The following is a 122,500-nucleotide window of genomic DNA, read 5'->3' as shown; positions in this document are numbered from 1 at the left end:
ACGAGGTCAGGTTATCGTTCCTGTCTTTGTTGAGAGGGTCGACTTGAATACATACCCACCTGAAGTAGAAACTTATTTAAGGAATCAACTGTACAGGTGTCTGGTCTACAGAAATAACCAAACTTTCTGGACACATCTGTTACATGCCATTAGAAATGACAAATAGAATAAGGTATTGATGGTACTATAGTCTACAATTTATTGTAGCCAATCTACAAGAACAATGTACTGCTTGGTCTATAGAAATAACCAAACGTTTTGGACACTTCTGTTATACGCCATTACTCTTGACAAGTAGTTTGATGTTTATAACATACTCTGGTTGCTATATTTTGAAACATAGATTGGTTTTTTTTTTGCACTTTATTTTTCACTGTAAAGTTTTAAACTTATTAAATTAAACATCCTAATATATAAAAGCCCATGTGCGCACTTCGCTCTCTCTCTCTCTTTCTCTATCTCTCTCTTTCTGTCCGGATGTTATTATAGGCGATGTGATCAGTATGTTTAGCGATATATGGAGAACCTAAAGATACGGACTTTTGTTGAAAAAAATATGGTGGGTGTAAATTTATGAACTATTTTTTAAGGGGATATGATACGTTTTTTTTTTCTTTCATTTTTTTACAATTTAAGATCTAAAGCCTTTTGAATACTATTACCACGTTTGGCACATGAAAGTAAGTATTAAACCGCAAAAAAAGGGTTGAAAACAATTTTGGTTGTCATGGATACCCAAAAAAAGCTAAGGCTTTTTTATTTATGCACTTATAGCAATCACATTTAAAGTGCTTATATTTCTGCATATTTTAAAACTTTAGTCGCGACAACTTTTTGAAATAGCTATAAGTAAGCGTTTCACAAGGTCTAAAATATCGTACATTTTTTGTATTCAATTTTTAAAAAATTTGCATATTAATTACCAAATACTTTTTATTTATAAAAGCCATCACAACTCTCTCGTGAAAAAAAAGTTGTATTTTTGCATGAAGAACAATTACTGTAAATATGGTTGGCATTGTTTAATAAATAAAAAAGTAGTAGGCTTTTTTTTTGTGTTAAAAACCTGCAACCTGAGAAAAACAGCAAAAAGAACGAAAAGTAGGTCACGAAAATACCATATCTGTAAATACTGCAAAACGGATTGTAAGAGAAGTCAAGCTTTCCATTGATGCCAAAAACAATATGATGACGGTTGTAAAACATTTGTTTGAGAGCTTATTATATCGGAAAAAAATTGATTATTTTTAATTAATAGAGTCATAAAAATGGTAATTTAAACATATACAATTTATTTTCTCGTTTAAGTATTTATTTTCTCAATACAAAACTGGACAAAGTATCCAAAAGTGCAAGAAACCCATCATGACGAAAAACAAGAAACTTTGTGATTTTTTTACTTAAAAAAGAAAGAAAATAATAATAAATGCATATTCAAATATAGAAACACAATTTTAATTGTGCAACGGGAAAAGCGTTTATTGGTGTGAAAAGAACGCAATAAACAACGACGTCACATGCCATATGTTTAAAACTACGGAAGGAACACAAAACTTTCAAATTTATTTTTTTTGCTTTTGTGTGTTGCTTATTTGACAATTATATTGTGTTACATTATATTCTGTAAAGCTATATGAATGTCTTTTTGCACTTATTGGATATATTTTTTATTTAGATAACTTAAATTCTCAGCTTTAATAGTCCAAGATTTTAGAGTATTTCGCTAATCACATAATTTCGCTCAGTATGACTCTTCCCACCATTTTCTTCCATTTATTAAATAGAACAGTTATTTTACGTGAAAGTACACACTGGGAGCATGCCATGACTACTTTCAATATGTCCCGTCTGTTAGAATTACCCCCGATTCTTTACTTCCTACCAACCCGTTGATTACAAAATAATTAAGGGATTTAAACATTTATAATAAATAAATGAATAATAAATATTGATCATTTTCACAGTTATTTTAATGTAAATGCTAATGTAAACAATAGGAACGCAATACAGTGGTGTCTTGAGGAGAGAGATAAAAATATTGTTTGAAGTGTCTAAATCAACAAAACTATTCCGTCGAAATTGGGATCTTGAAAGCAATTTGTAAGTAATCCCTACTTAACAGATGGAATATAATGTTAGATAACAATGTAAATCTTGAAACCACTCAGTCTGAACATAAAAGATAAGAACAGAATTACGTTCAGCAAGTATGACACATCTTTTGTTACAAGAATCTATGAGAAGGCACATAAGTTGTCTGCTTTGTGTCAAATCTATCACGTGATCTAAATGCTAAGTAAAAAAAGTTTTACTTCTTAATTTATTTCAATTTGACAAATCTAAATTTCTTTTTACATCCTCTCTGCAAGCAGTTTCTTCATAAATATCAGGTTGTTTTTTTTTTAAAAAAAGCAAACTCGAAAATGCAAGATTTGGTCATAGTAGTAACTGGAAGTTTAGAATATTTTAAAATGCTTCAACGACCTTAATTATATGAGAACAGTTGTGCAACGTTGGATACTATAGCTTGATGTTATAGACTCTAGAGCAGGGGTCTCCAAACAACGGCCTGCGGGCCGAATGCGGCCCGCGAAGTCCCCTCATCCGGTCTGCGGAGGTCTTTTTGTCCAAGGAAAAATTGTTTGACGGTGATTGCTGATGGACTTTGTGCAGAAAAATCACGACATGTCTGGAAAAAACTGGCCTCCGAACTGAAATTTCATAGTTAATGCGGCCATCGGACTGAAAAGTTTGGAGACCCCTGCTCTAGACAATAAAACGAGAAAGAAATATTTTGTTTTGCATAACACTCGCTACGCCATTTGTGAAATTGTTGAACAGGAACGTGTAATTTAAATGCTTTTATTAAATAAACAATATGTATATGATTTCGTTTTATTACTCATGAAGGCGATTTTGCTTAAAATGATAGATAAATATGCTTGGGTTTTAAGAGATAGCATTGACAAAAGTTCGTCACAAGAATTAACAAAAGCGACTCTTTATACAATGTCAAAAATTTAAGACCTTAAAATTTTTAATTTAAAAACATTGAGGGGGTCGGTGTGGTCGAGTCGGTAAAGCTCATGGTTGCTAAACTGAAAAGTCTAGAGTTCGAACCCTCGGGCAGATGAGGCTCGTTAGCTGGGGACAGCCACTCTTCTGGGAGAGACAACTCCAAAATCAAACAACTGCTGCCTTGTAGTTTGGTCTTGGTTGAACCAGTGGCGGAACTAGAAAAAATGGGCCACCTCGCAAAAATTTTTTTTGGGTCCCCCATATATATATATATATATATATATATTTATATTTGAAGAATATATATATTTATATATATATATATATATATATATATATATATATATATATATATATATATATATATATATATATATATATATATATATATATATATATATATATATATATATATATATATATATATATATATATATAAACACTCAATACAAACATAGGATACTCATTTCTGGCCTGATCTGGTTTTGAAAAAAAAATCAATTAAATCTAATCACAAGAACATGTCATGTGTATGAGTGCATTGGTCTGTTTTGAAAATCTCTGTTTTCATTTATGTTTGCATTAATACTTCTAATCATTAAGTCGGTCAAAAGTATATAAATCCCCTTAAGCTTTGTATAAGTAATGGTGTCTCGTGTTATGTTTATTTTTTTTAATTTATTTTTTTATTATTAGTTTTAACTACATTTCATTATTATGCTACACCATTCTTTAGTACTTATTTTTATAAAATAATAGTTAAGATAAGTAATTGCTGTTTAATTTGATTATTACAAATCTATTAAAAGGAGCATATAAGCACCCCTATTTGGCTATTTGAAAAAGGGAAATAATTTATGGAAGTGGTTTGAACGTTTGCCTATCTTTCACACTACAGCTCATGTGTATATTTTTTATAAAAAATTTTACGCAACAGCATGTCTTAGCTACTATCTAATATCACTACTGTATTATATCTGTTATCTATTTGTTATTTACAAAACCACCATCAAAGTGCTAGTGACGAAACTAATATATATATATATATATATATATATATATATATATATATATATATATATATATATATATATATATATATATATATATATATGTATATATATATATATATATATATATATATATATATATATATATATATATATATATATATATATATATATATATATATATATATATATAACATTCTATCATTCGTGTATTTATTTGAGACGTTTGCCTTGTTTTCTAGAACAGTGGTTATTAAATGTAAACAATGTCGGCACTTTATTTCTTGGATATTGGTTGTTGGAGCGCTAGTTTGTCTACACTACCACCGATACGAGCCAGCTTAGTTGTTCTATTCGCTTTTTGTAAGGCTAAGAGCGGGAGGGGTGGTCTGAGAAAGGAACTTAAAAGAGACAACAAAGCACCGATGTGCTTTTATCCATCAGTACCAAATTGGTATGGTCTCAAAAAGCCGTCTTAATATCTAGCGGTCTCTCGCGCAATTGATGTTTTTTCAAAAGAATTTTGCCGACAACAGCGTGTGTTTGATTGTAGGAAAAACAATATACAAGAGCGTGGGCTGGTGTCTATAGAATAAAGATACTCCAACCGCAGCTACAGTATTCTTTTTTCAAAACAACCATCAGGTCAAAAATGCAAGAAAATTAATTTTAACTTAAAAAAAAAATGATTATGGGCGACTGTGGGCCCCCTAAACGGCGTGCACCCCCCCCCCCCCCCCCCCGCATTGCGGAGTCTGGCGGCACTGTAGTTCCGCCCCTGGGTTGAACAAAGGCTATGGAAGCAAATCCAAAAAGAAAAGCGGAGTCAATAGCCTCAATGGCGCATAACCAGTTGACACGTATTCTTAATTGTGGTCCAGTCGGCAAAAGCGCATGGTTGATAAATTCGAAAAAAGTCTTGAGTTCAACCCTCTGGCAGATAAAGCTCGATCCCTTCCAACACTAAAAATTAAGAACGAAGAAGAAGAAGAAAAACATTGAAAATTAGATAATATAATCCATTGTATTTTTCTATCTAATTCTAATTTAATAGTACATCATTTAAATAAACATCTGTATATTATTCAACAAAACATAAAATAAAATAAAACTAAGGTTCACCCAACTACAATCGAAATGTGTTGGCTTAAAAAGTACAGCTGTCTATAAGATAAATGAAACGATTCAAGATGTGTACATCGGGTTAAAATGCATTCGGGAATATACAAAGCCTAGATTCTACTGCATTATTCAGATTAGTGTAGTTTTTGTATGCTGATGTAGCCGGCGTCACTATACTTTAGCCACAACACCAACTTTAGTCTTAACCAAAGTTTTATTTAACCATAACTTACAACCAAAGTGAGAAAGAAAAATAAGGAAAAAAAAAAGAAAATAAAAATGTCAGTTTTTGTTTGAGTTTGTTCCCTTGGATTAAAAAACCACTCCAATGTTGAGACATTTTAAGACACTCATTGTTTCTTTTTTTTTAATGCTTTTTTTTAAAAACTATCAGACTCTATCTTATGCCATACATTAAAGAATTACATAATTCATCTAATAATAGCTTCAGAATAAATAAGCTAAAAAAATATGTCTGCAAGTTTTTGTCATTATTTTACTTTTAATTGTAACAAATGGGACGGCGTGGTCGAAAGATAGAGCGTTGGGCTGTATGTCTCGAGGTCGGATCTCTGTCCAGTGAATTTCTAGGTCTAAAGAGGAGCTTCACTCAAATACTTTGTGTCTTGAACGTACATGAAGACATTGATACAAACAATAAAAACTAAATGCTGTACATGTTCTATGTAGCTTGGGAATTTTTATTTATTTGTCGGAGTTTAAGAGTTTCCATAATATGAATTATTACTTTAAACTATACTTATGAATCCTACAGTATTGAGGACATAGTGCAATACTAAAAATTTGTATTAAATTTAAATTAAATGGATTATGCAAACAAATCGCAGATTTATTTTCTACACATCAACATAGTAACAAATACAGTTCAAAACACAGATTAATACAGTTTCCCACAATCCACATGCCTACAGATCATCGCAAAAACATACAACTTAGCGCACAAATCATCCTATTACTCATCCATGTACACTGAAAAGTTTAAACGGTTTAGGGAAAAATCTTATCTTTATTTATTTTTTTAAATCGTTTATTAATATTTTTTAAAAATATAATAAAGTTGTTGTGGTAGAAATTGTTAACCCATTAAATTAAGAAACTGTTGTTTTTTTTGCGTTACATTGATTTTTTTTTTCTTTAAAAAGCTTAGCCCTTCAGTAAAATAAAATCAGTTTCTTTGCAAATCCACATTTTGATGGTGACATTGTTTAAAGCTTAAGATAATTTTTAATATAATGTTCAATGTTTCTTTTGAATTACTCAACAAACAAGGTTCACGTTAAGCTTATCATTTCTCTCTCTTTTCATCGAAGATTGAACAATGGGCTGTTTTTCTAATCGAACAAAATCTTTTAAATATAACAATGGTCTGAGCATTTGTTAATTCTTCTTTTCTTTGTTGCATTGTACAGTGAAAAAATCAATTTAAAAAGAACGATGCTTAGGGTAATTATAAAAAAAAAATCAACAGTTGGAGTTTTTTTAGTGTGTGTTACAAAAGCATCTTCAGTCAAGTGTTGCTATTGACGCAAATAAAAACACCGAATACAATTTGCAAAAGAACTTTTTGTTTGAAGTAAAAGCGCTTATTGATTTTTGTAACATATATTGACTTAACAGTCAATCATTTTGAACTGATAAGTAAACAAACGATAACAATCAATAAAGCAGGAGTCAGCTCCCTTAGCTATCTTGCCTATTGGTACAAAACAGTAAGGGTTTGAATCGCATTTCCAGTGACATTGAGCCTTGGTAAATGATTGTACGTACGTATGTGACAAAACCGCACGTTTTACCAGAAAACACAGCGACGAAGAGTTCTTGAATATGCTGATATATGATTAGATTTTACATATTCTGAAGGCTTATGAGGATCCCTAAACTGAGTAAAGTACCACTTCCGGATAACGGAAACGCCCAAAAGAAATAGAAATCTACGCACAGAATCTTATACTTGTTATTATGGAAATTTCGTTGTTCTCACAAAATTACAAACACACACGCACACACATACACACACACATACAGAGGCACATGTGTTTTTTTTTTGCGTCTAAGGGTAAAGAATCTAGATCTGTCAAGATCTTAATTTCGATTTTTGTTGCAGAATTAAAATACCTACCGCTATACTTCCGAATACGAGCAAGTAAAACTTGTCGATCTGAAAAAAAAGCAACACAATATCATAGAATTCTTCAAATCTGGAATGACTTTATTTACTATTTCAAATTTTGGATCTCCATTTTAGAACAAAAATTTCAATAACGTTTATGTTATAAGTAATAAGTTCCGGTGTTTCCTCCTGCACTTACAAACCTGCAGCTTAGTCTGTATCTGTACAAATAAAGTGACAAAAAAACTGTTTTTGCGAGATTTGGCTTTATTCGCTGGAAATAGAGATTTTTGTTAAGCTGAAATTTGACTGGTGAAAGCTGTCTGGAAAATTATCAGCGGTTTGAAAGAATTCCAGTCAGCTTGGCCACTCTCAAAATACTTCAAAAACGTATTTAATTAAAGTGTATATAAATATATATATATATATATATATATATATATATATATATATATATATATATATATATATATATATATATATATATATATATATATATATATAACACCATTTGAATATTTTTTCTATACTGAACTAATTAAAAGAACCTCTTAAAAGTTAAGTAAAGGTCTCTTAAAAAGCTATAATATAACGACAGTTAAACGGATTTTGAATATTTATATATGAGTAAATGGTTTGGCTTAAGTATGAGATCAGCATATTCACACATCAATAAACACAGACGTCTAGAGAGCTCTTGATTTCCTTTATTCCTTCATGAAATTGAGTAAGAACTTAAAGTGTTTATTCCTCAGACTGGTACATTTCTTGAAGTAAAAACTCAATTTTGTATCCGGCTTTTAAATTCAGTCAATCGTTTAAGATTTTTTTTTCACATCGTGGGGTTCTTTGGTAGATGTTGATTTGATTTTTTTATTCAACATCATTTATAAACTTGATAAAAAAAAATGTTTGATGTGTCAATCCACTGTTTGTTATTTCAGCTGTTAAAGCCAATCGATTTATTTCCTGATATTCTTAAAGCGATGCAAGAGTCTGGACTAGGGAGAGTGTGGTGTTTCATTTGTTTAATGACTTGCTCTGTAGTGCCACTGCAAGATCGTGTTGAAAAAAATCAAACTGCAATTAAATTGGAAGATGCGATGTTTTTCTTTATACTTGTTTTTGTTTATGTTTTCTTTATTTTTTCGTGGTGAGTAGCATTGTAATGATATAATATAATAATGAACTCATCATTCTTTTTTAATATTTACAACACTATTTTGTTTTTAGAAATATATTTTTGTAACACTTAGTATAATTTGCAGGTATGTTAAAGGAACAGTAAATAAAAGGTTTTTTTTCTTCATATTTTGTTTCTTGTAAGTTCAGATAGATAAGTTACAATTGTAAGATATCTTGACAGATATTGGATTTCTGCTTTTTTCGAACTTATGTAGGTACACGTAAACAAGTGTTGCAGTTTAAACAAAGTGACATTTTTATTTTTGTTGAATTATATATATAAACACACCACACCACACACAAACACACAACACACACACACACATATATATATCTGTCTATATATATATATATATATATATATATATATATATATATATATATATATATATATATATATATATATACATATATATATATATATATATATATATATATATATATATATATATATATATATATATATAGTCTCCTTAATATCTATAGTCCGCACTTCTTTTAGAAACTGCAAATTTGTATGATAACATTCTGTTTTAGCAATTATATTCCAGTCAGAATTTATAAGATGCAAGCAACAACAAATGTTTTTAGCTGCGTAACATTTGTTTAAAACCCGTGATTTTTTTCAACAGTGAATTGGACTTTAACTGAGAGAGAATTTCGGCGAGAGACATCAGGGTCTGTGAAATTAACCAGTCTAGGAATACAGAAAAGTGTGCTTAGCAACATTGACTGCGCAAGGCTATGTGCAAATTACATGTCAATTTGCTTTTCTTTTGCGTACAACCGGACAAGTGGACTGTGTGAATTAGGTAAGCTTATTTTTTTTTACCGCGATAATCCGCAGGTATCAATCATAATACATTTTTACAGCTTATCTACATTAATTTTTTTGTAGGGGACACGTTTAAAAATATTTTAAATTAACTATTTGTTTGTTTTATTTCTTATTTTATATTTGGGCGTGGACAAAAGGATCATGGCTCGTACCGTTTAATGGGTCAAAGGTCAACGACCAGGTCAAAGTTTACACTGCTGGTCCCTTCTGTAATACGAAATCCAACTTCAAGGTCATTACCAGCGGCAACAACAGCGCTTGTGTGTGGCTGTCTACATATGAAGAGTTGATTTTCAAAATGCAATATATCCAAAATTTGGGTTTCGAGAAAATCGCACTTTTCTCCTACACGAAGCCATTGTACAATATGCTAAAACTGTTTGTCAATTTAGGTTCATAACCCTCATATACATAGGACTAGAATGGTTTTTGAAATGTACCTGCATAAAAAGATGCTTTTTTTTGGTCCCAAAATTTGCGTTTCGTTGCAAAATGAGGTATATCCAGCTTTTGTTAAGCTACAAAACGCTGTATATCCATTTTTTTTCTAATAATACATCTGATGTCCAATATTTTAGTTTATTATTTTATTAAGACCCACTTATATTCCCAGTGTTATCATCTCACTACAATTGTACCATGTTTTTCTGTTACTTTAAAGTGTTTTTAGTGAGTAATTTCAGTTATTTGAACATTTTTCAAAAATGATGCAAGTCTCTAACGAGAGACTTTAATTTGAAGAGTACAGATTGTTTTTAGGTTCATAACCCTCATATAAATAGGACTAGAATGGTTTTTGAAATGTACCTGCATAAAAAGATGCTTTTTTTTTGTCCCAAAATTTGCGTTTCGTTGCAAAATGAGGTATATCCAGCTTTTGTTAAGCTACAAAATAGAAATAAAATGAAAATTTTGCGCCGTGAAGATTAAAATTAAGTTTTCCTAATAGTAACTGAGTAGCTTTACAATATGGGCACGTTATCTCATTTTTTTCTAAAATGGCGCTTATCGCGTTTTGAAAATCAACTCTTCATATACACGGACCTTCACAGCTGCCAGAGCTGATTGTGGGGGTACGTCATTCTATTTACGGGTCTTGGGTCACGATATATTTCTCGGGTCAGGTAAGGGTCTCAAGCTATGATATGGATATCGGGTTCGGACACGGGTCAGGATACGGGTCTCTAATTTAGGTACGCATCACGGGTAAAGTGGTGGGTTAGGGTCAGGATACGGATCTAAGGCAAGAAAAGCTCGGGGTTAACTCTGGTTATTTCTGTCTTCAGAGTGTTTAAATAAATAAGTGTAAATGATAAGACAAAGTTCACGCTGTTTGAAGTGTTTTTGGGGACATTAGCTCTCGGATCATATCAATACAAATGTTCTTTAACTTATGTATGTGTATGTGTCACATTTTGCAGCTGCATAAAAAATATTATTTTATATCGTCAATTCTTACCGGTCAGCTATTTAAAGCGTTTACTTTTAAGCGGGGTTTTGTTAAATAATATTAGAATAATAATGCTATTTTGTACATTTGCACGTTTTAATGAACGTATATGCAATTGGGATATGTTTATTTGAGATTGATACAAGAGGGTGTGTTGTATTGCGCTTGTAATAAAATAACATTGAATTTTCAACTTGTAGGATATAGTATAACTATGTTGCTTTTACAGCATGAAATATCACAATACTGATTCGCCAACTTCAAATAACAGTATATTAAGTCTCCAGCAATTAGGAATATAATCATATTGATTAACCAACTTGTAAAATAATTATATTGATTCACTAACTTGTAATATAATTATATTAATATATCAACGTGTAATATAATTATATAGATTCTCCAACTTGTAATATAATTATATTGATATATCAACTTGTAATATAATTATATTGATATATCAACGTGTGATATAATTATATTTATTTCCAAGCTATGGGAGGCCACATGTACACAGTAAAAACGTACGAGAAACTCTCTATACTAAGGACTCTACCTGGCCTCTACTGGGTTGGTCTAGATGACATCAATGTAGAGGGAACATTCCGTTGGGACGACGATGGAACTGTTCTGGACAAAAACTGGCAGATGACAATCTTCATGACAGGTACATATATATTTTATCGTGGTCTGCGTTCTGGAGTGATTAGAGTATCAAACGTGTGATGGCAATCTATCAGACTTGTGATGGCAATCTATCAGACGTGAGACGGCTAGCTATCAAACGTGAGACGGCTAGCTATCAGACGTGAGACGGCTAGACGTAAGACTGCTAGCTATCAGACGTAAGACCGCTAGTTATCAGACGTGAGACGGCTAACTATCAGTGTTTCTTCCAGACTTTTTTCTCCGGGGGGGCACTTGAAATCTTCGGGGGGGGCGGTAAACTTTCTTCGGGGGGGGGCGGACGCTGTTAAAAGTATATATTTTCTATATAAATTATATAAATTTCATTTCGTTCGGGGGGGGGGGCGGTAAATTTTTTTCGGGGGGGCTTCGCCCCCCCGAAGAGATGCCTGGAAGAAACTCTGCTAACTATCAGACGTGAGACGGCTAACTATCAGACATAAGACCGCTAACTATCAGACGTGAGACGGCTAGCTATCAAACGTGAGACGGCTAACTATCAGACGTGAGACGGCTAACAATCAGACGTGAGACGGCTATCACAGGAGAGTGAAACTAGTCTTAGGCATGTACAGCGGCGTAGCAGATCTCCCACTGACCGGCATAAATTTGAATCCTACGTGTTTTCTTGTCGAGAGCAATGGCGCTGTTTTTCTAGCGAATGAATAATTTACAGTATTAAATGGGATTGTTATCTACTCAGATATTTTCCCTTTTATATATTTGCATAGGTTCACTAATACAGTCCTGTTAAAATTATGTTTATCGGTACAAGATGCTTTAAAAATTCTAACATTTCAACTTCCAGTAAATTAGGACATCAGAGAGAAACAAAATGGGGTCCTGTAGGGCAAGCTAAATAAATAAGTCAAAAGTAGAAGAAGAATTGGTCTGGATTAACCCATCACTATGAACATGCAGTCAAAGAAATAGAATACGATTTTTAATACTTTAATCACACATCACGAAATTGTAATCGATAAAATACAGTACGATTCAGAGTAATTTTTGTCTTTTTAAAAATAATGAAGTAAGAAACAGATATCGAGCCTCTAGACTCTAGATACTGGTTTATTTGTTACTTAAAATAAAAGCTCGTCCACTTTGGCAATATGGTTGCTACGCCAATAAGGATGTAGGCTATTAAAGTCATTTAATTTTAATTGCATATGTTTTATTGAAGTCACAGCGGCCGAGCATCGTTGCGTCAATACATTTACAGATTGGCTGAGGGAAGTTAGGACGTCACTGAGTCTATTTAGCTATCATGGGTACCTAACCTGACTAACGTTGAAGGACGTAAAGGCGGATGGGCATAGTAAATGACCACACAGTCCCTGCATGTACCGTTACCATAGAAATAGATGAACTCTGTGTCATCTGCCCTATTGACCGTCAGGTTTGAAAGGGTAACCAATGAGATTGAGCCACAGTACTAGATTTCTTCTTTTTTCATATGTACCGACAGCGCTGAATTAATATTTATCTAATATGTCATGACACTTATTAATAAAATGCCTAATTTTTAAAATTGATTATCTTTCAAATTTTTGCATCTTATTTTTATTTCTTGTTTAAAATGCCATAATACAAAAAAATGAAAAGTCAAATCTCTTCGAATTTCAGGCGAACCAGACAATAGCGGCGATTCTGACTGTGTTTTTTACTACCCTATCAACTCTGGACTGGGCGATGGTGGCTGCTCAGATTACAAAAACTTTATTTGTGAAATATAATTGCAAAATACATTTTAAATATTTCACTTTTAAAAAAATTATGAAGATTAGCAACATTTTCTTAACACCCCCCCCCCCTCGTCCAGTCCTTGCGCTTTCAGAATGAGATTGTCACTCTGACAAATTAATGGTTTTGATTTTATTGATTTTTTAAAATCACTGTCATAGTACTTTAGCAAATTACATTCATTGGTTTATCTCTAAAATTTCGACTTGTTGTGCTATTGTTTCGGTGTACAGTGGTTTGATATGGTTCTACGTAATATTGTAAATAACAGGGGAAAAATTATCGCAAATCAGCCTTCTTAACTGCAGTCCACATATTGCAGGAAATGAGTTTTTTTTTCACGGGGATTATGCTCCTATTATATAACATGATATATATGTTTTTAATATAACCTAACCATCATTATTAAACTTCATCGTTGGAAGTATCAACTTTTTAGAAAAGAGATACAAATCTTTGAAATACTGTGTAAATTATCTCTGATCTAAACGATATCTCTTTACCGAAAAAAAGTACTTTTTAAAATGTGCATAACTTGTTAATATTTTGTGGGGGTTTAAAAAAAACAACGACATAACTTCGTTTATATTTTACTCGTCGTGTCTACTATGTAGCGGTCATACATTTAAATGTACTATCATACTTAGTTGCTTAAGTAGTTTAATAACGACTATGTATCCACTTGAAACCAGGAAATTCATTCTTTAAAGTAAACAAAACAAACAGTTAGCAAAACTTATGGACTATCCTATTTGTCCTGTAGTCGCCTTTCTCTAGTTGTTATCTTATGCTGTGTTTTTATTGACTTATTTAAATTAAACATATAAAATGACATTTCATATTTTTATAGCGCAGTGTCTGTTCAGTGTTGTATTCACGATGTGTGTTAACAAAGGCGCATATGCTGGATCGTCACAAGATGTAAAAAAGAAAACTGATTTAAACATACTTAAAACTCAGCAATGGTTGGACGATCATAAATCTAAGTCCAGCGAATTCTCTTGTCCAAAACAGTGTCGCTGCTTATCTGACAAAGGAATAATTTACAGTATTAAATGTGATTGCCTGGTTAATATGCCGATGTTCCCTTCCACTGTTTTAGATCTACAACTTGATGGGTGTGGGAATTCAACATTAGCCTGTGGTTTACTTGATGGATTAGACCAGTTGAAAAACTTAACCCTGGAAAGTTTTAGAGCGATCGATTTTTGCGAAACGTTTTTTCTATTTCAAAAATTATCTTTACGATATATGGACCTGGCATACAACGTAATTCCAGAATTAGCTGGCAACGTGTTTCAAGGACTTCAAAACTTACAGTTTCTCTCAATGGCGCAGAATGGTCTAAAGATTTTAAATGCTAATACATTCTCTGGTCTAACAAGCCTAAAAGAGTTAATTATTATAGAAGATTTTAATTTAGACATTTCTGATGCAGCATTTGTAGGGCTCAATAATTTGACAGATTTAAAATTCCTCATCTTAAATTTTACGATAGATGAAAATCGTTTTCATGAGCAAACATTAGAATCAGGTAAGTATTCAGCATTTTATCTATTACTTTTTTTCCGGTGATTTATTTTTGTCCTTTTGGAGTATTTCCCTTCATTTGTTTGGTATGAATTATATATTTTTGGGTTATTTTTATTATAATAATTTCTATTATACTCCAACAATATAATCACTTACCAAAAAAGATACTTTAAACAGTTCTTCGAAATCGAGATCTAAATATATTCATTACTTTCTTTATTATTTTATTTACTGACAATTTACAACATTTATTGCCAGTGTTTCACAAATAAATTAAAATAAATACATTTTTAAAAAATTAATTGAAACATTAACAAATAACTGAGTTTCTTCTTCTTCTTCTTCGTTCTTAATTTTTGAATATGGTGGAGGAATTAGACAACAAGTCCAACTTCATGGACAAACCGGACTGTGGTTTCCAGTTTGTCAGGTGTCCCATATAATTTTTCCCTGAGTGGGGTGGGCTGGGGCCAGTGTCTGCCTCTTGCCTGGCTATACAGAGTACAATCCTGGAGTACGTGCTCCGTGTTTTCCGGGGCCTTGCCACAAGGGCACATTTCGCTACACCCAACCTTCAGTTTTTTGTGCATGTGTTGATTTAGTCTGTTGTGGCCTGTTCTAAGTCGAAAGATTATGTATTGTTGTTTTCGTGTTAAATTGTAATAGCCGTCGTCTTTAATGTAGTGAGGATGTGTGACAGACCACACTTGCGTTTGTTTGTGTTTAATTATTCTTTTTATTTCTTTTGGGTGTAGCGAAATTTCCGGTTGTGGTTTCTTTCCCCCAATTTTTGCCAGCTGGTCTGCGATCTCGTTACCCTGGATCTGGCAATGGCCCGGGATCCACTGCAGCACAATTCTGCTGCAGGTATTTTTTAGCCTCTCTAGTGCTGTCATGAGTGTTTGAATATAGGACTCCGGATTTTGTAGGGATTGCAGGACTGATTTGGCATCTGTAAGAAATACAATCTGACTATTCGGTGATTCAGGGTGTTCTGACAGGAGGTTTGCTGCGTGTTCTAAAGCTTCTTTTTCTGCCCTAAAATTGTCGGATAGGCTGCCTGTGGCTATTGCCTTTTCCAGGCTTTTTCCGCTTGGCCATTCAATAAGGATGCCAGCCCCGCCGTTTTTTGTGGCATCTTCAGCTGAGCCATCTGTGAAAACTCTAATCCAGGTATTGCTGGGGTACTGATCCTTAATGTGTTTATTTGTTATTTTCTTAAGTTCTTCTAGATCATAGTCAGATTTTTTTCCTATGGTGTCTATTGAGTCAATAATGGTTAAGTGACAGTGGGAGATCCAACGCGGGGAGAGGTTTTGAGTTTTTATTGCTTCAGGAATGATATTTTCGATTTCATATTTCTTTTTCAGATTCTTTGCTTCTTTGATGAAACTTGTTCTTTGTAGTCTGGTTGATGGACTGGGTTTCTGGAGTTTTTGTTTTAGGTTATGGTTTTCCAGTGCCTCTAGCTTTGTATAATGAGTGAGGATTTTTGATTCTCTTCTTTCTTCTATTGAGCTAAGAGCGGCTATTTCCTCCATAGCATTTATGGGTGTTGTTTTCATGGCTCCTGTCATTATTCTCAAACCAATGTTCTGAACTTTGTCAATTTTGCTAATATTTGTTTTTGCTGCTGAGCCCCAAGCCGAAGCACCATATTCTAACGTAGGTCTCACATAGCTGGTGTAGGTTTTTTTCAGGATGTGGTGATTTGCTCCCCAGTCTGTTCCTGCCAGTTTCCTCATTAGATTAAGTCTTTTGATCCCATTACTTTGTGTGTTTTCTATTTGTTTTCTCCAGGTAAGTCGAGTGTCAAAAGTGACTCCTAGGTATTTGGGGTGGTCATTTTTTTCTAGCTCTTGGTTTTCTAGGGTAAGTTTCATTTTTTGATGTTTAGTTGATAAGGTGAAGATTGAATAAGTTGTTTTCTTGGTATTGATGGATAAGCCCCAGTTTTTGGTCCATTTGCCGAGCTTGTCAAGTGTTTCTTGAAGACGAAATTTTGAGGTACCAATATATTCCTCTGTGCTGATTAGTGAAAGGTCGTCTGCAAACATGCTTCTTTTTACTCTCCTTGGGATGTTTTCATTTAAGTCATTTATATAAATGAGGAAGAGAGTAGGAGACAAGACTCCTCCTTGAGGGACTCCATTTTTTATAGTTACTGTGTGACTTCTTTTTCCTTGCATGGAGACTGATGCTTTTCGGTTGCTTAGGTAACCTTTTATCCAGTTTAGCATGTTATGAGATACTTGATGGTTTATTAGCTTTAGAATTAAGCCTTGCTCCCAAACCTTGTCAAAGGCTTTTTCAAAGTCGACCCACACTATTGAGGTTGGTTTTTTTTCTTGAAAGCCATCTTCTATTTCCTGAGAAATGAAGGTGATTTGGTCTTCAGTAGATCTGCACTTCCTGAAGCCTGCCTGTTCGTCTGCTAGTAGATTGTTCGATTCTAGAAACCAGGTCAGTCTGTTGTTTACTACTCTTTCCATCAGTTTACAAACGCAGCTTGTTAAACTTATTGGGCGATAGCTATCGACTTTGTTCCTGGGTTTTCCTATTTTTAGAACAGGTATCATGATTGCTTTTTTCCAAATATTTGGGATTTTCCCAGATTTCCAGCTTGCATTAAATATTTGGAGCAGTTTTTTCTTAGCATTGGGGCCCAAGTGCATGAGCATATCATTTGAGATTTTGTCAGGGCCTGGAGCTTGCTTAAGTTTGAGGAGCTTCATTGCTTCTCCGAGCTCCTTCTTGCTAATTCGAGCTACCATTCCAGTGGAGGAGGGGGGAGAGACTTTCTGTAGTTTTTCTTTAACTTCAGTTTGATTTTTAACCTCTTCTACTCTTTGGTGGCTGATATTTATTTGTCCCACTTTGCTGAAGTGGGTTATAAATTCTTTTGCTGCATCCTTTTCTGTTTTTATCGTGTTTTCAATGTCGATGACTATGGGAGTAGCTCTGTTTTCTTCTTGGTTTAGCCTTTTTGCAATACTCCATAGTTTATGACCATCTCTATCTACATTGAGGTGTTCTGTTTTTTCTTGCCAGCTTTTCCTCAATGCAGTTAGATACTTTTTTCTAAAGACTGCGTTTGCTGATTTTAATTTTATGTTATTTTCTACAGTGGGATTTTCTTCAACAATGTTTCTAGCATCAATTGTCTCGTCATGGAGAATCTGGAGGTCTGGAGTCCAGTTTGGGATATAATTTTTCCTTGCTCCCCTTGGAATAGATTTTTTGGCTGCTAACAGAACTGCTTTTGAGAAGGCTGTGTATGACTTGTTCACCTGGTTGGTTTTACAGTTGATTGGTCTTGTGTAGGAGTCTGTGAGGGAAGAGAAGAGCTCCCAATTAGCTTTTTTGTAGTTCCATCTAGGGCGGGGGTAGGCTTCAATTGGCCTGTTTGATGTTTCTATCTGTATCAGGATTGGTCGGTGGTCGCTAGTGGCTAGTTGATCTGCAACTTCTCTTTTGCATTTTTTGGATATGCCATTAGTAGCAAAAGCTAGGTCGGGGGTAGTCGTGGTTAACCAAGACCTTGAGTAAAAAGTTGGTTTGTCATCAGGTTTATTTAGAAGGATGAGCCTATTTTCTGCTTGCCATTCTTCAATTTCCTCTCCTTTAGCATTGAGGTCAGGGTAACCCCAGCTCTGGGAGTGGCTGTTCGTGTCTCCCACAACCAGGCACTCTTCGCTGTTTGGCAGGGAGATGCGGTCCAGTTCCAGGTCCTTATCAGGAGGACAGTAGCAATTGAAGATATTTAGGTTACCTTCTGCAAGTATGAGTTTGGTGCCCATTATCTCAGATGCTGTTGAGTTTGGTATAACGATATCTGTTGTTGGAATGTCATTTTTTATGAGAATGAGGATACCTCCTTTAGGTCTGTTTTCCCTGTCCTGCCTTATGCAGGTGTATCCTCTAATAGAGAAGCGAAGATTGTTGTTGAGGTGAGTTTCTTGAATACAAGCAACGTCTACTTTATTTTCATGTAGGAATATTTTTAAGGCTTCCTTTTTTTATGAACTCCCTCTGCATTCCACTGCAGGATAACAAGTAATTTGTTGTTTTCCTCACTATTTTGGCCAGTAGAATTTACCTTCTGATCCTTGCCCCTGGCTGGCCAGGCAAGAATAGAGGAACCACCAGCTCGCTTTTGTGGGCTCCTTTGAGGCGGAGAGCCCGGCCCCCTACCTGCGCGGCGGGATTCCACAGGCAGGACGCCACTTCTGTTAGTCCTATTTCTTTCCTCCATCATAAAATTAAGCAGTGCGTGCCAGCATGTTATGCGCCATACTGGATGGCCCGTTGACTCCGACTTCAGCCTGCTTTTCTTTCTGGATTTGCTTCCATAGCCTTTGATCACCCAAGAACAAACTACAAGGCAGTAGCTGTTTGATTTTGGAGTTGTCTCTCCTAGTGAATATATAACTGAGTGAAGTATCAACTAGATATAGGAATAACTTTAACATAATACATCTATTTGATATAATAGGTGGAGGTCTTGTGTATGAGACAAAACAGAGTTTGTGTAAACATGATAAAAGTCTTTGTTTCGTTGTGTAGCCGGTATCCCATTCCTCAAAGATACAGGGTTGTCTAGTATACTACTGAAACGTATCGGAATTCGTGTTTGAATGTTTCTTTTATTGTCGGAAACACTGAAGCTCTACAATATAGAATTAGATTATAAGAAGCCTACTTAGCACGAGAAAAAAAAACAATTTGAAATGAATGTAAAAACGAAAATTTAATCTAAGGCTGTAACTAAAAATAAAAGACTCATTCTAATAGAAAATAACAAGAAAAAATTCAAAACGGAGTTCTGTTCTGTTAGCTTTTTTTAAAAGAGCCTCCCCCCCCCCCCCCCCACCCCTATCTCCCAAAATCTTAGAGAACGCGAAAGATGTTGAATTTCTTCTAAATTTTTTTTTTGCAGATTCAAGCAATCCAATTTACCCATCAGCTACGTGTTACCCAGATAAGGCAATCTCAGTTTTATCAAACCTACAGACTATTGATTTAGTTGGTAGAAACTGCAAATTAGGCTCGGGATTTCAAAAACTTAAACGGCTGGAAAATATAACTTTTCGCTACGCATGTAATATAACGCAGTTGAGCGATTTCCATTTCGCAAATATACATTCAGATCGTAACATATCGATTTATTTAAGAGCGTGTCCGATTTCTACATTTGCAAAAACTTCTTTTGTAATGAAATCAAATTTAATAAGTCTTGATCTATCTAATACGAAATTATCAATACAGCAAATTTTAGACTCTGTTCAAATTTTTAAAAATCTACGCGAGCTATCAATAGATTTTTTGATAAGCATTAAAACGTGGTATTCATTAGAATCAGTTTTAGCTTCGTTTGTAGAAACTAAAATATCGTATTTAAATCTAGATGGTAATAATCTATTGATGTCGTCGGTAACTGATACTTTTAAGTTCCCACCTAATTTGGAAAGTCTTTCTTTAAGATACTCTAACTACATTGATATTGAAATCTTTATTACTGCGTTAAGAATGGGGCCTAGAAACTCATTGAAACGACTTACAGTAACACAGACAACACACATTAAAAAGAAGGATAATGTACGTTGGCAAAAGTAAGTTATTATTATGAGGGACGGTAATGTAAGAAATATGCTGTTAATTGAGAGATATTCGGACATTGGCCAAAATATGTTGTGTTGCGAAAGATGGGGTGTTTGATGGTGTGGTTTTGAATGTTGGTGGATGTTTAGGATTTTGTCTGCCCAATGTGTGAATGTGTGTGATGTGTGATGTGGTGTGATGGGGTGGGGTGCATGGTAAGACGTGTAGAGCGTAAGCTTAGACTCTAAGCTCCACCAACACGAAGAGATGCCTCGAAAAAACTCTGGCCCCCGAACTGATATTTGATAGTTAATGCCGCCCTCGGGCTGAAAAGTTTGGAGACCACTGACTTAAAGGGATTGCGATTCTCGATATGCAACGAATGTTGTGAGTTTGAATGTGTGGGTATTTAATGTGAGGTTTGAATGTGTGGGTAATTGATGTGCGGTTTTAATATGTGGGTATTTGATGTGCGGTTTAAATGTGTGGGTATTTGATGTGAGGTTTAAATGTGTGGGTAATTATTGTGAGGTTTGAATGTGTGGGTATTTGATGTGAGGTTTATATGTGTAGGTATTTATTGTGAGGTTTGAATGTGTGGGTATTTGATGTGAGGTTTAAATTTGTAAGTAATTATTGTGAGGTTTGAATGTGTGGGTATTTGATGTGAGGTTTAAATTTGTAAGTAATTATTGTGAGGTTTCGTGTTGGTTGCGGGACGGGATCTGGTTTGGGGTTTAGCTCATAGTGTCGTGCGGGTTTAATTTAATAAGAATTACATCAGATTTTGGTTTGGGGTTTAGCTCATAGTGTCGTGCGGGTTTAATTTAATAAGAATTACATCCGATTTTGGTTTGGGGTTTAGCTCATAGTGTCGTGCGGGTTTAATTTAATAAGAATTACATCAGAAAATCTATGATGTGTTGTAATCACAGCCATTTTTCTGACCTCCAAAAGTGCATTTTTAACTTTCACAAAGTAGCGAAGCACGTATATATATATATATATATATATATATATATATATATATATATATATATATATATATATATATATATATATATATATATATATATATACATATATATATATATATATATATATATATATATATATATATATATATATATATATATATATATATGATATATATGTGTGTGTGTGTGTATGTGTGTGTGTGTGTGTTTCTCTATGTGTGTGTTTGTGTATTTTAAAATATTAAAGTTTAAATCTGTAACGTTTATACTACGATAACAAAATTAATGGTCGTCCTTTTATTTTAATCCAAGCATGAGTCGCAATTTTACACCGAGACAACTACATCAAGAACTTACAGAGGACAATGGTGTATCCAAGTTGGAGTACTTGAATGTGGCTGGTAACTCGTTTGGGAGATTCTCACCAATTGACTTGTTAAAGGGCATGAACAGTCTAAAAGTATTAGACGTATCAAGGTCTCCAATGGGCATGTATCTTCTAACATATACTACTAGTCCTTTACCTAATTTCCTATCACTTAGAGAGCTGATATTAGATGACTGTTTTCTAAATTTTATTCAAAAAGGTTTCTTTTTCCCCAAAAATCTGAAAAAGTTATACCTAAGTGGAAATGATTTGAAAGTATTTCGATCTTCAACAGTTAAACAATGTGCATTGACTTATTTAGATCTGTCATACAATAGCTTACCTGGGTTATCCAATGAAATGTGCACCCAACTGAAAAGATTTCAGTCTGAAGATAGCAGCTTTAGGATAAATTTACTACTCAACGAATTTCAATTTACGTGCACAAATATCCAGATTCTGCATTTATTAGCTGACCACCAACACATGTTCGTTGACGTAGATGATCTGAAATTTATCACAGCATCAAATGTTGTCTTATATTACACGGAAATGATCGAACTACTTCCTAGACTGACCAAAAACTGTGCGATCAAAGAAAACTTCAGTTACGTGCTGTCATTGTTTTTCACCCATCTCCTATGTTTGCTTGTTCTGGCCGTGTTTTTCCATTACCGCTGGAAGCTGAGGTACCTCTACTTTATTGGTCAACGGCGGCTGCACATCGGTGGACGTTTGGTCAACTACAACCCACAGGTTGATGTCTTCATCACCTATGACGAGGTAAAAATACCTGTTAATAGTTTTTTACACACAGGGCATGTGCTAGGCCATTACTTTACACATTAGTCAAGATAAAAAAACAGGGTTCTTTACAATTATAAATTTTCAGTGTCTTAATAAACTCTCATAGAATAGAACGGCGTACATTTAGTATAATATTTGTTATAAAACATAATTATAAATAGCCTATATTAACATTCCTACTATTCTTAGTTTAAGTATAAAAATATGCTAAATCTCTTTCAAATCTTTTCTTCTGATAGAGATATTATTTTCTCCCTCGTTTGTTTAATGCGAACTGTTTTGTCGATGTAATTGTAAATATATACGTGTGTTGTCAATAGGGTGAAGTAAGAATCCGTCAGATTGTAAGAAATATCATCCTGCCATTCCTGAGAGAGAAGAACATCTCTTACATTTTAGGAGAAGTGGACTTTCCAGGTGGGGACATGACGTCACACATCAGTGGAGCTATAACTGGCACAAGAAAAACGCTGGTCTTGTTGTCTGAAGATCTTTTCTTGGATCACTACCGAGAGTATGAGATGAACCTGGCCATCATGCGAGAGTTCAATGTACGGGGTCAGGTTATCGTTCCTGTCTTTGTTGAGAGGGTCGACTTGAATACATACCCACCTGAAGTAGAAACTTATTTAAGGAATCAGCTGTACAGGTGTCTGGTCTACAGAAATAACCAAACTTTCTGGACACTTCTGTTACATGCTATTAGAAACGACAAATAGTTTGCCAAGCTATTTCAGACTTAGCTTAGTATTTAACATTTATGTTTCAAAGTTTTGAAATTCTCTACAATCTTTAAAACTGATCAAATGTTGTTAAAGCATTGAGCAAATAATATCAAATACATTTTAAAATAAAACGGTGTCCCTATCCAGAAAATTATAGCAAGACTAATGTTATTATGCTATGAATACAATATTTGTTTTTAAAATGTTTGTTTTTATTTATCTATTTATATTTTAAATTCAACCATATCTTCGTTTTTAACTTCAATATTGAAGATATGACTTTAAAATACCGTTGACAAATAATTTTTCTCTGAGTTGGGTTATTTTCATGGGAGCTGAGTCTACACCGTGTCTATTCATTCAAGGTATAGTCTGGGTTTTTCATAGGCCTAGCTACAAGTGTATTGTTGGTACCACAGTCTGAGTTTTATTGGGGCCAAGAACATTAAACTATTGGTACCAGTTCATCTAATGTTGCTTCATCCCAGAGGCGTAGCGACCCTTCCCGGCGCCCGGGGACAAACTTTCGATTTGCACCCCCCCCCCCTCAAATAATTTGTTTTTCCAACCCATTTTAGCGCCCCCTAAGGTCGGCGCCCGGGGACATATGCCCCCCCCCCCTCGCTACGCCTCTGCTTCATCCTATTGTTGTCTGTAGTTAGTCCCGGTGTGTCAGATTACAGTGAACGTCATCATTGCCGTAAACGTCAATAATTCGATGTTTTTGTTTTATTTTTATTTTCGGCTGTACCTAATCTATACATTTTTACGCCACAGTACGGAAACTCCAGTTCATGAAGTACGCACGTTTTTTTTTTAATGCAAGCTGGACTGGAAGTCATATTTTGTGGTTGAAAACCATCGCTAATAACGAATTTTGCGTATTTTTTTGCCACAGGACTTCGCTGTTATAACGAATCCCAAATAGCAAATGTAACTGTCTTTCATAACATCAAGGCTTTATTGTAAACACACTATCCCTTCCTATGCCGAATCACATAAACAGGTGATCTCTACTTCACCTGTTCCATGGATCGGCAAGTTCGAAAGGGTAACTTTATAACATCACTAAAAGACTAAAAAAACAAACAATGTAAGTTACATCCTAAAACAAACGGACGTCACTGTAGTGCTATTCTTGTGTTGTCGAGTTCTCTAACGACACTTATTCTGATACAATCATTTATAAGTGTGCTCTTGAGTTGAATGTTACTTGTTAGTTTTACATGAAAGTTCTACCACTTGAACGTACTAAGCATAGATTTTACCCTCTAGATTTAGATGTTGGGAAAACACGCTGGTGTTGAATAGTTAGTGCTGGTCAGGATTGAGCCTAACATAAATACAAGTTTTATACCTCCAATATGTATTCTGTATGTTAGTATGGTAATATAGAATTATTTAGAGTAAACTAACAAGAAATAATACGATTACTCAATGACTAGAATAAGAGTTTTGAATCATAATAAGTAAGTACTATAAGTTACTAAATATATAATTCTTCACGTGGACACCACGACGTATCTAACCCTCCTCCCGCCCTCTGCCTCGCTCTCCAGTCTGGTGAGTTATGGTTCACGCCGAATGTTTACAATCGGAGAGTCGGGTCAAATTAGTAACGGTTATTAGGGGCAGATAATTAAGTTTTTAAACGATTTGAAACTAAAGGGAGGCTGTTTTCACTGGGGGTGAAAGGTGGTGGAAGGGAGTGGAAGAGTGGGGGGGGGGGGGGTAATCGTCATTCTCGAGCTACTGATAGTGTTTTAAAGCAAATAATTTCAGCCGCAGCATTGGTAGTGTCGAATTCACAAATTATCAATTACTGAAAAGTAAAAAATAAAACAACTAAATAGCGGCGTGTGCTATGCCGCGGGTCGGCTCATAATTTATAAAAAGACAGTTTTAAAAAGTAAAAAAAAAACTGCCTGTTCATCTAGAGCAGGGGTCTCCAAACTTTTCAGCCCGAGGGCCGCATTAACTATCAGATATCAGTTCGGGGGCCAGAGTTTCTTCCAAGCATCTCTTTGGGGTGGCGGTATCCCGGTACCCCCTCCCCCCCCCCCCCCCAACGAAATATATACACATTTTAAATGCACCCCCCCCCTACCCTGGAGAAAAAGTTTGAAAGAAACATTGTCGGGGGCCAACAACACACTCGAGGTCCAAGTATGTTCTCCTTGGGCAAACACAAAAACCCACCCGCCATTTTTGAACTTGTCTCTAAGGAGGTAATTTGCTTGCTGTTCAATGACCTCCATCTGCAGTTCATCTTGGCAACAGGTTACATTTGCTTCAAATGGGTTTTGAAACAGTCTCACTTCTGCCTTTGAATCCTAGTCAGAAAACCGCTACTGAAACTGCAGTTGGAGGTCTTGTTAGCAGTTTTCACTATTTGAGTCACAATGTTTCCATCAATGTCTGCAACACGGAGGGCAATGGTATTTGCACCCAAAGCTACATTTTCAAATTGTTTTGAATTTTCGGGGCAAAGCTCCTCAGCCATTTCTAACAAACATTTTTCTCCGTGAACAAAAAGATCTCCGCGGGCCGGATAAGAGGACCTCGCGGGCCGTAGTTTGGAGACCCCTGATCTAGAGTAAACGAAAATAAACATTTCCTGAGTTTTTGGGTGACAACAGTCAAGTAATGACTTACAATTATAAAACTTTAATTAATTAAGCTTTGTTATCGTCTAACTAGATGTCTCACACCCTACCCAGCTGCTGTGCCTCTTGAAGAGCTCTGTGACAGGGCTTTTACAAATGGGTTTTTGATTAATTTAAAAAAAAAATATTAATGAAATAAAGAGCTATTTTTTCATGCTAATTTTAAAGAATAAACTCCTTCCCAAAACATTGCAGGGAAAATATTGATGTAAAAACTGCCAATTTTAAAACTCCCATTTAATTTTAAATTCATAGCATGTTGCTTTATCTCCATTATCACAGCAGAGAATATTTAAGCTTGTTCTGAAAATCATGATACATGATTTGCACTGAATTGTGTGAATTTGCTAATTATTATTATAATTGTTTTATATTTAAAATGTATATTTACTACAGACTATTATTCTATATAATGTGACATTTCTATAGCCCTGGAAGTGCCTACTGTTATACAAAAATATATGACAAATTAAGAAATACAAACGAAGTTCAAAACAATATGGAACATACACAAAACAATAATCAAGGTGTCAATATTTTAATACAATAAAATACATGCACAAAATTTACAATTTTTATAATTTACAACAGAAATACACCAACCCTATTAAGTAGGAGTTCTACTTAACATAGCGGTGTGATTGTCATTCTTAAATAGGGGAGACAACTAAAATCAAAGTTCAGAAGGAACTTAACCCTACCACACATAAAACAACTAAAATTAAATGGGAAGAAAACCACACAATTTTAAAAATAATAATTGTATGATTCAATAGTTCTAAGTGCTGCTAGGCATGTAGGCCTTGGTTTGTTTTTAAAAATTGATATATGATTGTGTTTTGGTATCACAAGCTGCTATTTACAAAAGTGAAGTCAATGACTTCTCTCCCCTTTAACACAAATTCAAACAGTTTTTCTTACTCCAATAAATGCAGTCATACACTAAAAAATAAAAGATGACTGGAAAATATTCAGTCTTTAAAATGTACGAAAACAATAAATTTACTTTTAAATACATACTGGGATGAATAATATTATAACATAAACTAAATGTGAGCTTTAAGTAATAAAATAAAAAAACAGTCGACTTCAGTGAAATTGTTATTCACTTAAAACATTACAGTATACACAGTTTAGTATAAGGCTATACAATATTTTAAATGATATGTTGGCTACTAGCAATGGTATAGTTATAGTGGGTACAGGAATAAATGAACGTAACATAGAAAGATATAGAACAAGTATGGATTTCTGTATATTAAGGAGAGTTGAGACAGTAGCACCATATCTGACTGGTCAAAACAACTTTAAACTAATAATATTTAAGGAGGAGCATAAAACTTAAAATAATCCACAGAAAAGATTTTAAACAAATTAAAATTTCCACGATGAATAATTAGCTCAATTAGCTGCCTTCAAAATTATTGCCTGATATTATCTGAGTCTCAGATGAATATTATGCAGATGTAGAAATTTGAAAACCTCCCAGCTAATTTTAATCCCAAATTGATTTAATCTGGTTTGACTATTAAGGTAAAGCTAAAAAAATATTTGCTAAAATGGAAAAGTGCCCCAACCTGCATAGGTGACTGCAAGCTAAAAAATACTTGATGTATGACTATACCAAGCATCAATTTTAAAACTGATGATGAAGGACCACATTCAAGTTTTAAGTGTGGTAAATTTCTTTGTTCTCCTAGATCTTACTGAAGAAACCTTGAATACAGGTAACTGTTTAGTTTAACAAGTTTTCTTAATTTTTAGCTTGCTACTTTTAATAGAATTTTTTCTAGTGGAAATGTAAATGCTATCAACTGCGCACAAGTTAATATATTTTTTAGACTCCAGAATATTTGTGCTCTATATTTTTCTGAAAAATTTTCATCCTAAAAAAATGTATCTTCATTCATACTAACACTTCTTTAATGCAATGAAATGGAAAAAAAAAGAAACAAAAGAAATACTGCCATTCTTGTTAAATATGTCAGCTGCTCTTATTGTTTTAGTCCATCTGTTAGTTAAAAAAAGCTTTAGGGAGGAAAAAAACTTTGCTGTTGCCAGGTTGATATGAGTGACATTATTATCCCCCTTTTTCTGCACAAATCCAGTTTAAAACTATATCTGAACTTTCAGTTATGAGATTTTTTTTTAAAAAGTATTCATAATTTTGTAAAAAAAAAATGTATGTTATATAAACCAAATTAATTATTGGAAAATAATAGACCTCTTATGATTTACCCAGTTGTATCTATACACAGACAAGAATTCTCCTCCCTATCATCAAGCTGTGAGGTTTCATCTAACAGTGATTTGGACATTACGAAATGATCAGCACTGGGACGAAAGTTTCCAGACATATCAGACATATAGCAGTTCAAAACAATTTAACATTAGCATGTATTGTACGCATTAATGCTTATTTCTACTTTAATAATTAGAAATTATTACTTCAAAGGGAGACAAACATAACATTTGTAGGCAAACAATCTGAAAACACATTCTTCAGTTAGACAGTATTAAAACATACATTAAATATGAGCACCATGCATTGTGTACAATATTTACAATAAATGTCAGCATAAAAAGCTTATGTGACATGGAGAAATTGCACAAAAACCTTATAAAAATTATTTTCTATTTTCTTGACTAGTTATCGGAGTGTACAATAGCCTAGCAATTAAAAAAAAAAACAACTGTGGTTTTAAAAAAGCAATTTAAAAAATTACACTTTTCAAAATATTGTTAAAAAATATGAATAAAAATTGAAATTTTAAAATAATTTAAAGTTTGAATAAGATATTACATTGAAAATATGTCGGGTAGAAATTTAGAAAAAAATATGAAGAGACATTTGTATTAAATGAGCTCACTTGTCATTTTGTGCAGTGGAAAGAAGAATGAACTAAATTTATGTTAATTGCTATTTTACAAAAATTCTAACCTTGCAGAATTATTATAAATAAAACAAACATAGTGATTTATATATCAATACAACATAGTGCTTCATTAAAATTGTACAAATAATTTTCTGATCATTCTTTTTGTTTATATCTAAAAAAACTATTTTAATGCTGTAAAATTTATTGAGACTGTTAAAAAAATAACGTAAAATATTTAGTAAAATTTCAAATGTGTTTTAAAACAATTAACATTTTTTAAAAAGTGCATTGCAACAAAAGCCATGATTTTTAAACAGTTTGTTTCTGGTAGCAGGTCAGGCAAAGACCTCTGACCTCTTCTGTATATAAAAACTTAACTCTCCCTACTGAAACACCCAGTTTCGTCATCTCTACTGACCACATTTATTTCTAAACAGAGGTTGTCTGTGGTAGAAGGCCAGGCAAAGACCCCTTCTGTATAGTGGTGAACTTACTCTCCCTACTGAAACACCCATCTTTGCTGACCACCTGGTCCATTGCACTGATGCTGCTGTGGCGCTTGGACTGGCCCTCGGGTGGCCTCAGCGTTGTTGTCTTCTGACTAGATGTCTCACACCCCACCCAGCTGCTGTGCCTCTTGAAGAGCTCTGGTCCAGGTCTTTTACAAATGGGTTTGATAACAAGAAGAGTTGTCTCCGGTGAGAGAATTCTCACTTCCTTGTTGGGCGAGGTTTTTTTGGAAGAGGTTTTCGGTGAGAATTCAGACAAAGAATGATGGGACGTGCCGTTATTTTGCGAGGTGAGATCTTTTTTTAAATTGTTGTTTGTTTCATACTTGACAGACTGCTCTGTGAGTGTTTCCTGTGATGAATTTTTTGATGATTTATCCTCCTCTTCAACATCATTTAGCTTCATGTCTCTGATTATCTCTTGTAAAACTTGTGTGGAATTTTTAACATCTACATCCTTTTTAACTTCCTTTGGAACTTCTGCCTTTTTAACTTCCTGTGTTTCAACAACTTTTTTAACTTCCTTCAATTCAACAACTTTTTTAACTTCCTTTGGAGATCTGCTACCTGAAGACACTATTTCAAAACTTTTATTTAATGTTTGTTCTGACTTCGTTAAGCAAAGTCTTCTAAGGTCTTGTTCTGCAATGCCGTTGATCTTTGGATCTTTAATAGGCTTACACTTATAAATATCTTTACTGGGTTCCTTGATACAAAATCCTTTTTTGACTAGTTCAGAATCACTGTTTAATGAGGAAAGACTAGAATGCTGTATTGGTATGGGTGCGGAAATCTTCAGTTTAGAAGGATCGGAGTCAATCTTTAGGTCATCTCGTACTTTCTTCCCAAAAGCTCTGCCAAGAGAGCCCTGTAAAAAAACAAGGATGAAACAATTAAGCTCCAATGTTGAAGGATAGGTGAATGGGTTAATTACATCAACAAGCTTGTAGTTTTTGTTATTTATAGGTATGTCATGCACTCATTAAGATAAATAATTATTATTATGGTTATTTGAATTTATTTTTCTAACCCCTGATAAAAAATGCTTTTTACATGTTAGATATTTAATGACAATGTAAATTGCAAATATTATTACAATAATAATAATAGTAATAATGATAAAAATAATAGTAATAGTATAACTTTATAAAATAGAAATTTAGCCACAACAAACTACAAAAATTCATATTTTTACAGTAAAAGAGGAAAAGCAAAATGTGCATCAACCACAGCACAAATTCTGAAGTAAAATAACTTCTACAGATAGATTCTCCACACACAAAAACTTAAAAGAACCTTTATTTTCTTTGTACTAAAATAATACATTTTAATAATTAAGTGATAACTAATATAACATGGAAATTACTGAACAAAATAAGCTCCTAAAGAAAAAAATCTAAGCAAAGTTAATTAAACACTGAAAAAGGAATGATGAAACTAAAAAGAGAAAAGAAAGAATATTCATGCTGCAAAAAAAAAAAAAAATTAAAAAATTCATGCAGTGAATTATCAGACAAGTCATGCCCTTGTTATTTAAGTCTATATGAACTGGTCAGATTAATTACTGGCACACTGAAGAGTTAGTTCACATATAGTTCATACATCAGGTGCAATCAGCATTTCATTATGTTATCATCTCATCAGCATTTCATTACGTTATCATCTCATCAGCATTTCATAACGTTATCTCTAAAACAATCTTATCCCCATCATTTAATGGGTTGTCAAACCCAACATTTTAACAATTTCACTCCCCCCCTTTCCCCCAGCCAAAAACAAATTCTTACCCCCACAGGTTGACATGTCTGGTGATTTTGCATGCAGAAAGAGAATGTGAGAAATAAATATAAGGAAAAGCCTCCACCAGACAATTATGTCAATTCTCACAAACCCTAAAACTCAGTCTTGACCTTCCTTCCTCCGCTGACTTCCTGCGACCTTTGTCCTCTAGGACCCTGAGTCCCTTGTCCTGTGAACCCTTGCGGTTCTTTGAGGAACTGTTTTTGTTGTCACCCCCTTTGCATTCTGCAGTGTCTAAGGCAGCTCTGTTTAAAACAACAACCAATAGGTTAACATATAGGTCTGATAACATTTACACTATAATATAAAACAGTTATCAGTAAATTTATACATCTTAAAATCATTGGTTTAGAATGTATAGTGTTATTTTCATCACTTTTTATTCCAGAGGAAATAAGAATGCAAAGCTAAATCTCAGCAAGAACAATAATAAATAATAATAATGATAGTATAATAATAGTAAAATTGATAATAATAATTAATAAGCCCCCACCTTTTTCAATTTTATATAATTAATTGTTACCATACAACAAAATAATAGAATTAGAAGCTAAGAACCAAAAAGCAGACACTTTAAATAGTATATTAAAACAATATATATAATATTCTTATTCCTGATCATGTTATGCATCTCATACATATTATAGAATAGACTGTTACAGTAAACCATTGTTCAGCTGAAGAAAGCAGTAAACCAAACAAAACAAAATTCTTAGGGTTGAACCAAATGATCCTAAAAAATTACTTTTATAAACACTAAAATAGTTTTTAAGTGTTCATATTATGTGCAGTGTGGTAGATGAAGAAAATAAAATAAAATGAAACATTTTTTTTTAACCTAAACTGAAGAGGTGAAAATAGGTTGCTCAGTATTAACTGTAAACCAGAAATTTGGTATAAAGTCTGTTTATAACAAAAATAATTATGAAATAATAAAATTAACAAAGCTTCTACTAAATGCCACAACATAAACCAAACACAACGTGACCAATTTATCAAAGTGTTCTTTGTGCAGATAGGGAGTTTATATAAATTGGGGAGATCTATGACGTGGGACAAAATATGTTTTATAATAAATTAAGAGGTCAGCTAATTTAAGAACACCTCCATTAATACCTGAGAATTTTCATTCCTTTTTGGTAAGACCTGAAAATCATCATGCAAGTTTTGACAATACAGTTATTTCACACCATTATAGCAAAATAGTGTTTTTGTGAGTTTGTTCAATCTGATTAGTATTTGTGGACAACTAAAATGGTAGAAGTATTAAAAGAAGTCTACTTTTAACAGGCAATGTGGAATTCTATTTTTAAAAATATGATGCAGGATTTTAGAAAATTATTTTTTTTCTCTTTCTAACGAATAAGTAATAATGTAATAAAGTAAGTGTGTTCATGAAAGGTAAAGTCATTATGTAAATGAAAAGTTAAAAGTATACACTATTTTTCTAGTTAAAAAGCTTTAACAGTGTGATGAAACAGATTCAAGCAATTATAAATATGCATTCTTAAGATTCCAAATGACTTCACACTTCTGACAGGGGATGGGGTGGGGGTGTGGGGGCAGGGGTCAAACAAGTTAACTTCCAGTATATCCCAAACTCAATTGTTTTAATTGGAAAAGTTTAGGGTTGTTTAATAAGTAATATTCCCAGTCATCTTATATATAACTATATATATATGTGTGCTAAAATTTTTATTTTATTTTAAGGGCACTCATACTTGCATAAATACAATAATGGAAAAAGTATTAATATATATCAATACAGAGTAACAAAAGATGTGATGATAAAAAGAAATTTATGATTGCACATTGGAAAAGTAGGGTATACCTGGCAGGTTTTAAAATATTATCCAGCTCTGAGGCTAAATGTCTCCTGATGTATGACTTAGATGGAGGGATCCCCATTATGGCTGCAAGAGTATCGGCATTAAAAGATGGCTCCAGGACCATTAAGGCTCCGTGTACCCCACTCTCAACAAGGCTTTCACAGTATTCCTGTCAGACACAACACATTTAGAGAAATTAATATCACACTATCGTTAGAGTAAAGGGTTAAGATTTTCTTTAATGAAAACAATCTTTAAAAATTTAGAATTTTTGGCATATATTTTTATGGCCTTGTAAAAATTCTAAAGTATTAAAACATTAATTTTTTTAAAAATTTGATTAAACTGAAAATAATCTTAGAACTTTGATTCCTTAATGAGTAATAATTATTGATTAATTGAAGATATTCAAAATGAGTAGCAAAAACGTACACCCAGATCAATTGATCGTGTCCACTTCATCAGTCTTTCATTAGTCCATACAATTAAATCAGTATCTTTGTCTTCACATAAGTTGCGACGATGGTATAGTTTCTATGTAAATAAAAAAGGGATGCATGATTTTAGATAAATTAGGAATTGTTAAAGAGATAATTAAAAGGAACAACACTAAGATGACATATATAAAACTAAATAAAGCTTAGATTTATACATAGGATAGATAATAGATAATTACTAAAACAACAGAAATTTAAAAAAAAAACCTAACCCAAATAGAATGTAATGTTAACTCTTAAAACTTTTATTATTCACTCACAGAATAAACATAGCATTTTAAAGACAAGAAAACAAACCTCTTTGTTAAAATCAATCCTCCTCAGCAGCTCAATCGCATGAAGAATGGAAGACTGGTGGAACTTCCTGTGGACAGAGAAATGCTTTTCCAGGTCACGGCGTGTTAGTGTATTCAAGACATGCCCATCACACAGCTGCTCCTCAAATATGTCTGTGTACTGTGGAAGGCCAAGGTCAGGCAAAAAGCGATGTGCAATCCACGTGGGATCCATTTCACTGGCTTTTAAATATTTTCTGGCAAATATAGAAATAAGTATTCACATTTAGAGAAGATGATAAATGCATTCAGTTACATGTTTGCAGGTAAGTTAATAATAGCTCAAATGTGAAAATTAGCAGTCTTTACAGCCATTTTAAAACACTACAGGGGTATTATTTTCTTGTCAGAGGACCAGAAACTCCTTATTGCATATTGAGTTGAGACCAACCAATCACATGTTTTGGAGCCATAGATTTATATTATATGTTTATGTGGCTAGCATCAATGTCTATCATCATCATTTCTTGTTCATGCCCAAGACACATGGGGCAGATGAAGTAGTTCATTTGCTTCAGAGACCTCACCATATGATGGGATAATGTGGTCAGCATTATGCCCTGCAGCCTTAGTTTCCCTAACATGAGTTAGGTACCCATCAGAGCTGGGTGGACTCAGGGACATTCCACTTATTTGAACCCGGATTCAAACTTAATTCAAAATAAATAAATAAATAAATTTAAAAAGCTGTAGCTTTATTTCTAAATTTTAATATCCCAGAAAAAAATAGTGAAAATGTTTACATTTCATTAGGGTTTCTATGCTGTTCAATAGCTATTCTGAGTTTCCTTCTGTGCATTGTGTTGGTTACTCCCAAAGCTGCACTCAGTTCACTGTCACTTAGGCCGAGTAGGATCTATCAAACAAACAACACCATTACTTACAAGACACATTGTAAACATGTTCCCAACAAATAGTTTATAAACACTTTTAAATAAATAAAACTGTAATAAAAACAAAATGCTTGATTCTCACAATAGTCATTGTCGACAAATAAGTTGTAAAGGAAAACTGAATATAGTATAATAAATACTAAATTTACACACCATTTTGTAAAGCTCGAAGAGAAAAAATTTGTCTTGTATCTACCTTAGCAACATTACACAAATTAATTATCAATAAACTTCCTTAAGTTATGACAATCAGCTGTGATAATAAAACTACTTACCCTTCCACTCTTCACATTCATGAGACAGTTCTGGGCATACATTGGCATGGCTAGTGTGATCTCCAGCCAAGCCAGTACTTGGTGAGCCCTCCAATCTCTCATGTGGACACCCACCATTTTTTCTATTGTGTTCAGTTTTTCCTGGTAGTTGTCCTGACTTAGTACACACAGTTTAGGGCTTGTGTCTGAAAATAATATTTGTAGAGTTAACTTAAGGTTTAAATACACTTAACTGCCTATTATAGCAATAATCATTTCTTTTGATTTCTAATAGAATTCATTATTTATTTTTCCTTAGTAGTGTAGCCTAAAAAATAACCAAAATAATGAAAATGTTACTGTTTGATAACTGACAGGCAAGATTGAAAAAAAATTTCATAATGTTAAAAAGATAAAAAAAAACGTCATTCTTAATTGTGATTTTAAAGAGAATTCCTTTGAGCTGTTTCAGCCAATACAACAGCAAATTTTAAAAATTATATATAAAGTATATATATATATATATATATATATATATATATATATATATATATATATATATATATATAAGTATATCTGCTTCTGTTCTATAATGACACAGTAGTATTGAAATGATAGATACTATAACTGATTTATTATAATCATACTGATGTTACTTTTCAACAAATTATGTAATGACAAGTAAATAAACATAATGGTCTAAGCATTAATTTTTAATAACAGATCAAAACAGAATATTAGTATCTAAAACTCAGCTCTGAACATTAGTGCATTAAAAAAGGAAAACAACATGAATACCACAACAAAAACATACCATCAGCTATCAAGCTCTCTGCATGTGGCAGGACAATAGATCGTCTCATCCGACCTTTGCTGAACACCCGTGACAGGGAACCAAAGCTTTTCTTCTTTTTCTTGCTGGGTTTAGACTCCAGAGGTATCTCAAAGTCAGAGCTCTGTGTGAACCACTTGAAGACAAGGCTAGATGCATCAGTGGAGTCTGTGGTACTGATAGGACTTGTGCTAAAAACTGGAGGAAATAAAAAATTCACAATGCAAACATGATTGCTGTATTTCTAATTTCTTGTATGCATTTTGTGCTACATCAGGGGTTTTGGTAATACAGAATCATTTTAGGGGTGTTTAAATGTCACTTTAAGAACCACTGCGGTATTACATTAAATGTAGTGATTAAGTGGCTTAATAGGTATTTTGATTATGGAGGTGAAGCAGAGATGTAAAACTGGTAATCCATTTACAGGGCTTGAAGAAGGTAAAAATTAATGCTACAAGTCAGGATTCTCAGCTTTTAATGTAGTGGATATATAAACCATCTGTATGAAATTTTAAGCTGCTAAAATCTACAGCCACAAGCTTACTCTGTGCTCCGTTGTCCTGGTCAGCCTGGAAAGTGCAGTTAAGAACAGAGGACTCTTCCATTGTAGAAAACCCATTGTCATCAGCAACAGCAATATCATCATCTATGTCAGTGATGATTGTGTTTGGTCCTGTTGTTGAGGTGATGTTGTTGTCTTGGCTTGCCAGTTGCTCCTGCACCTGGGGTAAATGAAATACATTTTTTAAAAATCAAAACAGCATACATTTTGTATCAATATTTCACATAGTTTATCTTAATGAATAAGATATTTCTATCTATGAATTTTTTGAAACTAGCTATCATGAATTAAGATTTATCATCCTATCCAATTCATGCCCAATGCACATGGGGCAGATGAAGTGGAGTTCAAGATTCAACATATGATGGGATAGTGTGGTGGCACTATGCCCAGCTGCCTTAGTTTTTACTAACTTGAGTTCAGTACTTATCAGAGCTGGGTGGAAATTCTACTGACTTTAAGCCAGATTCAAACTTGAGACTTTCAGATTAACAGTCTAGCTCTCTACACCTAGACCACACCCTCTCATATAAATTAAGATTACTTAACATTATTTGTTAATGAAATGGTGATTATAAAGAAAATGGGAGATGAAGCAAGCACACAAATATAATTATGCAAAAATCAATTTGCAGTAATAAAATAGAAAATAATAACAGTTATATTTACTTAGTAAATTAAAACTAAAAATTATATTTCCTTTACTTTATGAGAAGAAAAATAAATTAAAGGTTATGTTGTGATGATACAACAAACCTAGGATGAAAGGCTAAATTAAGAAAGCTAAATAAAGACATTCAGCAGGTAAATTTGCTTATTAGTTCCATTCATTTATTTGAATGGTTACACTTGTTTTTCTTAACGTGTCTTATAATTAGGTTACAGATAATTGAAGTTAACAAGAAATGTGTGGTATTCTTTCAGCAAACTTAAAAAACATTCTAAGAAAAGTTTTTAAAAAAAAGCTAGACCACCCTCATTCAGCCCAGACAAAGAACAAAAAGTTTCTGACATCAAGGATTTTTTTTCTTAGATTACTTGGCAATTGTCTCCCTTGGAAGTTTACTTAGTTACTTCTAAAGAGGGTGTGATGTTTTATTTTAAAAGACTACCTCTTTTAACTTGGTCTCCATCTCCTTCAGGGTCTGCTCTCTGTTGTCCAGCTGGGTCTTGAGGAACATGGCCCTCTCAGCTGCATCCTTAGCTTTCGTGATGATATCCCACTTCTCATTCTCTACATCTTCCTTTTCCTTGGCAAGCTATCATACACAAATAAGTAGGTAAATTAGAAATTAACTTGTTATGTTTTATGCATAGCCAAAAAAGAATTCATTGAATACACATATGCATTTTAAACCAGTCAAAACAGTATCCTTTTTCCATTAGTAATAAAAAAAATAATGAAAAACTAAAATGGTGCATTAATTTCAATTACAATTTAAGTATTTTTAAATCATTTTAAAAACAAATTAATACTTGATAGCTTACAACAAGCTTCTTGATAATGACTTTTCTTACATTAAACCTAACCTAATGTTTAAAATCAAAGGATATAAATATTTAAAATAAAAGATGGCTATTAAGTGCCAAGCAATAAGGAAAATAATGCCGGATTTATTTACCTGCTTTATCATGTCATCACTCTCCTTGACCCTTTGTTCATAGTTGCGAATAAAGTCCCTTAACTCAGTTTCCTTTTCTTCAAGGGTGCTATAAAGTTGTTTCATCTGGCTCAGGAGGTCTAGTTTCTCCCCTTTTAATCTTTTGCGATCACTCTTCATACCTGAAATAGACAGGAAAATACAAAACATGCATTATTCTAAGAAATAATCAGCATACCTTGCTGAATAGACAAGAAACAAAACAAACTGAACTATAGGCAAATGAATCAGACTTGAGAAAAATGTTAATTAAAAAAAGGTAATGGTGTATTCTCTTTAGCTCACTCAATGTGACAACTAAGTAAACTGAAATTCCTTTTTGAACCTGGCAAAATATGAGGGGACAGTCTGATCAGCAAACTGCCCAGCAGCCTTTACGTTCCTTAAAGTAGTACCCATCAGAGTTGGACAAAAACATTTTAAATTCTTTGTTTCACAATAACAATCTACAGAATTTTTACAACTGATTTCCCAACACTGTAAGCACTAAAAACATTCTGGTTCCATCCCTCAAATAAAGACCTGAAATAGAAGTACTTTACCTTGTAAAACTTCTTTAGCTCTGTTCAATTCTTGTTTGGTTTGAATGAGCTCAAGCTTGAGCTCCCCATAGCTGGGTTTGTTATCTGGTGAGGAAGGTTCATGTTTAGCCAGTCTCAGCTCCTCATAGTCTTTCCTCAAGTTCCTCAGCTGTTGCTCCTGTCTGGCATTCTCAGCTTTCAAATGCTCATTCTCATGCTGAAAACCAAAAGATCAATTCATGAAATTCTGCACAAACTAATTTCATACATTACAGATTCTAGCAATTTAACCAGCATGCATCAGAATGCTAGTATCAAAATTTAGTTTAAATAACAAGCAGAATTAAAATTGATATTCCTTTTAAATGATAAACTTTTAAGACATATTTGAATTTCAAAAGGAAGCAGAGACTTTGACCATTAAACAGGTTCTTAAAATGCAACTCTTATAAAATAAATAAATCAATATTTTCCATTAGGAGTAGTATTTTGTGGGAAGCTTTTACTTTTAAATCTTCCTGTGCACACTTTAGTGCATCGTGATCATCAATCAGACGTTTGTAATCTTCAAGTAATTGTTCGTTTTCTTTGGCGAGGGTTTGTACTGTTGTCTCCATGTCTTCTTTGTCTGAATCTGATTTTTCTCCTCCACATGCAATATCTGGAAAAATGAGAAATTTATCGGCTAGAATAATCATTTTAGTGATTAGGACAAATAGAAAAATTGATAAATTTTATGTGATTGTGTTTATATAAATTTTCGAAGAAGCCCTCCTAACTTTGTAAACAAGTCTAAAATTTGGTTCAAATTTTTCAAGTCACTATCCTGTTCTGGTTCTCTAGTATGTACAACAGCAGAAACTGAGCTAGATCACAGAAAATAACAGCAGCTGGGCATGAAACTGGCCACCCATTTCACTTGCAATTGGTCACAGAAAAAAGGTGAACTATATCTGCTTCTATATTTTTCGATATTTTTCCACAGACAATGGCCTTGTCACATTTACATTTTTTCATGGCTTTATTATCCTTTGCAAGAAGAAGGTTCCTGAAATTTTAGGTGGGTTAAGTAGGCCTTGACTAATCAGATCTTTAAGTCTGAGGAAACTGAATATCTTAGTACATTACGTATAGAAAACAAACCAATCTCTAGTCTGCTCAAATTTTTTTTTTACCAATTTCTCACGTGGTTCACATTAAAAAAGTAAAGATACCTCTTTGGACCTGATGATCAATACTCAGGTGAAATAAAAGTTGACCTGTTTTGGGAGACCTCATTGTACAAAGCCAAAGTTTGGTCTGTTCTATGCAATCCCATACCAGTGCACATACCTTTTGAAAAATCTTTCTCAACTTGTGTCCCTTTGTCCACTTTGCCCATATCTTCGGGATGATTAATTTGATGCAGTTTTTTATTGGTTGAAGCTAGTTCTGCTCTGAGTAGACTTACTTCTTGATTAGCTGCCTGTTGATAAAAAGTGAGATTTGCAATATAAAAAAAAACAGGCACTGATATACTATAGATTTGATAGTTTCAACAATGACTGATGAAGCCATTTTAGAAAAAAATAAAGCTCTAGGCCTATGCTGAAGTATGCTGCTGTGGATTTAGAAATGATACACCTAATTAATACAAATCTAATTTCTAAAGACTAGCACTAGAAATACTAGATCTAGATCTAGAATAGATCAAGATCTAGATTGTAGAATACAAATCTAGTATCTAGTTTTAAAAAGTACACTATACTCTATACTATACTAACTATACTTAACTATACTATCACCGTATCACGGCATCTAGACTCTAGATCTTAATCTAGAATCTACGTCTAAGTTTAAGTCTTAACGTAAGTATTAAGTAAAAGTCAGTTATCCAGAAAGTAGCTAAAAAAACTTAACTAGTAAACGAATATCAAATATCGTCAAAACAACATTAGATTACATATTACATACAGTATACAGTGATCTCTGCAACCATGCTTCAAGCTTGATGAGTGAGAAAGACTAGAATCTAAATAGACTAGTAAGTAGTTATTAAATAGATTGGTCTGTGGTTAGTGGTTAGGTCTAAAAGAATCATGTGAAAAATTATGTGTCAGTCCATGATAGTAATAGACAATCTAGATCTAGAATCTAGATCTAGACTAGTATCGTCTGCACAAAAGCACACATTTGTAAAGAGTTACTTTTAACGCGATCGCATCTCATTGGTCAGAATGAAATAGGCCTAAACAAAAATAGAAACTAGACTGCCAACAACTATCCAAGAACGCATTCTTCGCATTTACAAGTTTTAACAAAATACAGGCTAAATAGTCGCTAATTTGGGTGGCATTGGCATTAAGGCCTATTTATTTTTAGTCAATTAGGCTGATTTTTTTCCCAAATAATCACAAATTATTGTAAATGAAAACTGTTTTTTACAGCCTACCCCGGTATGACACACTATAAGGAAATGATGAGATACTCAAGATGGCCTACCTGAATAGACGTGTCGATGTGATTTGCAAGCTGTTTGTTATCCTCTACCATCTTACGAAATCTGGCCTGGGCGTCCAGCAATAGTCTCCGAATAAGTACCATAGAGGATTGGACTGATTCGTTTGGCATCCTAACTTCGCCATCTTTGGTCAGCTGACACTGGCTTGAAACGATGTACTGGACGATTTGGTCGTTTAGGCAATCTAAAGACTGGATGGCTGTGAATGAAAAGAAAACAATGGTCATTCTTATGGCCCGTGGTCAAGCCACACAATTAAAGGAACATCAAAGTTGATAACAATGGTCAGAGTCGGACATTATTTCAAACAATGGTATAGGCCTACAGTCTTGGCTAGTTGGGACGCTTTCAGTAGGCCTACAATGCTACAGTTTCATTGAACAAAAATAAAAACTTTGTTCCGAAAATAGGAAATTATATAGACCTATAATTTAACTTTTAAAAAATGTAGATCTATATATATAGATCTAGCTTCATCTTCCCGGTTAAAAACATTTTCCATTACACAGATGACGTGGTAAGATTAATTTATCAGTTTCAGTCTATTACAAAGGGAATATCGCCATTGTAATGAGCACCGAAATAACTGATGACTAAGACGTTTCTGACACTGACCAAACAATCAACCGGACACGTGTGGTGGTACGGATAATAGGGGCGGGCTGGACTCCCCCCTCCGGTAAGAAAAACAGGGCCGGCTAACGACACGTGCGACCTTGTCGCAACAAAAGTAAACGTTAATTGACCTTTGTGTGGTGTGCGAGACAGTCGAAATGGGCTGTCACAACACACACGTGGCAGTGAAGTGAATTTTAACTAGAGCCAATAAAGTAGTATTTAGAAAAGGTGGATAATTAAAACATTTCTGTAAAAATATATCATCAGAGTTTCTTCCAGGCATCTCTTAAAAGTTTACCCCCCCCCCCCTCCCCGAACAAAATGGAATTTATATAGAAAACATACTATTACCAGTGCCCGCCCCCACCCCCCGGAAAATGTAGTCCACCCCCACCCCCGAAAATATCATGTACCCCCACCCCCTCCCTGGAGAAAAAAGTGTGGAAGAAACACTGTATATCATGCTATGGAAGAATTGTAGGCCTATATGCATACACACAGACAAACACCATAGAGTCATAGAGCCTATGTCTATCTCAATCGATATATATATATATATATATATATATATATATATATATATATATATATATATATATATATATATATATATATATATATATATTGTATAAGCATTTGAAGTCTATAACTAGGGATGAGTCATACAACAAATACAAAAGAAAACAAAAGTACACAACCAGATTTTAAACATTGAACTATTTGTACTCATATGTAAAAAGTGCAAGATAAAATAGAGGTGAAAATGTTCCTTTGAAGGGAACACGCTTTGACGACGGCCGCTTAATTGGACGCATGTTTACACCTGTAGCCCGAATGAGGCAAAGGTGTACTCATAAACCATTCTTAAGATGGGGTTATTCGGCGGCTTACAGGTGCATGTTGGGGCATGGACCTCGAGGGGTAACCAATGGGGGTCGTGCGACGCGAGGCAATCGACATTCCAGCATTCACATGTGATGTGGGTGGATGGGGTGGGTGGGGGGGGGGGGGGGTGTGAGTACACACCTGTTCAATTTTTGGGCAGGTGGTTGAGGTAGAATTAACAAGTTTTTAGAGTGAAAGGCTGAACATTTCGGCCAACGGTAAAAAAAGTGTTGGTACGTTTTTGTAATTTTGTTTTTATAAGAGTGCTAATGATCTCTTCGCGTGGTGGGTATCTTCAAGTTTTATTGTCTGTGCGTCCAAATATTTTTTTCTTTTCATTTGTAGATCTTCTTCACGGCTGTATATAATGTTGACAGCACTTTCATTTTATTGGCTGAGGTAAGAAAAACAGATGTATTCTACTTCATCTGCAGCACGGAAAGGGTAGGGTGGGTGGGGGGGGGGGGGTCCACCTCAGCTATAGGTTCACTAACCATAGAATCGCTAGCCTAAGGATCGTTAGCCGAATGGTCGCTGGCTAAATGGTCGCTAGCCGTAAAAGATATATAATTTTTCGCCATATGGTCGCTAGTCATAAGGTCACTAGCCATTGGGTCGTTAGCCATAGGATCTCTATTGCAAGTCTCTCTGGGCAAAAAAAAGGGGTGATGCAAAACCAGTGCTTCTTCCAGACTTTTTTCTCCGGGGGAGGAGCACTTGAAATTTTCGGGGGGGGGGGGGGGGGGGGGACGGGTGGACGGGACACTGTTAAAAGTATATATTTTCTATATAAATAACATTTCGTTCGGGGCGGTAGACTTTCTTCGGGGGAGGGGGGGGGGGGGGGGGGCTCATGGAAGAAACTCTACCTATAAAAACTACCTATAATTTTAGTAGATCGACAACTCTGGGACTACTATGATTATTTTTCTTATGTAGGCTTCATATGTATAAAATAATGAAATATATACATTCGGCCATCTATATGTGTTGGGGGTGACACACTGAGTTACCGCACCGGGTGTTACCGACACAGCGACGCCGCTGTCTCCGAGATTGTTAACATTCCGTACAGCCATTGTTTAAAGCAGGTACAGTGCAACTTGTCTGAATCATGGTATATAATTTTTTTTAAAGAAGATTCGTCTAGATCTATTTTACCCGGTGGTGAAGTCACATCGTTTAGGAACGTGGTCTTGAATAAACTACTCCCCACCCTCAAGACAATTAATGTACCTTTAGAGGCGTAGCTTGGGGAAGGGGGGGGCGGCCGCCCCGGGTGCCGAACTTAGGGGGCGTAGAACGGGGTAGACATTTTTTTTTTTAAAAAAAAAGCTCATTTCGAGCTGCATTACTAAATACATTATACACAGTCGATATGAAGAAAACAGACCATTACTAGGAGTTACAGAGTTAATCAACTGCTTTTTACATCAATAGTGTGACACAAGGGACAGTAGTAAAAAGCGCCCTAACCATTTCTAATTGGGGGGGGGGGCGACGTCACCTTTATGCCAATGTAAGTAACTATAATAATAAAGGGGGGGGGGGACACAAAGTTGTTAATTCGACCAGGGCGCCGGAATGGGTCGCTAAGCCTCTGTGTGCCTTTCGAGCAGTGTTACAACCAGGGCACTAGACTAGTACGCCATCTATAGTTAACTTTAAAACAGGACAAAACACACACCAGTGGGACGGCGTGGTCTAAACGCTAGGCTGCTAACCCGAAAGTCTCGAGTTCGAATCCGGGTCCAAGTCAGTAGAACGTCCCCAGCTCTGATGGGTACCTAACTCACGTATGGAAAGTAGAGGCGGCTGGACATACTGCTAACCACACTCTGCTGAACTCTACTTCATCTGCTCACTGGATCGCGAGGTCTAAAGACAATTCTTTATGCACACACCAGTGACAAGGGTGAGGGGGTGTGTCATTGGGTTAGCCAGGAATGTTTCCACATACACACACACACACACACACAGAGAGAGATTCACGCACACACACACATATACACGCACGCACACACATTCACATACACACCCACACACACACAAATCGCTTACGCAACCACATTTTCTCATCGCAGTGACGTCAAGGACACACACGGGTTCACATAGTTTATCCTGCCAGACCCACAGTTTACAGAACCAAACTACGGTAATCACGCCGTGGGTTGGCCAGAATGAGAGAAAAAAAAACAACTCCCCCGAAATGGCATTCTGGGTAATTCAAGATTTCAAAGCGAGGCCGGTGAAGCAGCGGGTTAGATGGTCGGGAAGTAAACGTCTTATCTCGGTAATTAGACCGACCAGCAGGTTTGAAAACACGGGAGAGATAACCGTGGCATTTCAATGAGGTGGGGGAAAGGGGGGGGGGGGGGGAATAGGAATATACTTCGTAATGTTGGATCGTTGCTTGGAGAATGACGAAAGATAAAAATATTAAATATTTGCGGATGACTTATTTTAGGAAAACTCTATTTTTAGGCGTATAACCCATAATAAATTAATATATTATTACATCACTTAAAATAGATCCTGTTAATGTATTACTAAATACGACAACAAAATCCAATTTTAGATTTAAAAAATAAACACTACTCATTAGAAGAGATTAATACCAGGCATCATCAAAAACTGCTAATGACGAAATGACATATGTCAGTAAAAATAATAAGTACGAAATTCTTAGTTTGCATACACAAATTGTTAAAGTAAGGCCTATGTCAAGGAGAAGTAACTCTGAACTTATTCACTTCTCTCTTCTTCTTTGTTCTTCATTCTAATTTTGGAAGGGATTTCCTCTAACGAAATTAAGTATAACGTGTCATAGTGTTATGCGTCATATATAGACCGTTGAATATGACTTCAGCCTGCGTTTTCTGGATTTGCTTCCATAGACTTTGCCCATCCAAAAACAGCCTTCAATGCAGAAGTTGTTTTAATTTTAATTTTGCAGTTTTCTCTCCAAGATTGCGCCTCATCTACCCGGGGGTTCAAACTCGAATTAGCAGCCATGAGCTCTACCGCCCGACCATGCCGTCCATTGAGCGTATTCAATTTACCACAGTTAACTTGTAACGGAAAGAACGAAAAAAAATTAATTAATTAATTAATTTTTTTTTTTGAAAAATAAGCAACACACTCAAAATGTTTAAAAAGGTGTATGCTATAATATTAGTTGACTGAGAAAAAAAAAGATAACGGTCAGAAAAGGTAAAAAAAAAAAAGCACTCAAAACTAAACGACGGCCTACTCTTTAGCAGACCCACGCTGAAACATTATGTTCATTTCGTTACACAACTCTTTAACGCGGGTTAGAGCAACCTCATTACGACTAATTTGCTTAAAACAATTAGTACACTGACCTCTAACTAGCTGAACATGCACAATATTCAGCACACACAGGCAATGTGAGCGAGCCATTAGCAAAGCGAAGACATAATCAGTTTTGTGAACGAGCCATTAGTTAAGTTAAGACGTCATCAGCTGTCTGAACGAGCCATTGGTAAATTAAAAACAGGAACAGAACATTGCCAGTGTAAAAATAAACAATATGAATGAGCGATTAAAAAGACGAAACTGCAATGAAGAATGCGAACCATCTATAATAATAGTTTCGCTGTCTCTCTATCTATCTATCTATCTATCTATCTGTCTGACAAGAACGCTCTAGAGAAAAGACAAGCAATTTAAAAACATGCATAGTAATTCGAAAAACGAAGTATGACGTCGACACATTTAGCATAGAGTAGAAAATAATCTCAAACCCAGAGAGTGCTCACAGTTATATGACGTCATTGATTTTCGCGCTAACATTGAATAAAAAGGAAATGTTGTCTAATCTAAATGGTTTGCGTGAAGAGTTTCTTGCATACAATTCTTCGGGTAGGGGCGAAGCCCCACCCCCCGCGTAAGAACGTCTGAGCCCCCCCCCCCCCCCCCCCTCCCCAACTCAAAAGAAATTTCCTCATCGATACTCTATAATAAAATTACCGCCTAATTAATGTGTCTAATCTAAAAAGTGGTTTTCTTGCAATGGGACGGTAGACATGTTTTTTTTGGGGGGGGGGGGGGGTGGTGGAGGGGGGGGGGTGGTGTGTGGGGGGGGTGGGTTGGTTTCAGTGTTTCTTTCAGACTTTTTCCTCCCCGGAGAGGGGTGGGGGTACTTGAAATTTTCGGGGGCGGGGGTAGAATTTTCTGGGAGGGGGCGGACACTGGAAAAAGTATATAATTATATTTCGTTGAATGGGACGGTAGACATGTTTTTTTGGGGGGTGGGGGGTGGTGGAGGGGTGGGGGGGTGGGGTGGGGGGGTGGGTGGTGGTGTGTGGGGGGGGTGGGTGGTTGTGTGTGGGGGGGTGGGTTGGTTTCAGTGTTTCTTTCAGACTTTTTCCTCCCCGGAGAGGGGTGGGGGGGTACTTGAAATTTTCGGGGGGCGGGGGGTAGAATTTTCTGGGAGGGGGCGGACACTGGAAAAAGTATATAATTATATTTCGTTGAATGGGACGGTAGACATGTTTTTTTTGGGGGGGGGGTGGGGGGTGGGGGGGCGGTGTGTGGAGGGGGTGGTGTGTGGGGGTGAGGGGTGGGGGTGGTGTGTGGTGGGGGGTGGGGGTGGTGTGTGGGGGGTGGGTTGGTTTTAGTTTAGAGAAAAGAGACAGCACTATCAGCCTAGCGCCCGTTGTACCCTTCCTCAACGGGCCATTTTTCTCGTCTATAATAATAGTTTCGCTGTCTCTCTATCTGTCTATCTATCTATCTATCTATCTATCTGTCTGACAAGAACGCTCTAGAGAAAACACAAGGAAAATAAAAACATGCATAGTAATTCGAAAAACGAAGTATGACGTCGACACATTTAGCGCACAGAGTAGAAAATAATCTCACAGTAATATAATGACGTCATTGATTCTGGCGTAAATATTGAATAAAGAGGAAATGTTGTCTAATCTAAGTGGTTTGCGTGAAGAGTTTCTTGCATACAATTCTTCGGGTAGGGGCGAAGCCCCACCCCCCCGCGTAAGAACGTCTGAGCCCCTCCCCCTCCCCAACTCAAAAGAAATTTCCTCATCGATACTCTATAATAAAATTACCGCCTAATTAATGTGTCTAATCTAAAAAGTGGTTTTCTTGCAATGGGACGGTAGACATGATTTTTTTTTGGGGGGGGGGGGGGGGGGGTGGAGGGGTTGGGGGGGGGGGGGGAGTGTGTGTGGGGGGGTGGTGTGTGTGGGTGGGGGGGGTGTGTGGGGGGGGTGGGTTGGTTTCAGTGTTTCTTTCAGACTTTTTCCTCCCCGGAGAGGGGTGGGGGTACTTGAAATTTTCGGGGGCGGGGGTAGAATTTTCTGGGAGGGGGCGGACACTGGAAAAAGTATATAATTATATTTCGTTGAATGGGACGGTAGACATGTTTTTTTTTGGGGGTGGGGGGGTGGTGGAGGGGTGGGGGTGGGGGGTGGTGTGTGGGGGGGTGGGGTGGGGGGTGTGGGGGGGTGGGGGGGTGGGTTGGTTTCAGTGTTTCTTTCAGACTTTTTCCTCCCCGGAGAGGGGTGGGGGTACTTGAAATTTTTGGGGGCGGGGATAGAATTTTCTGGGAGGGGGGCGGACACTGGAAAAAGTATATAATTATATTTCGTTGAATGGGACGGTAGACATGTTTTTTTTTTGGGGTGGGGGGGTGGGGGGTGGGGGGCGGTGTGTGGAGTGGGTGGTGTGTGGGGGTGAGGGGTGGGGGTGGTGGGGGGGGGGTGGGGGTGGTGTGTGGGGGTGGGGGTGGTGTGTGGGGGGGTGGGTTGGTTTTAGTTTAGAGAAAAGAGACAGCACTATCAGCCTAGCGCCCGTTGTACCCTTCCTCAACGGGCCATTTTTCTCGTCTATAATAATAGTTTCGCTGTCTGTCTATCTGACAAGAACGCTCTGTCTGACAAGAACGCTCTGTCTGACAAGAACGCTCTAGAGAAAACACAAGCAATTTAAAAACATGCACAGTAATTCGAAAAACGAAATATGACGTCGACACATTTAGCGTAGAGTAGAACATAATCTCAAACCAGAGAGTGCACACAGTCATATGACGTCATTGATTGTCGCGTAAACATTGAAAACAAGGAAATTTTGTCTAATCTAAATGGTTTGCGTGTAGAGTTTCTCGCATACAATTCTTCGGGTAGGGGCGAAGCCCCACCCCCCGCGTAAGAACGTCTGAGCCCCCCCCCCCTCCCCAACTCAAAAGAAATTTCCTCATCGATACTCTATAATAAAATTACCGCCTAATTAATGTGTCTAATCTAAAAAGTGGTTTTCTTGCAATGGGACGGTAGACATGTTTTTTTTTGGGGGGGGGGGGGGGTGGAGGGGTGGGGGAGGGGTGTGTGTGGGGGGGGGGTGGGGGTGGGTGTGGGGGGGGGGTGGGTTGGTTTCAGTGTTTCTTTCAGACTTTTTCCTCCCCGGAGAGGGGTGGGGGTACTTGAAATTTTCGGGGGCGGGGGTAGAATTTTCTGGGAGGGGGCGGACACTGGAAAAAGTATATAATTATATTTCGTTGAATGGGACGGTAGACATGTTTTTTTTGGGGGGTGGGGGGTGGTGGAGGGGTGGGGGGTGGTGTGTGTGGGGGGGTGGTGTGTGTGTGGGGGGGGGGGGTGTGTGGGGGTGGGGGTGGTGTGTGGGGGTGGGGGGTGGTGTGTGGGGGGGGGGGTGGGTTGGTTTCAGTGTTTCTTTCAGACTTTTTCCTCCCCGGAGAGGGGTGGGGGTACTTAAAATTTTCGGGGGCGGGGGTAGAATTTTCTGGGAGGGGGCGGACACTGGAAAAAGTATATAATTATATTTCGTTGAATGGGACGGTAGACATGTTTTTTGGGGGGGGGGGGGGGTGGGGGGCGGTGTGTGGAGGGGGTGGTGTGTGGGGGTGAGGGGTGGGGGTGGGGGTGGTGTGTGGTGGGGGGTGAGGGTGGGGGTGGTGTGTGGGGGTGGTGTGTGGTGGGGGGTGAGGGTGGGGGTGGGGGGTGGGGTGAGGGTGGTGTGTGGGGGGTGGGTTGGTTTTAGTTTAGAGATAAGAGACAGCACTATCAGCCTAGCGCCCGTTCGGGTAGTGGCTAAGCGCGACACCAGTGTTTCTTTTAGACTTTTTCCTCCCCGGAGAGGGGTGGGGGTAATTGAAATTTTCGGGGACGGGGGTAGAATTTTCGGGAAGGGGGGCGGACACTGGAAAAAGTATATAATTATATTTCGTTGAATGGGACGGTAGACATGATTTTTTTGAGAGTGGGGTGTGGGGTGTGGGAGGTGGGGGGTGGCGGGGGGGGGGGGGGGTGTGGGGGGGGGGGGGTGGGGGGGGTGTGTGTGGGGGTGGGGGTGGGTGGTGTGTGGAGGTGTGTGTGTGGGGGGGGGGTGGGGTGGGGTGGTTTCCTCATCGATACTCTATAATAAAATTACCACCTAATTAATGTGTCTAATCTAAAAAGTGGTTTTCTCGCAATTTCTTTAATGCAATTCTTCGCGTAGTGGCTAAGCGCGACACCAGTGTTTCTTTCAGACTTTTTCCTCCCCGGAGAGGGGTGGGGGTACTTGAGGTTTTCGGGGGCGGGGGTAGAATTTTCGGGAAGGGGGCGGACACTGGAAAAAGTATATAATTATATTTCGTTGAATGGGACGGTAGACATGTTTTTTTGGGGGGTGGGGGTGGGTGGGTGGGGGTGGGTGGGGGGTGGTGTGTGGGGGGGTGGGGGTGGTGTGTGTGGGGGTGGGGGTGGGTGGTGTGTGGGGGGTGGAGGTGTGTGGGGGTGGGGGGGGGGTGGTGTGTGGGGGGGTGGGGGTGTGTGTGTGGGGGGGGGTGGGATGGTTTTAGTTTAGAGAAAAGAGACAGCACTATCAGCCTAGCGCCCGTTGTACCCTTCCTCAACGGGCCATTTATCTAGTCATCTAATAATAGTTTCGCTGTCTCTCTATCTGTCTATCTATCTATCTATCTATCTATCTGTCTGACAAGAACGCTCTAGAGAAAACACAAGGAAAATAAAAACATGCATAGTAATTCGAAAAACGAAGTATGACGTCGACACATTTAGCGCACAGAGTAGAAAATAATCTCACAGTAATATAATGACGTCATTGATTCTGGCGTAAATATTGAATAAAGAGGAAATGTTGTCTAATCTAAGTGGTTTGCGTGAAGAGTTTCTTGCATACAATTCTTCGGGTAGGGGCGAAGCCCCACCCCCCCGCGTAAGAACGTCTGAGCCCCTCCCCCTCCCCAACTCAAAAGAAATTTCCTCATCGATACTCTATAATAAAATTACCGCCTAATTAATGTGTCTAATCTAAAAAGTGGTTTTCTTGCAATGGGACGGTAGACATGATTTTTTTTTTGGGGGGGGGGGGGGGGGGGTGGAGGGGTTGGGGGGGGGGGGGGAGTGTGTGTGGGGGGGTGGTGTGTGTGGGTGGGGGGGGTGTGTGGGGGGGTGGGTTGGTTTCAGTGTTTCTTTCAGACTTTTTCCTCCCCGGAGAGGGGTGGGGGTACTTGAAATTTTCGGGGGCGGGGGTAGAATTTTCTGGGAGGGGGCGGACACTGGAAAAAGTATATAATTATATTTCGTTGAATGGGACGGTAGACATGTTTTTTTTGGGGGTGGGGGGTGGTGGAGGGGTGGGGGTGGGGGGTGGTGTGTGGGGGGGTGGGGTGGGGGGTGTGGGGGGTGGGGGGGTGGGTTGGTTTCAGTGTTTCTTTCAGACTTTTTCCTCCCCGGAGAGGGGTGGGGGTACTTGAAATTTTTGGGGGCGGGGATAGAATTTTCTGGGAGGGGGCGGACACTGGAAAAAGTATATAATTATATTTCGTTGAATGGGACGGTAGACATGTTTTTTTTTTGGGGTGGGGGGGTGGGGGGTGGGGGGCGGTGTGTGGAGTGGGTGGTGTGTGGGGGTGAGGGGTGGGGGTGGTGGGGGGGGGTGGGGGTGGTGTGTGGGGGTGGGGGTGGTGTGTGGGGGGGTGGGTTGGTTTTAGTTTAGAGAAAAGAGACAGCACTATCAGCCTAGCGCCCGTTGTACCCTTCCTCAACGGGCCATTTTTCTCGTCTATAATAATAGTTTCGCTGTCTGTCTATCTGACAAGAACGCTCTGTCTGACAAGAACGCTCTGTCTGACAAGAACGCTCTAGAGAAAACACAAGCAATTTAAAAACATGCACAGTAATTCGAAAAACGAAATATGACGTCGACACATTTAGCGTAGAGTAGAACATAATCTCAAACCAGAGAGTGCACACAGTCATATGACGTCATTGATTGTCGCGTAAACATTGAAAACAAGGAAATTTTGTCTAATCTAAATGGTTTGCGTGTAGAGTTTCTCGCATACAATTCTTCGGGTAGGGGCGAAGCCCCACCCCCCGCGTAAGAACGTCTGAGCCCCCCCCCCTCCCCAACTCAAAAGAAATTTCCTCATCGATACTCTATAATAAAATTACCGCCTAATTAATGTGTCTAATCTAAAAAGTGGTTTTCTTGCAATGGGACGGTAGACATGTTTTTTTTTGGGGGGGGGGGGGGGTGGAGGGGTGGGGGAGGGGTGTGTGTGGGGGGGGGGTGGGGGTGGGTGTGGGGGGGGGGGGTGGGTTGGTTTCAGTGTTTCTTTCAGACTTTTTCCTCCCCGGAGAGGGGTGGGGGGTACTTGAAATTTTCGGGGGCGGGGGTAGAATTTTCTGGGAGGGGGCGGACACTGGAAAAAGTATATAATTATATTTCGTTGAATGGGACGGTAGACATGTTTTTTTTGGGGGGGTGGGGGGTGGTGGAGGGGTGGGGGGGTGGTGTGTGTGGGGGGGTGGTGTGTGTGTGGGGGGGGGGGGTGTGTGGGGGGTGGGGGTGGTGTGTGGGGGTGGGGGGTGGTGTGTGGGGGGGGGTGGGTTGGTTTCAGTGTTTCTTTCAGACTTTTTCCTCCCCGGAGAGGGGTGGGGGTACTTAAAATTTTCGGGGGCGGGGGTAGAATTTTCTGGGAGGGGGCGGACACTGGAAAAAGTATATAATTATATTTCGTTGAATGGGACGGTAGACATGTTTTTTGGGGGGGGGGGGGGGTGGGGGGCGGTGTGTGGAGGGGGTGGTGTGTGGGGGTGAGGGGTGGGGGTGGGGGTGGTGTGTGGTGGGGGGTGAGGGTGGGGGTGGTGTGTGGGGGTGGTGTGTGGTGGGGGGTGAGGGTGGGGGTGGTGTGTGGGGGTGGGGGGTGGGGTGAGGGTGGTGTGTGGGGGGTGGGTTGGTTTTAGTTTAGAGATAAGAGACAGCACTATCAGCCTAGCGCCCGTTCGGGTAGTGGCTAAGCGCGACACCAGTGTTTCTTTTAGACTTTTTCCTCCCCGGAGAGGGGTGGGGGTAATTGAAATTTTCGGGGACGGGGGTAGAATTTTCGGGAAGGGGGGGCGGACACTGGAAAAAGTATATAATTATATTTCGTTGAATGGGACGGTAGACATGATTTTTTTGAGAGTGGGGTGTGGGGTGTGGGAGGTGGGGGGTGGCGGGGGGGGGGTGTGTGGGGGGGGGGGTGGGGGGGGTGTGTGTGGGGGTGGGGGTGGGTGGTGTGTGGAGGTGTGTGTGTGGGGGGGGGGGTGGGGTGGGGTGGTTTCCTCATCGATACTCTATAATAAAATTACCACCTAATTAATGTGTCTAATCTAAAAAGTGGTTTTCTCGCAATTTCTTTAATGCAATTCTTCGCGTAGTGGCTAAGCGCGACACCAGTGTTTCTTTCAGACTTTTTCCTCCCCGGAGAGGGGTGGGGGGTACTTGAGGTTTTCGGGGGCGGGGGTAGAATTTTCGGGAAGGGGGCGGACACTGGAAAAAGTATATAATTATATTTCGTTGAATGGGACGGTAGACATGTTTTTTTGGGGGGTGGGGGTGGGTGGGTGGGGGTGGGTGGGGGGTGGTGTGTGGGGGGTGGGGGTGGTGTGTGTGGGGGTGGGGGTGGGTGGTGTGTGGGGGGTGGAGGTGTGTGGGGGTGGGGGGGGGTGGTGTGTGGGGGGGTGGGGGTGTGTGTGTGGGGGGGGGTGGGATGGTTTTAGTTTAGAGAAAAGAGACAGCACTATCAGCCTAGCGCCCGTTGTACCCTTCCTCAACGGGCCATTTATCTAGTTAAAGTATGATTTATGATTGCAGTTTAAAGTTTTATGTATATTTAGAACGCCAAATACGCACTCTCACAGTCAAAAGACCACTTGCAGAGTGCAATAGCTATTTATATAAGGTAATTATTCTTCTTTTTTATCGTCGTTCTAAAAAAATATTATAGTCTTTTGGGAACCATTGATTACACTTATTTTAGTATTGAAGATACGCAGTTAAAAATAATTTTAGAATTATTATATGAATTCAAATATTTTAAAAAAAAACGCCCTTAACCCCTCTTTCAAGTCAACCGTAGTGACCAGGTGAAGTAAAACAATGTTCCTGGCTTGTTAGTTTGTAATAGTGCAATGACCAATCATAGAGTGCAGTGGCCGCACACATACTAGAATGACCACTGGCATAATTAAGTGACCGCTGGCATAGTGCGGTGACCACTTGCATAGTGCAACTGTCACGCAGAGTAAAATGCCTTTTAAAATTTAGCACATCATTCATGTACTTTCATGTTGATTTCGGGATTTTTTTTTTTTAGGTTAAAGTCAGGTATAAATGTTTTTTTTTTCTTGCTGACTGACCCACAATAGCATTATATCCTGTTGAACTGACCCACGTTTACTATGCGCGGGTTGTCTGTTAGCAAAGTCGGATAAAATGTCTGTTATCAATTTTCATCCACAATTTGCAAGGTATTTCTGTTCAATCGAGCCAAACTATTAGTTTCCTAATTGTATTTCACCCAAATAAGTTTGTCAATTTTTACACCAAAAACTAAAAACTGGTTTTCTGTTAACTTGGTAAATTTTCTACACACTTAAACTCTGACCGAGTCTCCTACTGGTAGCCTACAGATTTGAACGTATCTCACATGTCGAGATAATCCAGACTAATCCAGACTAAGTTGTTAATCCTGACACTAGATAGCCAGGGATGTAAACGGGGTTATGATAGTTTACACAGGGATCGCCTATGGTTTTCAAAGTGATAATGCACGCCTTACATAAACTGCACACTTTAAAGATCATGTAAAGTATAGGAACCTTCACACCGTGTATGAACTATGCATTTTACAGGAATCATAGAGTACAAGAACGCATATTACAGGAATTACACAGTACAAGACAGCATATTACAGGAATTATATAATTACGCGTATTAATGGAATTACATAGTACAAGAACTGCGCATATTATACAACTGCGAACATTACAAGAACAGTGTACATTACAGGAACTGCAAACATTACAGGAACAGAGCACTTTATAGGAACTGCACTTTACAAGAACAGTGAACATTATATAAAGTACGCAATACAAATACAGTGCACGTTATAGGAACTGATCAGCACAGATTACAGCAACTCCACACAATCCAAGAACTGCGCACACAAGAACTGCGCACCTTACATAAACTGCACACATTGCCCAGCACCGCACCGACATGACACGACATTAAACAACGAAAACAAAGCAGACAAGCATTTATTCCGGCAGGTTTACCTTTAAGCACTCTATGCACCTCGGGTTTTTAAAATAAATTTTTGTTTGTTTTTAACTCCGACTGGGCAGTATCCATAACATAGGCAGTTTGCACACGGGTACTTTTAATTTTTGTTTGTATCTCCGACTGGGCAGTATCCATAACATAGGCAGTTTGCACACGGGTACTTTTAATTTTTGTTTGTATCTCCGACTGGGCAGTATCAATAACATAAGTCAGGGGTCGGCAACCTTTTGAAACGGAAGAGCCAAAAGTTACAATTTTCAAAATTTCCCTGGTTTTAAAGAGCCACTAACATTTTTTTAATTTAAAATATTTTATTTTTTATTAAGATTATTAGTATTTGTTCAAAGAGCTGGAGAGCCGCATCTTGATATCAAAAGAGCCGCATGCGGCTCGCGAGCCGCAGGTTGCCGACCCCTGACATAAGTAGTTTGCACTCGGGTTTTTTTTTTTTAATTTTTGTTTGTTTTTAACCGCGACTGGGTAGTATCGATAACATTTTCCCCTGCCGGTATCGATACTACAATGGAGTCATGAATTGGGTTTAAGATAAAGGCCAGGGCTAGAAATAATATTTAGTTTTTGAGGTACGGTTAGGGTAAATGATAGATTTAGGGTATCAACAGTCGCAGAAAAAAAATCCACTTTGATATTCATGGGCGTCACTTGTTTGCTCAGCTGTTAGGTTGTTGTCATCTAGTTTCGCTATTTTGGGGATTAGCTCATCCCGTTCATGTCGTTCCTCCCTCTGGAGACAGATTAGGTGACAAGGAGACAGAAAGTATAAGATCTCATTTCCTACAACATCGATTCGTCCTGTCCCGTCTAGCTTCGGAAGCCGGACCTCAAGACCTCATTCGATTTGACCGCGAGATTCACCCACCACTCGTGTAAGGGGTTGTCCATAAACGATTTTTATCTCCCCCTCAACATGGTCACAGAAAGTAAGACCCCCCCCCACCGCCCCCCCCCCCCCCCCCACACACACACCCTTCCCAACCCCGACTAAAATAACGTCATACCTCAGCCAAACACCCCAAAACTAAAAATAGCAATTTTTTTTAAAGCGTTGATTTCTTTCTCACATAATATTCACCGAGCTCGGTTAACATAGAGTATGTTATATGTCTAAATTTTTATTACACTTTACAAAATAAGTCTTTAAATAAAAATTCAGTTTCAAACTGCTTTTACAATGCGTATGCTAGCAGTAAAAGGGAGACAACTTTATAGTCTCAATGGTATCAAACCAATTAAACGGAGGCTACTATTTAAAGTTACAAGAGTATCTTAGTAGTTAAATGCACACAACTGTAGCCGAATACCCCTACACAACAACACCACTTGTAACTAATATATATTATATTGCGGTGCTCAAGAGAGTGATCGACATTTTCTGATCTATTTATCATATTTCCACAACCATATGTATGCACTTTCACTTCATCTGATCAACGTTTGATGTTTAACTACAATTTGTTTAACGTTCAAGATGAGAATTATTATTCTTTGCAACATCAATAATCGATTAAAGTTATCATTTTCGAAATCAAAAGCCAGTAACAATGTTTAAAAATAGTGTAAAAAAATAAGTTTAGGGTCATAATAATCTAACGGGAATAATACATATATAAATACATTTTTTGTAAGTGCGTTTACAGAAAATAGAAAAAAAAAACATAAATGAGCTTCTAATAAATACAGTTAATAAAAAATATGGAGCGTTCTAAAAACGACAGCTGAAAAAAAAGATGACATTAAGCTGAACAAAATACAGCGCAAACAAACACATAAACATAAACATACACACAAACATAAGAATACACACATAAACACAAACACACATAGGAACACACACAGGCACTCACTCACTCACACACACACACACACACACACATACGAACGATAAATACAGTTTTACCTGTCGTTGCCACCTCGTTCTGCTTTGAAACCGCTTTAGAAAATTTGTGTTTGTTCTGGAGATCATTGAGGAATCCCAGGCTATAGCGCGGACAAGGGGGGACAACCATTGTGGTTTTTTCCGTCGTTTTTTCCTGAATTACTGGTAACATTTCAGGTAACTTTGGGCTTTCTTTAGAAGGTGTGGGCGTTTCCGTTTTCTCGTTTGACGTCTGCGAGACGAATGTGAACGTCTGAGGTGACGTCGGTGCACTTTTTATATCGTCGTCTTTGCGCGGAGTTAAAAGTACAAATTTTTCGGCTTTTTTCGGAGTTTGGAGCGAAACGTTCTCGGCTTTTTTCGGAGTTCGCAGCACAAATTTTTCAGCTTTCCTCGGAGTTAAGATCACAATTTTTTCCGCTTTTTTCTCCGTGATCGTGCTGCTAACTTTTTCCACAATGTGGATTTGTGTTTTGGTTTCTATCATCCCGTTGACCGGGGACTCGGTTGGAATTTTCTCAGAATTGTCTCCGACGTTTGAAATCTCCTGTCCGTCCGACGGGGAGTCAATGACCTTACCATCTTCAACAGATAAACTCTGCTTCACCTCCATAGACACTGACCGCTGGTGTTTATGATGACGTTGGCTTTTCTTCTTCTCGTTGTTATCCACATTATCCCTCTGGTACGGATCCGACTCCAGTTTAAAATCGCTCTCCGGCGTTCCGCAGGAGTCGATCGGGCTGATGTTTCCGGGGATCGGATGTCGGCGGTTGTAGTCCAGAATCTGGTCGATTTCCGGGTGGTTTTCTTCCGCGTTCGATTTTTTAAATGAAAATTTGAATCGTTTCGTTTTAGACTTCGAATCCATTTTAAATTAACTTAATTAATCATCACAAAAAGAAGCACACATTCTCCTTTGAAAATAAAATCGATTTTTCAATGTTTCATAAATTTGTGTATAATTATCCATCCATTGCATAACCTGTTCATTCTAAAAATTTTGAACAAAGTTCTCCGTCTTATCCTTTCAAGTTTCTATTATTTCGAAACAAAGGATTATTATTTATTGTCGCATTAAGTGCCAAAAAAATAATCTATATTGGCTTAATACAAAATGAAAACATTTGGCTACTCCCCTTTAAAGTAATAAAACAACTCCTAGAATTGAACTTCTAAACAAGTTCACTTAGGCTATATTCTGACGAAGACCATCAGTCGAATCTTCAATTAACGCGAAATAAATTATCATTTAACACTAACAGTGACGGTCAAAACGAAACCAGAAGTCTATTACCAACCATAATACAGTGCTGGGGAACCATAGAAATAAGGCTACGGAAATTTTTTTTAAAATTATTAGCTACACAATCGCAGAGAAAATAACGGCTTGGATTCGATTACTCAAGCATGTGTCTGTGAACCTTATTGATAAATCGTACCCACACGTAAGTGTTGGGCATCGATACCGATATATCCATGCATCAGTTAAACTTTAGCGCTCTAAAATAGCACTAGAACCTACGGATAAAGCAGTTTTATCGGCGATACCTAAAGACAAATGTATGGGTATGATGGCTAATCGACCTCTAGATATATGAGTGTGGTTAGTCAATCTCTAGGCAAATATCTGAGTATGGCTAATCGACCGCTACACAAAAATATGGGTATAGGTAATTGACCTCTAGACAAATATACGGGTATGAATAATCAATAATAACCCTCGGAAGCTCCTGTGCTAATATAATAAAAACACGGATTTTAAAAAATCAAGGCATGAAATCAAATCTAAATTAATCGTTTACACATTTGAATGCCGAAGACTATCGATAACATCATACGGTCATTAGCGGTGCGAAACGGTGCAGCGTTGTGTGATATGGTGCGACCGATCTTTGGCATTTTATCGCACCAGATTAACAAGTGTTACAAGCAGACCACACGCGGGGCTAGAGTGTACGTGAAGGTTTAACCAGGGGCAATTAGTCAAAGATATCGTCGCCATATTTGCTGTTGGCGCAAAGTCAATGATAAGGAAAGGCATTCTTTTTTTTTCTATCGGTGTGTGTGTGTATGTATGTGTGTGAGGTCAATGCAGTTTTTTTTTTATAATCCTGCTAGTATCGCCGTCACGGCAAGGGTTAAGATTAAGAATAGACGAGAGAGGGTTAATGCTAGGGTAACGGCCAAGGTTAAAGTGACGATAGATACAAAAATAGTATTCAATACCCCGATCACGCCTTTATATAACTACCGTCTCAATTCATGATCAGATTTTTTAAAAATATAGCATACATATTGGTGTTTCTGTATAGCGCTAGTCACCAAAAACGATACTTTAACCATGGGAGTAAAGATTAGGTTTTGGCCAGTGTAGAATGATGACCTTAGTCGGGTCAGGTTTAAGATTAGGAGTAATGGGAGGGATGAGTAGGAATTTTAATTGAAGCATCGTTACCTGTGATACAAATTCCACCAACACGGAGTCACTAAGTGTGCCCGTATAACAATTGGTTCATTCTTTGTAACACAAACATTTGAGATATTGTGTGTTTTGGGACATACGCTTTGGTCAGAGTTTCTCTGAGGCATCTCTCTGTGAGTGCCTTCCCCACCTACCCCGGGATGAAACACAAAAGATAAAATTTATGTAGAAAATACAACATACTCAAACCATGGGGTGAAGTTGTCGAATGGTAGAGCATACGACTGCTAACACGAAAGTCGCGAGTTTAAATCTTAATTCAAGTCCGTAGACAGTCTGTGAGTCCACCTAACTCTAATGAGGATCTGACTCACAGTAAGAAAAACTACAGGTGCAAGCCATATTATTCCTTCTCATACCGAGTTAATAGAATCATGTGAACTCTACTTCACTTGGACTGTGTGGTTCAAAGGGGCACTTTAATAACTACTATATATTTCTACCAATGTCCGTCCCTCCCCCCCCCCCCCCTCTAGAAAATATGTCTGAAAGAAACCCTAGACTTGACAACTGCAATCGAGGGATACAAAAAAAAACCATAATACTCTTCATGCTTACATATTTTTTATCCCTCTTCATATTTAATTAAATTTTACATCTTGATAAAATCCCTAACTAAACCAGTTCAGAGTTTTAAATTAAACACGCATTACAGGTATATGAATTATATTTTTTAATAATTCAAAACAAACAACAAAAAACTACTTCTTCTGGTATTTTCGTACGTTAGCTAATAATCTATGGGGGAATAATAATAAAAAAAAAAACCCTGAAGGATCTAGATAAGCTACCAGTAACGGGTAACAAATGCGACATTTTAATAAACCTAGCGACAGATGGGAGATAACAATAGTAACTGGGACTACTTTTCAGGGGCAACAACTCAACGCTTGCACGGACTAGCGAATGCCAATAAAAATGTCACCTGATCAAAATAAACCAGGGAATTGGAAATTGTAAGTTTTCTGATTTGAAATAGAATTTGTGATAATTGAAGTATGTAACAACTTTATGGTCAAGCGGTAAAGTGCACGATTACTAAACCAACACGAGTTCAGTTCACGGGATGAGTACGTAGTAATGTCACAGAGTCAACTCAGCTCTAATGAATACCTGACTCGAGTTGGGGAAAATGTGGGGAAAAGTGCTGACCACAATAACAACTCGTATATCATCTGATGCGATAAAAAGAGATAAATTCTAATTCATTTTAGACAAAGATTATATGTCATAGGGAGGTAGATAGGGGTGGGGGAGGGGGAAACTGGGGCAGGGGGTGGGAGGTGATTTTAGTGAAGTGAGGTGACAAGATAAAAGAGCATGTGGTGTGAACTCGTCTAATCATAAAAGTAAAGTTCCCTTTTCGCAACTAACGGTCCATGGGGCAAGTGAAGTAATGTTCACATGTTTCTGTGACCACGGCATATGAATTGGTGGTACCGTGTTATTATAAGGCACCAAACAAAAATACGAATATAATGAAAGAGTTACGAAGTAAAAATTAGCAGCCATGTATATATACTTTAAACGAATGAAACCGATAATTGATTTTAAATTAATTTTATAATTGTGGTGTAATCAACGAGATCTGATAAGGCAAGTCTATTCAAGAGACGTTAAATTTGATCAGTCCCACAATTTCTTTCGTCAAATAGAACCGTAAATAGACCATGCATAAGTAAACAGGGCCCATAACCCAGGAACAAGTTGGGTAATGACGGCACGACTCCTAGCCGCAGTGATCCTTCAGATGTCAATATAAGCCCCGTAATGACATGTGACTTGTCAATACTGGTTTATTGAGCCTGGCGTGACATGGATATGCATGAGGGAGGGGCGAACAGTTTGATTACACAACATTAAAAAAATACTTGTGTAAAGGGGTGTGTGTCTGCAGGTGTATTTGTCTGTGTGTGTGTGTCGATGAGTGTATGTGTGTACTTCGGTGAGTGTCTATACGCTATGTGTGTTGATACGGGTGTGTCTATGTTGAAGCGTGGTCTAGGGGGAGGGGGTAGGTCTAACTACATGAATACATACTTAAAAGAGTTGGTGCGTTTGAACAGTAACCCTGCTTCACCGGGGCATTACGACCTAAGTGGGACCTGGTATATGGGAAACTGATCGTGGGATTTTAAAATAGATTGAGTATGAGGCTACGGATCTGAGGTTAGATTAAGTATGACTGATTGATTTTGGTAAAAAGTAAAGTCTATTTCCTGGGTAAAAATACTTAGGATAAGTGTATGACAGCAGGTAATAATGAAGAGCAGAGATTCGGGTTCAAGTCTAAAAATGTAGCTATCATCATTTCCCCCCGTTCGTGTCCAAGACACATTGGGCAGATGAACTAAATTCTTACTCTTTCAGGTGACCTCGGCATATGAAGGGATAGTGGGGTTAGTTTTATGCTCAGCTGCCTTTGCTTTCCGTAACGCGAGTTAAGTATCCATCCGTGTTAGGTGGACTTAGCGACGCTCTACATAGTCGACACTGGGATCTGAAGACTTTCGGGTCAGCAGTCTAGCGCTCCACCGTTCGACCACGCCGCCCCATAAAACAAGTGGTTACAGTTTAGTAAAAAAATGCCATATACTTATAGTGAAATTCTACATTTAGTTTATTATAAACATCTCTATTAATTTTTGCAGTTTCCAATCAATGTCCTCATTAATTAGAACTAAATTTTAAAAATTAAGATGCAAGTTGCATATATTTTATAATTAGAAGTTCAACTGATATAACAGTGTAGATTATATTTAAACATGTATATTATATATTATTTTAAATACATAGTGTTTTATAATAACCACTCGACTGATATAAAACAGTATGGAATATACACCGAAAATAAATTCTTCTTGAAAGGGCAATGAAGATGCTGTACTGGATACTAACACTGAAATTCTCGAGGCTGGTAGACCACTTTTTCAAGTCTTATACGGAAATTCCCGAACATCTTTGCGCAGCGATAGTTCAGTTCAAGTATATTGGGCCGACAAGGAATAAATCGGGGCATGAGTCAGCGTTACCGTCACATTCGCAATGACCTAACGGCTTTTTTACGAGAGCGTTTAAAGCTTTCTTGTGTTTGCCCAAGAAGGACTTCACCCCCCCCCCCCCCCGCCCTCCTCCCCCTGCTTAAAAATTGTAAGCCCTTGACAGTGTGTGAAGATTCTAGCGCCTTTTTTCACACACCTGCCATCGGCCCAGTCGCCTGTAAGAAAACGTGAATGGTGTGGTTTCTGTCAATGGTGTTATATAATATGTGTTTGATGGTGTCAGCGGCGTTGCTACAATTTTTTTATCGCACCGAGTCCTGAGTTTATTTTGCATACTATTTATTTTATATACTAATTTATAAAATATAAATTAAACAATAACAGAAGGCATAACTATTATTGTTTAGTAACTTGTTTAAGAAAAAGTGTAGGCCTACCAGGGGCGGATGGCCCCCGGCACCCATCCTAACGACGCCAGACACATTTTATAGCAACTAATCAACGGCAGTTTATGACTAGAAACTATTTTTGTTTAATCGTCACGAATTGTCAGTTTAATAACATAAGAAAGAAATCGTTAACATATCTAACTACTTGCTAACATTTGTTTCGATAACTTTACCACTCTTTTTTTAACTAACCAGAGCACGTGTTTTTCCCGTGACCTAATTTTATTCATTATCACGTGACTAAATAAACTTAAAAAAAAAACAGCTAGCCTCACTTTCACTTTACAACAGAAATGTTCTTTCATTTGCTGTTTCTATTAACAAAATTCACCACCCCTTCCCCCACTCCTCCATATTTGCAGTTACAGTTAAAATAATGCACGCCCCCCCCCCCCCCTACAGCCTACTCCATCCTATTTCAACACTCCGCGATAAGATCTATAAAAATGTAGAACTGTACAAAGAAAGCTGAAACGTGCGTACACACACGGGGAGAAGATTAGCCGTACCGGATTAAACATAATCGCACGCTGATCGATTTCAATTTCAGGGCTTTACATATTCTATTTATGTGAATACATACATACCTTCACCTACATACACGCATGCATAAATACGTGCACACATACATATTCAAACTGTACATGTATACATATAGATGTTTGAACATATTCAATATGCAAACATGGTATATATCACTACACTACAAAAGATGACAGAGGCGAGGAGGGAGGGGAGTAGTTAAGGAAAATAAAAGAGGTTCGTACTTTTTTATTTATTAGCTGTACCAAAGTATTGAAGTACTCGTTTAGACTTAAAGGTGATTTAACCCTTCACTTTAGCCATACATTACTTATGTAACCATAACCCTAGCTTCGATCCATACATCAAGACTCATTAACCGGACACCAAACTCTGGTTCTTACCAGGGGCGGAACTATAGTGCCGCCAGACCCCGCAGTGCGGGGGGGCCCGGGGCAGTTTAGGGGCCCACATCCGACCGACCTTAATTGATATATATATATGGTAGAGGTGTAGCAAGGGGGGGGGGGTGCAAATCGAAAGTTTGAGGGGGGGGGGGTGCAAATCGAAAGTTTGAGGGGGGGTGCAAATCGAATGTTTGTCCCCGGTCGACGGGAAGGGTCGCTACGCCTCTGACATATGGGGGCCCAAAAGAATTTTTTGCGGGGTGGCCCTATTTTTCTAGTTCCGCCACTGGTTCTTACACGTTAACCCTAAACCAAGAACTAATCCTTATACTACGTTTAACCTGAAACTTAGTCTAAAAATGTACATACGGTCTTTACATTGAGGTACTCTAACCCTAAACCTAGCACTAGTCTTTACACCAAGTCTTTAGTCTAACCTAAACGTCTTGGAGTGTACACTCGCCCTTTACACTGAGGTACTCTAACCCTAAACCTGCCCTTGTTTCTACACTGATATACTTCAACCTATACCTAATACCCAAGGCTATGACATAAGAGTCGAAGGATCGCTTTTGACGTTTTGTTTTTAGACAGTACGAAGGTTAGATCGCTCTGGTAACATGTCAAACGGTTTAGGAGGTTGATAGGGTAAGAGGGGGAGGGTGGGCAAGATGACAAGGTATTGTGTGGATGGGTAGAGGACAGGGTTGTGATTTTGTTGGTGGAGGAGGGATGGGGTTGTGATTGTGGTGGTGGAGAGGGGAGGGGTTGTGATTGTGGTGGTGGGGAGGGGAGGGGTTGTGATTGTGGTGGTGGAGGATGGATGGGGTTATGATTGTGGTGGTGGAGAGAGGAGGGGTTGTGATTGTGGTGGTGGGGAGGGGAGGGGTTGTGATGGTGGGGAGGGAAGGGGTTGTGATTGTGGTGGTGGGGGAGGGATGGGGTTGTGATTGTGGTGGTGGGGGGAAGGATGGGGTTGTGATTGTGGTGGTGGGGGAAGGATGGGGTTGTGATTGTGGTGGTGGGGGAAGTATGGTGTTGTGATTGTGGTGGTGGGGGAGGGATGGGGTTGTGATTGTGATGGTGAGGGTAGGGTGGTGTTAGTGGAAGTGGGTGAAAAATCGATCATAAAATACACCGTAGATCAATCAATAAAACTAAAAATAGCAATACATACCCATCTTATTAATAACGCAACTATGTACCACTGGCTAACTTCAACTATCAGAAACAACGGCGACATCTACCTGTAACTACACGTTTCAATGAGGTCGATTATATCACAGAGACCATAAGACGCTCCGTCCTACTATTTTACAGAGCTACCCCCCCCCCCCCACTCCACCCCAGCTAGAACCGCCTATACTAGAAACGGACAGTTGTTTGATGTAGATTATACCCTCGGAGTTGGTTTTTACAGGCTGCTAATACAAATATGAGAGCCAGTAGCCTTCGCTAACATACATCACGATGTAGCACTTCTCAAAAAAAGATTCGACTTTTTAATTTTTATTTATAGTATTTTCTTCATCGAACTAAATGTTTTGCTTCACAAAAAATAAATAAATAAATAAATTAATTAATTGAAAATAAAAAACAAATAAAACATAAATTTTAAAAATAACGTTGAAAATTTCTTTAAATCTGAGTTTACACAATCTAAAATAACTGATTAAAAACGTACAGCGAACTGACGAAACAAACTTTTTTCCCAGAAATATGCACATTTTTTTTTCATTTAAATTTATATCTACTATAAGGATGAACAAATGTTCCACAATATAATTATAAAATCCAGCACCGTTGGATTCTATAATATCCGACTAATTTTGTTTCGCTTCTTCTCTATCTCCAAAAGAATTTCAAAAATCTATTTTTAACACCACCTGATAGTCAAATCTAAACCACCGATTGTTTGTTCTGAGAATAAAAACTTTGATTCATTCATGTATCCGGTAACACAAAAAACTGGATTCTTACAGAGATACGGAACAAACCACTTCATTCTCGTCTATAACGGTTGGCAACTCTGCATCACCCCCCCCCCATCCACCGTCACGCCAAGTCTTACACGCGGTAAATTAAAAAAAAAAAAACGAAAAAAAAAAACGAAAAAAAAAAAAATAACGCCTCTAAAAACGAAGTGAGGGTAGAAAGGGTCAAGTGAGGAGCTAGCAAGTTCCGATTTTTTGATGGCTTCAAAAAGTATGGAATCCCGCTTCATCAATTTAAAAGGATTCTTCTTCTTTTACCCCCCCCCCCCCCCACCCCACCAACTCTCCCTATACCCCCCTCTTCCTTCTCCCTTTGAGACAGCGTGAGTTCTGCCGAGTTCGAATTTATGAGACTGCAAAGTTGGTTAAAAAATATTATCGGAAAATGACGGGGAGGGTGGTGGTGGTGGTGGTGGGAGGGGGGGGTGGGGGTGAGATGGTCGTGAGTGATGGATGGTATAGGCTTGTATGGGGCAGATAATTGATTGAAGCCGGCTAAATAGAATTGATGGCGGGGGGTCTACGACTGTGGTATCTAAGACCACGGGTCACTACTACATCCGGGTCATGTGTGTCAGCGAGCTTCCGGTGACAGTTTATAGGAAATTACTTACTGGTTATATCGCTCATTAAAGTTAAAAGACAAAAACTAGTTCGTTTTAATCAAGCATAATTGCTTGACAGCTGTAACAATAGGGCCTTTGTCCCCTTGTCACTTTGACAGTAGGTAATACATTTATATATTTAAAAAAAAACATAATATTTACAAAGAAAGGTCATTTTGAATCAAAGCGTCCAACTTCAGCAGATCCACCACTAAATCTCGAAGCTCTCTATCATAAAATCTTGAAGCTCTAAATGTTACAAGCAAGCAAAAAAATCTTAAAAGTGCAAGGCACGAAACTTCTAAATTCCTTTTCTTTCCAGTTTTTTTAAAATAAAAATTACAGTATAATTTTCGGATAAAGGCTAAATAAAATTGACAGTATATTTACTGGATGAAAGTTAAACAAAATTACATTATTTTTATTGACCGAAGGTTAAATAAAATGTACATTATATTTATCGAATCAAAGCTTTTGTTTTAAATGAAATCGGTAAAAAGGTTCTTGCCTTTTTACAAACGTTTATTATAAAACGAGGCATCCATCACACACTATATATTTTTATTTAACTGTTAACGATTGAATTCCACATAATTCGACAAACTTTGTTTCGGTTCTTCGCTATCTCCAAAAGAATTTTAAAAATCTATTTTTAACACCACGTGATAGTCAGTTCTAAACCACCGATCTTTTGTTCATAAAAAATATATCTACGTTGTTTCCAGAAATATGTTATCATAAAATCTTTGTCTATTCCTGGTTTGACCTTGATAAAGCAGGTTGGAAGATTCGTTTAATTAACTAAATATTACATTTTATGAGATGGGTAGTTTCTTAGAACTCCGCATTCCAAGAATCTGGAAAACATGTTTCCGGGAACCTGTCTTTTATCATTCTCCCCCTTCACACACCCCAAGAATTTTGACCTTCATTTTTTTTTATTAAATTTACGACATACTAAATATCAATCTTCCCCTCCCCACACCCGAAGAATATTTTGACTTTCATGTTTCATTAAATTTACGACATACTAAATTTTAATGCAACTTAAAAATAAAAACACATCGCGCTGTGGATACGCAACCCATAAGGTGCCCCAGAATTGCTAGAGCTTCGTTTCAAAAGGCTGGAATCCGTTTCATCTTTTTATTTCGTCAAGTAGACCGATAACAAGACTTGGGAGTAGAGGACATCAAATAGACAGGCAATCAGACAGCTTGGCTGTTAGCATATACACGTGTTAGCATATACACGTGTTACACAAGATAAACACCACGAAGCACATTAAACACAGACATAAATTTACAGCGAAAAACTTAAACGCCGAAATACACCGAAGCTCAGCTATAATGCTCTTAAAACACATAGATACCTATCTAAAGGACAAATATGGAACACGGAAAAGCAGTTATAATACCCTTACACATCTTAAGACAAAAATGGAAAATATTAACGGTCATTAATCTAATATCAAAAATATAATTAGCATAAATTAGCATACAATTAAAGACCCCCCAACACTTAAACCTCTTCATGGCAGTCATAGTAAAAGTCATCTGCCTTAAGTAAGTAAAGAAGTAAAGTACCCTTTTCGAACCTGTCGGTCTATTGTGCAGGGGAAGTAGAGTTCGTATGTTTCAGTGACCTCGGGTCAGTGTGGTCAGCACTATGCCCAGCTGCCTTTACTTTCCCTAACGTGAACCAAGTTACCCATGTGAGTACGTGAGGAAGAACTAGACAAACACGGAATAGGAATCACCCCCTAAACAAAAGCCAACCATTCTCAGTGTGAATGATATTTGGTGTTTGACAACACATAAGACATTTAGACTTTCAACCAGAACAAATACCATAGATAAACAGGGGAGGAGGAAGAGAGGCATAACTATTTTCCCCCTAGCTCTCTGTTATATGTGTAGATACCATCACACAAAGCTGCTTAAACATAACGGAAGTTTTGAGAAGGCGCGTGTGCGTTTCAACTGCCTTGACCTCCACGCAGCTTATAATTAAGTTAAACTAATGTCGCTAATGAGTGGACGCAAAGGGGCGGTGCGCCCCCTCCCCTCCCCTCACCCCGGAGAACAGATAACACGCCAGACACACTCGACGAATGACGTCATCGATCCCTTGATCGATCACCTGAATGCAACGATGCCAACCTCCCCAACCGATCCCCCACCCCCAGTACATCCCCCCCACCCCATTTTGTTTCTTTCCCAGCAAGTCATCAAAAGCCCCGTGCGGCCTGGAGATTGCATTAAAGACGTTTTATTTAAAGACAGCCATATTTAGAATGGCACGATGAAAAGACAGATGATAAGAAATACACTGCCGACCAAACGCTAATACTAATACAATGAATTCTTAAGTGTCGAATTCCCACCCTATCAATATCCACACAAAGACTACTTATCTAATGCCCACCTTATGAAAAACCACCTTAGAAAGCAGGGGATGAATGTCCTGTGGACTCAACTTGAACCAAAACACTGGAAAAACTTTGTTTCTTTCTTCTTCGTTCATAATGGGTTTTTTTTATAGTTGGAAGGGATTGGTTCCATAGCTATTGTCCAACTAAGAACAAACTGCAAACTACAAACTACAAGGAAGTAGTTGATTAATAGCTTTGGTGTGTCTCATAGAAGAGTTGTTGTCCCCAGCTATTAAGCCTCATTTGCCCGGGGGGTTCGAACTCAAGACTCCCTATAACTCAATATTTTCAAATTCTACGTTTCTTTACCCCCCCCCCCCCTTCCGCTTCTATTGCCCATCACATTACTCTCCAGCGCCCTCTACTTGACCCATTATCTCCACCAGATTCCATAAACCACACCCCTATCTTACATGCAATCGCTTTCTTGTGAAATAAAAAAAAAATAGAAACAGAAAAATAAAAATAAAAAAATAAACAGAAAAGACATGAAGATTTATTTTTGCTTTGCGGATTTTCCCGCAAGAAATAAAAGCAATTATGCAGGGCCACAATCTCACCAGCCGTTCTCCCTTGGCTAGAGAGTATAATTGTGTTCGATCCCGTTCCTTGTCCCTTGACACTCTCCCTTCTCGTACAAGAAATGAAAATTTTAAAAGGGAACGGGTGTGCATGGAGTTGGAGAGTATATGTGGGGGTTGGGGTGGGAGGAGGATTAGCTGTCCATCGACTCCGACGCAGCGTCGGGTAATTGAGCAACAAGATTAAAAAACTTGGCGTCGAAGAAGTGGCAATCTTAAGCGCGTCACGTGGTAATCCCTTATCTCTGTGTCTGGAGGAGGCATCCGGCAGTCGATCAGGGGGGGGGGGTGGGGGGTGGGGCGGCGATCTGTCTCCATTGAACTCTTCCAGGCATGTAGGAACAGTTCCCTCCCCTTTCTTAAAAATTGTGTTATCTTTCCTTCATCTCCCGCAGATGAGGTATTTTATTTTAGCGTAACGTTTCTCACACACCCCGACTGAATTTTAGAATATAGAACATTTTGCTGGTATAAAAAGTGTGATGAAGGTGGTGGATCAACAAAGCGTGTGCTTCATACCCAGAGGTTTTAGGTTCGAATACTCGCTACATAAGGAGTTTGATTAGAATCTATTAGGATCTGTAAGTAATTTCTACAAACCTACCTATATAGGCTAAAAAAAAAACAACTAAGAATGAACAGACCTAACCTGCCCTTTTAGAACATGGTCAAGTAAAGATAGATTGCTCCAGACCGCACTATTATAATCACGAGGTGAACATAAAAACAAATTCGCGTTTCGGACAAGAATCTATAGTTAGTCTACGTATCCACTCAGCTCTAATGAGTACCTGGGTTAAGTTGATAAAATCTAAGGCAACTACGAGTTCTGTAGGCCATACAACAAATCCCGTTCGAAAACCCAACTTTATATGGAGCAATAACATTTGACCAATCGGTAATTAGGCCACACTCTGGAACCTGTTTAAATGACATTTTAAAAGACAAAACAAGACTCCAGGGGCCAATAACATTTCTTTGAGATCCACTAACTCGATATAAGAAAATTGAACTGGCAGAATAAGAAACGTTCCTCTTAGGCCATGAATTCGATCTCCGTGAATTGTCAGTGTCTGTTTCATGTCTGACGGTAACTTCGAAGGACAGACAACTCACAGATATGTTTCAGGAAAGGTAATTAATATTCTTTTTTCATTTTGGTTTTTAATTGTAATATTGGATAGGAATTCCCCCGACATAATTTAGTATCACCTGTCAACGATGTATGTGCCATATATCCCATTCACTCCGATTTCAGTCTGCTTTTCTTTTTGGGTTTGCTTCCATTGCGTTTATCCACCCAAGAACAATCTGCAGGTTGCAGTTGTTATATTTTAGAGTTGTCTCTCCTAGATGGGTTGCTGTCCCATGCTAACAAGCCTCAATTGCCAGGGGTCCGTACTCGAGTCTTTTGGAATTGCTGGCACGAGATCTCCCACCCCACCACGCCATCCCATGTAATTAATCAAAGTATAACACAACTTTCTTTATCTTTATGTGTACACCTCGAACGATGCCTCCGCTGATCAATAATATCGATAAATTTAAAGCAATCAGACAATATGTGTTTAGGTACATACCTGGCAATGATTGCACATAAGATCTTTACAACAACTGTTGTATACTCCAGATACTTTAGATAAAAAGAATTTCAATTTTCAAGTCTCGGGGCGAGCGAGAAAACCAGAGACATTGGAACATTTTACCCATCCTCTCACTACTATTATTTCAATATCAAAATGACACCTCGTAATCTAGTTACGCCACGCGTTTCAATATTGCGAAATCGTATTTCAGAAAATTCAAACTTAAATTATTAAAACATTTTTTTATTAAATCCAGCCATACAATTTTTTTTAGATTTAGCAAATCCCCCCCCCCCCCTCGGAAAAAAAAACAACACAAAACTTTTTTTTCTCTTTAAAATCTAAAATGGTTATCACAAATTCAGCCTCCGCCAAGCAAGATGAGTGCCTCTCATTTCCTTTTAAACTTGAGTAAAAAGACCGAATTGGTTTACTTTAAGCCTTTGACGTCATCTCAGCTTCTTGGTAATCTCCCTTAAACTAGTTTCGGGCAACGTAGCGAATGGCAAAAAAAAAGTAATGCCCAAAGGGAATTCTTCAAATTTTAAGTAGAAATGACAAGTTCGATCTTTAGTAATTTGAAATATGGATTTACCTTCGTTAACAATTAAGCCTTTTTCAATTTACACAAAAGGGGTTTTTCAAAGCTCCCCTACTTTTTACGCAAACACATTATACAACAGCTTAACGAACTCTATTATTTTTCTGAATGATTGATCGGGCGTTCAACGAAGGTAATAAAGAGTAATTGAAAAAGGTGGACGCAGGGAAGCAACTACAATACATTTTGAAAGGAAGACAACATAAGGTGTCAGCAACCACACAATGTAAACGCAACTACATCTACATGTTTACTATGTGAAGTAGAGGTTATTCAAAGGCGGATGGACAAAGTGCTGACCACATTATCCCTTCATATCCCGAGGTCTCTGATACAGATTAACTCTACTTTATCTGCCCCATGTGTCTTGGGCACTAACGGGAAATGGGGATGATGATGTAAGGGTGGTTGACAAAATCTAGTTTTATATTTACCGAAGTAACTGTAATCATTATATTTTGTTCCATACACTTATTTTTACGAACACTACAGCATGTTTTCTAAAGACACCATTACGGTACACAATTCGGTAAGATGACATTTTATTTTATATCTCTTAAATCGGTAGAAGAAGAGGCAAAGGCCGCTGGGCTCTCGTGGACACAGATAAGGAGAGCTGCCCAAAACCGAGTCCGGTGGAGAGGTGTGATTACAGCCCTTTGATCCCCATGGGGGGGGGGGGGGGGGCAAAGGATTAAGTCAAGTTTGTCAATCTTTCATAATGTCTTTAAATATTGACCAATCTATTAAGGATTTATTTTATCTTTACAAAAAGATTTTGATTATTCTACAAATACAAAAGCAAAGAAAAAATTAGTTGATATAAAAATGCAGACGTTTATGACAACATCCGGTACAACCGTATACCTCATCTTGCTACCTAACTTGCTGTAAAAACAATGCCAGCTACTATAAACCTCAACAGAACACAAACTTCAACTTAATCCAAAACGATTATTACAACAGTAGTTAATACCGAATGTAACACGCATTAAAAGACTCAAATTGCGTAATGAGTAAATGTGATTTTTACTCACAAGAGTTCCGACATTATGTTAAGTATTCCCCTTTATATAGTAAACTAAGTTAAAAAAAATCTTGAGTTTACACACAAGAAAAGTTCCATGATAAAAATATGGAGAGAATAATTTTTTTTCAAGAAACTAAAGCAAAAAACTTGAGTTTACACACAAGAAAAGTTTCGTATTTATGTTACGCATTACATCCCCTTTAAATTGTAACCTAAGTAAAAAAAAGAAGTTCATCTACACACATAACATCACTGTAATAAACACAAGTCAAACAAACCAGGATATGAGGACTATAACTAAATTTACAGTAATCAACAAGAGCTTCTAAAAAAAAACAATTGCGTGCTCGAGTCGCCGCCCTTCTGTACAATAGCGGGAGTTATCGTCCCTGGGAAGACAGTGGCGTCCACTTATAATAAGAGAGAGAAGAAAAAAACAATTTTGCTAGCGGATGGGTTCAACAGTTTCAAGTACTCTTTACTCGTCTAGTACGTCATTAAGAGATGTCTGAAGTTTTTTAAAACAGTTTCAACGCAAGGGTCAGAATTAAAGTTGAATTTTTTTAAATAGTTAGAAATAAAACTAGATCTATATATTTTTTTGCATTAAATACATTGATTTAAGACATACCATTTTAAAATTATGCATATGCTTGTGTTGTAAGTTCTTATCTTTCAACACGGACTCGCCAGTATTTGCTGCTGATATACTAGAGTGAGAATACAAGTTAAATTATTAAGTTTTTTTTTTTTTAAGGATGAATATGGTCAACACAAATTTGCTTACAATAGATTATCACGGAAGGTTAGTTTTGTGGCTAAAAAAAAACAACGTAAAAATAGTTTATTTTTATTTCGCTTACTAGACACACGCCCAAAGGGCGGGTTCAAAACCGTTTTTATTGGGCGATAGGCCAGCCTTGAGGCAAAGGTCATGTAGTAGAGTCACAAGACATGGGTGGGGGTGTGGTCTGCACCGGGTGACACAATTTAGGCGGTGACGTCAAATTGAAAAATCGTAAAATAGAACGCGTTTTTTCTATTTAAAATGATAAAACAATAGGGGGAGGGGTGATTAAAGCAGTTTGGTAAATGCAGCATTGTTGGAGGGGGTGGGGGGATGGGGTGACACCTTTAGTTACCACAACGGTTGAAACTTGACCGTGTGACTCCACTGAGGTCATGTGACATGAAGACAGTGAACGTCTCACACGCACTGGAGATGGGGAGTAGTGTTAGGTAATGTGATCTATATTTAAGTGTTAGGTCATGTGATCTATATTTGAATATTAGGTCATGTGCTCTATATTTAAGTGTTAGGTCATGTGATCTATATTTGAATATTAGGTAATGTGCTCTATATTTAAGTGTTAGGTCATGTGATCTATATTTGAATATTAATTCATGTGCTCTATATTTAAGTGTTAGGTCACGTGATCTATATCTGAGTGTTAGGTCATGTGATCTATATCTGAGTGTTAGGTCATGTGATCAAGTTTTGATTCAGGTCTGAGTAAAGTCAGGTAATATAATTTTGAGTGTGAGTGTATAGTAGTATGGTGAATTTTAGAGTAAGATCAGGCGCTGCAAGTTCTTTTGTCAAAAATTTGAATGCTAGGTCAGACACGCTACCGTTTTGAATAAATTCAAATTGCTATAGGAACTTATTTAATTTGTTAATTATGCAAACTTTTAAAAAATAATAATAAAGTAATTTGTCACCAGAGTAACAGGTATCTGCCTTTAGCTATGGCAAACCCCATATCTTAATGATGGACTAATGTTACTTAATAAACGGAATATACTAACTTCCAGTAGGCTAGATTTCCATGAAAATAATTATCAGAACTAAAACTAAAAAAAATTGCATCCTTATGTAAGAGAAAAATAACTCAAGAGGAAATACAACTCCGTAAGTTAGAGTAATCTTCCCTTGGTTGAAGAAATGGACGCCGTGATCTGAGTAGAACGCTCGAGGCTAAAGCAGGAAGAGAGGGACTGTATTACCATCATTAGGCGCGCCTTGAGATTGGGAGTAAAAAAAACTAAATTGGCGAGGCGGGCGTCTGACCTCGTAACCTCTAGTTTGTTTTAAATGTAAAATTTTAAGATTGCATATGTTATTTTCCGTGCAGATGAGGCTCGATTGCTGGGGATAGCAACACATCTAGGAGAGACAACTCCAAAATAAAGCAACTGTTGTATTGTAGTTTGTTCTTAAATGGACAAAGGCTACGGAAGTAAATCCAAATAAAAATGCAGGTTGAAATCGGAGTCAACGGCCTTTATGGCGCATAACAAGTCGACACGTATACTTAATCGTATTGGAGGAAATCTCTTCTAACACTAAAATTAAGAGCGAAGAAGAAGATATGTTACTTTATAATGAGTTTTTTTTTCTATTGACAATGGCAATAGTTTACAGAGTAGCTTAAGAACAACACTCTTGTATTAAACCTAACCAATAACTAAACCCCATGTGGTGGGTGAGGTGATGGAGAAGGCAGACCGCGTCCCTATGCTCAACAAGGTGTCCACATGAACCACGACAATGACGAATAACTAAACCCGAAAATCAACCCAAAAAATGTAAACCAATTGGCAAAAATCTCAACCAATCCGAAAATCACGAGTTCAGTGTCTTGTACGCTCCCGTACGTTTAAAACCAGGTGGTACGATGCACCGGGTGAGAAAGCAAAACCCTGACGGAAATGATTCTTCGCCCTGTTCGATAATGGGTGCCTAATGAGCATCTCTTTAACCGGCAGTGACCGCATTAGAGAGAGAGAAAGAGAGAAAGATAGAGAGAGAGAAAGAGAAAGAGAGAGAGAGAGATCTCAGACGAATATTAAAAGAACGAATACAAATAAAAACTTTAACCTAACATCAATAAAAAAACCAACTGAAACTTACCACTAATGTCTTATTTAAGTCATGTAACTGTTTCAGTTTTTCCTTAGAGTAGCATAGACACTGAACTACTTTTCTAAAAGCTGCAGTACGCTCAACACTAAGAAGCTCGCGTATTTTTAAACAGAAACTAAAACAGATTGGCAGATGGCAATGGTGGCCGATGTTCAGGGTGTCTGGTTAGTTCTTATAGACGAACCCAACCCCAATTATAATTCATACAATAGCATTCAATTAGGAAATATAACATTTCAACCGTCAATGATAAAATTCCACGATATCTTACTTTCAACCAAACATTTATACAAATGCATTACGTATGGTAATCCCCCCGTCAATCATCCTAGGATATTCCCTCCCCCCCCCCCCACCCACCCCACCCCACGGGTTAGGGTTAGAGCTAGCTTTAGGATCAGGGTCAGGGTTAGATGTAGGTTTAGAATTGGGGTTAGGATTGATGTTGGGGTTAAGGTTAGCTATAGGTTTGTGGTTGGGTTTTGAGGTTAGGGTCAGGGTTCTTCAGCATGCTGTAGAGGGAGGGGGTAATTGACAGGGGGTAATGACTCCGGGGGTGTAATATCGGGATGGGGAAAATATTCGGTGGGGGGTGGGGAGGGAATTGACGGGAGGGGGGTACTGTCCTAGACACGATAAAATAACGTTCACAGTGGTAGACCAAATTTCCAACCCCGCGTTGTTAATCAAGAATTCCATGTGGTAATGCCACTCTCCGCTAATTGTAAGTCTCCACAACCATCCCGCTAATTTACCGGTTTTCCTTTCTACGGAAATGACGCTCATTAGCTCTCAACCACTTTCATACCATCGCGCTGCACACCAGGGTGGATATTTCCGTTTCTATTTTTAGAAACTCTGTCGTGAATGACCGGATAGAAACGGTTCATTTGTTTTTCATGCTTGACTAGCCTGTGCATGATTTAGTGATTGACTAAATATTTTTAGAGGGTATATCGCAATTATGTTTTTTTTTTGTAGTGTCCTAATTCTAGCGTTGATACTTATTCTATTTCTAGCGTTTTAATCAAGCAGCGTTGTCAAGAAAAATGAAGACTTTTGTGTTAAAAGTATTTAAGTCACATTTTTTTGTAAATATCAAACCTCAGAATGGTTTAATACTCCTCTATATTGATTTAATCTGATGTGCGAATATGAAGTCTAAAATGTGTATTTAAGTCCATCTTTCCACAACCATTTAAACTAAAAATTGTTAACTTTTATGAACATGACAGCTAGAGCCATTGGGTACAGTTGGCACCGTGTATAGAATCTACGACTTGCAGGGCCAACGACTTGTTGGGACTACGAACTTATAGGGCCTACGAATGTATAGGGCCTACGAACTTATAGGACCTACGAACTTATAGGGCCTACGAATGTATAGGGCCTACGAATGTATAGGGCCTACGAACTTATAGGGCCTACGAACTTATAGGACCTACGAACTTATAGGGCCTACGAATGTATAGGGCCTACGAATGTATAGGGCCTACGAACTTATAGGGCCTACGAACTTATAGGACCTACGAACTTATAGGACCTACGAACTTATAGGGCCTACGAATGTATAGGGCCTACGAATGTATAGGGCCTACGAACTTATAGGACCTACGAACTTATAGGGCCTACGAATGTATAGGGCCTACGAATGTATAGGGCCTACGAATGTATAGGGCCTACGAACTTATAGGACCTACGAACTTATAGGGCCTACGAATGTATAGGGCCTACAAACTTATAGGGCCTACGAATGTATAGGGCCTACGAATGTATAGGGCCTACGAACTTATAGGGCCTACGAATGTACAGGGCCTACGAATTTATAGGGCCTACGAATGTACAGGGCCTACGAACTTATAGGGCCTACAAATAATAAGGCCTACGAACTTATAGGGCCTACGAACTTATAGGACCAAATAAAGTTTGTCAACTGATTACTCTCAAACGTTTATATTGTGACGTAAAGCTCATGGTTGTTAAACTCGAGTTCGAACCCTCGGGCAGATGAGGCTCATTAGCTGGGTACATGCAACTCATCTAGAAGAGACAACTCCAAATTCAAACAACTTCTGCCTTGTAGTTGGTTCTTGGTTGGACAAAGACTATGAAAGCAAATAAATCCAGAAAGAAAGCCGGCAGAAGTAGGAATCAACGACTTAATTGTTAAATTGCGTATTAAATGTTGACACGTAATTCTTAATTGTGTTTAAAGAATCCTTCCTCCAATACTACATTTAAGACCGAACAAACAGATGTTCTCTACACCACAATACCCTGACAGCCTTCTGAGAAAACCCTCAACTCCGTTAACTATTTTTACGTACATTTTATAAAGACGCGCACCATTTACAAAACAATTTCACGCAAACACCCCGTCTCCCACTTTTTGAAAATATGTCTTTGCTAAACCCAACTTCCTGTCGTAAAAATAATTCATCTCAAACGTTAGCCTCAAACCCCACTTAAACACGTGGTGATCAGCCCAAGAAACAATTCAACTAAACGAGTTTTAAACGCTTCCTTTCGCAAGACGCAAACATTCATCTCACAAATGTGCGCAGTGCGTAAAACGCACTAACATAATTATACTTCGCGGCTTCAAAGATTTACTACATAACAAACATGTTTAGAAGTGTGATTTCCATATGCATGTGGACAGCATGGTTGTGTGATAGAGCGCACGACTGCTAAGTCACAAGACACGAGTTCGAATCTAGTCCGTAGGACGTTTCTGAGTCCACCCAGCTCTAATGGGTACCTGGTTCACATTAGGGAAAAGAAAAGCGGATTTGTATCATCCTTTGGTCAAATAGACAAGTATACTCCACTTCCTCTGTTGCATAGATTGCCCCCTCTTCCCACCATTTAAACCCTGACACACAATCATCATGTTCCAAAATCCAAAACCGGAGTTCATATTTTGGTCTTCTTCAATAGACAACAACAGCTTCTATACATATTGTCAAGAATCCAAACATAATCACGACGCCATCAAACTACACAGAGCTGGACTGCTAACCCGTAAGTCTTGAGTTCGAATCCGGGTTCAAGCCATAGACCGTCCCTGAGTTCACAAAACTCTGATGGGTACCTAACTTACGTTAGGGAAATTAAAGGCGGCTGGGCATAGTGCTGGCCACACTATTTCTTCATATGCCGAGGTCACAGAGACAAGTGATCTCTTCTTCACTTGCCCTATAGACCGTCAGGTTTGAAAGGGAACTTTACTTTTTTTTTTTTTTACATGAAACAACACGTGTCGCCTATTCAATAAAAAACTAATTCCGGAGGTGTGAACAGTTTTAACGTCGTTACCTTGCTGATAGCTTCCAGCCAACCGTTATCCCATTTTTCAATATTCAACCAAATTCACCTTTTCTCACCTGGCTTATCAGGTAAAACGTTACTCACCTGTGGTTACCGTATTTTACCTACAATTTGTAACGGAAATCACAAGCTATAATCTAATAATACCACGGACGACCTGTTAAATTGTTGGAGTGTTAAAAGCAAAACATTGGCTAATGACGAGAATCGGAACCAGAAATGCTAAGTCAGCAATATATATATATATATATATATATATATATATATATATATATATATATATATATATATATATATATATATATATATATATATATATATATATATATATACATATATGGGGTAATTTTATTGCTGTTAAAAGGTCTGTGATTTCCTATGAAATTCAATGGCAATCATACCCTGCTTTCGTGAGACATATAAAGTCTTAGGCGTCTTTGCTGATTAAATAAGCAAACGTATCTCTTCTTTATCTTCAGAGATATTTTTTTACAAATTAAATCGCAAGTTCGTGTCTATTTCATTCGACAGGACTGGGGGAAGAGGGGAGGGGGTGGGGTGATAGTTTAGAAAGGGTAAGAAAGGTGGTTTAAGAAAGGTGGTATGCAGCCTTAACAAAAAAAAACCGATTGAAATCAGACCTTCAAGGTGCCGTTCAATGAAACACGCCAACTCTGACTCACTTTCCAAACACTAAATTTCGTGGCGTTCAACATTGACAGGATTTCATGGATGAGAAAATGATACAAGAATGCGTGTGTGGAGATGTTGGGGATCATTTTTTTAAAGTAGATAGCCAATCGAAATATCTGGGGTATCCAGATTTTTAAAATTATAAACATGCTCACCATTTTCATTCATCATCGTAGAAGTAACGCTGGATAAATTGAATATAGACTTTTTATCGTGTGCTATTTAGATAAACATCGTTCCTCATAATAGATCTACAAGCGTGCAGTCTACTTATTGCTTTTATTTCGCTTGCGTAAGCAAAATCTTAATATGCCCTTGAAAAAAAAAACACTCCACGTTTTTAAATTTTTAGCGAAACAAAACTCTTGGAATAAGACCGACTTAGAACCCAATTTGTTTCCACGGGGTTGAGAAAGTAATGCAATTTACCCCTATCGTTACCAAATCTTTCCGGACGGAGTTTACGTTAAGGGGGCGACCGGGCTCATTTCGTTTAATTATCGCACACGAATCGCTGAAAGTCCGGGCACCTGATCACATACAGAGCTAGGCCATGCTCACAGGTAAAAAAAAAAAATGGTGCCTGAAGTGGTCTCAGCGGGAACTCAGCCGTCTAGAATCAGACGATAGGTGAGGTTTGCTGGCTGGTTTGAACTCATCTCAAAGGTGGAGTCTGCCTCATTTAAGTCTGCGGTAGTGAGAACTCGAGTCTTTGTTTCGTTAAAAAAATTTGTATCAAGATTTCTATTTTTTAAATCCCAATTATAAAACGCCTCGCGAAGTTGTTAAAAGTAAAGTTCTCTTTTCGAACCTGGCGGTAAATGGGACAAGTGAAGTAGTGTTCAACTTTTCTGTGACTTCAGTATATGAAGGGATATTGTGATCGGCACTATGTCTAGCCGCCTTTAATTTCCCTAACGTAAGTTAGATACCCATCAGGGCTGGGTGGGCTAAGGGATATTCGAGTCTTTCGGGTTAGCATTCTGACGTTCTACGGCTAGGCCACGCCGTACCGACGTTGCTTAATTTTGAATGAATTCTATCGCCGAGCTCAAAGATGAAACTATGTTTAACATTCAACTAATAATGCGAAGGCGAAAAGTTACTAAGAACTAAGAAGATCATTAAATACATCAGATACAGTGGAGTTCAACACAAGACGGATATTGTGGTCACCATTAGGTCCAGCCGCCTTTACTTTTCCTAACGTGAATCATGTACAACAGTGTGGATTCATGGGCACACTCGGCCTCGATTCGAACTCAAGACTTTCTGTTTAGCAGTCGTACGCTCAACACGTTTATAAATAGAGTAATCTTTGACGTAAACAGTGCAGCATTCTCACTCTAGGCATTTTCAAATTTCCTAAATACAATCACAATGGATCGACCCGAGTTGAATAGTTTGGGAATCCCTGAGCCCTCCCATCTCCTATTGGCACCTGACTCGTGCCGAGAGAACTAATGACGTCTGGCCTTGGTGCAGACAACGATGTTCTTTCATTTGGCGGGATCGAAGAAAGAAAATGGAGGCACTCACACGGCGACATTTGCACCAATGAGCGTCAGGTCTACAAGAGTAGTTTACCTTTACCAGTGGCAAATTAAAAAACAATTATGTGAAAATAACCTTTTCGGACCTGACGGTCAATAATGGCAGGTGATGTAGAGTTCGTCTGTTTTGGTGACCAAATCACAAGAATGGATAGTGCGGCCAGTTCTATGCACAGCCGCTTTTACTTTCTCTAACGTGAGTCAGGTACGCCATTACGGCTGGATGGATACACTGAGTCATAAAGACACACATTGAAGTTAAGTTCCAGAAACTCCCATTCAGTATGTGTTTATCGAATCAGCGTTTGGAACTAATACACATGTAAAATATTTCCTTTCTGTATTTAAGTCCCTTAGTTCAAACACAGAACACAAACTATAAAGGCGCATACTAAAAAAAAAAAAAACGAAGTGTCTACTCGGAATAAGATTTTTCGGCAAAAGATAGTTCTGCGCATGCGCAGTGACCTATGGCTAGGGTTAGGGCTAGAATGAGGGTTAGGGGTAGGATTAGGGATAGGGATAGGATTAGGGTTAGGGATAGGATTAGGGCTAGGGTTAGGGTTAGGGTTAGGGTTAGGGTTAGGGATAGGATTAGGGATAGGGTTAAGGATAGGATTAGGGTTGGTATTAGGGTTCTGCGGTTGTAAACACACGCATGCGCAGTACCATCGAAAACATCGCCGCTAAGTCGTAGTTTCTCTCCATTGCGCATGCGTATCGCATGCGTATCTTATTCCGACTAGAATCGGCCAAAAAAAAAACACCACAAAACTGACGAATGCATTGCGTGTCTATTTTTATCCAGGGTTGACAGGTGCTCGTAGAACGGGAATTCCCCAAAACTAAAATAAAATAAAACTAAAAAAAATTGATAAGAGACTGTTTTGACAGAGTAATATTTATCTGGCATAAGAAGAAGGAGTTCAAGCTAGTGCCTATTCCCACGTGTTGTCTGTTTGAATGAAAGTTGTGGAAATAGACCTGAGGATGATGAATAAAGCTGTCTTGTTGTGATTGTATCGGTGCCGTTTGTGCACTGAGTATGTTTTGTTTGCTGCGTGCTTTGCAGAGGCGTAGCGACCCCTCCCGGCACCCGGGGACAAACTTTCACTTTTTGGCGACCTACATATATTTTTTATATTAATAATTCAAAATAGCAGTTAAATGAGCTAATTTTGGCGCCCCTATGGTCGGCGCCCGGCGACATATGTACCCCCGCCCACCCCGTCGCTACGCCTCTGGTGCTTGGTGTCTACACCACAACTAAGCAGTGTTTCTTTCAGGCATCTCTTCGGGTGTGGGGGGGGGGGGGTGAAATCGAATTTATACAGAAAATCTTTACTTTTACCAGTGTCCGCCCCCCTTACGTAATTTTCAAGTGCCCCCGCCCCCTCCCCTGTAACTAAGACATTTCACATCCCAAAAATTTTCCTTTCTTTTCCCGTGATATAAAGGGCCTACAGCGTTATGTTCTAAATCTACCAATGCATCAAATACGCAAATATCGAAACGTTAAACATTAAATTATAAAATCCTTTTCATGAATTAATACAGCTAAAATATGGGGGGAAAGGGGTGTGTATGGGAGGGAGGGGGGCGAACAATACAGAAGAGATTAACGGAGATTAAAGGCAAGACGTTAGCTGAGGCCTAGGGCAAGCTAAGGTTGTTGAGAAGCTTGTTAGGCTCCGTATAAGACACTTGTGTGAGAGAAAAACTCAACGTGAAAGGCATGTGTGATGACTAATGACAGGTATTGAAAGAAGAGGCGTGTGTGTAGGGCGGGGATTGGGAGGGGGGGGGGCATCTCAGTACATGACGGATAAAATTTCCATTGTGATAATGTTGGATATTTTCAAATGTGTGTATTTAGCTTGTGAGGTGTTTAGGGATTTGTAGGACATGATTAGGTGTTGTATTTGTGTATTTATAGGACATGATTGGGTGTTGTATTTGTGTATTTGTAGGTCATGTTTTAGATGTTGTGTTTAGGTATTTGTAGGTCATGTTTTAGATGTTGTGTTTAGGTTTTGTATGAACAATTTAGGTTCTGTTTTTGGGAATTTGTAAGACATGGTTAGGTGTTGTATTTGGGTATTTGTAGGTAATGTTTAAGTGTTGTGTTAGGGTATTTGTAGGTGATGTTTAGAAGTTGTGTTTAGGTATTTGTAGGACATATTTAGGTTCTGTTTTGGGGTAGGCCAACTTGTAGGTGTTGTATTTGGGTATTTTAGGACATATTTAGGTGTTGTTGTATTATGTTTGTACACCAAGCCTATTTGTTATGGTTTGTTCGTCTGGTATTCTGCACAGTGTGTTGATGTTGCATGCTTCTATATTTTGTCCCATGACTGTGTTAAATAAGTGAATTACCTACTTAATTAAGTAATTAACTACCGAGTTTGAATTAAATTTTATAATAAATATACAATGAAGTAGATATTTTTTAATTATAAAAAAAAAACTATAAAAATAAAATCGAAACAAAAATAAATCCTGCATATATGATTCAGACTATGTATGTAAAGTGTAGTCATTGGGTTATAGAGTAATGAATCTAGTGCAAAAGAGTTCTCTTTAAAGCGTGTACCAAACACAGTCGACCTGTATTCTTTCATCTAAACCGGGACTTCCCGATTTCCTGGTTGTAGCAGATGCAGTATAATAAAAACCATTTTTTTTTTTACTTCTCGGTACTGCGAAGTCTTTATGCTCGGTGCGCGCACTGCAAGCGGGTTACAAAGAACGGCTTGTGGTGCGCATGCACACGTGAAAAAATCAAAACAAAACACAATGTTGGTAACAGCTTTTTTTTTAAAGCGGGTAGTCAAAATGAACAATTTTGAATATGAGCGCGGTTAATAGAAAATGGAACACAAAAAGGAATTCGTTATTACGTAAACATTGTTGTTATTTAGTTTGTTTAAACTTCCTGCACAGTGTGAAGTGAATTACTTTTAAGACCCGTTTTGTGTGTAAAGGGGACGCTACTTGTGTCATGGTGCTTAGTACGGAGAGAGTATATCTCCCCTTCCCATATTAGCATTTATAAAGCCATATCCTAGAAAAATGCTTAAAAGGGAGTCTCTGAGTCAACTCAGTACTAATAAGTACCTACCTAAAGTTAGAGAAAGTTTAATAAGTATAGCTGGCTATGACTGCCCACACTTATCCTTCAAATACCGCAGTCTCAGAAATAGGTTAACTCTATTTCTTTAGTCCGAAAAACCTCTAGATCCGATTGGGTAACTTTAACTCTAGATTTAGCTTCGCGCATGAACTATTTATACTGCAAAATATAATGCCCTAGCGAGACGCCCACGCTTCCCCTATTCTATGGTATATTTTAGTTGTTGGTTGTGTTGTTTTTTGGTTGGTTTGTTTTTAGAAAAGATAGAAACAAATTTAATAATTTATTTTTTTCATTAAAAACCAAGAAACAAACAGGAAAACAAACAATCACCCCCCCCCCCCCCTCCCCCCGCTCCCAAAAAAAAAAACCTACCCTAGCTCGGAGTGATTTTAAAATATTTCTGTAGTTTCAATCAATTGTCAAGTTTGAAGCTTCGAGTTTCAGGACAGATCTTTTAAAGATAATTTAAAAACAGAGACAGCCACGGAAAGCGAAACAAATAGTAAACACCACATTTTTTAACTTGCTTATTTTCCCGGTTCTAATTTTTTAAATTTCTTGTTGACGTGAGGTAGGTTTAACTGTCAGACAAAAGGATCAACTCACTTTAAAAACATCGTTAACTTTTGTTAACATTCTTCACACTTGAACAAAAAAAAATACATTCCCCACCCCCCGCTACCCCGCATAACACCTCAACCACTAAGCTGAAACTATGTGAGCTATTTATAGAAACGTATCTAAAAATAGCAACGAAATCTCCTACTCACGTTAACCTACATAACCTTTGGTAAAACAAATATTTGAGGTCATACTTTTAAAAACGTGAACCAAACCAAGTTTTTTTTTTAAATTAATTTTTTTTTTACAGCTAATGTAGCATAAGGAAAAAGAAAATAGCACGATAATATAGTTCTAACAATAGCTCGATGTCTAAAATGTATAATTCATTATTTTAATTTATTTTCTAAAATTTATTTATAAAGATGCAATATTATATTCTTTCGTTTTTTTTTTTTTCGTCTAACAATTTTAGCATAAGATAAATTATCAATTAAGCTTTAAAAAAAATCACTCACACAAACACAAACACAAACACAAACACAAACACAAACACAAACACAAACACAAACACAAACAAACAAACAAACAAACAAACAAACACAATCATAATTATTGGAAAGCAACAGCTGAACGGTCCTAAGACCTAAAACCAGAACGTCCCGTCCACCCTAAAAAAAACAAAAAAAAAACACCACGCCCACATTGGCCACACGCGGGGGACAAAGAGTCATTGAAGGAGTCGCTACACAGGACAGGTGAGAACAGGTGGGACCCAGCAGACGACACTGACCAGATCCCCCGGGGGGGGGGGGGGGGGGGGGTGGGAGTGATGTTACGGCCAATATTTACAGACTGAACACGGTGCTGTTTAAGCGAAGGGGGCGTAAATCGACATCAGTTTCTGCCGGGAGTTGTCTTGACCCAATAATATAAATACACACCAAACTTTGGCTTCCCAACGGATAGCTTTTGATTGCTTAGTGGACATTGACACGAGCTAACAAGGAAATTAAAGATAGGATAAGATAGGATAGAAGATTTCCGAGACCGTAGAGGTAATTTCGTCCAATCGGTGAGAGTACTCAGGGCAGAGAAGAGATCAATTTTAGCATGTGTTTAAAAACTGTTAAATTTTAATGCTGATGCTTCCTAGTTTCTACACGCAACACATAGGTTCAGAGTTTTTTTCTTGCACCTCTTCTGTAAGCAATCCCTCGGGACGAAATAGAAAAAAATATCTAATTTATATAGAAAATATATAGGGCCTACTTTTAAACAATGTCCGACCCCCCCCCCCCCCACCTCTGGAGAAAAAATGTCTGAAAGACACCCTTCAAAATTTAACCGTCGAAATTGATAGTTCAAACTTATGATTGAACATTTTAAACAGAGAAATATTGAATCATATTTATTTCTAATCACTCTTCTTCCCGCCCACCCCCCCCCCCCTCCCCACCCCCCTCGATTAAATATTCGCGTCAACCAGCTCTTAACATACAACCCATCTGCAGAGCCGGCGTTAGGGGGTGGCAAACGGGGCGGTCGCCCCAGGCCCCGCGCTTGAAGGGGCCCCGCGCTTCAGCAACGCCATTGTTGCCTGAATTAGTTTGTAAACTTAAATAATCTTTGCTGAATAAAATTAAAAAAAAAAACCAACTAAATGGCCGAAATTGTTGGATGTTAAAACTGAGGCCACGGCTGATGTTAGTGAGTTATCCTCTACATGGACTGGGAGAGACCGTTATTCTAAAGAAAGACATTAGTGTCACACATCGCTGGCACGGTCGACTCGCTATTGTCCTGAGGTGACTGGAGATGGCGGTCGCGAATTAGCCCCCGACCTGACATGGGAGGTAAAATCGGGAGAAACGTAAACAGATACCCCTATTGTTCGCGGACCGTTGAAGACGTTTTTTTTTTTAGTGAGCAGGCGGGGGTGCCTGTAGTAAACAGTCAGTGATCTGATGATGGCTTGCAGAGGTGGGGGGGGGGATGGGGAGAGAGAGCGGATGGGGGCATGCCCCTTCCCGGGAAAAAAAAATTGCAAATTTTCGATTTGCACCCCCCCCCCCCCAAACTTTCAAAATTTGCACCCCTCTCCTCAAACTTTCGATTTGCACCCCGCTCAAGTTTTCGATTTGCACCCCCCCCCTTAAACTTTCGATTTGCACCCCCTCAAGTTTTTCTCTATATATTTTGCTATTTTTTGCCTTGGTGTCACCCCCCCCCCCCCCCCCCCCTAAATGGACCTTCTCTTGTGAGAACGCGGTCTTAATCTGTAATGTAATACGCGGACGCTCTATAAACACGCACCTTCTCTTGAATTGCTACGGTCAGAGATCCAGTAACGTAGTACCCGAACTGATTTTTTTTAGGGTTTGGCATCCCATAGATTTAAATGTACAGTTTAATATCCTTCACCTCACCCCACCAACTGTCACCCCCCCCCCCCCAGTGTTCCACCTTACTGAGCGTCCGTGATTACATTTGAGAGTCATTTCATTTGGATATCTATAGCCGTAAACAGTGTTTTTCACGATTCGAGCTTATTCCGAAATCTATCAATGTTTTGCTATTTTCCCCGGCATCCACACACTTTGAATGCCACTGTTAACACTCGATAAATTGAGAAAATATCGATACTATCACCCGCCACTGTGGACCGATTTAACGTTGCTTCAAAGTGATTTCACAATTTTTCTTTACACCATGGCTACAAGAGACAGAGATAGATTTCGCAAGTATGAATCAGGTGCATCAAAAGCGATTTAAGAGAAGAATTTGATAAAACACAAGCAGGCGCGTTGGACAAGTACATACACTATCCAAAGAAAGTTATTAAACAACAAAAACATTTCTCCAAACTGAAGTTGATCAAGAACTATTTGAGATCAACGATGTCCCAAGACAGACTCTGCGGTCTGTCAATTCTGTCAATAGAAAAAGACATAGCCTCCAGTTTGGACTATGATGATATAATCATGGAATTTTCCTCACGAAAGGCAAGAAAAGTAGATCTTCGTTTGTGAACGTACTGGTAAGATTTTCATAAACATTAATGTAAAAAAATCAGGTTTGAAGCTGACGTTCATCGTCTCTTTAATGCGTGTCTCAAACTTATATCTGTTTTATTTTTTACTTTTCAAACAAAAAGCCTTAACAGAAACAAGCAACGTTTCAAAAGCACTTCTAAGTAAACAAATTATTCGTTAATCAGTGTCTTAATGTTAAAACTAATATACGACATTGATAAACAGCTTAAAAATACCACATATATCGTTGTAAATATTAATTCGCGTTGAGAAGAAAAAAAAAACGCCTCACTGTACATGTTTTATTTAATTATACACCAATGAAAATAATATAAGGCCCCGCGCGGATGGTTGGCCATAGGCCCCGCGTACCCCTAGCGCCGGCTCTGCCCATCTGATTTTTTTACGTCAAGAAAAAAAAGAAGAAAAAATACTCCTCAAGTATTTTAAAGGTCCCGCGTTAATTTAAAAGCCGAACAAAAAAAAATACCATGGCCTACATTTCCGCTTCCCTGTTTGAAAATACGCGAACATGACGCAACATACACCTCAGACCTTCCTTTCACCTCCCCCCTCCCCCCCCCCCCCCCGTACATGCAGGTGTGTTTAGACATGTATTGAAATGTGGACGAGGCGCAACGACGTGTGAATTCACACACACATAAAAAACACAACCTTCTAAACGCTAATTAATGAACATAATTGTGTTTTGGTTTCACAGCTTCCAGTGGTAACAGTAATTACGCTCATTAGTAAAAAAAAAAAAATTCGTCCCTCAACAAATTATAACATGCATGCATAATTAACCACAACATATTCCCGTGACGTCGTGAAATAATCTCAAAGAAAAACAATGTACAACACAACCAATGACGTAGACGGCAGAAGATTTGCAATGAAATATTCTCGGACGTATGAATGAGTATTTTAAGCACTTCTGGAGAAATTTGTATCGCTGGACGAGTGATACTTTAATCCTGGTAGTCATGTTTCGCATTACTTACCACCTACCCCCCCCCCCCCCCAGCCCAGAACACACACCACCACCACATACACACTACACTTTCTCATGCCCAAACTATTGTATCACAGTTTCCACATTTCAAGCAATCTATCAACATAATTTTAAAAAATGAACATAATTTAAGGGCGAATTATGGTATGTCAGTTATCCCATTTTTACCCTTGTACCAACAAAATTATAAAACAAATTAACATAATTTAAGGGCGAACTATGGTTTGACAACATCCACCTTTCCACGAATCTACCAACATAGTTATACAAAGTAACATAATTTGAGGGATAACTATGGTAGGACAATTACTCCATTTCCACGAATCTACCAAAATAGTTATACAATGAACATAAATTAAATGCGAATTCGATCTATGCGATATAGGTAGGCCACACAAATCGAAAATTTTCAAAAATTAAAAAAAAAACCCAAACAAAAATCCCATTACAGTTTTCGGTGTTTGTCTATGGGTCGACACATCGGCACCAGGTTCTGTTGCCAGGCAATATAAAAAGAGGCCATCTCCGAAGTCCGTTTACTTGCCAATATCAATGACGTCACCCCCAGTTGCCTTAATCAACCCAGAAGCGTGACGTCAGTCTACCACCATCGCCAGACGATATGTGTGACGCCTCTCAGGGACGTAAAAGGAGGGGGGGGGGGGGGGCAATCAGTCCTGATTCGGCGCGTTTCGAGAATCGATAACGTAGAAGAAAGATGTCTGAGTCCCCCTCCCCCTCCATCCCCACCCACCATTCCATTACGTGGTACACCAGGACAGAACAACACGAGCTGTCTGGAGAGTTTTTCTGGCTCAAGTCACATGACCAACCTTGAAGACCGTGTATTGACACATCATAACAAGAACGCACGTGTCAGAAGTTTACTATCTTCAAAATCGATACAACATTGAAAATAAAAATTGCTACATAATCGGCTCTATTTTTTTTTTGTTTATGAGTTCCTATTTTTTACAATCTTTAAAAATAAATATTGCTTTATGAAAAAAAAATTCAGACCTACATTCTCAAAGAAATCAATAACTTTTTTAAAGATAACTGATTTCAAATTCTACACTTCATAGCTGAGCTAATGATGTAGGCTACGGTTAATATAATCAAGGTTTGTCCAATAAATAAATCGTGCTGTATTACTCACGTGAACGGCCACTAAAACAAGCCAACTCTGCTGCACCTGTCCTTTATTAGACTAGATACTATTATTAAGAACAAACCCGAGACTCACATTGTAACGAAGTATAGAATTATTTACAACAAATATTTGTGTGCGTTAGGTTGGCAGCTTAGCGTGTGTGCGTGCGTGTGTGTGTATGTGTGTGTATGTGCGTGTGTGTGCGTGTGTGTATGTGTGAGATAGAGTGTGTGTAGGAGGGAGGGGGAATGTATGGATTTAAATGGGCATGTCAAGAAACTTAAACATAACCTTTAAAATAACCAAGCGGCTGTTTGCTTGCATATTAGCAGAGATCAGAAGACGAAATTAGGGCCAAGTGTTCAGCGAACGTCAGGGAAGAACAGGAAAATAAATAGACAGCCACCTCAGCTGGAAGAAGCACTTACATGAGGAGGTTATGGAATCATGGGCGAGCAGAGTTTCTTTCAGCCCCCCCCCCCACCCCCAGAAGAACGCCTACAACGTCTACGTATACTTTTACCAGTATCCACCCCCTCCCCCCCACACTTAAAATTAAATTTAGTCCGAATTTAGTCCGTCCCCCGAAAATTTATAGAGTCCCTACCCCCTACCCCAGGAGAAAAATGCCTGAAAGAAACACTGGGGCGAGCTCATGGTGTCCTCACAATCCTCGGATCGGCTCTAAAAGAATTCAAAGAGTTAAAAAAAAATCATTTCTGGCAAATTATATTTTGTTTTGTATATTTTGAAATCCTTACCGTAGCAGTACCAGTATGTCCCCCCCCCCCGAAGAACTCCTACAACGTCTACGTATATTTTTTTACCAGTTTCCACCCCCCCCCCCCCGAGAAAAATATCTGAAAGAAACACTAAGACGAGCTCTTGGTGGCTTCACAAACCCCATATCGGTTCTAAAAAAAAAATTTAAAGAGTTAAAAAAAAAAACATTTCCGGCAAATCATATTTTATTTTGCATATTTAGAAATCCTACAATACCCCCCCCCCCCCACCCCCACCAAACAAACCCTTGGATCCGCCACTGTGCAGACCAGACGAGCATAGCTCTTCAACGATAAACATCCCACGCTAGTTTCTCCAAGACATGTTTGCAGATGAACAGCGTCTGCCCGCGTCCCAATCGCACAAAGACATATGTTCATCAGCGGCTGCTTAACCCGGATCAATCAATAATTAATGAATTAATCAGTTCGATCTTAACCTGGACGTCCCGCTGAGATAAAAGGATGAAGCCGTCACGACCTTTGACCCCCAGGGATAAACGCCCTGTCAGAGGGTTTATGTTAAGTGTGGGTTTTTAAAGCGAAACACCTGGAGGCGAATAGTCTGTAAGGAGTTTTAATAGTGTTAAAGTTTAGATTTATACCTTGATTTTTTAAATAATCTGATGGGATAGGTGGTTGACCTACGTCTGGGGATAGGTAAGGGGAGGGGTGAGGCATGCTTCACAAGGCCCAGTGAAGACATTAAACCAAAGGGGGGTAGGTGTGGTGTGTATTAATACATGTCGTTAGTGTGACGAAGCATTTGTTTTGTTACCGCGTAAGAACAAAGACAATTGTGAGAACAATGTTGAGTGAAGTGACTTGGACGTGTTTTACGGGGTGGGTGGGGGGGGGGGGTAGAATTTAATGTTTTTCGTTTTACATCAGGTTGTTAATACATTAACCCACTAATCAAACACAAGAAGAAGATGTGGCATTTCTCTATAAGTTATAAGAACGGTATCGTTTTTATTTCTTTTATATTGTCAATAGTGTGTGAGTATGTTTGAGGGTGGTGTGGGTATGTTCGGTGTGTGTGTAGGGGGGGGGGGGGGGGGCAACGTAATCTGTTATCAGTGACATGCCTGTTGATCGAGTGGCGACAAAACGTGTCAAGAAAAAGTGTCAAAAAACTAGTGTGTCAAAAAAAATGACAAGACGAATGGATAGTATCTGTGAATAAGCCTGTTATCTCATAGCAAGTAACGAGTGCTGCTTCAGATTACGGAAGCACACACATATTACACATAGTATACATATCACATCATCGTGTTGCTAGTTATTCCAGCTACCTAACATGCAATAGCCGGATCCCCCCCCCCTACCCCCGCCCAAAACAAATTGCACACGAAACTTAAAAACGTTAGCATAATAAAACATTTTACCACAAAATATGCGTATTGTTCATATTTCTGGGAACCGTTATAATCTTATTATTATAACCAAGAAGGTTTTTATAAAGCCATACTAAAATATTAGTACATACATATTTACAATGCTATCATTGCTAGCCATATAATCAGGTATATTCTACTCTCTTTGTCAGGTTCAAATAGGTTAAAATCGCTAAAGTAATAACCATTTCTACATTATGCGTGATTGGTATAGTGCCAGTAGAGTTTATGTAATTTCAGTATTAAATGCAGACCGCACACTCTTTGCCTTATGTCATCTTCGCCATTGTTCCTAACCATGGTAGCGGGATACATAGTTCAAATCAGACTTAACACATTCCTAAACGCTATACCACTCTACCACACTCTCCACAATGCTACAGGTCAGTATTCAAGTAGTCATAGTTCTACAGATTATATATGTGTATGTGTGTGTGTTTATGTGTGTGTGTGTGCGACTGTTTTGTGTAGAAAAGAAAATATCTATCAAGAAAGAATGCCTCCATCATTTATATCTGCGTAGATTTAATCAATCTCTGTTTCTTTCATCGCCTGAGCAATCGCTAATTAACATACACGCGAGTGACGTATTTCCGGTAACCCTTGCCCAAAGAGTTAATGCGCTTTGTACAGCGATGTCAGGCTAAAGGCAGTAATAGTTTTATTTCCGGATGTCTGGTAAAACGCTGATAGTTTTATTTCCGCATGCCTGAATTATTAAGTCTAATAGTTCTATTCCCGAATGCCTAGTTAAAGACTAATGGTTTTATTTCCGAATGCCTAATAGCTTTATAATCACTGCAATCACGACATGGGACACTATAATTATCTTAATTACGTATTGATTTAGTTGTTTGGTTTCACGTAGTGATTTAGTTTTTGTGTACGGGCACACTTTGTTATCTCCCTTTGTGCCTTAAGCTCGATGGAAAGAGTAAACCCTAACCAAAACTTAAATAAAAACCTGATTTTATTGATGGGTATGGGTATACTTGGTATGTTGATTGCCAGTCACCCATAACGAAAAATTAGCCTACATTCTAATAGAATCAACACTTCGGAAAGAGACGTGTCTCCCCACACGAAGCACTAAATTAGCTTTATTTAATTAGCTTTATAGATCTAGATTCAGAAATATACCTCAGAAGCGCAGGAAAAAACTCCCACAATGTTGGACATTATAAGCTATCTAGTGTTGACTTAAAACATAACGTCCCGATCTCGTCAATGTAAAGGCTAACAGATTTACTATATCACATCACAAACTTATGGGGAAATACAAATCGATTAACGTTTCGAACATTGGTCTTCGTCAGAATCAATAATAAAATGGTTATATATATATATATATATATATATATATATAAATAAATGTAACTTAACTATTACATGTTAATTAAACTAATAGGGTACACGCATCGATAAATAATAAATAAATAAATAAATAAATAAATAAATAAATAAATAAATAAATAAATAAATAAATAAATAAATAAATAAATAAATAAATAAATAAATAAATAAATAAATAAATAAATAAATAAATAAATAAATAAATAAATAAATAAATAAATAAATAAATATATATATATATATATATATATATATATATATATATATATATATATATATATATATATATATATATATATATGTAGGCCTATATGTATATATATATATATATATATATATATATATATATATATATATATATATATATATATATATATATATATATATATATATATATATATATACATATATATATTCATATTATTTTTTTTTAACTTAGAATTATACTTCAAGTAGGCTAATATCACAATATCATAGGATTCATCTTAGACTTCTTGTTTCGTTTTGTTTATTACGTCACATTACCGACCTTTGAACTTTGCTGACAATAAATCCATAGTATAAAGAAAAATCCGCTTAAAAATATTAATTTAAAAAAAAATGTATAGATCTATTATAAAGAAAATCACTGTCCGAATTTACACACCGAACACACGAAAATAGCGCGAACTACACCACATGATGGGAGACAACTCCAGGCCACCGCCGTCCCCAGCTTGAGAGAACGAGTGACAGGAAAGACCCTCGAACGGATTTGTTTCCCCTGACAAGACCTGTGGCGGAGAGGTGATGCGTGAACCTCGTGCGTGGTCGCTGGTGAAACTTATGTCCTCTTCAGCCGGTGCGGTGAAAATTTTAACATTATCACTATTACGTTTTTTTTTAGATGGGTGTGTTGTATGCACGAATCATGAACGAAAACGCCGTTATCTGTTATTGATTTCAGAGTTCAAGGGGTTCAAAATCCAGGTTGGAAAGCATTTATTACATACAGCATGGCTCAATCTGTTTGATGTGTTTTTCTTATGTGGGACAAGTCAGGTCGCATGAGAAAAACTTAAATGGATATGAAAGGAATTATTTTATATGAGACATACATGTGGGTTGATGGACAGACGGACAGACTGAAAGAATATGTAGAACAGACAGAGTAGACATTACATAGAGGTAAAAAAAACAACAACAGCAAAGCAGAGCGGAGAGTAGAGTATAGTAGAGTATAGTGGAGTGGGGTGGGGTGAGGTGGGTGGAGTGGAGTAGAGTGGAATAGAGTGGAGGGAAGGGGGTGGGGTAGGGTAGGGTAGGGTAAGGTAGTGTAAGGTAGGGTAGGGTAGTTGGATAGAGGGAAAAACGGACAAACGACAAACATATACAGACATAAAGGCACTCGGATAGAAAGACAGTTAACTACCCAAACTGACTGACAAAGGTACATATTTTGAGACAAACATTCACCCATACCTGCATTGTCAATGATAATCATTTATACCTCCAGTCAACAAGAAACATTTCCAGGCAAATTTCAAAAAACAATCACATCGAAAATCACTAGACTAGCTTGTAAAACCTAAGGAAGATAAACCAACATAACAACATCGACAATTGGTCACATACAAGAACGGAAACCGATGCAACGATAACCCAAGGCACGCTCGCAAACTCCCGCTATACGTCCGTGTGTGATTGTTATCGAAGGTCAAATCAACGCGGGTCACAGCGACCTGTCACAAGCTGTTGTCCTACATCTTTCATATCACCCCACCACCCCGCCCGTAATCCCCCCTCCTCCCCTGGCTAAATTGCTGTGTTAATATAGAATCGATTAGCAAGGGAGGGAACTGCTACAGCCTTAGTGTCTTCTAGCTAATAATGTGTTAGTGCTCACGCGAGGGACGTAAGAACAATGCGCACGCAGATGAGAAAAAACATAAAGAGAAGTTGGATACATTGTTAGTGAAACAGCAAACCTTTCAAACCACTGTAGGGCAAATGAAGTAGAGTTCACCTGTTCCTGTTACCTCGGCGTATAGAGATAAAGTGGTTAGCCGACTTTACTTTCCCTAACGTGAGTTAGATACCCAACAAAGCTGGATGGACTCAAGGACTGTCTACTGACTTAAACACGAATTCAAACTTGAGACTCTAAGGTTAGCAGTCTAACGCTCTACCGCTCGGCCACGCCGTCCCACATAATAGCAAAAGGCCATATAGATAGACAGATAATTATTATTAGGCCGATTCTAGCCGGAATAAGATACGCATGAGATACGCATGCGCAATGGTGAGAAACTACGACTTGCCTTAGCGGCGATGTTTTCGATGGTACTGCGCATGCGTGTGTTTACAACCGCAGAACCCTAACACCAACCCTAATCCTATCCTTAACCCTATCCCTAACCCTAATCCTATCCCTAACACTAGCCCTAATCCTATCCCTAATCCTATCCCTAATCCTATCCCTAACCCTATCCCTACCCCTAACCCTCATTCTAGCCCTAACCCTAGCCATAGGTCACTGCACATGCGCAGAGCTATCTTTTGCCGACTAAGTGGAGACCTTGGGGAGAAAAATCTTCTTCCGAGTAGACACTTCGTTATTATTATTACAACGCCAAATGTAGACTCCTTGCAAACACGTGACCTAAATCACGTGATACCTACGTCTGCTGCCACGGTGGGGAAAGGACTAGAGTCGTTTTAGCCAGACGGGATCCGAACCCACCACTCAACACGGCACTGAATCGCTACACTACGACCATTTAGCTCTACATAAAATACTTAAAAAAAACTTAAAAAAAAAACACGTTTTTCTTGTGGACTAAAAAGTAGAAAATAACTATTTACATACATTTGATGACAAAAAACGTGGGTACGTTCACCATCAAATTTCCCGACCCATCTGCCCGACCCACGTTTTTTGTCATCAAATGTATGTAAATAGTTATTTTCTACTTTTTAGTCCACAAGAAAAACGTGTTTTTTTTTAAAGTTTTTTTTACGTATTTTATTTTCTCCTTTTTAGTCCGTTGCTACACATGAAAAACGTGGTTTTTAAAAAGTTTTTAATATAGTTTATTTTCTACTTTATCTAATCACTTGATTAAGTATGACTTGACTAAGTGTTTTTAAATACACGGACTAAAAAAATCTTGAGCGACCGATACGCTTTAAACAGAGAAAGGGTGTAATTTACGTTGCTGGCGTGGAGATCTACTCACGAATCACGTGATCAAATCTCCCATAAACAAACAAATAAACGCGAAGCTGAGTTAAGGAAAAACGTATTTATGTGTATTTTAGCATGCCCAGCGTACCAACCGTGTGTTACCGTGTCCGTTCTCCTTTTTAGTCCGTTGCTACACAAAAAAAACGTGGTTTTTTAAAACGTTTTTTTTAAGTATTTTATTTTCTCCTTTTTAGTCCGTTGCTACACATGAAAAACGTGGTTTTTTAAAAAAGTGTTTATAAATACACGGACTAAAAATCTTGAGCGACCAGGATTCGAACCTGGGTTGTCGCGGCCACAACGCGAAGTACTAACCACTATACGATCACGGCCAGCGCGCTCACATCGATTGGGGCCGAAGTAACTGTGCCAATAGGCCCCCAGTCTTGTCGGTATCTTTAGAAATCATGTCCTCAATTTTATGGTCCTTGGGGCGTAATTAAATTAAGCTAATTACGGTCACTAATTGCTAGTTTTTATGATTGCATCTGAAATTGTTAGGCGAAAGTAGCATGCATGCCAAATTTCAGGTCTCTAGAGCAATCAGAAATGGGCTAATTTTCGATGTCAATTTTAACAACAAACATCCAAACAACCAAACAACCAAACAAACGCGAAGCTGAGTTAAGAAAAACGTTTTAAAAAAACTATATAAAAAACTTTTTAAAAACCACGTTTTTCATGTGTAGCAACGGACTAAAAAGGAGAAAATAAAATACTTAAAAAAAACTTTTTAAAAAACCACGTTTTTCTTGTGGACTAAAAAGTAGAAAATAACTATTTACATACATTTGATGACAAAAAACGTGGGTACGTTCACCATCAAATTTCCCGACCCATCTGCCCGACCCACGTTTTTTGTCATCAAATGTATGTAAATAGTTATTTTCTACTTTTTAGTCCACAAGAAAAACGTGGTTTTTTAAAAAGTTTTTTTTAAGTATTTTATTTTCTCCTTTTTAGTCCGTTGCTACACATGAAAAACGTGGTTTTTAAAAAGTTTTTTATATAGTTTATTTTCTACTTTATCTAATCACTTGATTAAGTATGACTTGACTAAGTGTTTTTAAATACACGGACTAAAAAAATCTTGAGCGACCGATACGCTTTAAACAGAGAAAGGGTGTAATTTACGTTGCTGGCCTGGAGATCTACTCACGAATCACGTGATCAAATCTCCCATAAACAAACAAATAAACGCGAAGCTGAGTTAAGGAAAAACGTGTTTATGTGTATTTTAGCATGCCCAGCGTACCAACCGTGTCACCGTTAACAATGTGTTACCGTGTCCGTTCTCCTTTTTAGTCCGTTGCTACACATAAAAAACGTGGTTTTTTTAAAAGTTTTTTTTAAGTATTTTATTTTCTCCTTTTAGTCCGTTGCTACACATGAAAAACGTGGTTTTTAAAAAAGTGTTTATAAATACACGGACTAAAAATCTTGAGCGACCAGGATTCGAACCTGATTTGTCGCGGCCACAACGCGAAGTACTAACCACTATACGATCACGGCCAGCGCGCTCACATCGATTGGGGCCGAAGTAACTGTGTCAATAGGCCTCAAGTCTTGTCGGTATCTTTAGAAATCATGTCCTCAATTTTATGGTCCTTGGGGCGTAATTAAATTAAGCTAATTACGGTCACTAATTGCTAGTTTTTATGATTGCATCTGAAATTGTTAGGCGAAAGTAGCATGCATGCCAAATTTCAGGTCTCTAGAGCAATCAGAAGTGGGCTAATTTTCGATGTCAATTTTAACAACAAACATCCAAACAACCAAACAAACAAACAAACGCGAAGCTGAGTTAAGAAAAACGTTTTAAAATAGAGCGCTAATATAGAGCGTTGATGATGGTCCACATTCATGGCCTAAGCACAGCAGACCTGGGCAGGCGTGAACTCTGACCCTGAAAGGTGCTAACTAACCTCAGTCTTTGAAAACACAACAATCAGCTATTAATGGTACCGGACATGTGACGCACACATATACACGACAATACCGACATATGATAGTTCACTTGAATACGTGTAGTACAGTGTAAACATGAAGAGCGGTTGGACACAGTGGAGGTGGGCAGGGGAAGGAGGGGAGGATGTCACGATAATGTACTTGACAGGTCGACTTCAAATACAACCTGACGTGCTTGCTTGTGTTTCCTTACGTTTTGATGTGTTTTGACGTGTTTTGACGTGTTTTGATGATAATGCAATGGTCCAACTTTAACGAAGACACGGAGGCGAAACGACACGTTTGACGTGGCCACCGATGTCAGTTATATGAAACAACTTGCGGATTGCACTTTATACAGGTGGAGTAGAGTTCGCGACTGATAGCCATGTTGCAGGTAATTATGCTATCTATTAGTGAAAGAACTCGATACAAAAGCCTGGACCGGTGAATGACGTGCCTATGTAGGACGTTCTTGTGTAAGACTTTTCTGTGTAAGACGTCCATGGTGATGATGCCCCTTTGTATGACATGCTCTGTATTAAGTCTCTACGTATGACGTCCTTGTGTATGACGCCCATATTTATGAGGCACCTTTGTATGACGGAGAGAAGACGTCCATACGTATGTCTTCAATGTATATAAAGTGCATATATATGACGTCTTTGTGTAAAACGTCACTGTGTATGCCATCCATGTTTATGAGGCCACCCTTTGTATGGCGACATCGAGCTGTATAACGTCCTTATGTATGACGTCCACATTTATAACGCCCATATCAATGACGTCCATATATGACGTCCATGCGCATGACGTCCCTGTACAGCAGTGATGACATACGTGACCCAAGCGGACGCTGCAGCTTACCCCCCCCCCCTCACACACACACACACCTTCACACATGTCATGTACATTATTCATTTGGCACTTTATTTGTTTGCGCTCTCTCTCTAATGCCCCAGCTATATAGAAACAAATATTGATTTCCATGGAGTGTCACCCCCCACCCCCACCCACAAACACACATCCCTCACCCTACAACTACACATCCCCACCATACATATACACCCCTACCCCAGTGACCCCACAAACACACCCCCACCCCACAAACACACATCCCCCACACCCCCACCCCACAAACACACATCCCCACCCTAAAACTACACATCCCCCACACCACCACCCCACAAACACACATCCCCTCACACCTAACGACACCGTGACAGTGGTTATACAACGATGACGGGAACCCTGATACAAGCTGGGTGACAGCTGTCTCAAGTCGTTGCTATGACAACCCAGTGCGACAGTCCGTGAACTCTGCTCCACCTATCCTGCTGGCTACCAACTTACACAGACATATTGTATGAATTCAATGTTTGTTCCCTGGTTCACCATATTTTACACGGTTTTATAGAAAGCATAAAAAAATTGAAGACCATCTTAGTTGTTTAGTCAGTCTGACTCTTCAGTGAGTATTTTTTTTTTTTTTTTTTTACATATACAGCAGTTGTCTATTTGTCCAGCATGAATCGCTGATAAGAAGTGTTTCTTTCGGGTATCTCTCAAGACGTCAAAGGAAAAAAATCATTTTTACAGATAAAAATTTCCTTTAACCCCGGTATTTTCATTAGTAGAGCTGATTGGCAGAATCGGTTACACGTCTGACTTGATGCATGGAAGGCGAGGCGATTCGGTGCCGTGAGGAGTGGTAGGTTCGGAACCCGTCGGGTCTGTCTGTTCTGTCTTAACTTGGACTATATTCTGTACCTTTGTCTACCCTTGGCGTTGAAATAACACTTTTTAGTGTTTTTGGTTATGTTTAGGGTTAAGGTCAATGATGAGGTCAAGGTCAAGGATTAGACTAGGATTAACGTTAAGGTGAGTTATAGGGCTAGTATTTGTATTTTTGGCATACACGCAGATAAACAAAAAAAAAACCCACTGGAATACATCCGATATTTTAATAATGACAAAATAATTGCCGAATAATTTTAACACACCACAGTGTGGTGCCTGCTGATAATCCCCCTCGCTCCCCCCTCGTCCACAGCCTGTCACGTCTTTGTTGAAAATAGCGATGACTGACGAACCACAGTTCAATACGAAACGTCTACGGCTTAGCCGGTCGTCGAATTAAAGAATAAGGGGACTTTCACACCGTGCGGTTTTTTGTTACTTTTTTTTCGCTTTGTTGTCCGGTGTTAAAATGCATTCGTTGAGTTTCAAGTGCAGATAATGTAGCCGGAAGCAAAACTTATTTTTCTTGTTCTCCACTTTAGGGGGTGTAAGAGGAGGGAATAGGGGGTGGGTGGGGGTTGTGAATGAGATTTGAGGATTGAAAGAGGGGGTAGAGGAGACAAAAACTAATTTAATCTATTTCCTCACAACTTGAAGAGATATGGAAGAGTAGATTGAGAGATTAGTGTAGTGTTCAAATTGAAAGAGATAGATACAGATTTTTCCATGATAGCTCTTGGAATTGTTACTAACAATGTAGGCAAATACAGTGATCATTTATACTAAATAAGATGTAAACATAATGTAGGCATATAGATTGATCATTTCTACTAAATAACATGTAGGTATAATGTAGGCACATACAGGGATCATTTATACTAAATAAGAATATGAGAATCGGTAAGTTGTATCAATTATTTTGTATGTTCGTATGTCCATGTATGTGTGTATGTGCGGCTATAGCCTAAGTGCACATTTATAAATCAATAAATATTAGTGCACATGTGTGCGTATGCGTGTGATTATTAATGAAACTAAAAACAAGGATGTATTTTCTCTTCTGTTGACGAATCAAAGTTGAACATTAAAAAAAGAAAACACAATACAAAAAAATGGTGGGGGAGGGGGGGGGGTGTCAAAAAATCTGTAGTGTCATGATGAGTTTAAGAATTTCAGGGAGGGTGGACACTGGTTAAAGTCTTTACATTCTGTATAAATTATGAATTTTTCTATATCATCAGGGGCTGGGGGACCATCTCCAGGGGAGTGCCTCCTCCCCTTCCCCAAAGAGATGCCTGAAAAAAAGCTGTGTGTGAATGTGATATGATTCCCATTGTATTACAGCGAAATACATTTTTCTCAACACTTTACTGAATGTTTTCCTTGTAAATATAAATTTTTAAAATGTGTTTAGCGAGAGGCATTTGAAAGGTGGTGGGGATGGGAGTGGGGGTGGGTGCAGAGGGTCGATACCTTATACTTATTTTAATATTTATTTTGATACGTCATCATTTACGTGTATAATTTCTGTGTTCTTATAATTTATGTTTAATAATGATAATGCTTATTCACTAACTTTCTATAAAAAAAAAATTAATAATAATAAAATAATAATAAATAAAAAAATAAATAAAATAAAAAGTCATGCCAAGGGAAAGTACTCATGTTCTTACCTCCTTTTGCTTATCTACGGGGATTATCTCCCCTGCGCTGAGAATGTTCTGTTTTTTTTTAATGTCTTTTTCCCGTGAGAATTGAGAATAGTAAAAGTATTTGCTCTGCACTTTCAGTAAATCCCATTGGAATTCAATTATTTGTTTTGAACTAAACAAATCGAATGGTTGTATAGAGATTATAAAGCGTTTATTAATTAATAAATCGTATGTCCGATTAATAGATATTGCATTGATAATACTTTACAAATAGTTATTACTCTAGGAACTTTTGAACTTAAGCATATATATATATATATATATATATATATATATATATATATATATATATATATATATATATATATATATATATATATAAATAAATTATAGCCTCTATCACTTAATTCATGTTTTGTTATTGAAAGTTACTAATATTGTGGTTAGCACTTAAAATGGTATATTTCAACCCAAATGTTTTTGTCTCCCTTTATCTTGTAACCCGATTGTTTCCCCTACTACAAATTTTTTTTTCTACACGTACGTGCTGAATCGAAACACGATATCTGAAAACAAACCTAGATTAGCAAAAAACATTTCAACACAACTTTTGTTTTTCAAGCTTAGAATACATTTCCCCAAAAAATTATCTCTGAAAAATACATTCAAATAATGATTTGGTTCTGTATTAAGCACATTTTTCATTTTATTATTTTATAAGGACTGACCGCACAGAAACTTCACTGTTCATAAAGTTATAAATAACGTTTGTTATTTTATCCCAGTTGGGTTTCCCTCCAATACAACCCCACCTATTTTTATGTTTAACTCATGTGACATTTGACTTTTCAACCCCTCGCTACGCTCTCGCCAAAATCTCAATATTTACGTCACATCCTCGCGGGTTGTATAACCACTCCACGTAAATGTAAACTGTGCTAGATCTATGTGCTCGTAAATAAAGACTCTTGTTCTATAACTTTTGATTTTATTTACCAAACATCTTTACATATTCATGAATTATATTTTAAAATTCTCATTTAGATTTTTAAGGTCGTTATTATATACGTTTATATAGTTATTAATGTATTATTTGCGTTACCGATTAAATTTTGTATTCTATAGATTTTATTTTGCTTGATATATGAAAATAAAACATTCTGTACTACTTTAAGGTCTATTAATGTAAGGTTTTAATGTTCAGATATATTTAACTTAAAAATCTTTTTCTTCAAGATTTTAACTTTACAATTCTTTAATTTTTTTTTTATTACTTTTAGGGTCCTTCACCATTTATTTTTCTTCAATGTCTTTTACTAAGAGATCTTCTACTTAAAGTCTTTGAAAATAGTTTCTTCAACTAAAAGATTTCAACTGAAAGGTCTTCCCCGATATGGTTTTTTGTAAGAACTTTTTCTATAAGGTCTTCTAAAATAAGGTCTTTCTTCTATTAGGTCTTTTACTTAACTACAATCTTCTGATAATCCTGACTGCCTCAGCAGAGCGTGCCAAATATCTGTACGATTACGTTAAAACAACACCCCCTCCCCCACCCACCTCACCCGTTTTTCCCTATCCCACTATAGAGAAGAATTGTTTTGGTAAATACAAGCGTAACTCTCACTCACCTGCTAGCACCTGTCACCTGATAGATTAGAGAGTTCATCACGTTTTTTTTTTTTTTTACTTCTTATAACATTTTATTTGTAAAGAGTAGGCCTATAGTATTTCTATTTATTTTGGTTAGAGAATAAGTCTATTTAATTATAAACTTCTTATACCATTTTATAGTAAAAAGTAGGCCAATAGATCTAGTATTTTTAAAAATTTCTAAGTTTGTTTTGTTTAGTATTTTATGCTGTTTTTTTTTAAGACTTTGTGGTTAGAAAGTAGGCCTAATTAAGTACTTTTTATATTGTCTTATACCATTTTTTTAAATAATTATTACGGCTATTTTCTATATTTTTTTCTTGTCAGCGGCTAGATCTATATTCTTTTCCACTCTCAATTTTTTATAATTTGACTTTATTCAGTATAAACTTCTTATACCATTTTACTAGTAGAGAGTATCGTATTTTTTTTTTTAAATTTATTTCTTAAAGCTATTTTATCCATAGTGTTAAAGAGTATATTTTTAGACAGTTGGCCTTTCGGTTTTTTTTAAAAACTTTCTGGCCTTATTTATTCTTAGAGGATATAGTGTTTAAAACATGTGTTAATAATATTTTCACATTAAAAAGTAGGCCTGTATTGATTTTATTATCAATATAGAGTTACTCGCTGACTGACAGAATGAAATATTAAACTTCTTGTAAACTTTTATCGTTAAGTGGTGTATTATTCTAAACTTCTGATAGTTTTTTTTGTTAAGAAGTATATTACTTCGGACTTCTAGTTATATTTTAAAAAGGAAAGTAGGCTATATATGACACGTTCAAACGAAGCTAGGTGTTAAAGAGTGTAATTTTATAGTTGAGCCTAAAAAAAGAAGAAAAAACCACCCGCTCCATATTTCCTCGCCCCAGATAAAACTCGTAGATAACCTACACTTTAAAATTATAAGGATACAGTTTACACAAAAATACTTTCGAAATCTACAGTGTTTACTATGGAATACACATATATAGTTTTTTACAATTTTTTTTTTAAAACACCAATAACTCACAAGAAATTTCCAACACAGTTAATTCCCTTGAAATTCAAGTTTGAACCCCACAGTTCACGAATAAAATAAAACACTCCATCTTATGAAAGCAAAACCAGCACATCAAAAATCCTACACACACTGCGCGTGCTCCAAGCTGATGGCTTAAACACATGTTCGATAGAAAGCAATACATTAAACACAACGATATCCAACCAGAGTTCTCTCTTTAATACAGCCTTAAAGAAAAAAAAAACCTTCGCGGATCACTAGGTAGTTTCCCCTTGTTTTTAATGTCGGTACAGCAAGCTGAGGGAAGAGAGTTCCACCAAAAGGGAGGTAAAAAAAAAAACCATAACACTCGCACGAAGTAGGGCGAAGATGCAGCTCCTGCATTTAAAAAAAAAAATGAGATTCACGTTACATAGCACATAGCAGCCAATACCCCACGAATTGAACAAAGTTGAAAAAAAAAACTTTAACCAAGTCCGCGTAGTACGAGTCAGATGGCAAGAGCTTAAATATATGCTGCACGTGGAAGGGTGGGTGAAGGGAAATACATACGGCTAATGATAAAGCAATGCCTTACACACACATATACAGTGTGTGTATATATATATATATATACATATATATATATATATATATATATATATATATATATATATATATATATATATATATATATATATATATATATATATATATATATTTATATATGTACATACATATATAGATATAGACATATGTATTTATAGATAAATATATACAAGTATATACAAACATATATATATATATATATATATATATATATATATATATATATATATATATATGTTTATATGTTTATATACGTGCATTTATATATATATATATATATATATATATATATATATATATATATATATATATATATATATATGTATATATATATATATATATATATATATATATATATATATATATATATATATATATATATACATATATATATATATATATAGTGTTTGTGTGCATGTTTGTACTTATACATATGTTTTGATGTAAATTTTCTTCATTTCCTTAACACCTCAAAGCTGTTTTTGTTAATTGTGGTAATCTAACTGATTGGTATAAGGTTCTCAGTTTTTTTTTAAACAGACAACGTAGAAAGAGAATGATGGAGAGAGAGAGTAGTTGAGCTGTGTGTATGTGTGCACGAAGCATGCATTCCTCCAGCTTAAATAAACACGTGTAGAGCAGAAGACATGCGCTCACCACCCGGCTCCTCACACCCCCCCCCCATCCTCCTTTCCTCACTCCCGCCCCGCCCCTCATCTCTGTCAAACGGGTCGAGTTAGTTAAGAAATAAACCAGATTTAACCCCCCTTGTACGACAGCTAGCGTGAAGGGGGATTTTTGTTTGCTGAGAGTTAACTCCCCGCATGCATGCGCGATGAACGGAGTGTTTGTTTGGGCAAGGGTTTTGGGAGATATAGTGTTTCATTATCCTAAAACCTTTTCTATCGTTTTATTTGCCTTAAGCTTCTTGTAAGTCTCGACAAATTTCCTTTAGATTTTTATTGAAAAAAGTTTTTTAAATATATTTTTTTTCCTATCTTCTCTATTTATTTTTTTTATTTACGGCCCCATGTTTCTTGGGCACAAAAAAGGAAAAGATGATGATGAATATTTTTTATTTTTAAAACTTTTAATGTAGGACATTTTGATGATAAAGCAATTTTTTTTAAAAATCTATAGATATCTACAACTTTATGTTGAAAATGTACGCAATTATCTGAAAGAATGGAATCAAATTAATGAATTTCCTGCTTTTAAATTGCTAAAGTTTGGCGTGGTCGGATGGGACGGTGTGGTCGAATGATAAGAGCCATTGGCTGCTAGCCCGAATGTCTCGAGTTCGAATCTCAGTTAGGATTTGTGAATGTAGGACGTTAATGAACCGACCCAGCTCTGATGGGTACCTGACTTAATTTGGGGAAAGTAAAGGCGGCTGGGCATACACCATCCCATCATAGACCGAGTGCCAAATGGAACGCTAGGTCTAAATAAGAACTTTTCTTCTAAGTTCGTTGTCTAAAAAGAGACAACGATCTGTTTGTTAAAAAAACAAACAATTCGCAATTCATTATTTTGATGATGAAAACCTCGGTTCCCAGAAAAAATACGCAATCGGAAAATTGCGCAAATATAAAAAACAAAAATTATACTATTACTCTAATTTTGTCCAATTTCGAGGAATATGTTTTTTAATGCTACAATGTACTTGTGGTCACTCTTTGTTAATGTCTATAAATGCTCGACATAAGAAAACAAAAATCCGCTTGCGAACTTTTTTGTTCGCATTTTCCCATTGCGAATCTAGAATTTAAAAAAAAATATCTGTATCTAAAAATATCCTGTAAACTGACATAAGCGCTTTAAAATTGTCTGCATACTTTAAAAGAGCATAAGAGTAGAGGTTTCATCCGCTACAACGTCATCTACCTAGATCTAGTGTAATTAAATAAGTTATAAAATCAGCTTTTTAAGGTGTAGTTCTAAAGTTTTACATTTTTTTCGGTCATACGTTGCCTGTGCTATCTGCCCTACCATCGGCCTGCTGGCCGTAAATTTTAGAAATCTTCCCAAAATATTTCACAGCCGTGAATCAGGGGAGAATTCCAGCTGTAACAACCCAAGGCAGGTTGAGGTTTAGCGAACGAAGAAAAACGACTCTACTGTATCAACACGGTATCTTCTTTAAGGGGAAGGAACTCGATTTAAAGGGAGAATAATCAGTCATTCTATGCGTGAGACTGATAATCAGGATAGGCCACTTTCACTGAAGTATTTTGTGAATACATCGCTATTGTGATTTGAGTAGGCCTATACATACGTGTCACAAAAGTTGTGAACAAATTGACAAAGTGAAAGGCAAGTTACATTCCAGGTGCGCAATCAAGTACTGGTAAAAAAAGAAATAATTAATCCCCTTAGTTAAAATTTTAAAACAAATTAAGTGTGATTTTTTTATGAGTGTTTAAAAGAAAAACAATCTTTTAATAAACGATTATAAAATATGGTTGCTCTTTTCCCATCGTGTATTATCTCTTAAATTATTGGAAATAATGGATGGTAAAAAAAAAACAAAACAAAAAAAACAAAAATAAAAAAATAAAAAAAAAAAATAAAATCTGTTATAAAAAAATCGTATGAAGTCACTACAAATAAGAATATTAAAATAAAAAAAAATAATTTTGACAGATCTCTATGTTGTGGGTAAACATTTTTAGCACAAACCTACTCACAGAAAGAAAGACGCAAAGACACGTAGACATGGTAACATAAGTAAAAGTTGCAAAAAAATAAATAAGCTGCAACGTTCATTCTGACTGTGGCGACGTTTTGTCTTGTCTGAAGTTGAATTATGTTACACCATCACGGGATATAAACACATTTGTAAACACTCAAACGTTTTTTTTTCAAAATTCGTTTTGCAAACCAATTGTTTAATTTTTTTGTTCTTGAACTTTTGAATATAAAAGTTTATTCACCTTGCTATTTTAATTTTCTTTTTTCTTTTTAGAGTAACATTTTAAAATTTAAAAAAAAAAAATTCTTTGCTTGTTTAGATTTTTTGAAATCGTTGAAGTCTCAAGTATTTAAATTGGAAATGTTATTTTAATATTTTAATTCTTTTATATATAAGATAAAATATGTTTTTAAACGTATTAATTATATCAATTATTTTATAAAACATACGATTGTTTAACTGATTTGTAGCATTCATGTATTTAGGGCAAAACATTTCATTAACATAAAAAATACCTTTAGATCTGAAATTAATTTTGATAATTTAAAAATTATAGCGAAAAGCATAAATCATGTTAAATATAGTAAAAAATTTTAAAATCCTGTTTTCTTAAAAGGGAGATAAATGCATATCATCTTCAAAATAAATTATAGAACCTGATCACTATTTTTATAAAGAAAATGTAGTATGTATTTTAGTTGCTTAAATATATTGAGTTTACGACTACATTCCATGCTTTAAGGAACTAGCATCCAGGAAAGGGAACTGCACGTTCAGCTCCCAGCTTCAACGAAAGAAAAATGATAAGCTTCATATTTAAACTCGCCCTCAGATAAGACACTGCTGTTTCCTGTCTGCTGATAAGCATGTACCAGCGGTCCTCGTGTTCTTGGAGACGGGGGTCAAATTAAGTTTAGCTACATCAAAGATTATGTTTAAGTGTATGATTTGATGGTGTATTTGATTTCGAATAAAGCGCTTTATAAATCAGAAATATTTAAGTTCATTTCTAATGCTACAAATTTTAAATTTTAAATCAGTGCTACCTACATTTAAAACATATACATATTTTACACATCATCTTCCATGTACATAAATTAAGATACGCATACATATACCGTTAACTGTGTATTTCACTCATGGACGAGAATAGAGATAAAGTATTGACAATAATAAAGGCAGTTAAAATTTAAGATGCTGTTCTGTGGTACGTAAATCGTCAAGGACATTTGGTTCGTTTTTGGACAATAAAGACAGGTTAAAATTTTTTTTGGAAAAATCCGAAAAAATACCGCAGTGAAAAGTGTAAAGTAAGCAGGTTTTCAGAGGCGGAATTCCCAGAGGTGGGGGTTATTCATTGAGGGTTTTCTAAGGTGGGGTTTCTGATAGAGTTCGACAGGGTTCAACAGAGATTGCCGCTCCTGTTTTCTATAAGGGGGTGGCTATGTTCCAAGTGCGATATTATAAGGGCGGTGTTCTGTTGAGGAAGGTGTTGTGAGGAAGGTGTTTTAAGGGTGTTGTAAGGCTGGTCTGATAGTGTTCTGAGGGAGGTGTTCTGAGAAAAGTAATGTGAGGAATGTGTTCTGAGGTTGGTGTTTGATGGTGTTCTGAGGGGTCTTGTTGAAGGAATTGTGTTGATGGTGTTCTGGGAAAGTTTTTGTGAGGAACGTGTTGTAAAGAAGATGCTATGAGAATGGTGATCTGAGGAAGGCGTTGCGAGGGTGTTCTGAAGGTGTTCTAAGAACGTATTCTGAGGAAGGTGATCAAAAAGATGCGGAGGAGATCTAAAGGTGGTGCACCAGGGGCCGCATTTCAACGAAGGTGTTTGATTTTTTTTTTCTTGAGGCGTTTTAGCCGAGGTGTTTATGGGCGATGTTTTAGGGTGTGTTTTATAGAATGTCTTTGGTTAAATGTGTTGGGGACGGTATACAACTAGTCACTAGAACGCCTCGAAGTCAGTGCTTAACATTTAAGTCACAAGAGGCTGGTCTCCAAGGGCGTGCCCCCCCCCCCCCCCCCCCCCAATGACGTTGCCTCACCAAACATGCCCTCTGTTTATTTATTTATTTACCTAACCAAACACAAATAAAAAAACGAATTACAAATTCTCCCTGCTTCTCCATCCCCTAGCCCCTACATTTATTTTCGTGTTAATTCGGGTTACAAATTGCCTGCCCTTGGCAGCACTGGCCAACACACAAATACACACACGGCATGCTACGATAAGGATCGCATTCCACCGCATACTGCTACCTGCAGGAGAGAAAAAGAGGAGAAAAAAAATACACGGAGGGGGAGGAGTCTTGGGGGGGGGGGGGTAGCCACACGACTTAGATCCGGGGATTTCTTATTACCTGTTCAGATACCTAGATATAAACAACGCTGGTCTTATCTTTAAGACGGCTCTTATGTGTTTTGAATCAGCCTGACGATTAATAGTGAGCTCTTCGTGACGTAGGTAGCAAAGGGGGAGAACTCTAAAATTAGGGGGAAAAAAATCATAAATCTAAGGGAAATAATCCAGATAATATCTTTTTAAAAACCAAAAAATGTTCAAAAAGCTAACCAATTAGCTTAAAATTAAAAATAATTTGTGAGGTGATTAGACATTAATTGTTACAAATAACTGTTTCTTTAAAATCATCAATATTTAGTTAAGCACTGTTTATGAAAGTCGAAAATGCGAAGTAATAGTATAAAAATGTCTCCAAAAAAAAAACAACAATGTATATTTGTTTTTCTTTTACTATCGCTCTTTATGATTGTAAGGGAAGTAACTCAAGATATGTCCTCTTCACAGATATGCAAGTGTACGAACGTCATAGCACGCTGTGGTTTTTATCAAACAAGGTGCACGGATCAAAATAACAGACACATAAACTGTGCAAGCTGTAACAATTTAATGTAAAATTACAGATTAAAATGTCTAATTAAGATATTTAATATTTTTATTAAACGAAACATTGAATATATCAAACACATAACGGAGTTATAACAAGAAAATCACATTTTAATAATTGCTTCAAACGTACTGTCTTTTTAACGGTACAATAAATAAAAAGTGTGAAATCAAATACGTTATGTATATTTTCCTTATTTAAGGGAAGGGGCGGACAATGATAAAAGTATATTTTTAAATAAATTCCCATTTCGTTCAGGCGAGTGGGGATGGCAGATGTGCCCCCTCCCCCAAGAGATGCCTGAAAGAAACACAGCTTCTTACGCACTTTAGTAAGGGTAGCATTTGTAATGACTCCAGATTCGGCAGTCTATACATAGAAAAAAAATGGTTATATCAAATCAGTGGCACTAAAATGTTATCAGTACACGCTACTGGAAGTACCTTGCCCCCCCCCCCTCCACACCACAACTATATATAGATGTAGATAAGTTTTTAATTATCTCGTAAACCTATTTAATTTTGGTAATTTAAAAATAAACGAAATCCAAAAAAAAAAATTTACAAAAAAAAAAAGCGAAAAAAAAAAATTAAAAAAAAAAAAACATTTTACACAAAAAAAAAAAACAAAAAAAAAAAAACTTTAAAAAATAAAATTCCACCTCGGCCTGGCAAGGGTTACAGTTAACACATGAAACACACAGATAGCAAAGGGTTAACTCAGACTGACTTGCAATTTTATCACAGGAATTACATACATGGGGTGGGGGAGGGGGGGGGCGTATCGTTTGAAACGAACCAGATAACGACGAATGTTGGCCATCTTGTCGGGTATTTATTTTTATTTTCTAGAAGGGGAGGGGGGGGGGGGGAATATCGCTAGTCACGTGATCTCCGCGTGAGATTAAATTGTAGACGACGCGCGCGATTAGCAATAATTAGGCCTAGACGGTAAACATTTCCAGGGCGTAAAACATAGGTAAATTTGTGAAATAGACTCACCTTGAGGCGGCGTAATCTCCCCTTTAAATAAAAAAATAAAAACATTTGCAGCTATGTTTCTTAGAGTAAGTAAACCAGTAGTGGTTCGCACTTTTGACACCGTGTGTAGATGTAGCTGTTATCAAACGACGCGGCCGTTTTGTAAATATTTGCGGTGTGAGTCTAATATATTACAGATGAAGGTTTTTTAAATTTTTTTTAATTTTACATAATACTTGAATGATACCTGCTGATACAAATATACTTGTATACAACTCGCTACCTTTAAAGTAAGAAGACTTTTTCACCTAGGAAAATCTCAAATATCGGGGTCATGTAATACGCCGTTTTCTTAAAGGGAGGGCATATCCTAAACTATGTTTACACAAGAGTTTGTTCCAGGTATCTGGAATTTATATAGAACACACATACACACACACACACACACACACACATATATATATATATATATATATATATATATATATATATATATATATATATATATATATATATATATATATATATATATATATATAAACTTTTACTAGTGTCCGAACCCCCCCCCCCCTCACTGGAAAATTTTGTCCGTCTCCCAAAAATATCGACCCCCCCCCCCCCCCCCCCCGGAGAAACAGGCATCTGGAATTTATATAGAACACACATACACACACACACACACACATATATATATATATATATATATATATATATATATATATATATATATATATATATATATATATATATATATATATATATATATATATATATATATATATATATATAAACTTTTACTAGTGTCCGAACCCCCCCCCCCCCTTCCCCTCTCACTGTAAAATTTTGTCCGTCCCCCAAAAATATCAAGAACCCCCCCCCCCCCCCCCGGAGAAACAAGTCTGAAAGAAACACTGATTTACACCAGCAACGTTTGGTGCCGTCTTAAAGTAAACGCCTTATTGTCTGTCTCATTCGCCGGAGAGTTTTATCTCGCCAATGATTAGCATACTATCATTAATACAGCATTCTTTCTTTTTTAATGTTATCACATTTTCAATGATGGGGTGAGTTTTTATGTGGTGAATCAAGTTTCTTAAAAAATAATGATAACAATGTGAATATTGTGATCTGATATAAAATAAAAGTTTGTATGCTGAGTTACTTTTAGGCACCTCTCCTCAACCCCCCCCCCCCCTTACCTTCACTGGATCATGGCATCGCCCCCCCCCCTCCTACCTACACCGACGAAATAGAAAAATATATAATAATTTGTATATAGGAAATATATAATTAAATCAGTGTCTGCGTTATCGACACGGAGATTTCAACTCGCCCCTCCACACACCCCTCCCGGAGAAAAAAGTCTAAACGAAACCCTTGTTTGATAAAGAGAAATAAAAAATATTCCATTTTTATTTTATTTTTATTTTAAGGCTTGTACTTTTGCAATGGTATGATTCAAGCCCGATGCTAAATCGCAATAGTTAACTCGACCTGTCCTGAGTTCGATTCTACCTCGGAGTAGAAAGTACAGAAAAGCTCTAAACAAGTGTACGTAAAAAAAAAAAAGTAAAGATACCTCTTCAGACCTAGCGACCCATTGGGCAGATGAAGTAGAGTTCATTGAACTCTACTTCATTTTATTTTTCTTGACCTCGGCACATGAAGGGATACTGTGGTCAGCTCTATGTCCAGCCTCCTTTACTTTCCTTAACGTGAGTTAGCTACCGATCATAGCTAAAGGACGTCCTACTGACTTTTGAACCCGGACTCGAACTCGAGACTTTCGGCTTTGCATTCTAGAGCTCTGGCTAGTATAGCCCTCCACCTCACCCCCTTACAAGAGTACATTCGCTTTAGAAAAAATAAGTTGCTTGATGAGCATGTGTTCTATAAATACAAAAAAAAAAACTAATTTCATCATTCTTTCAACGTCTTCTTTATCCTTTCTCTAGCTTATAAATAATATCTATTAATTTATATTTAAACAAAATTAAAAGTGTATTATATTACTGAAAGAGCAAGTTCAGTGAACGAAAAAATAAAAGGCTGTGTGTGGAAAAAGCTAAACAAAAAGCGCAGCGCAAGAAACACGTGGTTGTTTAGACAGAGTGATCTCCCGCTAGAGGACAAGGAAACCCTGTCCGAGCCACAAGAGCGACTCTATTCTCCAAAACAGGTTCGGACCTAATTTTATCTCTCGGGTTTACCCGATGGCTATCTTTGGCTATGATAGACAACGCGTCTTCAGGTCAGTTGACGCTTGTGATATTTTAAAGTCCAAGATTTGTCCTGACAGTGTATAGAACAGACGAAGATTTAGCCCTTCAGGTGTGGGGAAAAGATATATATATATATATATATATATATATATATATATATATATATATATATATATATATATATATATATATATATATATATATATATATATATATATATATATATGTATATATGATTTGGGGAGAGGTGCTAAAGCTTCATTAACATCAAAAGATCCGAATATATTTATTAATATACCTAAGAAATTTTTTTTAGAAAAGAGCATTCTAGAAAAAAAATTGAACAAAAACTAATACAACTTAAATTATTTTTTTTTTTAACTTCCTATAAACCTCCTCCACCCCCCCCCCCCCCCCCCCCATTTTGTGTTGTTCACTTTGGTTGGATTGTCACTGTCTCTAACCATAACCCTAACATCCAATGACCCCCCCCCCCCCCCATCCAACCAAATGACCCCCTGACTAAACGACCAGGCCGCCTCGTAGATTTCGTCCCCTCAGCTACACAGTCCATTACTTATGTCCCCTTACCTAAACGACCCCCCCCCCCACTAACGCCAACCCCCCCCCCCCCTACATTTTGTACCCTCACCTACCTCACCTACCTCACCTGACCCCCACCCCCACACACAACATATCCCATAACCTTCTAGACACCAGAACCCACACTGTGAAGCGCATTACCTTTACGTCATCGGCGTCGCTTCTCGCTATCAATGTAGCCGGCATTTTCCGGGAGGATAAGCCGGGAGATTGTATCACGTGGAATTATCGGCAGGAGATATATTTTTATTGGCGTCTCGGAGACTGACACGTCCAGAGCTGGAGCTGAATTTAACTCAGGTTTATTTGTGCACCCCCCCCCCCCCCCACACACACATTGCCAAAACTAGCACACCATCAACAGACACTTCTTCTAAAATATAGCATCCCCCACACATTAAATTTTAAAATATAGCACCCCACACACATTAAATTCTAAAAACAGATCAACCCCACACAATAAATACTAAAATATTACTTTATATATACAGTTTTAATCGGGGTAATTAATTTAAAAAAAAATTACAATACAGACACAAATACAACTGATATGGCACCTCTATTTAAATTTACTTATGGGCAAACTGCGTAGCGGTGGGGAAATTTTGACAAGGTCAACAACGTCATCACGATGATGTAGTAGCATTATGACAGTTTGGGCGATAGTGATTACGATTACAAATTATATGAACCAGTTACAACCCCCCCCCCCCCCGCATTGATCCCTCTGTAAAAAAATATTGTCATAATACCACTGCTACTTATTTAAATATATTTATGAATCAGTATATATGTGTAATTGAATATGTATGTTTAGAACAGTCATCTAAAAACTGACGCTATGTTCACTCTGAGTTGGTTATCCCACCCACCCACCCCACCCCCACCCCACACACACCTCACCATTAATGTCACACCTAGGTATAGACTGGGTTGGATAATTGACCTAAAGTGACCGGATAGTGGTGAATAAAGTTGTACCCCCCCCCCCCCCCCCCCCAACCCACCCCGAACTGATCTGTTAAGTATATTTGGGAAAATGCGTAACGATGTACCAAATTACCATGCCGCCAGAATCATAGCTTTTGAAACAGGTACAACTCTATGAATATTGTTTTTGCAATTACCAGTAAAAAGGTGTGTGATCAATACAGTGATCTGACCCACACCTCATCACTATGTTAAAAAATGATCTTTAAAGAACACAAAAAGCAGTAGTTAATTAAAAGATGTATGATCTGAACTAAATGACCGATTTTATAGTTAAATGTAAGCTATTATTCCGAATGTTTATCTATTATATATAAATAGAGTGTTTTTATACCAACTCTCATTTTTAAAACTTTCATTATGCTGTAATATTTTAGCATTTATGATGACGATATATTTAATTCTGATTATAGACACACAAAAAATTTGTAAACACGAATATTGTTAAACAATTTTATTACATTCTAAAGTAATTATTGATTTGTTTTGATATTTATAATTAAATATGAAGATATATATTCATATTTATATTAAGAGAGTGATTATTTCCCCTATTTCGCATGTCTTAATTAATGTCCCAGGATTTATTATGTAAAAATAATTTTTTTTTAAAGAATTACAAAACAGGTTGTGTTGCGTTTTTTGTTTTTGGTTGTAGTATATATATATATATATATATATATATATATATATATATATATATATATATATATATATATATATATATATATATATATATATATATATAATACACGTATATAGAACGTGTTAAAAATTCGGCGCCTTTTTTTTGCTCATTTTGCTCCCCCTACAACGAAAACCTGGATACGCCTCTGACTAAACCCCCACACACAGCCAAAGGGGAGCATCAGTTGCTTATAAAAGTGTTTTATACATGTTTCTTATTGAAGAAACAGTTTTTTTTAAACATGACATATATTTTCCTACTAAAACGTCAATACGTTTTTAAGATTTAAAAAAAAATGTAGTAAATAAACTAGCGATGCAGGAAGGGTTTTGCGCTGGAAGATTGGTAGAGCGTGGAGGAATTTTTCACAAATTCTAGTAGTCTAGTGGTAGAGAGCTAGACTCTTAAACCAAAAATTTCGAGTTCGAATCCGGGTTTAAGTCAGTAAAACGTCCATGAGTCCACCTAGCTCTAATGGGTACCTAACTCACGTTAGGGAAACAAAGGCGGCTGACCACATTATGCCTTCATATGCCGAGGTCTCTGAAGCAGATGTACTCTATTATAATGGCATTGGAGAAAAAAAATGTAAAATTATGTAGGAACATTTTTTTACCCTTATCCTGACTATGCTGCTAGTTCTAGGAAGCGAAAAGTGGAGAGGGATGTAGACTGAATTAAAATTTTCACAACCCCACAAAGGTGTTAGAAAAATAAATATTCCTAGTTGTCTCGGGGTACTATGTCGTTATACACCCCATTTTATGACAAAAAAAAAAAAGAATTATTAAAAACTAAAAAAGTTCAAAAAATCCTTTCAAGTTAGATAACTCTAGTTTAAGGTATCACAACTTGGGGGCGAATCTTTTAAAACCTGGATCACGTGACACTCGACACATCGAGGTATGCCGAGAACAAAGCATAAAGAAAACAAAAAGTTGTAATGCGAGACTGGGTGGGTGGAGGAGGGGTATAGATGATCCTAGGCCGGCTTTTCACGTACTTTAGATCGGGTGAACTAAATTAGACATACTATACAACACAGTGCAGCTTAGGCTACTCTAGGTGTTTAACAGTTGTTTCCCTTTGATTTTACAAAAATATTTGTAAACAGCTAAAAGCGTATTTTGTTTTTGCTAATTTTTTTTCCTATAATAATAAAACCTGATAGTTTTAATACCAGCAGTTGCACAGTTGAAAGAATAGGAAGGCTAGCTACTTGGAATTGTTCATATAAAATTGTTAAATTATGCCTTTCTTCGAACCCAGAGCCGGCGTTAGGAATACGCGGGGCCTAGGGCCAACCATCCGAGCGGGGGCCTGCTTTTTTCCATTTTATATATATATATATATATATATATATATATATATATATATATATATATATATATATATATATATATATATATATTATATATATATATATATATATATGTGTGTGTGTGTGTGTGTGTATGTGTGTGTATAGTCCCTATATAATATGCATACACACTACACACATAATAACACATAAATGTTTTACCTCTCCCACGTTTTAACCCAATGTTCTTAGTGTTTTTTTTCTTGCTAAGATATTTAATAACTTTTGAGAGATATGTAATTCATACCAAATCACTTAAGAAAATTCAATCACGTGCCAAATAATTAGGAAAATAAAGTTGTTTAAATTGTTTGTTGATGACTAATTGTTAATATAAAAGCATGGGCGTAGCGAGGGGGTGGGGTGCGGACCGCACCGGGTGACACCATTTAGGGGGGGTGACACCAAGGCAATAAAATAGGAAAACATATACAAAAAAATTATAGTTCCACTTTAAAAAGGTATTAATTAGAGTGTTGAATAGTCTTTTAAGAGCAAATTTGATAAATCCCGACAAGGGTGGAAGGGGGGGGGGGGGGGGGTGGTGACACCATAACGTAAACCTGCTAATGATAAAGAAAACATGCTACATCAACACTTTTAACCTTCTTAAAAAAACAATAATAAATCACTCTGTCTAATGCCCCTTGATATAGATCCTAAGGGCCTCCCCCCCCCCTCATCGCCCTCTTCCCACCCCTCTGCACGCAACTGAATGTTAATTTTGTTATACCAAGACAAGTAGGGCTACATATACAACAAGAAAGTCAGGACTAGCGTTCATCAGGTCACTAACTGTCTACTACAGGCATCCCTCTGCTCACTAAAAAGACGTCTTCATCGGTCCGCATACAATAGAGTATCTTTTTACCTGTTTCCCAAATTTACATCCCATGTCAGGTCGGGGGACTGATTCGCATCCAACAATCTCCAGTCAGCTCAGGTCAAATGCCAGGCGACCGTGCCCTACACAAAGGGGAGGTGCGTGACACTGTCTATTTTTGTATCGAATTACGGCCTGTCCCAGTTTAGGTGGGTGATAACTCACCAACATCAACCGTGGCCTCAGTTATAACAATCAACAACTTCGGCATTCGACCATTTAGTTTTTCCCCATTGAATTCAGCAACATTTTTTTTTAAGTTTACAAACTAATTAAGATACACATGACAGTGCTGAAGCGCGGGGCCCCTTCAGGCGCGGGGCCTAGGGCGGCCGCCCCGTTTGCCCACCCCCTAACGCCGGCTCTGTTCGAACCTTCACTTTCGTAGAGATAAACGAACAAAAATGTGTAGAATCTTTTTCCGGTTGATTGTAAGTTAACTCAGACCTTTATACTAGTGTTGAGTAGTGAGCTGATTCTTCCGTTTATTGGTGTGAAAAGGGTCACGCGTGAACCAAGACACGATTTTTACCTCTCTCTGCATCGACACACATCATCATAAAAAGTCAGAAGCGCAAATGAAATGACATCCTACCTTAGCCTACCCTCCACCCCCCTACCCCCCCCCCCCCCAACCACCGGTCGTCGACCAAAATTATCAGAACTTTTTTTTTTTTAAATTTAAAATAGCAATTGTAGCAACTTTGCTCGGTCAACATTAGTGTACAACTGCTAGTCAGGAGTTCGTTCGGGTCCTGGGATTGAATACTTAGGGCCTCCCTGACTCCACCCAGTACGTAGAAACAAAACTCCTACGGTTGACATTGTGCTGACCACACTACCCCTTCATGTGGCGAGGTAACAGAAACAGGTGAAATCTAAATTATCTTCAACATGGACTGTCGAAAGGGTAAAGTTATTAACTTATTTATTTAAGTTATTTATTTTTTGAAATTTACAAAAAAAAAATATTAAAAAAAAAACCCGCTAAAATTCAGTTTTTAAAAAAATACAATTTTAAAATAGAATAGACTGTCGGTAACATTTTATGAACCTCCTCCCTCGCCTTCGTCACACATCGTCACAAAAATTAAAACCCCCCTCCATCTACCTAGGGATGTGACGTCGTTTATAAAAGAATCCTGGGCTTATTCATTTTTATTGGCGAGATAAGTGACCTTATTTCCGTATATCTCTTAGCTTACTTCCTGTACTTTTTTAAGACGATTACATACGGTTATTCATACAGATGTAACGCTGAACACACGCCCCCCCCCCACCCCACCCATCATCCTCTAGCATCCTGACCCAGCAGACGATACACACAACCTGGCCAGGTTTTATCACCCTCGATCTGCCAGATAAATACGAAATATCCCAGCTGGCCCAGTCAGGCCAAAGATAAACTTTTTTTTTTTGAAAAAATTTAAACTTTGCTTAAAAATAACAATTTATTTACGTTTTATTAATCCTTTAAAGTTTGAAGAAAAATTACTTATCAAAATTTATCTTACTTAAATTTTTTCTTAGTGTGGATAACTGAGACTGGGGGGGGGGGGGAGTCACATGTTGAATTAAACGCTGATGTTCATATAAAAAAAAAAACCGAAGGATGAAGCAGAAATAGACATTTTATACAGTAATGTGGATTTTATAAAGTAAAACAGATTTTATACAGTAATATGGATTTTATAAAGTAAAACAGATTTTATACAGTAATATGGATTTTATAAAGTAAAACAGCTTTTATACAGTAATGTGGATTTTGTACAGTAGTAGGCTGTATACAGCAATACCGAGATGTGTACATTAGCACGGTATTTAGCATGTTTTGCTTAGCATGTTTTGCTTTTGCACTCAGGACTAGGAACAGGGTTGTGATCAAAGAAAGGATTGAGGGGTTCGGGTTAAGACTAGGCTAGGAGTAGGGAAGAGTTTCTTCCAGCCATCTCTATAGAAAATATATACTTTTACCAGTATCCCCCCCCTCCCAAAAATTTTAGTTCGCCCCCCTCCCACCCAAAAAATTCAAGTGCCCCCCCCCCCCCCCCGGAGAAAAAAGTCTGGAGAAAAGACTTGAGTAGGGCTAGGTGGTTAAATGATAATTATTGCGTTAGGAGAGGGATACCGGATATCACATAGCCCTGAATATGCCGAGACAATAATTAAATAATTAATGAACAATTCCATATATTTGTCAGTAAAATAATGTCAAGCTGAGATCTTCAAAGCCATCTGTGTCAGTTTATACGAATTAGACCCCATGCACAACTAAAAATAGACCAAAAAGTCTACAAGATGGAACGTCAGAAAAATGAAAACGTAAATTATTAAAAAAGGGGCTGAGCGGACACCAGATAAGCAGCGGTCACCTTTCATTGATGCGGCTTTCCCTTCGTTGGGTCTGGGTTATTTCAAGTGATAAAAAGGTCGATGAGTTTTAATGTAGTTATTAGAAACATCATGGCGGCATCTGTTCAGAGTTTCTTTCAGACATCTCTTCACCCCCACCCCCACGTCTACCCCCCACTTCCTCCTCTCCCCCCCCCCCCGACGAACGAAATATATTTATATAGAAAATATATACTTTTTTCTAGTATCCACTCCCGTCCCAAGACAGAAACGGTAAAAAAAAAATACGGATGGTTTAAATAAAGTATTATAAATGGATGATGGCAAATATTTCAGGTTTTTTTTTTTGTGGTTCAATTTCTGGTGCTAGATGCCGATATTTTATTTTAGATGTCAGTTTATGGTGCATGTTACAGATTTTTATATTGGATGTTCAGATTTTTAATTGTATATTTGCAGTTTATAAAGTTAGATGTTCGATTAAAGTTTTATAGTTTAGAAAGCTAAAAATTCCCTTTCAAACCCGACTGTCTATAAGGCAAGTGAAGTAGAGTTCACTTGTTTATGTGACCTCGGCATATGCAGAGATACTGTGGTCAGCAATATGCCCAGCCGCCTTTACTTTCCCTAACGTGAGTTAGGTACCCACCAGAGTTGGGTGGACTCAGGGACGGTCCACTGAACCAAGATTCAAACTCGAGACTTACGGGGTTAGCAGTCCAGCTCTCTACCGCTAGACCACTCCGTGCCCTTATAAAGTTAAGTATAGGTTTTTTTTATCATTGCGATGACAGGGGAAAATGTACACCACAATATACGACTACTTGACTCCCCCTCCCCGACCTCCCCCCACCCCACACCTGCCCAGTCTTGTGGCACAACTCTACTAAGGCGTATCATATTTCTGCCCGACCACCCACGGGCAGTCTCCCACTCTTTCTCCCCCACACTTTCTCCCACACTTTCCCCAGTCAAACAATATTTTATCACCTCACACCCTGTAGGATGGTTTTACTTACAACCTTACATCGGTGTGGTCTTGATGCTGTGTTTTCTTGTTTATAAACAGCGGCCCGCTTTGAAGTCTATATGGTCATCTATAAACCACATTTCTAAATTTTCCGGTTATATTTTTTTAAGAAACCATAAACAAAGAAAACATGTTTCCTATCTTAAAATTTATTGCTGGGGTAAGGGCTAGGTATTTTCATACAATGGCACAAATTAATTTAAACTTAGGTTAGTCCTCAATTAATTTAAACTTAGGTTAGTCCTTAATGAGGGTTAGGTATTTATATAATATGACAACAATTAACTTAAACTTAGGTTAGACCTTAATGAGGGTTAGATATTTATATAATATGACACCTATTAATTTAAAGTTAGGTTAGTCCTTATTGAGGTTTAGGTATTTATATACAATGACACC

At 37.4% G+C, this 122,500-nt stretch overlaps 2 protein-coding genes across 6 annotated transcripts; one reads left to right on the top strand and one right to left on the bottom strand.

Annotated features, from left to right (window-relative positions):
• Positions 1-14,274: 14,274 nt before the first annotated feature.
• Positions 14,275-23,709, top strand: LOC131930402 (toll-like receptor 4). The gene is made up of 4 exons (XM_059286867.1): positions 14,275-14,718; positions 19,657-20,329; positions 21,608-22,445; positions 22,790-23,709. The coding sequence occupies exons 1-4, from the start codon at positions 14,436-14,438 to the stop codon at positions 23,186-23,188; spliced, it is 2,193 nt and encodes a 730-aa protein (XP_059142850.1). The 5' UTR covers positions 14,275-14,435; the 3' UTR covers positions 23,189-23,709.
• A 4,323-nt stretch (positions 23,710-28,032) lies between these two features.
• LOC131930401 (kazrin) lies at positions 28,033-102,241 on the bottom strand. 5 transcript variants are annotated; one of them, XM_059286861.1, is made up of 18 exons: positions 94,119-94,170; positions 56,981-57,997; positions 40,917-41,134; positions 39,768-39,900; positions 38,942-39,096; positions 38,457-38,652; positions 37,876-38,036; positions 37,366-37,512; positions 36,236-36,413; positions 35,671-35,886; positions 34,878-35,062; positions 34,453-34,565; positions 33,672-33,906; positions 33,310-33,411; positions 32,880-33,046; positions 32,165-32,194; positions 31,140-31,293; positions 28,033-30,116 (listed from the first exon to the last, which is right to left on the bottom strand). In XM_059286861.1, the coding sequence occupies exons 2-18, from the start codon at positions 57,828-57,830 to the stop codon at positions 29,169-29,171; spliced, it is 4,188 nt and encodes a 1,395-aa protein (XP_059142844.1). In that variant the 5' UTR covers positions 57,831-57,997; positions 94,119-94,170; the 3' UTR covers positions 28,033-29,168. The 5 variants fall into 5 exon arrangements, with proteins under 5 accessions (XP_059142844.1, XP_059142847.1, XP_059142845.1 ...); XM_059286863.1 differs by having other exon boundaries at positions 29,928-30,116; positions 31,159-31,293; positions 94,119-94,171; XM_059286864.1 differs by lacking the exons at positions 56,981-57,997; positions 94,119-94,170 and adding an exon at positions 102,176-102,241.
• Positions 102,242-122,500: the final 20,259 nt, after the last annotated feature.

Source organism: Physella acuta, unplaced genomic scaffold, assembly GCF_028476545.2.
Source record: "Physella acuta isolate Inbredline_101_S28 unplaced genomic scaffold, ASM2847654v3 ptg001768l, whole genome shotgun sequence".
NCBI lineage: Eukaryota > Metazoa > Mollusca > Gastropoda > Physidae > Physella > Physella acuta.
This window is presented reverse-complemented; position numbering and strand designations above follow the sequence as displayed.

Bases quoted from the DNA above. Each gene is read 5' to 3' on its own strand.
- LOC131930401 (XM_059286861.1), bottom strand. From the start codon at position 57,830: ATGGATTCGAAGTCTAAAACGAAACGATTCAAATTTTCATTTAAAAAA. The intron at 39,097-39,767 runs GTATGTGCACTG...TCATTTTTCCAG, and splicing joins TGAGAAAGATTTTTCAAAAG to ATATTGCATGTGGAGGAGAA. The intron at 33,412-33,671 runs GTTTGTTTTCTT...TTATTTACATAG, and splicing joins GGATTGATTTTAACAAAGAG to AAACTATACCATCGTCGCAA.
- LOC131930402 (XM_059286867.1), top strand. From the start codon at position 14,436: ATGGACCTGGCATACAACGTAATTCCAGAATTAGCTGGCAACGTGTTT. The intron at 14,719-19,656 runs GTAAGTATTCAG...TTTTTTTTGCAG, and splicing joins TGAGCAAACATTAGAATCAG to ATTCAAGCAATCCAATTTAC. The intron at 22,446-22,789 runs GTAAAAATACCT...TGTTGTCAATAG, and splicing joins TCTTCATCACCTATGACGAG to GGTGAAGTAAGAATCCGTCA.